General features: G+C 33.3%; 18 protein-coding genes and 2 long non-coding RNA genes across 33 annotated transcripts in view; 12 read left to right on the forward strand and 8 right to left on the reverse strand.

Annotated features, from left to right (window-relative positions):
* The window catches only part of LOC119633246 (immunoglobulin-binding protein 1), a 1,693-nt gene extending 848 nt beyond the window's left edge, over positions 1-845 (forward strand). Inside the window, exon 3 of the mRNA XM_038026689.1 lies at positions 1-845. This exon is cut by the window's left edge and continues 290 nt beyond it. Within this exon, the coding sequence (XP_037882617.1) occupies positions 1-539 (539 nt within the window). The 3' untranslated portion in view covers positions 540-845.
* Positions 846-2,216: 1,371 nt separating this feature from the next.
* LOC119633852 (coatomer subunit beta') lies at positions 2,217-5,779 on the forward strand. The gene is made up of 5 exons (XM_038027635.1): positions 2,217-2,296; positions 2,372-2,855; positions 2,944-3,563; positions 3,718-4,300; positions 4,363-5,779. Exons 2-5 carry the CDS (start codon positions 2,501-2,503, stop codon positions 5,568-5,570), a joined length of 2,766 nt encoding a protein of 921 aa, XP_037883563.1. The 5' UTR covers positions 2,217-2,296; positions 2,372-2,500; the 3' UTR covers positions 5,571-5,779.
* A 252-nt stretch (positions 5,780-6,031) lies between these two features.
* Positions 6,032-10,956, forward strand: LOC119633934 (interferon-inducible double-stranded RNA-dependent protein kinase activator A homolog). Of its 2 annotated transcripts, XM_038027781.1 has the most exons (6): positions 6,032-6,193; positions 6,335-6,668; positions 7,148-7,491; positions 7,546-7,831; positions 8,186-8,311; positions 9,489-10,956. In XM_038027781.1, exons 2-6 carry the CDS (start codon positions 6,396-6,398, stop codon positions 9,735-9,737), a joined length of 1,278 nt encoding a protein of 425 aa, XP_037883709.1. In that variant the 5' UTR covers positions 6,032-6,193; positions 6,335-6,395; the 3' UTR covers positions 9,738-10,956. The 2 variants fall into 2 exon arrangements, with proteins under 2 accessions (XP_037883709.1, XP_037883710.1); XM_038027782.1 differs by lacking the exon at positions 8,186-8,311.
* A 2,528-nt stretch (positions 10,957-13,484) lies between these two features.
* On the forward strand, positions 13,485-15,124 carry LOC119633746 (protein valois). The gene is made up of 5 exons (XM_038027455.1): positions 13,485-14,113; positions 14,174-14,365; positions 14,422-14,593; positions 14,653-14,836; positions 14,901-15,124. The coding sequence occupies exons 1-5, from the start codon at positions 13,745-13,747 to the stop codon at positions 15,079-15,081; spliced, it is 1,098 nt and encodes a 365-aa protein (XP_037883383.1). The 5' UTR covers positions 13,485-13,744; the 3' UTR covers positions 15,082-15,124.
* Positions 15,125-16,314: 1,190 nt separating this feature from the next.
* LOC119633350 lies at positions 16,315-19,352 on the reverse strand. Its single transcript, XM_038026867.1, has 2 exons — positions 17,268-19,352; positions 16,315-17,207 (listed from the first exon to the last, which is right to left on the reverse strand). Exons 1-2 carry the CDS (start codon positions 19,161-19,163, stop codon positions 16,353-16,355), a joined length of 2,751 nt encoding a protein of 916 aa, XP_037882795.1. The 5' UTR covers positions 19,164-19,352; the 3' UTR covers positions 16,315-16,352.
* Positions 19,353-19,771: 419 nt separating this feature from the next.
* On the forward strand, positions 19,772-21,668 carry LOC119633351 (stAR-related lipid transfer protein 7, mitochondrial). The gene has a single exon (XM_038026868.1). The coding sequence runs from the start codon at positions 20,115-20,117 to the stop codon at positions 21,357-21,359; it is 1,245 nt and encodes a 414-aa protein (XP_037882796.1). The 5' UTR covers positions 19,772-20,114; the 3' UTR covers positions 21,360-21,668.
* Positions 21,669-21,789: 121 nt separating this feature from the next.
* On the reverse strand, positions 21,790-24,350 carry LOC119633352 (inhibitor of growth protein 5). 4 transcript variants are annotated; one of them, XM_038026869.1, is made up of 5 exons: positions 24,193-24,350; positions 23,530-23,904; positions 23,281-23,459; positions 22,496-22,654; positions 21,790-22,412 (listed from the first exon to the last, which is right to left on the reverse strand). In XM_038026869.1, the coding sequence occupies exons 1-5, from the start codon at positions 24,227-24,229 to the stop codon at positions 22,311-22,313; spliced, it is 852 nt and encodes a 283-aa protein (XP_037882797.1). In that variant the 5' UTR covers positions 24,230-24,350; the 3' UTR covers positions 21,790-22,310. The 4 variants fall into 4 exon arrangements, with proteins under 4 accessions (XP_037882797.1, XP_037882799.1, XP_037882800.1 ...); XM_038026871.1 differs by having other exon boundaries at positions 21,792-22,412; positions 23,530-23,889; XM_038026872.1 differs by having other exon boundaries at positions 21,792-22,412; positions 23,320-23,459.
* A 1,778-nt stretch (positions 24,351-26,128) lies between these two features.
* On the forward strand, positions 26,129-27,358 carry LOC119633761. The gene is made up of 3 exons (XR_005246888.1): positions 26,129-26,233; positions 26,300-26,470; positions 26,533-27,358. It is a non-coding gene; the product is annotated as an uncharacterized LOC119633761 (long non-coding RNA).
* Positions 27,359-28,176: 818 nt separating this feature from the next.
* LOC119633468 (choline kinase alpha) lies at positions 28,177-36,615 on the reverse strand. 5 transcript variants are annotated; one of them, XM_038027037.1, is made up of 9 exons: positions 36,397-36,615; positions 36,212-36,316; positions 32,011-32,097; positions 30,902-31,008; positions 30,441-30,798; positions 29,847-30,376; positions 29,690-29,764; positions 28,994-29,420; positions 28,177-28,924 (listed from the first exon to the last, which is right to left on the reverse strand). In XM_038027037.1, exons 2-9 carry the CDS (start codon positions 36,227-36,229, stop codon positions 28,814-28,816), a joined length of 1,713 nt encoding a protein of 570 aa, XP_037882965.1. In that variant the 5' UTR covers positions 36,230-36,316; positions 36,397-36,615; the 3' UTR covers positions 28,177-28,813. The 5 variants fall into 5 exon arrangements, with proteins under 5 accessions (XP_037882965.1, XP_037882964.1, XP_037882967.1 ...); XM_038027036.1 differs by having other exon boundaries at positions 36,212-36,615; XM_038027039.1 differs by lacking the exons at positions 32,011-32,097; positions 36,212-36,316; positions 36,397-36,615 and adding an exon at positions 31,153-31,967.
* A 7,977-nt stretch (positions 36,616-44,592) lies between these two features.
* On the reverse strand, positions 44,593-47,882 carry LOC119633302 (cytochrome c1). The gene is made up of 3 exons (XM_038026795.1): positions 47,541-47,882; positions 45,408-45,745; positions 44,593-44,926 (listed from the first exon to the last, which is right to left on the reverse strand). The coding sequence occupies exons 1-3, from the start codon at positions 47,564-47,566 to the stop codon at positions 44,766-44,768; spliced, it is 525 nt and encodes a 174-aa protein (XP_037882723.1). The 5' UTR covers positions 47,567-47,882; the 3' UTR covers positions 44,593-44,765.
* A 4,041-nt stretch (positions 47,883-51,923) lies between these two features.
* On the forward strand, positions 51,924-65,030 carry LOC119633811 (adenylate cyclase type 3). 2 transcript variants are annotated; one of them, XM_038027569.1, is made up of 19 exons: positions 51,924-52,055; positions 55,753-56,091; positions 56,165-56,369; positions 56,452-56,611; positions 56,680-56,948; positions 57,055-57,166; positions 57,699-57,826; positions 58,088-58,246; positions 58,675-58,813; positions 58,956-59,155; positions 59,220-59,378; positions 60,847-61,051; positions 61,312-61,552; positions 61,636-61,708; positions 61,789-61,864; positions 61,940-62,165; positions 62,224-62,306; positions 64,253-64,708; positions 64,760-65,030. In XM_038027569.1, the coding sequence occupies exons 2-19, from the start codon at positions 55,842-55,844 to the stop codon at positions 64,988-64,990; spliced, it is 3,372 nt and encodes a 1,123-aa protein (XP_037883497.1). In that variant the 5' UTR covers positions 51,924-52,055; positions 55,753-55,841; the 3' UTR covers positions 64,991-65,030. The 2 variants fall into 2 exon arrangements, with proteins under 2 accessions (XP_037883497.1, XP_037883498.1); XM_038027570.1 differs by having other exon boundaries at positions 57,702-57,826.
* A 6,887-nt stretch (positions 65,031-71,917) lies between these two features.
* Positions 71,918-76,509, forward strand: LOC119633958 (cullin-2). Its single transcript, XM_038027811.1, has 9 exons — positions 71,918-71,957; positions 72,198-72,337; positions 72,399-73,085; positions 73,147-73,762; positions 74,238-74,355; positions 74,420-74,529; positions 74,594-74,962; positions 75,842-75,955; positions 76,016-76,509. Exons 2-9 carry the CDS (start codon positions 72,219-72,221, stop codon positions 76,145-76,147), a joined length of 2,265 nt encoding a protein of 754 aa, XP_037883739.1. The 5' UTR covers positions 71,918-71,957; positions 72,198-72,218; the 3' UTR covers positions 76,148-76,509.
* Positions 76,510-78,488: 1,979 nt separating this feature from the next.
* Positions 78,489-86,294, reverse strand: LOC119633446 (serine-rich adhesin for platelets). Its single transcript, XM_038027002.1, has 12 exons — positions 86,028-86,294; positions 83,779-84,548; positions 83,437-83,619; positions 83,150-83,330; positions 82,875-83,088; positions 82,356-82,780; positions 81,775-82,294; positions 81,499-81,708; positions 81,115-81,428; positions 80,074-81,046; positions 79,924-80,013; positions 78,489-79,867 (listed from the first exon to the last, which is right to left on the reverse strand). Exons 2-12 carry the CDS (start codon positions 84,045-84,047, stop codon positions 79,743-79,745), a joined length of 3,504 nt encoding a protein of 1,167 aa, XP_037882930.1. The 5' UTR covers positions 84,048-84,548; positions 86,028-86,294; the 3' UTR covers positions 78,489-79,742.
* A 5,844-nt stretch (positions 86,295-92,138) lies between these two features.
* On the reverse strand, positions 92,139-100,632 carry LOC119633418 (liprin-alpha-1). Of its 3 annotated transcripts, none has more exons than XM_038026965.1 (16): positions 100,493-100,632; positions 99,417-99,694; positions 99,249-99,350; positions 98,940-99,179; positions 98,799-98,867; positions 98,281-98,391; positions 97,926-98,213; positions 97,734-97,862; positions 96,511-97,250; positions 96,230-96,413; positions 95,585-96,174; positions 95,327-95,529; positions 95,153-95,260; positions 94,750-95,069; positions 94,565-94,681; positions 92,139-94,143 (listed from the first exon to the last, which is right to left on the reverse strand). In XM_038026965.1, exons 2-16 carry the CDS (start codon positions 99,663-99,665, stop codon positions 94,054-94,056), a joined length of 3,540 nt encoding a protein of 1,179 aa, XP_037882893.1. In that variant the 5' UTR covers positions 99,666-99,694; positions 100,493-100,632; the 3' UTR covers positions 92,139-94,053. The 3 variants fall into 3 exon arrangements, with proteins under 3 accessions (XP_037882893.1, XP_037882890.1, XP_037882892.1); XM_038026962.1 differs by having other exon boundaries at positions 97,722-97,862; XM_038026964.1 differs by lacking the exon at positions 100,493-100,632 and adding an exon at positions 99,873-100,026 and having other exon boundaries at positions 97,722-97,862.
* A 982-nt stretch (positions 100,633-101,614) lies between these two features.
* LOC119633987 (homer protein homolog 2) lies at positions 101,615-104,058 on the forward strand. Of its 2 annotated transcripts, none has more exons than XM_038027881.1 (8): positions 101,615-101,721; positions 102,224-102,512; positions 102,597-102,657; positions 102,735-103,110; positions 103,174-103,252; positions 103,314-103,583; positions 103,712-103,846; positions 103,966-104,058. In XM_038027881.1, exons 1-7 carry the CDS (start codon positions 101,717-101,719, stop codon positions 103,817-103,819), a joined length of 1,188 nt encoding a protein of 395 aa, XP_037883809.1. In that variant the 5' UTR covers positions 101,615-101,716; the 3' UTR covers positions 103,820-103,846; positions 103,966-104,058. The 2 variants fall into 2 exon arrangements, with proteins under 2 accessions (XP_037883809.1, XP_037883808.1); XM_038027880.1 differs by having other exon boundaries at positions 103,911-104,021.
* LOC119632939 lies at positions 103,863-105,294 on the forward strand. Its single transcript, XM_038026104.1, has 2 exons — positions 103,863-103,868; positions 103,911-105,294. The coding sequence occupies exons 1-2, from the start codon at positions 103,863-103,865 to the stop codon at positions 104,394-104,396; spliced, it is 492 nt and encodes a 163-aa protein (XP_037882032.1). The 3' UTR covers positions 104,397-105,294.
* Positions 105,295-105,583: 289 nt separating this feature from the next.
* LOC119633988 lies at positions 105,584-106,402 on the reverse strand. Its single transcript, XR_005246913.1, has 2 exons — positions 106,257-106,402; positions 105,584-106,195 (listed from the first exon to the last, which is right to left on the reverse strand). It is a non-coding gene; the product is annotated as an uncharacterized LOC119633988 (long non-coding RNA).
* A 129-nt stretch (positions 106,403-106,531) lies between these two features.
* Positions 106,532-108,313, reverse strand: LOC119633462 (protein Aatf). The gene is made up of 2 exons (XM_038027025.1): positions 106,721-108,313; positions 106,532-106,649 (listed from the first exon to the last, which is right to left on the reverse strand). The coding sequence occupies exons 1-2, from the start codon at positions 107,983-107,985 to the stop codon at positions 106,547-106,549; spliced, it is 1,368 nt and encodes a 455-aa protein (XP_037882953.1). The 5' UTR covers positions 107,986-108,313; the 3' UTR covers positions 106,532-106,546.
* A 4,600-nt stretch (positions 108,314-112,913) lies between these two features.
* On the forward strand, positions 112,914-119,487 carry LOC119633804 (gonadotropin-releasing hormone receptor). The gene is made up of 7 exons (XM_038027555.1): positions 112,914-113,583; positions 116,741-117,019; positions 117,104-117,203; positions 117,273-117,483; positions 117,983-118,248; positions 118,330-118,526; positions 118,668-119,487. The coding sequence occupies exons 1-7, from the start codon at positions 113,435-113,437 to the stop codon at positions 118,732-118,734; spliced, it is 1,269 nt and encodes a 422-aa protein (XP_037883483.1). The 5' UTR covers positions 112,914-113,434; the 3' UTR covers positions 118,735-119,487.
* A 3,284-nt stretch (positions 119,488-122,771) lies between these two features.
* LOC119633006 (cartilage oligomeric matrix protein) overlaps positions 122,772-126,751 on the forward strand; it is a 37,953-nt gene continuing 33,973 nt past the window's right edge. Inside the window, exon 1 of one of the 2 annotated variants that reach the window (XM_038026192.1) lies at positions 122,772-123,361. The gene's annotated coding sequence lies outside the window, so the exon portion shown is untranslated. The remainder of the gene's footprint in view (positions 123,362-126,751) is intronic. The other variant, XM_038026193.1, reaches the window with a different exon arrangement.

Below are 126,751 nucleotides of genomic sequence, written 5' to 3' on the forward strand. Positions count from 1 at the left end.
CTGTGGAAGAATTGGATTCGATTACATTAGAAAAGAGTATCGTTGAAATGCGTAAAGCAAGACTAGCTGAATTTGGTACGACCAAACTTGATGATGCAGCAGGAATTACCCAATGGGATCTACCACAACAGTCATCAATGAGCAAACCTCAATGTAGTCGAGGATCAGGTCGCCATCATCAACATCTATCGCGGTCTAAAGCGAAGCCCTTGCAACCTTTTATTATAACTCGTGATGCTGCTCAAAAGGCTGTCTTCGGCATGGGCTATCCCAGTTTACCCGTCATGACAGTCGACGAGTTCTATCAACAACGCGTAGATGAAGGCGTATTTCCGGATGAAGAAAAAACTGCTCAAATTAACAAAGTTCAGGCTTTAGCTGCTGCGCAAGATCCCACCGATGCGGAGGAAAAAGAAAAGGCTGCCATTGAAGAACAACTAGAAAGTGATGATCCCGAGTACTTACGTCGCATGCGTAATATGGACGAATATAAGGACGTGGTTAGACGCGGAGATGGTAATCGATATAATCGTAGTTAATTAAAAATGGCTCTAATATGGTTAGAATGAAGCCCGAATGCAGAATTGGATAACAGATTTCAATAATAAAAAAAGTTTACATGCTATTTTAATATTAGCAAGATCTCTCGTAATTTGCCACAGTTGAGAGACGCAGTCGTCCTTTTCTTTAAGGGAAATGTCGTAATATTTAGATGATGGTATGCATAAGTTTTTGGCAAGAAAAGAGGTGGTATCATTTTTCACAAGATGGGGTCATGATTTTGTGAGTTGATAACCTTCTTTGATAATGAAGATCCAACTGTGATCAATAATCTAAAAGAAGTAAATAAATTTTAATAACTTAAGGACACCTTGGTAAACATCTTACTGTCGGTACAAGCTTCAGCTCTCGGTCAATTTAAAGCACTTATATATTAGATTTAACTGCAAATATTTGTGTCGATAATATCTCTCGGGACTTAATCAAGAAATCGTGTATTTGATTTTCAGGCAAATCATTCAATGAATAGACGTGATTGTTAAGCACCAATATATGCACAGAATTTTTAATTAGTTGAATTGATATTCGAAAAATATTTATTTAATTTCATATATATATATAAACTTATGTACAGATCGGGTATATTATGGGTTATACATTTCCATAAAAAGATGTGTAGCTTTTGTTCATTTTCATAGAAAGTTGTTTAGCTTACTGTAAGCTACAGTTTCCGCTAGACGGGCAATATTGTAATGAACCTAAAAATTGAAGAAAGAATGAGCTTTTTAAACGTATTTTCAACCAACCAACACAATAAGAGTGTTCTTCAAAATCCTTAATAGGGCTACTGTAGGTAATTTAAAGTAACCAATTGCAAGAGCAACCAACAAAACTGAAAGATCGATAACATCGTTTCTATATGCAAAAGATACTGGAATTCTAGACATTCGCATAAGGAGCCCTTAACCACGTATGCTCCTGTTCCATTTCATTCAGGATAATTTAACATACCCGTTAAGTACTATTCAGACCAGCTGAAGGCCAAAAAAAGTTATATAAATGCATAATATAATATGTTTGCCTGATTATAAAATATTTTCCCTGTTCTTTAAATATTGGCTGATGGCGGACATTGCAAATATGTTTCTAACTTTACTAATGTTATTCAAAGTTTTTTTGACTCAGTCTCCGATGGATAGAACTATAAATTTAACTAAAAAATAAGCTATAGATCACAAATCCTCTATTTTCGAATGTCTGCATTCTTTCGCATTTATTTCGGTAAATTGCAAGATTATCTATGCGCAAATTTAACCTTAGACCCAACTAAAGTTTTGCGTACTATCAGAGTTTTTTTTTTTTGAAGGCGGTCCTGATTGATTGTTCCATCCAGACCAAAAGTCTGTGAAGGCTTCCTTATAATATCCTCAAAAGGCTAAATTGTCGTTAAATATACCGCTCGTATATTGGAAACATGTTACCTGAGCGATTCGACTACTCCAGTATAGGGACTTGTATTGTGTGTGAGTTGAAAATGTGAGTTTATTGGAGAAAAAAAGGCCCAGTGACAAGACTGGACAGTAACTAATTTGGCAACTATGATAATCCGTGAGCAAATCCCACTTTCATATTTACATGCCCGATAAACCAAAATAATACCAAACAACTAGCTCTTCAGTCTGGCAGCTTCTGGAGAAAACGAATGCCAATTATTCTTGATATCATCAACTTTTTCTAATTACAAGTAATAAACTTTAAAAGAAATTGCAAATAATATATACTTTGTGTATTAAAAGTAAGGAAAACTACATTTTTAAAATTCTTCGTGTTTTATTGTTTTCTTACTCATGTTTTATTGTTTTCTTAATAGTCGCAGTTTCCGCAAGACGCTAATAAAAGATATCAAAACATTAGAAAGTGAACTTTTCCATCGATTGCAAATTCCGATTCCAAATAATATCACTACTTTACTTTAAAGTGTTTCCTTGTTTGTCGCATAATGCCCTTGAAATTGGACATTAAACGTCGCTTAACATCCCGTTCAGATCGGGTTAAATGCGTCGATATACATCCATCAGAACCATGGATGTTATGTGCTCTTTATAATGGCCACGTACACATTATGAATTATGAAAACCAACTCTTAGTAAAAGATTTTGAAGTTTGCGATGTCCCTGTACGTGCTGGACGCTTCGTTTCCCGTAAGAATTGGCTTATTACTGGATCTGATGATATGCAAATACGCATATTTAACTATAATACTTTGGAGAAAGTGCATTCGTACGAAGCTCACTCGGATTATATTCGATGTATAGCAATTCATCCCCAACAACCACTAATATTAACAAGTAGCGGTGAGTGGAGAAAATACAAAAAAAAAAAAAAGATTTCGTCCTTCTTTTCAAGTGATGTAGTGAAATGCTTCTTGTTATCCATTTGTAGATGATATGCTTATTAAGCTATGGAATTGGGAGAAAATGTGGGCTTGTCAACGAGTGTTTGAAGGTCATACCCATTACGTCATGCAAATTGTTTTCAATCCAAAAGATAACAATACCTTTGCCTCAGCTTCGTTAGATCGAACTGTAAAAGTTTGGCAATTAGGATCTAATTTTGCCAACTTTACTTTGGAAGGTCACGAGAAAGGCGTTAATTGCATCGATTATTACCATGGTGGGGACAAACCCTATTTGATTTCGGGAGCTGATGATCGCTTAGTAAAAATATGGGATTATCAGAATAAGACTTGCGTGCAGACTCTGGAAGGTCATGCTCAAAATATTTCAGCAGTAAGCTTTCACCCCGAGCTACCTATAGTATTAACAGGATCAGAAGACGGTACGGTACGTATTTGGCATTCGGGTACTTATCGCTTGGAAACTTGTCTAAATTATGGCTTTGAACGTGTTTGGACTATTGCTTGCATGAGAGGCACCAACAATGTGGCTTTAGGATATGATGAGGGTTCCATAATCATTAAAGTAGGCCGTGAAGAGCCAGCCATGTCTATGGACGTCATAGGAGGCAAAATTGTTTGGGCAAAGCACTCGGAAATGCAGCAGGTTTGTATATGTAGTCACACATAAACGGCTAATTACATACGGTACGAAACTGCAAACATATTTCATTTTTCATATTCATCAATACACATTGTCAACACTATTAAAATATAAAGATTTGCCCCCTGTCTGAAGCGAATATAATTTCCACATCTAGGTTAACTTGAAGGCTTTGGCCGATGGAACGGAAATTAAAGACGGTGAGCGATTACCAGTAGCAGTTAAAGATATGGGCGCTTGTGAAATTTATCCCCAGACTATAGCACATAACCCTAATGGCCGTTTCGTGGTAGTTTGTGGGGATGGTGAATACATAATTTATACTTCGATGGCTTTGCGGAATAAAGCTTTTGGCTCAGCTCAAGAATTTGTTTGGGCTTTAGAGAGCACCGAATATGCTATAAGAGAGAACAATGGGACCGTGCGTTTGTTCCGCAATTTTAAGGAACGCAAAAGTTTTACGCCTGAATATGGTGCCGAAAACATTTACGGAGGCTATTTGTTTGGCGTGAAGACTTCGTCGAACTTGGCCTTTTATGACTGGGAAACTGTTACTTTAGTCCGACGCATAGAAGTACAGCCGCGTCATGTTTTTTGGAATGAGGCCGGCACGTTAGTGTGCTTGGCTACCGATGAATCTTTCTTTATATTATCTGTCGATACGGGAGCCATATCAAATGCTTTGGAAAATAAACAAGGCTTAGAAGACGACGGCATTGAAAGTGCCTTCGATGTATTGAGTAAGTTTAAGACGAAATGTGTGAAAAATTTTGGACGCATAAATTTTTATTCTTTTTGACAGATGAAATCAATGAAGTGGTTAAAACTGGCCTTTGGGTCGGCGACTGCTTTATTTACACTAATTCTGTAAATCGTATTAACTATTACGTTGGCGGTGAAATTGTTACCATTTCGCACTTGGATCGAACAATGTATTTATTAGGATATGTACCGAAGGACAATCGTTTATACTTAGGTGATAAAGAACTTAACGTAGTCTCATTCGCTTTGCAACTTTCTGTGTTGGAATACCAGACAGCAGTAATGCGGCGTGACTTTGAACGCGCCGACTTAGTACTACCCACAATACCTAAAGAACTTCGCACACGTGTGGCTCACTTTTTAGAAAAGCAAGGCTTTAAAGCACAAGCCCTACAGGTGTCTACAGATCCCGACCACAAGTTTGATTTAGCATTACAGACAGGTGAATTGGAGGTGGCTGTAAAGTTGGCACGAGAAGCTGATAACTCCCAAAAATGGTCTCAACTGGCTGATGTAGCTTCGCGTAAAAACAATATGTCGTTGGTTAAGGAATGCATGGAAAAGGCCAATGATTTTAGCGGCCTTCTACTGTTAGCTACAGCCTCGGGCGACGAAGAAATGCTTAAGCTACTAGGCAAGAATGGCTCAGCACAAGGTCGTCACAATATAGCATTCCTCTCAGCATTCTTACGCTCTGATAAAAAACGATGCTTGGACATACTCATCGAAACAAATAGACTGCCAGAGGCAACGTTTTTCGCTAGAACTTACATTCCTAGCCAAATATCATATGTAGTGGAGTTATGGCGTGAAGAGCTAACGAAATTCAATGAAAAAGCCGGTCAATCTTTGGCGGATCCCAGCAAATATGAAAACCTCTTTCCTGGATTAGGTGAAGCTTTACAAGTTGAAGAGTTTCTTAAACAAAAAGAACATGAAAAATTACCTGCTCGCGCTGCTGCGTCGCTTCCCCTTAATACAGAACGTAACGTTTACGAGGAAATGCAATTGGCTCAGCAAAAAGGTATTTACGAAAACAATGCCAAAGTTGAAGTAAAAGATTACAAGAAATCCGACGATTTTATAAGTTCAACTGTCCCTATGCCAACATCGATAATATGCAATGAGAATGCACTAACTTCAAAAGATGAAGATGATGATATAGATTTGGAAATAGAAGGCATAACATTGGATGATAATATCGACACAGATGTTAATCTTGATGATGACTTTCTGAGTGACGATTAAAACTTTATTAGAAATTTATATCCTAACCCGTCTGTGCGTGCATTTCCTTGTCTAAGGGGCGGTAAATTAAGATTACATATTTCAGTCTTAAGTTTGTAAGTTTGCGCCTTTTTTTTATGTGTATTACTTCTTTCCTACCCCTTTTGAAATTAAGTTGTTTTTATGGAATAAATTGCGTGTGCAGAGTTTGACTCTGCATAATATACATATGTAATTGCATTACACTTTTCATAAATAAATGTTCTATGAAAAATATCACCGATAGAAGCGCTTAAATATGTTGAGCACCACTTTTCCTGATCACAATGATCGAGTTATGTACATATGCCATACAAAAATTACATACTATGAAACTATAAAATATTCTTGAATTTAACCTCAATTACTATTATATGGTTGATACATGGTAACTCTTTTTTTGTTTGACATAAGGGTTGACAATTCAAATTTTCATTGTATATATAAATTTGATATATCTTTTTTTCAGAGAGATCATATATATTGTTTTTCCACTTTTATTGTGTATGAAAGAAGCCGATTTTGCTGCTCTTTATTTGAAGATAAATTTGATGCAAATTATAATTTATTTTTAAATAAAAATCAGTGCAAATCAATAAGAAAACGTAAGTCGAAAGTATCGCCAAATTTTCCTATTACTTAAATAATTTACGCAGTAACTACCAATTTCACGTTTCATTTATATATATGCGAATTATTGATTTCGTCGTATTGTGTTATAACGATATCATTCTTATCATTTTCAGAAGCTTATTAAAAAAAACATAAGAGGAACGACGATCATAGCGACAAATATAAAAAAAAGAAATGGAAGCTATACGCGTTGCTGAAGCTAACCATCAATCTGGCTTTGCACCACGCCGTCACTATGATACTGTTAATGCAATCAACTCTAATGCCATAGTTAGCAATGTTGGTCCAATTGTTGTGCCAAACGGTCAAGGACAACCGATTGAAGGCATTATTGGAATTAATAATAACATCAATAAGCCGAAGGTTGTTGCTTTTCCTTATGGCAAGAAAATGACTAAAATAGCGACTACGGCCAGCAAATTGTCCCTGGAGGATTCAGTTAAATTGGTAAGAACTGCTTTAAATAAATATTTTTTATTTAATTAATTAAGGAAAGGCAACTAGGCTACGTGCGATGGGAGGACGAAAAAAAAAGTGTTCAGAGAAGAGAAAAGTTTTTTTTTTTTTTTGTAGAGAAAGTGTTGGTAGCCAAATTGAATGGAATTAGTTGTACCAGCAAATCCTCAAACAAGAGATTATATTTCAGATTTTGTGTGACGACAGGATGTCGAATGTAATTCTATAGTCTGTCCATGGTAATATCGGCTTTTAAGTTGAGGAGCAAATAGTCATCTCAGTAAACAGCGTAGCTTTCTTGCATTAGCCGTATTGTAAGCTTTCTTGCCAGGTTATACCCGATAGAATTTATTCGACATCCTCAGAAATTAAGAAAGTAAAATTTTTCCCAACAATTTAGTTTTAGCCGAAGTAATTATTTTATATATGATTTTTTAAAAGATTTATGTCATTTAATTTTTATCTTGCAGACCGATGTCAATGGTTTTGCAATGAAAACACCAGTCTCGCTGCTGCAAGAGATTTTAAGCCGTCGAGGCATAACACCTAACTATGAATTAGTACAAATCGAGGGAGCTATTCATGAGCCGACATTTCGATATCGCGTATCGTTTAACGATAAAGATGTACCATTTACAGCTATGGGTGCTGGACGTTCTAAAAAAGAAGCCAAGCATTCAGCTGCTCGGGGTTTAATTGATAAATTGACCGGCGTACAAATAGTTGACTCCCAAGCAAATGTACTCAATAATAATATAAACATCCAAGACGGTATCGTAGATCCTGGTGCCAATAATGCAGCTGGCAGTGGAGAGTATGTACATGTTATTAAAAATAAAAAAAAATTTCTTCATATTCTATATCATAGTGGTGCAGATAAAGTTGTTGGTAATCCAATTGGTTGGCTTCAGGAAATGTGCATGTCTCGCCGTTGGCCTCCACCAACATATGAGACTGAAACGGAGGTGGGATTGCCACATGAACGTCTTTTTACCATTGCATGCACTATTTTAAATTTTCGTGAAGTCGGCAAAGGCAAGAGTAAGAAAATTGCCAAACGTATGGCTGCTCATAAGATGTGGACACGTTTGCAGGAAACTCCACTCGACAACAGTCAGATCCTTGAAACTATACGATCTGAATTGGATTCAGATGTAAGTAATATTCAAACGTTTGAACTAAGATGTTATATACATCCTAACTCGAAACACAAGAAGACTCGTAAGACTTAGTAAAAACTCAGTATTAAAGACGTTTTGCTCTAATTTTACTTTTTTTTTTATTTTTTAATATTGTAAAACTAATTCGCGTCGAATGTTAGATGAGGACTCGTTTTTTTTAGTTTTCAATCTATAATCTGTCATTATGAAAGCGTATTTTTTGTTGATGTTTTTCAAGTCACCAGATAATTGTGTGTGTTATTTTGCACACGTATTGGTATTTTTGATATTACAAGAACATATACATAAAAGTGTTATGATCATTTTATGTTTTTTTTTCTTTTGCAGAAAAATTATTATGGTGATTTGAAAGATATCACTGTGCCCATTTTAACCAGTCAACATAGTAATAAAGTCTCACAGTTCCATAAAACACTTAAAAATTCCACTGGCAAGAAACTTGTTAAACTCCAGGTGAGCTAATAAATTCATTAACTCGATTTTCCGCGCGAATATTAAATGAAATTTTTAAAATTTGAAACAATTCATAACTCAGGGTAGGTGAAATTTTTATAATGCTTAAGACAATGGAAACTTTATCATAAAAATCATGTCATGGTTGCAAAATTATAACGTGAACATTTTCGCCAATTTTCGGTAAATTAACAAATGAACTTGGCTGGCATTCGTGTGTGCCGTGTTGAAAATATTATATCCCTACCCAAATTACGAACTAAAACAAGTAAGAATACTAAAGCCCGGCCTAGGCCTAGAATTAGAAACCCTACAACACTTTGCTTAATTAATAATACACCAAAAGTTGTGCATTATTTTTATGTAATTGCATAAGTTACATGAAGCGTATTGGAGGATGCTCAAACGTCAACACGGTCTAAAGTTAGCAAATTCAACTCAACTGTCAAGGTTTTTATTAATTTTTAGTTTCCGAAGAGTTCATGAGAACCGTGGTCTAGGAAATGGATCTATAAGATCCGAATTCCCAATACTTGACTTACTAAGCACAGAGTTTCACCATAAAACATTAGCAATTAGACATTTTTGACTTATGTAAAACATTATTTTTCATAAGAACGCTAAAATGGGTTCCAGTCCAAAAAATAACTTAACTTTTATGCTAAATTATTAATATCAACAAACGCTCATCAAAATGTATTGTAAACTATGCATTTGTACCATTCAGAGAATTATAAGGGATATACCGCAAAGCGTTCAAAAAATTTGCCCACCCGATCCAAAGTCTGCACACCAATTCAGCGGGCCGAAGTACTATTACTAAGCGTTTTCTCTTACGGAATTCTAAAAATTGCAATATTTTTTCTTATAACGAATCAAGCAAGTCGTCGTGGCATGGTAAAGACTTACCCAATCTATCGTGAACTCTGTGATCTTATAAAAAACTTGTAGTTCGAATGAAATTAGCTGAATGGATCGGATTTGGGTTTTCTTTTCCTTTTCTGTTTTCTTTTTCATGTTTTTGTGATAGTGTGTTCGTCTCGCCTCTCTTTAATTATTATTACGAACGTTCATTCATAAAGTTGTGCATTTCGATAATCGTAGTACTTATTAAGATAATATTGAGCATCATTTTTCTTACTTTGATATAATTCTTGCTCTTTTTCTTTTATTACAGAAAACTTGCTTGGTTAGTACTAAAATCGACTACATTAAACTGCTTGCAGAAATAGCTCAGGAGAACCAATTTGAAGTAACTTATGTTGATATTGAAGAGAAAACTTTCTCTGGGCAATATCAATGTTTGGTACAAATATCCACCTTACCGGTAGGCGTATGCCATGGTTCTGGGCCAACACCGGCTGACGCACAAAAGCAGGCAGCTCAAAACGCCTTAGATTATCTTAAGATAATGACCAAAAAGTGAAATTGCTTGAGACCAAGTTGAAAAATTATTCTTGATTTTGCATATATACGATAAGAAAGAATGTATTAGGAGCAGATAGATGTCTTTTTCCAAGTAAAAAAGAAAAACAAACTAGCTAAACAAATGTAATCACAATGGAATCATGAATCCTTGAACATACCTGAAGGTGATTTTCTATTACTTAAATAACTTTTTTTCTTTGTCATTATTCCTCTTTTTTTTTTTTTTTTTTTTTTCCTTTTAAATTCAAAAATAGAGTGTCCACTCGAAGTGGACACATTGATTTGCTTTTGTAACAATGCATTAAATCGAGTTCAGTTTTTGCAATATTCCTACAAATGTGTGTGTAAACAATAACAAAAATTTCTAGTTTTTTAAACACTACCAACCCCGCCGCATTATATTTATAAAGGAAGAAATTTTGTTTTATAAAAAAAAAATATATATATTTCAAAAGAAAATTTTTTCTTTTGTTATTTGCTTTGATTGGTCTATGAAGATATGTGGACATGTATTTTTATAAACATTATATATATATATATTTGTTTTTTTTTTTTAGAGATATATATTTTAAAAGGAAAAACTTATTTATTTTATAAGCAAATTATTTAACTAAATGCATAAATAACTAGTAAATAAAATGGGCAATTTACACATCCACATAAACACACACACATCCAAAAGGGTGGACATCCATCGGAATTATGAATATTAGACATTTTTCTGCCTTCATTCATATTCATTGAAAAATTCGACAGCACCAGGCACGCTTACCATTTAGTTATTTATGTAATTAGTTTAAACGAAAATTTGGAATTAATTTTTCGAAACTGAATTTCTCAAATAATGCCTAAAAAGGGAAATGGGGAGGAAATGTTTTGTAATCACACACAATACTTAATTTGGGATAAAAATATGTTTTATTTCTTTTGTTTTTTTTTTTATTGTTTTTTTTTAACATAATTTTGAACACCTTGGAAGAAGGAAAAAGCGTAAAGAAACTAAATAGATAATGCAAATTAATTAAATTGTTTAAAACCTATAGTTGCTGCAAACTATATGGGATTTAAATATTACAAGCTATACTTTGCATAGATCTAATGATAAATTTTCCAAAAAGAGATTAATATGAGAAATCTAACAGATGAAAAAAAGAATTGAAAAATTCAAAATCAATTAATTTCGAATCAATATTTTTTAAAATTTCTTTAAATCTTTTATATTGCAAATATGTGTGGAAAATTGTTACATTATTTTAATGCAAAGTGTAGAGGTTGTAACATTTTTTTAAGAAGCAAAAGACCTATACTTGTGCATAAGGAAGCACGTGAAAGATGTATATAAAAAACTTAAAAAAACAAAAAACAAATTAAAATTAGTTGTAATATAAGTATCAGAAGTGAAATTTAATTGATAAAGGCGCTCTCTCTCTGAGCAACTAGGCAATGCATTACGAAGTTGTAATTTATAAAGAAAGAAAAATGTACAGTAAATATTGATAATTTATTTACTCATTCGCATCGTTGCTTTGTTAGTATTATTTAGTCATTCTCATTATTAATATTATTAAAAACACCATATGTGTTTTATAAATCGTTTAATTGTATCAACAATTTCCAAATATATAATAAGAGTAATCAAAAAGAATTGAAAAAAGAAACAAGAACGTACCATAAATATTTGCATTAAATTTCTCATTTCCCTAAACGCAGACACTTGTTTGAAGCTTTAAAATTTAAATGTAATTAAATTATGGATTGATCCGTAATTCTTCTATCAGTAAATAAGTTAATGGGCAAACTCATCTCTTGCCCGTTTGATGTCTGCACACTGACATATTGGTTATCGGTGTAGTTTTAAAAGTGAATTGGATTGGAATATTTTTTTTTACGACCACCGCCTAAAAAAGTACCTTTTTTGAAAGACTTTCTACCGATTTTTCCATAAAATTCCTCAAACGTAAGTTGTTTTCGGGCGACTCAACATTCTCCGAGTTCTAATCAAAAGCATCCCCTGCGTATATAAACAAGATGAAGTTTTGATATTTCATGAAGATAACGACAAAAGTATTATTAGTATTATAGTGTATTCAAAAGCTGTTTTCGCCAGTCTATAATGTTTTTGCTTATGCTAAATTTAAATGTTTTTCAAGTTAATCAAATCGCTATTGAGTTTCAAAGAAAAAGTCGGAAGAAACACTCTTTTTCCGGAATACTACATTTTTAAGACAAGTACTCGGAAACCGTGCTTTTTAATTATAATTAATCTGATTGGCGGATTTTTTATTAGTCCAATATCATCAAACCTAGTTTTGTGCGGTATATGAAAATTTCAATCAAATTTGAACGTAATTGACAAAATTGTCAATAAAAAAAATTAGTAGATTGTATCGACCATTTCGCTTTTTCGATTTTTGCTATCTTTGATCACATTACATAAGTACAATTACATTACATACATTACATATGTATTGTATCCTCTAATCGCATAATTTAGTTGTTGTGCGCAGAAGAATTTCCAGTTCCGGTTTTGCTCAAACGGATTGCGTGTCTCGTTAAATCGCTGATATGTTTTTTTTTTTTTTTTTTTGGCTAATGAGATAGTTGGCGATTAGTCGCATGCTTTGTTTTGTTTGCTATAACGAGCAGGCAGAAGAAGTTCGCTGGAAGGGAGCAAAGAATTGCCCTTGTTTTAGTCGTCTCTAATTTGAGCAAGCGACAAGTCTGCTAAATAAAGCGATGTAATATAATCCCTGAAGAAGATGAATCTCAAAAATGATTATGTATCTCAGAAATTGCAACAAGTTTAGATCTGCATAATAAAAGTTGGATGTATCTTAAGTTCCTCTTGATGTCCAATCTTACTGACCGATTTCCGATCTTGACTAATAAAGGTTTTTTTATTTTATTTATTTTATATATATATTTAGTTATTTAAGTTACAAATATATTTATTTAATTTATATATATATAAATCCAATGTAGGTTTCCGTGAATTATGCAACATTTAAAATGAAAGGCTTACTTAATAACATTCAAATTGAAGATGAAAGAAATTGAAAAGAATTCTAAACCTAAGAAAACTTGCGAGAGGTTGGATGAGATATTTTTACCAAGGACCCTAAATAAGTTAAGTAGTCTACAATGAAATTAGTTTGCTAAGTTTGATGAAAATGCGACCCTTGGAGGACGGATAGAAACGTGGAAGCTTACATCATATTAAAAAAACCGATTAGTCAATGAACACTGACGACGACTTTACCTAATATAAACATACATAAGTAAAGTAACAGAGTGGTCAGTGGTTCCCAACCTAAATACCTTAACACAAAACGTAAGATTTCCCTCTATAAAGACTCGATTGCATCGAGTGGCAACAATTCGAACGTAACGTGACGTAGAACGGAAATGTACGACAGAGTAAGTTGTACTCATGGGAGTTACGTCTTACCTGCATGGCCTCCAATCCACTTAAGCGAGGCAAATTATTTTAGCCACTTTTGTAGCGTTTTCCTTATCGCGCCATTTCCACAAGTGTGTTTGACGAAGAACGACAAAACGAAAGTTGGTCCCCTAGCGGTTATAAGTGCTCACAATAAATCCTACAACAGTGCTTTATAAATTTTTGAAGCAGCCACGATATTCAGTATATGACCAAATATATATTAAATATGATAATAACTTCGAATCACGCGTTCGTTACTGAAGCTCTGTTCCGTAATTTGCCTATCGCTTGGTAAACAGCTGACTGCAAACGTGAAAGCTAACTTTCATTTACGTGATTATGCAATAATTGCTTTTGATTTGAAAGCGCTTCTCGATTTGCTCTGTTTATGAATTGGTAACCCTACCCATGATAAACAAGCCACAATTTTGAGAATTGCCGGTTTTTTTGTCCCGTGAAGGCACAAGCTTTATATAAAAAGAGATTAATTTAGGTAGCTTCGAATTAATATTTCTCCAATCTGATTTTTACGATTATTAAAAAGCGGCAACAAATACCACAAAATGTTTCCTTTAAACTGTAGTTCAGTCTATAAAATGCCGGAAAAGTACGAACCGCCCGATGATTTGGTTGATGACACTAACTATCCGAATTTAAACTCACGTGATTATGCCAAACGTCCACTTAATCATACAGGACAGATGTATGATGCATGGGAATGCCTCAGCATTAATTCGCCATACACTGAGGCAGAAGGCAATATCGTTATAGCTTGTAACAAGTTAAATGGCCGTGAGTGGGTCGGTTCCTTATGGGGTTTTGAAAAGTATGATGTAGTAAAAAATAAAGCATTGGGAGGAAGTAATAAAGCTTCTTTCAAGTTACAGTGCGAGTCTCTAATTACTGGTATGGAGTTTGTCACGAGAAACATAGTAAGTTATAATTTGTTAATACACTAAGCACTTTTCATTAATGATATTTGATTCGAAAAGTTGCTTTTAGCCTTGAACACCGGAAAGGTACAACTATGGTCTACACACTCCGAGGTACGAAACGCCAAAAATCCATATTGCTTATTTTTGATTGGTGAGAGATGCGAGCACATGCAAGCCATTACTAGTACAAGTACATTTAGAACTAATGAAAGTAAAGCATTGACTGCATGTAAAAGTGGAACCGTAAAGGTAAAGTAGGTCTGTTATTGAGCTGATTCACCAGGTTACATATTTTACACTAACAGATTTGGGATATGGGTAGCGCTGATTTATTCCTTGATAAAAGTTTCCAGTTCGCTCACAGCGATGTTATTACCGGTTTGGCAGCCTCCTCGACTAATGATAATATCTTTCTTACCTGCTCTTTGGACAAGTCCTGCTTAATATGGGATGACCGCGAAATAAGACCAGCTTTGGGTAATTACGTCATGTTCATATTTGCAAAAATGAAAAAAAAAAATTCTTTTTCGCTTTAGCTTTATATGAAAAACATGATGTACGTTTTAAAGAAGTGCGCTGGTCTCTGGAAAATAACGATTGTATTATTTACGCGGGAGATGAATGTGGTTATATATTGACAATAGATAAACGCAGTCCTAAAAAGTATTTAGATAAATCAAAATATTTTGATCGTCCTATAAGAAAGATCCGACCGCATCAGTAAGTTATTTTGTTTTACTAATGATCACATTTTTTCGTTATAACAATAATTAAATTTTCACAGTGACAACTTGGCTGTTATTGCTGACACAAACATTGTGAAAGTTTCAAAAATTCCAAATCACGCTACATGTTACGAGAATTCCGATTCTGAGCATTTTATACGTGATTGCAGTTGGTTGAGTTCGGCGGAGTTGTTAACTGTTGGTTTTGATGGCAAATTACGTTTTCATAACATTGAATAATATAAAATGACGAAAAGTGAAGCTGTGATCCTATAAAAGTTACGCAAATTTAAAATAAAAAGTTTTAATAAATGACACATAATCGTAAAAAGAAAATTCTTATCCTTTAACTAATATCTTTAGCTAATTTGCCCGAGCAAATCAGAAATTACCATATAGTTACACCGTCTAGTGAGCGGTTAACATCAAGCTACCGTTAGGAGATGTGCTTAATTACTAAAGTTTACATGCCGATTTTGAAAAGAAAATGAAAAAATTTTTTAATAAAGACCAGCGATTATTTGCCTAGCAATTCCGGCGACCTATACGCAACTCCAAGAAGAGCCATTTCAAACTCTTTTGCACGTCATGAAAAGTCCATTTTCAAATAACAGGTTAAAAAATGGCCAAAACTAAGACGGACAGACATTCCTTATCTGATTTCTTGTTAACTGAGGCGTTAGTTGATCGCAAGAACACCTTCGAATGGTTCCAATGATCGAAATGAACAGCGGATCAAATGAATTTATAAGGTGAAGTAATTGCCTGAGGAAAACCGGGTGGTTCAAATACATAAAGCCTGGTGGAGGGTGTGCTTAGCAATCTTGTCCACCTGCTCAATATAAGAAAAAATTTCCTCTCTTAATAATTTCTGAATGAAATTTTTACTAAAGCAGTTTTATGTGTTATAGAAAACATTATTTAGAACACAATTCAAAATGACTTTGTGAAAATTCAATTTTTTTACGAAAATGGAGAAATAATATTCACAAATCACAAACTTACCATTTGGCCTACGGAAGTATTCCGCTGAAGTGATAGTGCAGACGCATTTCTTAACTATACGTAACGATCTCAAAATTAAGCATTGTTAAGCAATGTTAAGCCACACCTCGATTTAGTGTTTTTGTCGTTTCGTTAGGTTCTTTACGAAGTTTTCGATGTTGTTTTTACGGAAACGTTTTTACATGGCTTGTTGAATAAACAATCAGTGTAGTTCATTGCTTCAAAATATTATTTTATTCTACTATACTTTTTTCATAATTTTTCATATTTTTTTTTAAAACGCGAAGTTTTCTCTTATGGTATTGTACAAAAAAATTCAACTTTTATACCAAATTATGTATTTAATGGAAGGTTGCAAAAAATAAAATTAATGAAAAACTTAACATCTTTTTTCAAATAAATATAATAGAAAATGCTTCTTCATCTCTTCAAAATTCACATAAATATATATATATAAATTTAAAAAAAAAAAAAAATTATAATCATCTAATCTTATTTACTTTTGTTTAGTTAATTTTACACGCAAACATACGCTGCACAATATCATCGGGTATATTCAAGGGTTCATCACATAGATCTCCCGTGTCTTTGTCCATCATATATATTTCATTGAGTACATTATCAGGATTATCTGGATCTAACGTAGACACTAGAACTAAAGTACCTTCGGCCAATTCTGTTAAAATTTTTTGTATATTCTGCTGTACTAAGTCATTATCCGGTTCTTGTATTTCATCGCTTAGTGAAATTCTCTCATCACAATCGTTCTTTAAGTCCATAACATGAGTAATTGTGCCGTCATCCATGTTAGTTAAAGTGAACTCGTGGCAGTCATTAACACTTGTTGAACCCGTTGTTTGAAAATCTTCAACGGAACTTATAAGAGAAGCTTTTACTGGTTGCGCAGATTCAGGGGCGGTAACAGCATCTGTTGCGCATGTTAATTCGTACGACTCAGTTTGTAATAAATTATTTAATTCTGTTTCCAATTGTTTCACATCTTCTTCTTGAGCATTGCAACTTATATTTAGAGACTCCTGCTTGCCTTCATATTTCGACGATTCCTCATTTTTAATGATTTGTTGGGTCTTCAAATGGCTGATATCGTTGTTAATGGGTGTCGGTCGTCTACGTCTGCGCTTCTCTGCACCTGTTTTTGCAATTTTTCGTTTGCACTCTTCGTTCAATACGGTGCTGGCATCATCTTGTTCTTTACCACTGTCTTCAATAACTTTATCTTTATCTCCGTCAATAAGTTTGATTTTATCATTCTTTCTTCGTTTAATTTTTTGATTTTCGTTTTCATAAACATCGTAACCACATAGTAAACGATTGGCAGCGCTTTGTTGGGCGCATTTTTTCTAAAGTAAAAAAAAAAATTAATAAAATATGTAAGTAGATGATACGAAATTTTTACTTACCTTCTTGGGCTCTTTAATTTTCTTCTCTATGTAAGCTTTACTCATGCTTTGTAATTTTTTCCGCTCCTCTTCTTCGGCTTCCACTTGCTGTCTTAACTCTTCGATATTGAATTGCTTGGGATGCAACAGAGCTTTGTTGATCAGAGCGCCATTGATTCGTTCTTCCTTTTTAAATTTTAATTTAAGATCTCGTCGGGTGCGATTGGGAAACAAAGATACCATGAGCGAAAAATCTGTGCCTACTGTTTGTAAACACCGATAGAATTTAATTGTTTCGCTCCATTCCCATTCGCGGGTACGTTTTTGTCTTTTATAAAAACCATTCATGCCAGTATTTTCATCCAAATAAATGAGCTCCGAGTTTTCCCAAACTTTGCGTGCCTTCCGTTCGGCAGTTGTTTCTACTACCAATGATTCATCATCTAAAATTAATTCTCCGTTGGCATTAAGTTTTAATTGCGGAACTGGCATAGATGCACTTGTATCGAGTTTATCATCAACGGTTGCTTTTTCCTGTTTTGCTTCGAACGGTTTAATGTCATTACTGTTTGCCTCTACTTTAACATTTTCATTCGCTTTTTGTTCCATAGGATTTGTGATTGGATTGTAATAAATTAAATCAAACATTTTTAACGCCGACTTATCTGGGACTCCATTTATAAAACGTGCTTCAAATTCTCTACGTAAATGTTGACGGTGCACAAGGTCATCATTCCTCCGTGATTTATGCATAGTGTAATTGATTTCAGAAAAATTGGAACAAGATGATTCCGTTCGGACACGCCCACTACTTGCATTTTTGTTATACGAAGTGTAATGAAGGTTCTGCTGGCTAGTAGAACTGTTAGCTGTATTATTCACTGAAGCTGAATGATAACGTTCCTTCCTTTGAAAATCTGTACATGTCAACGGTTCTTCCTGGACCGAACTATGGGACGATGGGGAAGAACCTACAAAGCTATTGCGTCTTTGCCCAAAAATCGGCGTAGGACGTATACGCTGTCTGCTTTGAATTTTTGAAGGGGACATTGGAAAGCCATTTGCAGATCTCTGCAAATCCATTTGCAATACATTCTCCTCCAAATCGCTGTAGAATACATCGTCTGCACCTCCAGCTGAGGAATGGCTAACTGAACGTGAATACTCAACTTTTGCTGGACATTTGAAAGCATCCCTATCGTCTATAGGCGCACTCACCTTCGTAAAGTTTGATTCGTTGCTATTCGTGGGAAAAACTGTTTTCGTGCTATCGGCATGGAAAGTATTTTTATCTACAATTAAACTTCGATGAATTTCATCTTTTTTTGACGATTGTAAACATATTGACGTGTTGTTTACTTCTCCTTCTTTTGGAACAATTTCATCAAATTTTCCAAGACGATTTGCTTCCGTTTTTGAAACACTTAACTCTCCTTCTACACTTGGTGTAATTGTGAAGACATTTAGTTGTTCAAAGTTAGAATTTTGTCCCAAATTTTTTTTTGCCTTTGTGCTATCCTCCGCAGCTGCACCATTTTTCACTTTTGTTTCTAAAGCCTCATTAAGGCCATCATCCCATTTTGTTTCCGTAACAATCTTTGAAGAACTTGACGTTTTTTGTATATTTAATTTAGAATTTGCTGCCGTTGCCTCAATAGGTTCTTCAGAGTTTGGAGTTTCCTTTGAATTTTCGTCAGTTACCACATTTTCAACTAGCGCTTCTACATTTTCTTTACAATTTGAAATTTTTGTGTCTTCGTCCTCTTTTCTAATAATGTTAGTAGGTTTTTCATTAATTTTCGATTCCTGTATTCTTCCACTTTTCGCAGGCACAGAATCAAATGTAGGTTTTGACTTTCGCTTCGTATTTAACTGAATATTAGCGACAGCCTTAATTCTGGGTCGTCTCATGGCCATTTTTCCTGCAAGTTATTCACTTTTTCTTTCAGTCTTTAATTAATTTCAGAAAAATTTGAACCATTTCTTCCTTAAACATTAACCAAAACATTTCAGCACAAATAACCATGAGCAGGATTGCCAAAATTATTGAATGTTATTGTTCCAAGCGCTGCCTAATTGAATGACATGAAAAATGGTTTAAAGTATCATTTTCTATTGAGTTTATTCATTTCCACACGTTCCGAACAGCGATATATACAAAGACAAAAATCAAATTTCTATGAAATTTGTGACGCCCGCTATACCAGCGATAATTATACTTGTTTGAATTAATTTAGTTTATCTTAGAATCTTACGTTGTAATTGCGGTTATTGATGCAACTACATAAGCGAATTATTGTTGTTACGTTTACGTAAATATTCTCAAAGGGAACATTGGAACGAATATAACCAAATTGACTTAGCATGAAAATAATTAATGCATATTTAGGCAACCCTTATGTGTCCAATGTTGTGTGACATGTATCTAACATTTTTGATTACGTTATTGAGCGTTTATGAACATTTCTATCGACTTGTGTCTGCTCCTTTAATTTATTTACATCTGAAATTTGTAGCAGCTGTCAGGTTTATAAACATATGTACTTTGATAAAAAAAAATTTTTTTTCGGTTTATCTGTCCTTTTCATCATAACAAAAACCCAGACGAAAAATTTGCATTTGTAATAGAAACACAAAGGCCAACAAATTTTCCATAGTTAATTTGGTAGCAAAAAATCTTTGGTGCAATAGAAATTAAAAAAAAAAACCCCAAAAAAAAGTTGTTAATTTGCCGGCACAGCGGTATTGAAATGATGTTATGCAAGCATTGAAGCTCTTATAAGCAGGAAGGAATTTGAATGAATTAATTAAGTGATTAGAATGCACTTGGTACCAAAAGGCCTGCCTCGTAACTAATTACGAAAAGTCATGATATTTAGCCGTATAATTTCAAGTATCAAGCAAAAGTCAAACGTTACACTAAAAGCTTGGATATATCAATGTGAATCAATACTAGCGCAGAGATCACGGCGTATACAACAACTGTTTACCTTTTATCATCACGTTTATGGAACGCAAGGTCTTAAAATATTAATAAGATCATATCACCGACATTTGCCGCCGTTTAAGGGTAAAAATCTGGTATTAAGCGCCGCTAGCGTTATGGGTATATCTTTAACAGGCGGTGGCAATTATGATTGGGGACGAGAACGTTTGAGTTTGGCAAATTTTGATAAATGCCAAAGAGATGTTGAGTTTATCGAAACATTGTCAAAGAACAAACTATGCCCGTTATGCAAAGAAAAATCAATGAAGTACTGTTATTGCCTGATAGGAAATAAATCGTCAGACGATTCGGGAAAGCCGCTGATTTCCTCGTATCGGGGGGGTGGCGTAGACGGTGTGGATGGTGGTGCCCTTATGGGCAAAGCAATTATAGAAAGTGATAGTGTGAATCCTTGGCAGCCATATTTTAGTAAAGATCAATTTAGCATATGGAAACGAGAAGAGGAAAAGTCCATGTGCTCCTACAAAGTTTATGCTAGTTTTAAAGATATTTCAGCGGCCGACTTTTTACATGTGCAAACAGATTTAGATTATAGAAAGGAATGGGACGATACGGCAGTGGTATTGAAATTAATTGAAGAAGATCCAGATCCTGGAAACAATTCACATCTCATTTATTGGGAAATGCAATGGCCAAAATTTTTTGCCAATAGAGATTACGTATATTGTAGACGTTTTATAACTGACGATAAACGCAAAGTAATAATGATAGCAAATCGCGGCACTTGCCATCCCCGCTATCCGGAAATGTCGGGGAAAGTGCGCGTTAATACATACTGGAGCTTAATGGTTATAAAGCCCTTTCAAGGCTTCCATGAACCAGGTTTGCATTATGTTTTAACATACTTTGACGATCCCGGTGTACCCATACCGCAGGGTATAAAAAATTGGGTTACACAAAGACAAATGCCAGATTTTCTACAAAAATTATATCATGCTACGAAGCAATACTCATACAGACGGGCATTAGCAATGAAGGCGGTATTCCATAGCCTCACAAAAATGAATAAAGAATATTCGGCGAATGCATCGCGAGAGAATTGGCTAAAACGCTTATGGAGAAATTCGAATCATTCATTTCCACCAGATAGCAGCACAGATGACTAAATTGCTATGAATGATGGCTATTTCAATGGAAATGGAAACCTTAAAGCTTTCAGTAATAAAGTAGTTTCATTCTTAAATTAAAGATGCGCGTCTATATAAAATTGCGCTGACATCTAATAAGAACAAAATTGAATGAGAAAAGAATAAAAAGTATGAAAATAAAGAAAAGTTACTATAAAATATGAGCCCGGATATGAAATACTTATTTCTGTGCCAGAGACCATCATCACCAGAGATCATCATCATTGTAAGGTACACGTTGAAATAATTGCACCTTTACCAAAAACCGAAAAAAAAAAAATGAAAAGTTAACGAACCGAAAAAATTATTGCATTTTATTGAAAAATTTATTTACGTTAAATTTACAGTTGTTTGGTTATTTCCTTTTTTTTTTTTTTAATAAACGAAAGAAACCAATATATATTTGTAATTTATTTTAGACTTTTAGTGGCAATAAAATTTTGAAAATATTCAACAAATGAAAAAGAAATACTAGACGAATGATTGATTATGTTTTTCCATGTGTACATTTAAAAGGAGATTTGCACTTTAGGACGGTCAACTACGCAAATGTTTTGACAGACGTAAATATAAAGCAAAAAAAAAAATAAAAAATTAGGAAACACATGACATCCATCTTAAGGCGTGAAAACATAAATGTGAAGCTAAAATTTTCAAAACAAATTTAATACATTTACAATATTGACAACATAACATGCCTTGATTTTTGTATATATGTGAAAAATACTTTTTAAAAATAACCGCATTAGTGTAACCGTCACAGCTGGGGTGATATACAATTATTTAAGTTTTATTTTACTTAACCTAGAATCTTGCTTTTTAAAAGCCATATAAAAATCTTAAAAAAATAGTGCTTATAAAAAGTTTTTTTTTTTGTCTTACCATCTATAGAAATATTTAAATTTTTTGTAAATAAAAAGAAAAAAAAAATTATTTTTTCTTTCGATCTTGCGTACATTTTGGGCAGAACCATTTTCCCTTCGGTTTCGTTGTAAGACCGACACAAGCGAAATGAAACCATTCAATGGGACACTATGGAACATTATGCAGATATTAAGGATACCAATAATGAATAGAATGAAGTAACGAATTTCTTTATAATAGACAAAACTCACATCTGGATTATCGCATCCTATCATTTCACCGTAAGAAACTTGATGGCATAAACAATATGTGGGTTCATTTGGATCAACCGGCATATCCAAAACATCACTGGGATGTGTAGCTGCAGTATGACAAGATTCCTTTTCAGAATCGTCTAAATCAATATTTTTCTAATGGGGAAAAGTAAAAGGGCGTATATTTGATTAAACTTAAGCGAATAAGGAATTGAAATTATTTGCAAATATCATGCTATAATGGAAACAATGTTTGGTAATGTTTGGTTATGTATGTAAGCATGCATTTTAAATTTAAATATTAATATATACATATATATGTATATATATACATATAGGGACGTGTATGTGGGCGTTATTCATTCATGTCGACAGTCTTCGACACCAAAAATGTTACTTTCTACTCTTTATTTAAACTATATCATATGCACCGTAAAGAGTGTAAAGAACAATTTTTGCGGTTGAAGAATAGAGACATGCAGGTACGGCATCAAATATGTGTATATACATGTTATTATTATCTATAAAATATTGTTTAAAAAATTAATCATTCCATAAATACCAGTCAAATACATTTATCATAAAACCATTTTAAAATAAAATAAAAATAAATTTATTAAAACTTAGAAAACTACCCATCCATCATCCATCTAAACAATACCAACAAAAAAAAAAACATAAAGCAATTGATTTGCAAAACGAATTTAAAATCAACATTAAAATAAATTTATGACAATTTATGACAAATGTGGAAATACATTTGATGCTGATGAGATGATTACCTTTTGACCCCCCTTGCGTGATTCTTTTTCTTGATTTACCTTCTGCTTTTTCTTTTTGCTACCTTGCCCACTGATTGTTGTTGCAGTGGTAGCAGTGTTAGCATTCGCCTCATCTTCAGAAGAAGCGGCTCGCTTTCTTTTACCTGTTGCCTTGGTGTCTTTAGTCTTTTTACGTCCTTCTACATATATAAATAGATAGATGATAAGCAAAACCTTATCATCCAGAGGAATATTACACTAACAACTTACTTTTAACTTGTGCTTCTTCCGATTTGCTGCGGGTGGATAATGCCTTCTCTTGTATTTCTCCTTCGAACCGTGCCAAATCATTGTCTAAACGTCTTATTTGTTTGTCGACCAACTCATAAGTTTGTATAGCTAATTGCACTTTATCATCACTATATTCTTTGGCTTTACCAAATAATTGTTGTATATCAGAGAGACATTTTTTGCGCTCTTCCTCGGTCATGGTACATGAAGTGTCTGCCAATTTGCGCATAAACTCTTTAGCCCGACTATCGATGCTCTTCATTGCAGTTTGGGCTCTGTCGTCTAATTTACGCATTAATTTGAAATTTCTTTCTAATTCTGTTGGCAGTGACTCTAATCCTATATTGGATAAGACTTTAGTTTTTGTTGAATGTATGTATGAGCGTGGCATTTTTATTTTTGTTTGGAGTTTGGATTTTTTTTTTTTTTTTTAATTAGAAGAGATTTTTTCAAGTGGTTAGAATAGGTTGATTGGAAATGAATGCAAAGTGTAATAATTACAATTGATGAAAAAAAAAAGTTTTTATGAGGAGGGGACATAGCATATACATGCATATGTATACACAAAATATTTTTTTTTGTTTTTTTTTTTACTAATTTCACGCAAGACCTTAATATGCTAACTAGCTTTCTTTTACTCACCATCTAAATAATTTTCCAAATATATAGCGGATGACATTTTTTGCAAATTTTATTTTGTTAATTTTTTAAAACATTTCTCTTTATAATATTTGCAAATCTTATATTATCGTTATCGTTCCTTAATCACTGCATTTAAAAATTATGTGAGCATTACCTTGCGTCTACATGAGCAATGAAACAAAGCAAAACCGAGAGTTTGCATAGGCAATCAGTTATTTTGTACTAATAATTTCTTCTTTAGTACTTTATAGTAGGAGAGAGTATATAATAGGGGATTAAAAATTTAATCGTTTTATTATATTAGTCCTGATATTTGTATTTTCAATAATATTAAATGGAATTTTATTAGTATTATATGAATTGGATGTTTTCGTTAATTTTTTATATAAATTTTCTTTCTTTAAATTATTTAAAACATGAAGAATACGTGATATTCAAAAGATTATTACTTACAACAGTTGTAAGTAGTGAATACTTTTTCCTACCTCTATAATAGTGTTATTAAAACTTAAAATTATTAACTTGATCCCTCTGCATTATAGAAAGTTTAATATTATTTCTTAATGTAATTTTGTTCGTTTTTTACGGTGTGAGTTATGCTTTAATGTTTACTTATTAACAATTCCGTAAAATGCGTATGAATAATAATAAAAAAAAAATTTGTTTACCAAAAAAAAGGATTAATAAATATGTATGAAAAAAGAGAAAAATTCTAATTTGACTTTGTTGAGAATAAAATTATATTTCTCAGAGTAAAATTTACTTTGTGGTGTATTTCTAATGTTGCTACAATTGTTGACAAAATATTTAAAATGTTGCTAAAGGGCCGTACAAAACAAATATGTGTACATCAAACAGCTGTCAAGCGAAGGATGCCTACGGAATACTTACATAAAAAGTAGTCGGTTTTCATAATAGCACTTAATACAGGCTACATTTTAAACACACAATGTTTGCGTTAGGCAAATTATTGCCAAACTTTTAATATTTTGCTTTTGCCGTTTTTCGCAACCACTAATTTCTTATCAGAACGTTGTCTTGAGAAAATTAATTTAATATTATTTTTATGTCGCAGTTATTTTGCAAAGTACTAGATAAATAGAAAGTTCATAGAAGCATGAATGAGAAGAATCGCTGGCAATTGCGGCGTTCTACAAAATTATTTGTTGGAATTGAAGACATCCAATTTGGATCGTATGCGCCAAATGCAAACAAAATTAATATTTTACTTACACATAAAGACTACGAAAAACTTTCGATACAAACATTACCAAATTCGAAGTTCAAACAATCGCTCTCTCAAGTTACCAAATTCGAAGTTCAAACCATCGCTCGATCGATTTTAAATCATTTCGCTCTTTCATTTCAGTTTCTCATTTCGAATTCAAATACTAGGCTTTTCCTGTCGAACTCAACTACCAGGCATTATTTTCTATACAATTTTAAATCATTTCTCTTTTTCATTCCTGTTTGTCATTTCGAATTCAATCATACAACCTATATACTCTCATATATCTACAATATGGGGTCTTGTACCCACGATATTAGAATTCATGGTTACATACAAGGGAATACAAATCAGTATACTTGTGATAAATGACGCTTATTAACTTTTTTTATTTTCAAGAGAACATTATTTGCTCTTTTAGATAATTTTTCTAGTTTTTTAAATATTTAATCCTAAGCCGAATTAAGACGATAAATATTAATAAAGAGGGAAACTTGAAGATAAGAAAAATATGAAATTAATTTAATGTATATGTATTGGAAAGTAATATCGAATTTGCAAAATATCGTCATTTTTTCCAATAAGGAGTTTTCAACTGCTTCAACACTAAGAAACAACTCTGTCACCTGCTTTATCATACCGTTAGAGATGTGATTGTAAAGCAATCTACGTAAATATAACAAACAAGCAACATGTGATTTGAGAAGTGGAAATAAGGGAAATCAAAATATGAAAGCTAAGAAGCGAGAAATAAAGTTAGAAATAAATAAACATTTTAATTGAAAAAATCATTTGTAAAATCTTTATAAGTTGGTTGGTCTTCATGGAAAATTAATTAATTTAATGTGTAATAAATGTATTGTAATCTTATTTTTGTAGACTGGTCAAATTCTGAAATGGAAAGTGCTGGAGGAAAGAGCGATTCCATCAATTAGTTCAAGTAAATATTTTGAGCTCGTACACCAACCGTCGATATGTTTACATTCAACAGATGTTTTTGTTTCGAACTCGTGCACCACACATTGATTTTGTAAACATTGTTTGATGATGGTAAGTACGAGCTAATTAATTTACTGTCTAATAAGTGTAATGTATTGTTATTAATTGATCAGCAAGAAAGCCGACGGTAGCGGGATTTGTTTCAAAAAACAATAGCACCAGTTTCAGCTGGTGAGAGAGCTGTTTCCGATAATATTGGCGACAGGCTCGGTGAATCATCAGGTATGGTTGACATATCATCTACTTCTTTCCAGCGAGCTTGGCAACCAGCAAACCCATAAAACTTCGCAGCCTCTTCATTATCGTCTTCAAACAGTTCTGAATCTCGGGAGCAACAGGGTCCAAGTTCCAAGATATGCTGCTACTGTTTTTTTTTTCATAATTTATGCAACACTCAAAAGGAAGCTTCAGAGACGCTATAAAATATATATATATTTTTGATCAGAATGAAATTCTGGATTCATTAACCAACGTTTGTCCATCTGTGAGTCTGTGTGGTGTTCGCTGTTGGCGCTCTTTCGGCCGCAAAAATGAAGAAGAAATAATGAAGATATTGAGTTCAAATTTGGTGCAAACACTGGAAGTTTTTGCACAGGTGGCCAACTTGGTCCGAGTACAAACTCGCAGTCGAGCTTAAACTGAACGCCACTCCGTTTTTTTTAACAAAAATTTGTAGCTTTTTGCTCGTTACTCGGAAATTATTAAAGTAAGAAGGCTGATAATTGGCACGTTTACTTACAAAACACTAAGTAATAGAACAACTAGAGTGACCTCATATGAAAAAAGTTCACGAGCTCTATTCCTTTAACTTGGTTTCCCTACAAAATCTACTTTTTACGTGCAAACATGAGAAAATCGGCCGTGCCCACAGAAAGTTACAAGTGATTAAATTTTATTTTTTCAATGTTTTATGCTTATTTGTCATAACGCAAACAAGGCAGAATGTTCAAAACTATTTTGTACACTCCCTAAATGAAGATATATTATCTGCCACGATTAAGTTTTTGTTAACACATAGGTATTAAATAAAAGAACTTTGAGACTAGAATGCAAAAAGTATAGTTAAGAGTATATGAGTACTAGGACAGGCAAGGAATTCATGTTAAGAAATTCTGTCTCCTCTACCTCTACCGAGGCAATTAGACGTTGCACATCATCTATGAACAGATCATCATCATTTTGGATCGGCATTTATTATATAGCAAATCTAGTACCGTATCATCCTTGGCTTAGTTGTTGAAGAAGTAAAAATGCATAACAATTGTGAATGAAAATATGTGCAAGGAATCGAGAAGTAGGTGTCCCCCTTTTACATACTATTCAGAAGCAGTATGTGGAAATGCATGCAAAGGTTAAATAGCTCCCTTAAGGAGAAGCACTGCAAATTTATCTTACAAATTTAGGAGATTCGGTCCCTGCCGCATATAACTCTCTTCATTGTTTCTATACGTATTTTATAAATTTGAAAAATAATCTTTAAATTTAAAATACAGTGTCTTTACATATTGATATAAATAAAAAATTTAAGTGCAAACTGAAAAAACTGTGTGCTTCTTCTACCTTTTCCTGCATTTCCTTTGGGTAATTTTTCATGGCCAAAGTATATGCAAATTGCTGCCACTGTAGCATATTGTCCACTTTCAATATATTTCGACGCGGATAGCTTTTTCGCCGTTATTGTAAAATCTTCAGACTTGATGGTACTTCTGACAAAGGGCAAAATTATAACAGTTCATGGTGATATTGGCGTAAATCAATTTTTGTACCATTTAGCGATAATAGGATTATAGTCTACATCCCACTGCAGGAGAGGAATAACTTCGTTAACAATAGATACGTTTCTACCTTTCAGTAGATATTATGACTTCGGATTTCTTTATTAGAACGTTATTTATTAAACTATTTCGCATGTTGATACAATTACAATTAAGTACGAGAGACAAATTAATGATTACTTGTCTTAAATGTAATTTCCGGATTATAATGACCAGAGCAATAAAATTTATTCATTTATAATTTATATTAAATTAAACAACAAAATGTTACCTCAAATATCAAATTGATGTTCAACAACAGACAGGATAAGCAAAAACGTATCTCACAGAAGTAGTCTGTTGTAGCGCTTAGACTGGTTTACATATCAATATTGCTTTGGAAAAGCGAATATCGTAAATAAGTAATGTACAATTTTAAATATTTAAAAGAATGAATTAGAAACAACTAAGTATAACATCACAGCAGTAAAATGTAAGTGCTTCAAGTGCTCCGCATGTTTATGGACAAGCTGCTAATGCAAGGTCGGACAGAAGTCTCAACGAAATCCTTCTTCCTCCGCTTTGCGATTTTAGACTTGTTCGAAGATTAGGAGAACTCCCTCGTTCAGAGCGGAAATAATCAGAAAATTTCATGTTCTTTACATGACGGTTGTTTTTCTTTACATACGATCGACGAATTGAACTCTTGCTTAAGTTGTTGATACTCTTTTATTCTGGTCACAGCATAATCCTATGAGTACATAAATATCTCATAGAGAAATGTGACAAATAGAAGTTAAGGAAATCAATCAATACTCACCCAATAACCAAACTCTATATTAGATGTAGTATTCACCACCGACCACAATCCCCAGAACAGATGTGAAAGCATACTGAATAATTCAATTTCCCGTTCCACTGATTCAACATCCTCTTGAGCGGCTTCGTAATCATCATCGAAATCATTTAGTTTCTTCAAATAGACGCGTATGAATTGGTCTCGTTGCAATTTGCTGGGATATTGATCTTTGTGATGATGAAAGAATGGAAATTCCGAATTGCTATAGTCAAATGTCCATTCCAAAAAGTGATTAGCCAAATCAAAGCCTCGGTAGTTATAGGCACAGTATTCAAAATCAATTATAATTAAATCTGGAGCTGCTAGATTACACCGATCCGAATCAATTGAGCAATTCAAATTGGCTGAGCAATTTTTATCGTTATGGTCCGTTATTTTGGAACGCTTTCTGAAATTAGAACGACCAACACAAGTATTGAAACGTTTCTTTGTATAAAAGAGTTTTTTCAGCCAACATCCACGCCCTGTATGCATTGAGCGCAAAGTCCTTGAGGGCATACGCATCAGCATGGCATGAAACCTTTATTTCTCTCTGAGTTCTTCCCAACGAGCGAACAGACCCCTAAAGTTACATAGATATACTTACAATGATCCCTAATAATGATCTAATGAAGTATACATTTTCAATTCTGCGAAAAATGAAATCATTCAACTTACGTTTTTAAGATATTTGTATTATTCGCGATCATTGAGTCACTCGCATTTTCTAAAACTGAGTCTTCTAAATGAGATCTACAATTATATAGTATAATGTAAAAATAGTTCTTTTTTTGTATTGCAATAAACATATATGTGTAGTCGATAAAACACTTGCCTTAGACTGCTTAAGGAATCGCGAAGAGAAGTGCGCTCGTTTGAAGCTTTGTCATGACGCATTAATATATTGCCCTCTTGCAAATCATTGTGACAGAACAATACTGGGTAATTGGTCATACTAATAATTGATTTAATCCAAAGAGCTTCCTCTATAAAGTTGAATTCGCCAACAAATTCGGCATGACATTGATTTCCATGCCAATCATTTCTGTTGAGAATCGCAGGTAATTGACTTTGCCAACGTTGTATGCAATTCCATAACCAATCCGGCTCCTTGGACATTGGGATATTTAAGCTATGAATTTCACCCATTTTTTCAGCAATTTTGCAAGATATTCTTGCGTCTGCGAGCTCAAGCGTTGAAAGAGCTCTGGCTGGTATATACTGTTCGATGCGCCCACCTGGGAAGATACCATGAAGTTTGGGCCCGAAATTACGTTCACTTAGCAAAGCAAATACTACAGATTCAGTAATCATAGCTTCTAAGGCATCTTCGCCATGCGATTGACCATAGATGCGAAGGAGTACCTGCAATAAGATATTCCCAAACATAACAAGGGATATAGGCCGTTAAATTTCATCATAAACTAACTTCCTGAGGTTCACTTTGTCGTTGAGGCAGTGATATTGCCGAGGAACTGCTGTCGTAGCGTTTACGTTTGATGTTGGCATTAAAATCATCACCAAATAGTACTCTAGAAACCAATTCATTGCTATTCACATCATTCTGAGCAATTGCTCTTATTGGTGTTGTTGCTGTTGTTGTTGTGGTTAAGCATGACTCACCTATAGTAGCAGATATTTGGGGCTTGGAATAGCCAGCACTAGGCAAATCAATATCTTCTCGGCTGACATCGTCGCCACCATCTGCACACTCTGTTGTTAATCCAACTCCGTCAGTCACAGCCGGGGGTAAGCTTACATAATACAAGTAATTGGAAAGGCCACCACTATAAAAAAAAAAAAAAAAATGACATTGCATGATTTCAAATTTCTCAAACTGCAAACATGTTTGTCAAAATTCTTCTCTATGAAAATAGGGATTATGCTAACCTAATTCGTTTAACTATTAGCTGATCCGCGGAGACTTCTTTCCAACGACCGTTTAAATAATCGCCGCACACCCGTGCTGCCGTACGCCGTATGTCCTCTAGAGTAGCCTAAAAAGATGGCAGATTTTCGTGTACATAAACAAATTTGCATCAGTAGCATGAAATCATGCAAAAATCAATAACATGCGGGGAGAAAATTCTAGATTTTTCACTATAATTGCAAAAGGATAAAATCGTTCAACTTTCACCTACTTGAGGCCCAAAGAGCTGCCAAATCCGTTCGTGCGAAATTGATTTTTTTCCAACTTTCCTGGATAAATTTTGTTTCATAATTCAAAAACAAATTGTTTTCAAACAAAATTTCACTTAAGTCAAATTTTCGATAAATAAAAATATGTTTATATGTGACTCAAATAATTCACCGTAACGTTCGAAAGGCACTTGTGTACTAAATTTGCTCAATTCCTTCGCGTCACATGTACATATCAGAAAAATTTTGCACATTCACACACTTTCGAATAGTATAGCAAAGCCAAAAAATGTAAATTTGGGGCTTTTCTCCTTGTTCATGGCTTTTTTGAGAGTAATGTCAAATTAAAACATAAAATACGAAAGCATTTATTTCATTAAAACAATTGAGAACAACATAGATTTAAGTGCATTTTTTTCACGCATATACGCGTTAGTGAATAAATAATGGCAACAACAGTATTTTTTGGAATTTCCCTGTAGATGCGAGTGTGAATCCTTCAGGGAAGATTAAAACTTAGCCAATTTTGAAAGCCGGCTTTTTCTTCTCATCTGTCAAATGCGGTTATACACATGCGATTTTATTCTCTTCTGTCAAATACGCATGCGATTTGCAAGAGTTAATTTACATTAACATTTATACATAAAACTTGGCCTTAATTATTTTCGTTACTTATAAAATGTTATTTAAAAAAAAAAAAAAGAAGCTATCATGCGAGACAACATGTAGTTGCTTTCTGTGCAAAATCACATGAACAATCGCATGCGATAAAGTGACAAGGGAAGAAAAATCTCTATAATATATGGTAAGAATTAGGAGAAAATTTTTCATTCTCTATTAATCTACGCTCTTATACTTACGCTGTGCATTGAACGTTTGTCACGAGCAATCCCAAACGCGCTCTTTGCCATTATTACAGTTACCGTACGAAAACGCTTAAATAACATCTATAGAAACCATAAAATAAATTAATATTGCAAGAATGGGCGAAGCACTTAACAGCTGCGTTTACACATAAATTAGAGTGGTTTTTTAACCTTTGCCATCGCACTGCATAATTCGCGATAAATGTTAAGATTTAGAAAAACGACCAATTTTCTTATAACAGGAATGTACGAATTGGGTGAGTTTTTTTTTTTTTTTTTGTTTTTGAAAGACAGAGAATTGATTTATTTCAAAATTTTATTTCATATCTTGCTGTCAGTTGGTTCTGGGAGTTTTACTATTTATGTCTAACAAAATTACTTTTTATAAATATTATAAAATTTTCGTTTGTTAGAAAAGCGAAATTAAAACAAACCCAAAACTGTATTACAGAACTCATTTCATTACTTCATCACTTAGCATTTAATATATAATTACGTAAAGAAATCTTAAAAATTTTATCATATTACCAACAAATGCTCGTAATTAACGTATATAGACGGAAAAATTGTTGTAATAATTTGATTCCCTGGTCTTTTGTATATGGATAAGCTGAGTTAATGTTTTGTAATTCCTATTATGCTTTATCGATTTGGCGCGACGTAAAACGTTACTCTTATCCACATAATACGAATATGGAAATATATCTTATTACACTTTCTTGTCCCCGTAAGATTCGGACATTATAAAAAGTCTTTTTTACTTAAATCACTTTACAGTATTGTTATGAGGCAATTAGTCTCTCATTTTTGTTCTACGCATCTATCTGCCCGTCCAATGTCTGTGATACATTTTTGACATGAATTTAGTTTTTTTCTTCGATCAGTTCTTTACATCTCTTTGTAGGCCTGCTGTTGCCTATGTTATAATCGTCAAAAAGCTATTGTGTAAAAGGTGAAAATTCGTCTCGTTAGGTTTGGTTGAATTTTGTGATTCCACGAACAGATAGATAAAATTATACGACATTTTTTGTCCCAAGGACGAACTCTATATCAAATGATTCGAGTCAGACTACTTTACGACCATTTTCTCTATAACACCTTATTTTGAAAAGCAGTTATACGAATAAATGTGTTAAGCAACGTAGTCTAAGATATTCAATGGTTGTTCGCAATCAAATGGATCAAATTAAATTAAATTTTAAAAAAATTGATTAGAAATAAAAATTTTTTTTAAAGGCTAATGAAATTGGACTTTTGGATCAACTTTTCTTTTGGTGATGTTCATTATTCAACAAAAGACTGTACGCGTTCTACGCGTTACTAAAATTATTTTTGCTTAATTGAGAATAATGCATAAATATTGTCTATCGTAAGGATATGTTACATTAGAGCAATTTTATCGTATGACGTTGTTAATTAAAGGCATTTAAAATATCTTACAAAAGGGAAAAACTTCAAAGCATTACTTTTATACTTTTCTCCCTATCCATTTTTTTTTTATACGCAATCCATTTATTAATCATTCTATACGTAGTTAATCTATGTTGTAAATTATTCTGTACGTAGTTAATAATAAGTCAACTAACGTTAGATTTATTCGTAAATTCGAAACCGCAAACCAGTTTTTTATTTTAGTCATTCACAGAATTGTTTATATATGATCGATAAAGAATGGAATACTAGTTTTAATATCTCATTTGTAACTATCAGTAATAGATATCAAAGAATATTTATGCTCGATCGGTATAAGCTGCTTTTGAATTTATTAGTACATATTCCGTGCTTTTGTCTGAGTACATAACCACGAATAACCTGAACCAAGTTCAGAAATATTTGACAAAGTTTTCCTTTGTAACTTATAGCTTAGAGAAGATAATGATTTTTTATCGCAATTACAACTATTTAACGTCCGGACTTTCTTCAAAAAGAACGAAAGAAAGCTAATCAGCGCGACAACTGCCGCGCTCATCGCTAAAATAAAACTCCATGTATGCCTTACAAATGTATCTAATTCAAGAGACTTTCCTTTCCCGAAAGGTATAATAACTTAATGGAGTGAAGTGAACTTTCGAAAACCGCCTATATCTGAGCCTACGGTGTTTTAAGTTCGCAGTAACGCAATAGTTGCTTTTGCTGTTGTTTCTTTTTTTTTCCCCCTTTTTGTGATAACAAAATATAATTAGATAGAAAGAAGGAAAACATTCTCAAGAAAACAATTGCTTTCATAACTTTAAAATTTATTTAATGTTGAAATGACGAATGCGAAGAAACAGCTTTTACAAACAATGAGCGACAATGTACTATAACAAGAGGGTAAGTTATGTTCGTCATAAACCGAGTTCAACGTAATTGTATTCTTCTTCGTGCGGCACGACTGTTTACATTCCATGAAATATGACACACATGATTAAAGTAATAACAAAATGCAATGGAAAATTTCGGTTCGAACTTCGTACGGGGAATATTTTAATTGCGATATTACAAAGCGTATAAGTAAACTCTTGCAAATCCTGTGGGGCCGTACGTAAGCAGCAATCCGCTTCAGTTTTAAATGACCAAACTTTTGAATAAATGATACAAAGAGATTTGGCTCTCTTCTATATTGATTAGACAAATTGATTGACTGACTATATTAGGCACCGAATAGAAGACAAGCGTGGCCTATCGACTGCTATTTTAATTAAGCTTAAAACGAATTGTATTAAACCGTTAAGTAATTAGACCACATCGTAGCAAACGTTAAATTTGTCTAAGTTAACAAAAGTGAGGCTAAATGTTAAACTTATCGAATTTTATACATATATGTATATATATATACATACATGTATATATATATGACCAATCATTCAGAGAATGTTACTTATTCCAATCAGAAAAAAATAAGAAAAGAGATAGGAAAGTAGCTGCACGCCTATTTTGGTGTTACTGTGTTCCTTATTCGAAACTAAGGCACTATCTACGATCAAGTAACTTTTCGGGGAAAAGAAGGGTACGGTTGGGTCTACTTTTAATAAAATGAAGAACTATTTTCACATTTCCACTTTCACTTTGTAATAGTTGACTATTGATTTGTGGTCTTTGTTCTTCCTCTTTTTTGCCTTTGAAATAAAACACGAATTGTCCTCGATTTTTTATTCTAATGGAAGGCAGGAAAAGAACGAAACCCTAATTTAATCTAAGAGCAACGCATTGACGAATAACCCTGCCACCTTTCGGGAGGCTTCAAAGATCAGACGCGATTGAGTCGCCCAGCCATCTGTTCTGCTTGCTATCGCAAGCACGCATAAGGAATATATTCTACATGGTTTTATTTATAAATATTGAAGAACTTGAAAAAATATTTCAGTTCACCATTTAAGAAAAAAAAAAGACGATATTATGGACTGTTGGAGAATTTATCCAAGTGCTTGATTAGTTTTTGAATTGAACATCACAGATGGGGTTGAGCAAAGAATTGGACACAATGAATCCTCCTAATGCAATGCATGCTACTTGTTATGTTTACATGAGGATTGTATTCCACAAACCATGGTCCGAGCAATGTATTGAAAAAATAAAATGGATCCAAATCGCAATCAGAAGTTTGTCTTATTTACGTTTCTTTTGAGAACCGCAAAATGGATGATGTAAACATATAAAATCAAATTTTAATTTGACAGTTGCTAAACAATGCGTGATGCAAAAGCACTTTGTTGTGTTTAGCGCCGAAACTCTCTCCTGCGTGCAGTGCAATTAATTTTTACTCAAGGAATATAATTTGATTACTTTACGTTCAACATAACGGAGAAAGAAGTGTAATAAAACAAAAATTTTTTTTGAAAGGTTAAGCAATATTAAAAAAAGGGAGTATTGGCCGGGTCAATAAACCCGAATAGATATGTTATCACACGGCATTAATAATTTGCAATGAAACCGAAATCACAAACATCCAAATTTCACTTCAGGTTTTTTTCCAACTTCTATCGCCAATAAAATTCATTTTAATAGCTTGAGAACAGAGTGTACTTATCTTGAAAGGTTGAAACAAAGTTAAAGGCACCAAGCCAAACGCACACAGCCATAGCTCTTAAACGATATATTAATATTAATTGCACCTCATACAGACATAAGATAAGAAATAATCGTAAATTTTAAAGAATGTTATCGCTTAATACTGAGATGTTAAGAGAGTAAAATAAAGGACAACAACACTTACCTTTTGTAAGTTAGACATTCCTTTAATTCCGGTCAATTTTATACGAAACTTTATACTAACTGACTATATGGTTCAATTTTTCCCCTTTACCACCTTTAATTATTCCTGCTTGGATATAATATCGCGAAAAAAACGCTGAACTATCATCAACTGCAGCAGCAAGTTTTGCAATGTGAAGTGCTTACCGCAAAAATTATTATTAGCATTCGCCGTATAATATTTATTCTATAAGGCACAGAGACCGAAAATATGCGGAGATCGAAATTTTTAATAATTGATTGTATATATTTTCCCTCTTTTTTTATTTTATTAAAATAATATGCTCTTCTTCCGATTGTGTGTGCGCGCGACTGAGCAAACAAAAGTTTAATGAGAATAATGAATCACTTAATTCACTCAATGTTAAAACTTACTTTCGCGAACAACGAAGAAGAAGAACTTATAAATACTAATAATTTGAATTTTTTGAGTACAAAACATACCTGTATTTATAATCAATCACTCTATGCAGCTGACACGCAGATGACCCACCTGATTTTTAAACATATGATCAAAAAAGTGGATGCTTTCTTTTATATTTTCAGTTCAAAAAGCGAGAAAAGCGATAAATAATCTTTATTATTTATTTTATACATCAACATTCTCCAAAAGATTTTTGAAAAATTTGTTGCAAAGAGATTTTATTTGTCAGATTTTGCATTTCAATATGTTTTTACTTATCTGTCTGTTGTTGAACCTCAGTTTGATATTCGAGGTAACATTTTGTTGTTCAATTTAACATACATTACAAATGAACAAATTTTACTGCTCTCGTTCTTCGTTGTACTAAATTTCGGATTCTTCGTCTCGCACCTAGAGCGAATGACATTAAAAAGACATTAGTGGTATTGATGGTATATCTAAAACTAAATAATAGAAATTTTAAAATTAACTTAATCCCTTCATTTTATTTATTAAACTATTTTATACAATTTTGCGAAAATTGATCAAATTTGCTGGTGCTTCTGCTGGGTTTTTCTAAATTATGGCATTTTGGCGTGGATTAAAGAAGCGTTCAAAATGTTCGCGTAATACTTGCTTTGAAGGTGACCAGACGTGCCGGTTTTTATTATATTTATATATTTTTAGTATTCGTATTTGTATTTGGCAAAGATATTAAACCCAACGTTAACAATATTGAAATGATTTATTTATGTAAATGGAAGAAAAAAGTTATTAAGTTTAAATTATATATACATCGTTCTCAATTTAGAAAGTTGCAATCTGATCACCTTCATTAATTACATTTAAAAAAAGATTAAAAAGTGTAATAGGATTATTATAAGCGTTAACTGAATAATTTTTCCTAGCCCTGTAATATTATTATCCTTTTATAGTTAAAAAACTATAAAATTAATGTACGTTTGAATCATTCATGGTTTAATAAGTTATATTATTTCTACTGTAACTTAATTTTTTTTTTTAAGAAGTCTACATTGTTATATAAGAGGATTTCACCATTTTTAGTTCGTATATGTTAATTTATATCCTAATACCTTATATATCTATGTTTATTTTATTTATTAATTCGATTTAATTTAGTCTTAAAGTAAATAGAGAGCAAAGTCAAACGGTCATTGCATAAGAAATATGCAGTGTATGAATTTATGTGATTGTTGCTAAAAAAATATGTAGCAAAGTGTTAATAGAAACATCCTTATTAAGCAAGCTTAAGAGCAATTCTTTGTTAATAAACAATTTCACATTTGTAAAAACAGGGTTGTTAAATAAGGTTGCTTTCGTATGAACGGTTTGCACAGTGAAAGTACTTTTTAAAATTATCCTAGTGCTCAATGTCTTTTTTTAGTCTAAGAATTCAATTCATTAGTCTAAAATTAAAATAATAATAATAATAAATAAAATTATTCTTAACACCTTTAATCGCACGTTAAGCTGCTAACGCTGATAAGGCGGGAGCTGACTTTCAGCTATATAATTACCTCGCAGTTTGGTGTAAACGACATTCAGAAAATTAAGGGGTAACGCAACTGGCGGAAGGAGAAGTTGTAATCTAATAATATTCAAAAAGTTATTTAGTGTAGATTTGAGTATTAAAAAGACATTAAAAAATGCCGATACTGCATTCATCCTTAACATTGACGGACGGTACTACTTTTTTCAATTTTGCCGACGGCTTTGCATTTTCCCTTTGGTCTGTCATGTAACAGAATCGAACACCTTTCTCGGTCAAGTTGGGCAATGTCTGTTATTTAACAGAATCAAATACCTCTGTCGGTTAAGTTGCTTTGCATTTGAACAGAATCGAATACCTTTGTCGGCTAAGTTGGGCATTTAACAGACTGAATGGCGTTACCATTTAAGTTGTTAAGTTGGGCTTTTAATCATTTAGTTATTATAAGCGACTCTGTGCTTTGCCTTTCAACAGAGAATTTAGCGAGGACTTTGTCTAAAATTTATCACGGTTTAATTCTAAGCTAACTTGTAAACTTATTATTATTATTGTTATTATTATAAATTTAGCCAGAGAATAAATTTTTTTCTCTTAAAGCGTTAGCATAAAAAAAAACTCTACCGCACTTGAGATTTGAACCCACGACTTGTAAAATTAAATAAGTTTAGTTCGCGTATTTTCCAAAACACTATATATACATCTAGAGAAGATATGGAAGAGCAAAAGCGATTAAGTCAAGGAAGAATAATTGGAAACAATCAGGAAACCATTAAAATCATTAAAAAGAATAACAATTTCTTATATATATATATTTATACATTATATAAATAAAGCTAATTATTTTATTTATATTTAAATATAAATTATATAAATTAATATACAACAGGAAAGAAGTTTGATTTTCCGAATGGCAAAAATTAAAAAGTTAATTAAATAATTAAAAATAATTCGGTAGTAGTATTAAGTTGGCGGTTTGCTTGCGTCTATGGCATAGTATTCATTATCGTTGTGATGCAAAATGACATAAATCCTATAAATCAAATATTAAAACCAATTATATTTCATTTTATTTTTTCTAACCCTTAGGTTTTTAATTAATTGCTGAGGTATTTATTAACTGATTCTTTAAGTTAGACATTTAAACTCGAAAATTTCTGCACAACAGCAAAAGAGCAGATTATCTCATTGTCCTTGCTTCTCATGTTTTCTCTTATATAAATGCTGTAGCTTGCACGTTATCCCAGTTGAAAAATTTAATCTATTTTCCTTTGGAAATCCTTTCAAATGGATGTAAAATCTGTAGTTAGCTATTTTGGAGAAGTTAATAATTCACAGGTAATCCATTAGGCTATAACATCCCACTTTGATAAAGCCATTCTTCTCAGAGACTTTAGAAAAAATTTTTCCACGCAGCGACGTCGATTTGGCAATTTTTCTCTTTTTTGCTCCTTTCGTTTCCCTTCGCAAGGAATAAAATGATTGAAAGAGAGAGAGAGAGAGAGCATAATGCATTACGGGCATTCCTCGTATAACACGTTACTTGTAAAAGACGATTTCGACATAACACGATAGAAAATTTTCAATACAACTCCGTACACATTACCTTGTTTTATATTATATCTAAATTTATATTAGATTATGCTATATTAAACCTTAGTTTAAATGTATAAACAAAAAAGGTCGTATAACCCTGTTTCGGAACGGGTACTGCATGAATTAATCCTATTATACATGAGACCAGTTTTCTGCAAACATAGTTTCGGCCATTGGAATTTAAACTTGTCAGCGTCAATGTTGTCAAAATTTTTTAAGAAAGGTACACATCCTTGTTAAGCAATCGAATTCAGTCACCAAATAATTGACGAAATCGAGACCCAATTAAGGATCGATTAGTGCAAAGTAGAGTTAAACGAACGCCTAAATTCAAATAGATGATTCTTGAATTTATGGAGGACTTTATCTTTTTCAAAAAAGTGATAATTTTGAATAGTGTTCGCCCTTAGGCCCAAACATGTCAGTGTACCAAATTTAATCAAAATATTTCGAAAATTATGTTCTATAGATTGAACGCAGTTTTAGATGGGCAGACATTAGAAGAATATATGGGCAAGCAGCCTTAGATCAATTCAGAAAATTATCGGTTAAATAAATGGTGGTTGTATGTTAACCGTTTATGCGTGTTACATACATACCCCGTATCATAATTGATGTAGCATACAGTAAGATTGAAGCTAATTCACGGCGAATTGTACATAAAAAGTAGCAGGATAAACTGTTTCGCAAAACCAAATGACACAACTTAATATTTTATTAGCCTTCTAAGAGGACTTTTCGATGAATAAAATTCCGCGAAAATTAGACGATGCGCTGGTTTGATAAAAACAAAGTTATGGAAATTTAGCGCATTAGTTGAAAAGTCATAAAATTACATGAAAAATCCACTTTACCTTGTAATTCCATTTTCTTTCAACAACAGAGCAATTTAACGATACAGGATACAAAATCTCACGCTGAGGAAATTTGGAAAAGCAAGCAACTTACAAAAATCTGGGAATTTCTTTTACAAAGGGTACCCCATCTAATTACCTTATTTCATAAAATTTAAAAACGTGATAAGCAGCTGCCGTGACAAAAGACGGTCACCAACAAACCGTCGATATCCTCGATACGAAACTTTATTATGTTAATTAGCTAACACTACGATGACGGGATTTCCCAAACATTTCAACGGATATTCATTTATTTACACAAACGGCCTTTACCTACGCAGGTACGATGTAAGTTAAACGTTTTTAACTCGCGCCACTTGTTGTATAGGGTACATTAAGTTTGTGCGGACGTTTGCAACATGCAGACGATCTTTTGTTACACCAATCAATTCAGAGTCATTTTCTTAATCGATCCAAGACTTTGTGTCGGTCTATCTGTTTCTACATATATTTGCATTCAAGCTGCGAGTCGCAATTTTTAAAATGAAATCTGTTACCACTGGCGTGTTTTCACCTAAGAGCGAACGGGATTGAAAATGTTCTGGATCGGCCCACTTTTTGCGCCAATCTTCATGCAACTAAAAAAGAAAGGCAAAAAATAGAAAGCATGTATTCGTCTTGCTCGAAAGCTTACTCGATGCAAGCATACCAAAAATATAGCAACTTTATATGGCTTGCTGAGGGATCGTAGCATAACATTGGAATATTATTATGACACCTTACACCTCTTGTCATACAAGAGTATTTTGGTTTGTGCGTATGTATCTAACACGCAGGACCACGTAACACGGGTCGAAGCTTGTTTGTCCTTGTAAATTTGTGCTCTGTCTGCATACCGCAATTCTCGATATAGTTTCAAGAAATTTTGTTGCTGAATTCGATCACTGCCCAAACAAAGACCAAAGTCGTTATATGAACAAACGGTCTAAAACTAAAAAATCGCTCAATAATAGTATTTCGACACTGCAAACTGATGCGAAAACTTAGGTCGGTGGAGGCAATTCTCTGAACTCCTGATCACATAATTGTCCCTACCCAAATTGAATGTTTGTGTACTAAGAAGGCCTAATTTTCAATAATTGTTAAGGAAAATTCGTTCAAAATAATCATTTGATACAAAAATGAAAATTATCGGTTTGGACTACGCAGGTCTATTTTTTGTGTATCCCAACACTTAAAAGGATTTTAATGAAAAACAAGCCTTTGTACGTCAAGATGAACAAATTTTTAATATGTTATGACGAAAATTGTTTGTTAGTACGTAATCATAGGGAATTTTGATCACATAGGCCTGCTTCTTAAGCCGCACCACATATTGGAGTTCTCACGAAACAAAGCAAGAAAGTTTTTCGGTTGACTAAAAAATACAAAAAAAAAACATTTGCTTATGCTTCTATAATGATCTGTAAACTAGGAAACACCATGATCTAGAAGAAGTAACCGTTATGTGAATGTATTAACCACATTGAAAGTTATGCAAGAACTAGTTTAATATCTTAAGCGAAAGTATAAAAGTTTCGAAAGCAGCTTTGTAACTTCAATCTGTCCACGAAAGAAGTGAAGGAACATCTCAAAAGGATAAATGGTAAAAGTGTTAAGACAGCCATAGATGTGAAAAGATTTGATTTGCTAGATTCGGAGACGAGAAAGATGACGTAACTATTTCCATAACTCTTAATGTAATGGAAATAATGACATCCAAGGCACATATCCATGTACTCGATCGCATATTTACGCACCTAATGGCTACATGATCATATTGGACGTTTACCCAGATGCAGTTCGAAATCGTTTCCAAATCTAACACGATGTCACGATCGCTTAGATCGAGCTATAAACGTTAGATTCCTCCCTGTGACCGTTGTTCATGTGTAACACTCTATTATTTTATTCATCGCGTTAGTTACAATCCATAATAAATTAAATACTGTTAATATTATCTCTTATGCAATAGTACTTTTGCATTGCGTGCAATCTTAGCAATAATTTATGACTTTCTTCCGATATGCGATCATTTTTGCAAATCGACGCAAGTCGTAGGCTAGAAGCACACGTTCTCATTATATCAAGCCTTGACGATATCGCAATCACCGGACAAAATTAGTGAAGAACTTTCAGATCGTATATCTGAAAAATGATGAAAATATGACAAAATTGACTTTTCAAGCTGCTGAAATAAGTAAAACGAAAGCAAATTCTACAGCTAAAGTCCTAAAGCGCTAGCACTAATCATTTCCTTACAAAATGCTTTATTCACATTTTCTATTATTATTATTATTCTAGTTTATATAGTTAGAGAAGTAAACTCAAACCCTAAGGTCTCAAATTACCCCCACTAGTTGTTCAACAAGTACTTGTTGATGAACGTATGTCGTTTTGGTATAAAGTGTTGGGCTGCCTTGTTGTTAGCTCCTAGTGGAGCATCATTGCTGATGCTCATGGGTGAAGGTCACGATCTATTCCTGAAATATTTTGCTGGCGAAACGTTGCGGTTGCATAAGCAGTCGGATAATCTGTATATGCTAATGAACATACTTGTGTCGGCTGTCAGTCGTTTTTGTAAAAGTCATGTGTCGGCTTTGAGTCGTTTTAGTGGGGGTAATGTGTCATGTGGCGACTATAAGTCGTTTTTGTGGAAGTCATGTGTCGTTTTTATTGGACTGCGTTGTATGGTTAACATCTCTGCTTTTATGTATAAACCATCTAAGGCTGTCGGCTTTGTTGAAAACTCGAGCGCGCTTGAAATTTGAATCCACGACCATTGATATGTTATATTACTTCACAGGATCGCGAGGAAAAAAAAAGACAGATTAATTGAAATCTTGAGTCAAAAACGTTATCAATTAGGTTACAAGGCGCGCTTTACGGTGGCGGACAGTTTTTCAAGGCGCAACTTTCCATCGATCTTTATTGCGAGCTGTTTGAATTAGAATTAGCCATGATTGCAAGTCACGCCGATGCAAAGCCTTCCTGGATCTGCTCTAATTAAATCAAAAATAAAAAGCCGCAGAGACCACCTTTGAACTACATATATAAACATAGTTCTCTACGCGAGTCAACGAGCATTATAGGTAATTATGCATTGTTACAATATCTTTGAAAAATTCTCGCACATTTTATTAAATCGAATGTTTACTTTTATTGAATGTTTTAAATATTTTTTACATATTTCTTATAAACCTTTCAACATGTCTTGTAGTTACATAGTAATAGATGAAAAATTCCGGGAAAAAGACAAAGGCAAACACAAAAGTCCATTAAATTAGATCGCACTCCGTCTTTTTTTTTTTTAGTCTTTATTGAAGTAAAAATTAAAAAAAAAAGGAACGGTGTGTGCGAACTTTAAAAATTCAAATAAAAATTTGATAAAAGTAATCCATATTTTATTCTTTAGAGATTCCTTAAAAAAATTAGGCTACGAACTTAGTTTAAGAGTAGAATGGGAGGAAGGAATAAAAAAAAAAAAAAAAAAAAAAAAGAGAAAGCATCTTGTCATCAAAGTTATACTTGGTATGATATGAGGTGTTGTCTGATCGGATTGCTCTACATGAAGGAAGGAGTTGTATTTATCTTAAGGTTTAAAAAAATAATATTTTTTATATTTTTTAAACAAAAGCCCAAATTTTTAAAAAAAAAAAAAAAGCATTTGTGTTAATCTCCTGTAATTTTAAATACACATACGATAGTTTTTACTTTCCTTTTAATTGGCAGATGGTCTTGAAAAAAAAAAATAAAATAAAATTGGAAATTATAAAAGAATTTGTTTTCTCTACCCTCTTGCTGCTTAAAGTGCATACTTCGCAACGATGACGGCTAATGATTATGATGCACACATCAATCGTTCACTGAATTACGCATAAAAGCAGCATTATGAATTTACTTCTATATAATATATATTGTTGCCGTTGTAGGTAGTTGCAGGAGGTTGTTTTTCTTATATATTTTTTTTTTTTTGTTTTTTTTTGTTTCTTTTTCAGTTTTTCAACTATTTTCTTAAATTGTTAATTGTAAGTAAATTATTAGAATTAAGTTTGTGTATGTGTCGTTTGTGTCAATGTGTTTTAATATTTATATATATTATGTATTATATATAAAAAAGAGGATTTAAGAAAAATTAAGCCGCTACTTCAGTTGTTTCCGCACCATTTTGGACATCCTCCTTCGAGGCTTCCTCTAATTTAGCCTTCTTCTCAGGTGTAACTTCAGCAATTTCTTCCGATTTAGGAGTATCAGCTTCAGTAACTTTCCTTTTAACAGCTTCAGCAGGGGCGGCATCTAAATGCAAAAAGAAAAAAAAAAAAAGAAAAGAAAAAGACAGGAAGATAATGTAAAGCGATCACAAGAAATTCAAAGCAATGAAAAACAACGTCTCCTCCCTTAGGTCGAGTTGGTGCGGCAAGGCTTTTCTTATTTATGAAATGCCAGACAATTAATGACGATTTGGCTTGAAATTGGAGAACTTATTTGCTTTTATATTGGTTTTGAAATATCGCAAACCACCATACCGACAAAGGACGCAAATGTTAAGATTAATTTTCATATATAAGGAAGACGCCAAAAGAGAAAGACTGACTTTAGCGAAATTGACGGGTTTTACGCGATTAACGTAGTTTTCCAACAAAATCACCAAACTCTTATGCTCTCAATGCCCAGTTAGTCATAAGAATAGTTATATATACTTCTATACATAAACATATTTCTATATATATATACATATATACTTCTATATAAATTTATATTTATATAGGTATCTCACCTGTAGCATCACCATTGGCTTCAGCTTTAGCGGTTTCCTCGACTCCGTTTTCAGCTGGCGCTGACTCAGCGGTAGCAGTTGCTTCAGATGTGGCAGCGGGAGCTTCAGCTTCGGCGGCGGCATCTGTATCATCGGCGGCAACAGCAGTTGCGGCAGCCTCGCTGCCGTCCCCATTTTCCTTAGTCTCTTCGCTGCTGGTGCTTTCAGCCACTGCTTCAGCATCACCATTTTCTGTGGTGGTGGCTTCTTCAACAGCAGCGGGAGTTTCAGCTACTACCTCCTTATCCTTTTTTGTTGCATCAACTTCCTCGGCGGCTACTTTCTCGACAACAGTCTCTCTATAAATAGTAATAATAAAAAAAAAAAAAAGATTAAACAAATAAATAAATTATACACAACACTAAAAATATTGATTCACTTTAGTACTGTGAATATTACAAAAGTTGCTAATGTTTCAAAACAAAAATTTATTAAATGTAAATCTTAACAAAAATGACAAATCTTTCGAAATTATTTTCAAAAGCTTATTAGGCTTTTTGATTACACTTTCATTACGAGCGAGGAAAAAAAAACGCGGCAAAATAAGAATGACCATGAAATGAATATATTTTACAAAAACAAAATCTGAAATGTGCCACGCAAAAAATAAGAGTGAAACACAACGAACGCTTTATTACACACCACCAAAAATAGAACCATACATACACACATCTCTCAACACTACGGTAATATATAAACAAACAAACAAACAAAACGACGGTGGTGATCTACTCACATTTTGGCTCTCTATTCACAAATGTCAACATGTGTGTGAGAAGAAAAAGCGCTACTTTTTAGTGCATTTTGTATTTGATATAATTGAAATGTAACCACTAAGCAAGCGAATTCTACATGAAAAGTTATAAAGTATTTGTGGAGCTATTTATATAGGCATAGCACGCGCTCCTTTACCACGCTTAAACAAAAAAAATATACTCGCACGACTTACAAAAGAAGAAAGAGAAAAAGAGTGCATATTTGTGCAAAAGCGAGGGAGAATTTAACACACATACACTTATCGTATGGTACATCGAGGATAGACAAAATAAAGGTATATAAATTAAAAGTTATCAAAGAAGTAACAATGAAATGGGACAGCTGGTCAGCCGACTCATTTCTGAAAGAGAGTTAGAATTGAAAGCCGAAAAAAACATTGTAGAATGAATAAACGATGCACATTTTGTAATTAGCGCTTTGTGTTAAGAGTGTGAAAAAACGTGTTTCTTATGCTTATCAATGAACTATGAGAAGTAGTCGCTTTCCTTCTCAATATATTTATTCCCTTTGTAAAGAAAATACTAATAATAATAGTAAAAAGCATAATGCGCGTGCATTCACTAAAGAAATTTTGTACTCTTTTTCACAATAGAGTATGGAATAGGTGATGTGAATGATAGGCTTCGAAAGTAATTTACTTTTATCAGTTTCAAGAGAAGCCGCTGCATTTTATATCGCACTTGTTTGAACTGAAATGAGAGGAACGTTATATTCTACCTTAACCACTACCGCGCCAAAAACTTTAAACCAACAACCTAATTTTGATCCACTTATGTGTACTCAATCACGAAGAGAAAAAAAAAAAAACCAAAAGACCGACGACGACACTACACCACCATCCATTTTTTTTTTTTTTTTTTTATAGTGTGCTTTAATTCCATTTACTCAGCTACCTCAAGCGTTACTATCGCTGCCGCAGAGCTACCACTTGGCGTCTTTTTCGAACAGAAAAAGCAAAGAATAAAAACGAAGAAAAAAAAAACAACCAAACATAAACCTATGCTATCTCTTTCCTTTTGCATTGTCTATTTGTTTTATCTTGGATAGCAATGGGAGAAAAAGAGATAATCGGACATAAGGACGCCGTTTGCCGCTGTTTTGTGTATATAGACAAAATTTGAAAATTTTCACCGTTGGTTTTTTTTTTCTTCTATATAAAAGCGCCCGAGACTTTAAAGTTTTCTTTTTTACACTTTGCATAAAAAATTAATTCACTTTTTTATTTAAAATTTATTAATTTAAGCGAATTTCATTCTTTTATTAATTGTTTCTCTACTTAAAAAGACAATTAACCCAAAAACACAACCAATTACTCACTTGTTTTCAACTGCAACATCGGCCATTTTGTTAAGAGTTTTTAATTTTTTTCTTGTAAAATAAAAATGTAAACGATTTAATAAAATTCAGATTACTTTTACACTTTTATATATGATCCTGTATTTTATTGCCTGAATAAAACACAATTTCAAATCAACTTTATTTAATTGAACTTTATGAACAAGAGAATTTGCTAGACCTTTTTTTTCTCTACACAACTTTTTTAGCACACACAGAGAATTGAAATCAAAAATTAAATAATTTTCTCTTTAAACGACTTTTTTTTTCAAACTTTACTAAACAACTGCACACGTCTGCACCGCTTTGATGAATGACGATGAATAACGCCGAACGCGAAATCGAAGTTTCGAATTTGTTAGCGTCCATGAGTTTTTGCCGACATGTGTGCAAAATTCCATTTATCTTAACAATTGTTAAACGCATAAGTGTAAACAAGATGACTATGTTTGTCAACCGTGAAGAATGATACAGTTTTTTGTGCATCCATGCACATTATTGCCAAGTTTCGATATCGTTAATAGCGTTCGGTATCTTGCATTTTATCGCACATGGCTACCGCGGAAGCAAAACGAAAATGTACAATGATTTTTATCTCCACTCTAGGGAAATGATTTTTAGAACTATATGTTCTGAATCTGAAAATGCTGCTAACTTGTTGCGTTCTCTCATTTGGCTTCCTTTTCTTTGTTGTTACGGCATATTTCATTTAGAATCTATCCAAAAAGCTTGGGAAATAAATAAATGTTAAGGCAATGTGAGAAAAATAACAAAATTATTGGCTGTTGAAGCCTTGCTTATATTCTCAACGCAATTAGTGTATAAATTTACATAAGAAAAACTTCATTTTGTTTACAGTCATTGTTTTACTTTGGGAACATACGATGCAAGCTTAGAAAATCCTTTAAAATAATTTAAAGAACAAAAATGAATTCACTTCTAAAATTGAAAACTGCTCTAAACAGCACTCTGCACACGACTTAGTCAAAAGTGAGTCAATGATGCGATACATGTAGAGAATTCTAACGGACAATCGTGCGATCTGACATCCTAATATCATTAGGGTGCCTCGCGCTACTTAAATTTTTTGTACACATTTTTTATGCTTTCTGGAACCGACTTGGGCGATCCATCATTGGTATTCATCCGGCCACGTCTAACTTCATCAAATCTCTCCTCTACCATTTGTCTGGATGGAGCCGAGTTCAAATTACACTCGTCAACTCGCATCACTTGCTATTTTTTCTTTGAAAATAGCAAAAGTCACTACAACAAAGTTTTTTTTACACATTTCTTGTTTTCTTATTTATAACCGGTCAATATATAGTAAAATATTTCATTAACACACAAACGATTTTTGTGCAAATCAATATATATTGATTATATTTTATTTATTAAAGTAAGTAGAATATGTTTTATATCAATATTGTTAAAGAAATTTCAAATAATAAAAATAAATGAATTATTAACATTGTTTGTTTATATTATTGGTTTGGTTTTATTTGTTTCGCAAGCGTCAGATTTGGCATTTCAATATGTTGTTAAATATCCTCCACCGTAAATATCCCCGGCAAGCAAACTATTTCATACATGTTTATCTCGTAAATATCCCAGACAATGCAATTGTATGCATGTTTATACACATGAATAATAAAAATGTCCCAACTTTCAAATATGTAAAGAAAAACACAAGAAATTTTCTGATTCCGATATCATAAGCTAGTGGTCAAAAAGTCATGAAATTTAAATTCGCTTCACTTGAATTCTGGAGAATTCTAGCAAATTAAAGGAGAGGTAAACAAGCGAACTTCGAATTCTGGCAAATTAAAGGCGAAGTGAATGAGCGAGCCAGAATTACAACTTGTTGTAATGTATTTGAACTTCGAATTCTGGCAAATTAAAGGAGAAGTGAATGCTGATTGTTTAGAGTTACATTCAAAAGAAAGAAGTCTTGTAAGATGTAGATTTACTCTGCAGGATTCTGAAAAATTTCTTTTCCAGCAGAATTGAAGATTGGCGCTATCTAAAAATCGTTCTAAAGTCATCCTATATCTATATATATGTCATGCTACGAACGTAGTGAGTGATGAGTTGAATAAATATGAAAAATTTAGACAGGATGGGGTCCCGAACTCTCGGCAATAAAATACGCTTCCAAGGAATAATTCTCCCTAGGAGTAGGTATAAAACACCTTATGCTTGCCAGACGACAGCAATGGTACCGAAAGCATTGTGAAGACTTGAAGAAGTCGATTATTTGTCATAGTCGACGATCTATCTTATAATCGCATCATTGTCAGATCATAAATTAATAATTAGGACAATAATGCTTCCGTATGGATTGTTATTCATTTTGGGAAGAATTACAGGCAAACCAAGTTTAATAAATGCTTGTTAGGAGACTTTGTCACGATTGTATGCTTTCGGCTGGGTTACTTCTTGGTAACAGAACACTACATAAGTGTGTAGTAGATATACGGAAACGTAACTCTCTTGCCAGTTGAGAGATTGGTAAACTTTTAAAAGTAAATAACATATTAACGGTCGTATCTTCTATGGGTTTCAAGTGCTATTACCCACCAAACTCTCCTTTCTGGCTGGTTTCGTCTTAGAAAGATGACAATGATGCGATAGAATGTTCACAAGCATGGAGTTACGCTCACGACAAAAGTGATTGCTTTATCCGATAGCTTTCCTTTACTTAAGTATATATAAAAATCTTAAGTCGTCATCTGTTTCTAAATATTAAAACTTATTTTTAAATAAACTTTCCGGAGATTTGCAAATATCGTCGCGTTGTTAGTTTGACCCTGAACGATGGCTGTGGAAATGGTTAAGAAAATCAAATCACATAATTTAGAGAAGATTTTGCCAGATAGAATCGGGGGATATCGTATTTCCATTGGACACTACAAATAAAATACGCATAGTTGGCGGAGAAAGTGAAATATCAAAAACGGTCATAACCATTTTGTTAACATTGAATTCTTAATCGATCAAAGGATGTTTGTGCGAAACATCATTTTCCTTTCTTCATTTTTACGATCGTGGGAAGTAGACGAAAATAGGGGATCAAAGTGATCCCTTTTGGGAGAAATAGTTGGTATATGCAAAACGTCAATATTTCTATACATTCGGTCACAGGAACAGGTAGGTTTGAATCGATCCAGGTAGTGTTTCTGAATCGATCGGTATAAAGAAAGGTGGGTCTATCTCCGATCATATATATTTGGACCAACTTCATATACATCGAGCGGCCTGAAGACCATTCCGGGTCAGTGTGAAAATATATAATATGTGTTTCAAAGATCAGCTCAATTGTCTATGATCGGTACTGACCACCATGGCACAATTACATGATAAGATTTCCCCCGTTAAATAGTGCGTTACATTTAAAACTTTAATATTCACTTTACTTAATTACACAATCTATTTATCTAAAAACGAGTAAAAAACACCACATTTGGCCACGTCCCACCGCTAATTACTCTGCATCACGCTACAGTTATGCAGATTAAGAATTTTCAACATGAGACGTTATATTTATTGGAAGTGATTGGGAAAGTGATTCGATCCGAACCATTTTTGCCCGTACCTTACTTAAGCACCAAATTACATCAAAATATCGTAAAAACAGCGCCTTGGCGCTTTCATAATACTACCCAGACAGACGGACAAACAAGCTTGAATCGGTATAATAAAAGTTGCGTCTATCTCAAGTATTTCAAGTATTTTACATGCATCCGCACAAAATTGATGTGATCTTGCATCATAAGTGATATGAGGATAGAGTATAAAACGAAAAGAAAGAATAACTATTGAACGCTTCAATATTTTTGTTTCGTTGTATTTATTGACGTATATCAAATTCAAAAATCTGTGTTCAAGTTCTTAGGGGAATCTGACAACAAACGAAAAGTGAAAAATCTAACGTATTTTATCAATAATGTTAACAATTTGTATTATATTCTTTTGCAATTCTACGCTTTCTAATAATTCTGCAAAATTTTTCTATATCTTTCTATATTGAGATTAATAATTCAGTTATAATATGATACTCGAACCGCTTTTTATGGGTTTATTTCGAAAGGGTCATGTCTTTGGATAAAAATGAAAGCTTCGAAAAAAAAAACAAAATAAATAAATAAACATGGAAGCTTTCTCTCATTTAGTTTTTTTTTTTCCATTATCCTGATAGAGTAAGATTGTCAAAGGTTGTACTCTAGTCTTCGACTGGTCGTAGGAAACTACATATCTGAATGAATATTTACGGACAACGAAAACAATTATAATTAAAGATAATTTTCATCCAAAAAAAAAAAAAAAATTCTGGTGAATGCATGTAAAAAAAAAGAAAAGAAAGAAAAACATTATCAACAATAATAGCATAATTAGAAAATTTTAGGAAAATTAATACAAAAGCCTAAACATGTTAACTAACAAAATGCTACTGCATACGTACGCGTATAAATAAATAAATGAATAAATAAAAATAAGGTATTTAATCAATGAAATAGAATTTGTTAAAACAAAAAAAATAAAAAATAAAAAAAGCATTTAATACGCAGCATCTGATTTATATGAAGAAAAAAAGTATTTTAAAAAAAATAAGCAAAGAAAAGTTCGACAATTATTTTTTGCTATACAGTAACGCATGTATTGAAAAACAAAAATTTTAATTAAGCAGAGTCCCTGGTTATTTTGTGTATGTATGCACAAACATACGCTTACATATATAACGAGCACGCAGACGACGAAATATGATATTAATGTAAGGATTTTCGTAAATTAAGGACGTTGCTATTTCGAATGTCTTGCTTTTAGTAGATGCGTTGCTTGCTCTTGCCGTCTTGTCCTTTAATATCCGAAACGTTCCCTTCGCACACAACCCTAACCTCATAAGGTAGAAAATTTTCACTTTAATTATTAACGATTTCATATCCTGCCGTCAGAAAATGCTTTAATAGAATAAACGATAGCCCAGAGCACGACGATATCAACAGTGCATACAAAACACGGGCAAAATTTAACGGTAGCAATTGTTTCATAAAAATCCTTTCTTTTTTTTTTTCCTTTGCATATTTTGCTCTTCATCAATAATCCATCAGCCAAAAGTTGGAGCGTTTATTATTCGTCAATTCAAGTTGCAATAATTCGCAACTCGCATATATTTGGCTGAGAAATGTTCGATTTTGGTCGTATGATTGATTTAGGCAAATTTATTTTATTAAGGGTGATATTATCGTTGTAAATATTGAAATAGGAAACTGATGAATACTACGTTTCTTGTGCTCAATACGGTCTTATAAACGGATGACCAGAAGCATGGCTTCTCCTTGTTCATGTAAAAAGTGAAAATATTAAATATCGTTGCAGGATCCGTACACGGAACATTTCAGTCATTGTTGACTCTATCCGCGCCAATGTATTATATATGAAGTGAAAATGTACGCGGAATAGTATCCGAACGATGGTAGTATATATCAGTGGCAACACGTTATATATTTCCAAGAATATTCAAATTTAATTCAACTTGCTCTCTTGTTGGGGAGAAGCCACATCAGCGCTATCGTATTATGTAAAGCGGCGCAAATCATCTGATATATCCCAATAGTAATTTAGCTAACGATTCGACTTTGATCGCGACACGTACTCCTGCTATTTATGCCATTATCTCGTTCTTATTTAAACCTACAAAGCTATAAGAATTTAGATTGAAAAGAATTCAAAACAATACCACTTCGCGTAACACAATACTGTATTTATTTTTATCGCAAAATACTACAAATTGTATAGGCGTTCCCTCTTTAACACGGTTTACAGCTCGTGCAGCGTTGCATTGAAACCTTGTTACACGAAACGTTTTCAGTTTTGTTTATTTAAATTAAAATATCGTACATATATAGTGTAAAATAATTTAAACTTAGATATAATATAAATCCAAAAAATCTGCACCGTGTTTGTAATGAAATCTTATTTGTGTTGTGTTGAAACCGTATCATAATATTCGCAAATTTTGGACCGTCTTATTTCGAAATGTGCTTCACAAGCACCGTGTTTAGCGGGAAACGTCTATAATCAATTTTTTAAAGTCTCGTTGTATCGAAACCGTACGGCGGGGGACGCCTGTACACGATTTTTTCAAATTCAGTTATACCGAAACTGTTATTATTCCAGTTATTTGCAACTTTTGTACCATCGCTTCATCATCATCTTAAGTGAGGGACGCCTGTGAACAGCTAAGTTTCATCGAAGAGACTTGGTTTAAATTCGGTAAAAGATGACCTAGACTTTAATTGGTTTTGTCATAAAATGTCAAAAATTAGTCTTTGTAGTCATATAATCCTTAAAGAGTTCCATTATTTGCAAACGTTCACACCGAAGGATCCCGACCTCAGAAAGGCCTTTCCTTCTGGTGTTAAATCTCCCTGAAGACAATCGCTTATCAACGAAGATAGTATCAGCCGGTGGATTCTTCTGGCGAGCTTTGTACGCAAGTCCTCTTCCATGCACTAAATTGGGCAAAACTACCCGTGAGTGGTAAGCGTCCGAGAGAGGAAAATTCCACTAATAGATTTCCCATCCACCTTTAAACTAACTCCTTCAAATCGCTACTGTGAAGTCAATTTCATCGTAAAATATTAGAAGTTAGTCTCTTTTGTTAGAGAAAGCGTTATATTTGGTAGGAAATACAACATATGCAGTATAGGGATATATTAAGTTTGTAACGATTTATATGACACCCAGAAAGGCTTCGGATAGACTCATCAAGTGCTTTTGTCCGACTGATGTCTATTCATGCATTCTTCTGTTCAATAAGCAATTTTTGAGATATTTTGACGAAATAACGAAAACACTTATATACGCTTTTTGGATCAGATCTCGCAATGTATTCTAAGAAGTCTTTGCATGAATAACTTCACAAAACTAAGTAGTGCAGGTTATTTAATGATACACCTGGGCGCGCTATAATGTTTTTGCTTGTTTTTATAGACAAACATTTTTTCTTTCTATAGGAAAATACTTTCCATATGTACGTAAAAACATTTCAATCCAATCGCTTGTCAATAGCACTCGTTCTTGTGCTCAAACATTCCAAAATACCTGAATATTAAAAGTAGCTCAGCAAATATGAAACGTGGACAGATAGACGGATAGACAACTACTTCGGAATCGATTGCTAAAAATAAAAAAATGGATTTAGCTCAAGTCCGCCGCTAATTTTACATACACAGTGCACAGGTGTTTTTTAAGCAAACTACAGCTCACAGATTATTGATACAAATTCCCAGATAATAGGAAAAAATGATCGTGTTCAGCATATAGGCGTGTACGCAATAATCGAAAAACTAAATCAATTACCCGAAAAATTTGCAAATTTCGATATATTTAATTAATATATTTAAGATTATTGGTATTGAGTTGTGGGTTGCAGTAAGTGAACGTAAATACGTAACTGAATAATTAATAACGCAATCATTTATGGATATACGGTTTTGTTTGAAAAATTGCGTATCCAAGATTCGCTTCAAGGTGTTTATATTTTTTTTCAATTTGTTTGTTTCCTTTTTTGTTTTGCTTATTAAAAGCATTAGGTCCTTGAGTAGCCTTAAAATACACGATTTTATGTCAAAGTCAAAGCTTCATTTGGACTAAATGCGTAAATGTATTTATAAAATAAGACAAAAAAACAAAAAAGAAAAGTAACTAAAACATCGCTATATTGTTAATAACAAAAAGCAAAAAAAAAAAAAAAAAAAAAACATATGACAGGAGACCATTAGCTGGTTGAGAATCAAGTTGCAAGTAAAGGAAAACTTAGTTAACACATGGACGGAAAGATGGAAAATGAAGAGAGCGAATACGGCTAGAAAATTAATAGAGTTGTGTGCAATTTAAATGAGTGTGAGTGTGTTGCGAATGAGAATGAGAGTGTGCGTATGCGTGTGTATGCGCGTGTGCATATAAAAATCTATGTGAATAAAGAAAGGACGATATTTAGCGTGAGTAATTCTTCAAAAGCTTTTTGTCTTAAATGTTGGCGCCTTTTTGTTTGTTATGCAAACCTTTATACATTAATTTCCTTTTCAGTTGATTAGAACGAAACGCGGATATTAACTATGGTTTTTTTTTTTTTTTTTTATTTTGATTTTGGATTTTGAGAAAGAGAAACTAATTGAAATTCTCTTTTAAGGCAACAAACACATCAACATTCAACGCTCTGCTTGTTGAGTTTTATATAGAGAACAACAATTGGTTCTGGGAGCAAGAATTTATAATAAAATGACTGATCATAGATCGAATTGTAATAATATTGAAAATGGTATAACGACGTCAGCTAAACAAAAGCGTCATGAGAAAGATCAAGCAGAAATTACTGAAGTGGGTTTGTCAGACTTGATGTTAGATGAATTGTACACATCATACTCATTAAAACAACGAAGTGGAGGTTTAAAATGGTTTTTTTTCGCCTGTCTTCTATTTGATATATGGTCCCTATGTATACCCTATGAACAGGATATGCAAGCAAGAGGTAAGTATGAGAGAAACATTTTTCACATTAAGAAAAGAATTTTTGGCTCAATATTTTACTTATTTCGATAAAGTCGCTGTTCTGATTATACTCGTTATTACGATATTCTATGTGATCATATTGCATATTGTGAAACGTTTCGGACAATCGGAATCGGAGTCGGGTGGCAGTAGCGTATTGCTTTTGTTGGTGGCAGATTGGTCACCGTTTTTCCTTTGGACCTTTTGCATTTTGCAATTAAGCGTTTATTGTCTTCTGCAAACATCATTATCCGTAAGGTAGATCGAAAGATTCTTTCAAAATATGCTATGATATGGTTAGTCAAGCGTTTCTTACATTTAATTCTTCTTACTTTTGTAGAGACATTTTGGGTTGGGCCATTTTGCTTAATTTTTTAATTTATGTAACGTTACCCGTTGCCCTTTTCTACGGCGGCTGCTTTATGGGTTTTACAACTTTCATAATCTACGCAGTGTTATTACTCACAACGACACGGGACGATCCTATGTATTACGAAATGGTAACGTGGTATTAATTTCTCTTATTTATTACATGTAGTAATTGGTGTTTCTTGTAAATTTGCTTTAGATTATGGCTAATATTGTGCTCGTATTAACTGGTGTTCTAATTGGTTTACTGTATTATGCGATGGGTGAAGCGAAACATAAGCGCGCCTTTTTGGAGGCGAAAAAAAGTCTAGAAGTGAAAATGATTATCGAAGAGCAATCGGCTGAACAAGAGCGTCTATTGCTTTCGGTATTACCCAAACATGTCGCCGTTAAAATGCGACAAGATTTGGGTTCGACTAGCTCGGAGCCGTTTAAGAAGATCTACATGAGTCGCCATGAAAATGTAAGGTAAAGCAATGCAACTCAAAATATGTTTTGATTTGTAGATGAAAATAATTTTATTTACATTTTATTTTATCTTGTTTTTTTTTGTGTTTTAACAAAACAAATAAAGCATATTGTATGCAGATATTGTGGGTTTTACCGCCATCTCGTCAACGTATAGCGCTCAGGATCTAGTGAAAATGTTAAATGAACTTTTTGCTCGTTTCGATAGATTGGCTGAGGTATTTAGATTTGCTTCATTTATTTTGTGTTAATTTGATCCTGTAAAATACATAAACAATTACTTGTTTTTGCTTTTTTCGTTGTTAAATATATATATAAATAGAAATAAATAAATAAATTTTAATTTACGTTAACAGATTTTGATTTTTAATCTTTTTCATTATCACTTTATCTGTTTCACTTGTAATTAAGACATTGACAGCCATTTACCGTTGCTTTCTACTCTTCCTTATTGCGTCTATAAACGTAAATGTTTCTCTCCATAGATGTATAAGCTTATATATATATATATATGCATGCATGCATATGTTTGTTTGTATTTATATATATCTGTTTGTGCATGTAAACTTAAACGTCATTGACAATGGCCATAATTGAACGACACATTTATTAAGCATTTACGGACCAACACACTTGCACATGTACACGATTAATGCTATTAGTCTATTCTTCTTCTTCTTCTTCTTACCATATCTATCTCTTATTCATCCGTACATTCCATGCCGTTTCACGTGGTGCTTTGTTGGTTAGAAGTACCAACAACTACGTATAAAAATTTTAGGTGATTGTTATTATTGCATTAGCGGGGCACCAGACGAGAGAGCAGATCATGCCGTACTCTGTGTGCACATGGGTTTGTCAATGGTAAAGGCCATCAAGTAAGTGGAAAATGTGAACATGTGTATACACACATATATAGGTGTATATATATATATTCTTAGGCAATTATATATATATATATATATATATATATATCTATATATATATATATTTATGTATACATATATATATGTATGTATTCTTAGACAATTAATTACACAGACAGTGGTTTTTCTTTTTTCCTTTATGGTTTACTTATTTTCAACATTATTGTTACTTTACTTTAAGTAATGCACGTATAACTGTACTTTACACTTTAGATATGTACAGCAAAAAACAAATTCACCTGTTGATATGCGGGTCGGAATTCATACGGGGGCGGTTCTTGCCGGTATATTGGGGCAGCGTCAATGGCAATTCGATGTCTATTCGAAGGATGTCGAGTTAGCTAATAAAATGGAATCAAGCGGAAAAGCTGGGTAAGCACAAGGACCCTTCTAAAGGATAGAAAATGAAAAATGAAAATAATGACTGCATTATACATACATACGTACGTACTGCTCATAAGCAAGTATTTTTAGCAGCACTTGGCTAACCTTAAAAAATGTTCAATAATTTATTAAAGGACGACAATCAATTACCTAATATTTGATGGATTGCACAACATAACACATTCATATAGTTATTTCGAAAAAAAGTTACTTTGATGTTAAAAGAAAATTTTCTTATATTTATTTAATGTCATGATAGGATTTCTATCGTTTTCATATCTAAAATATGCACACAAAGCGTACATGTGAATGTGTACGTTTGCTTGCCTACAATTGAACACCATATTGAATATATATAACTAAGGACATCACATGGTATACTTCTCAATTTTTTTTTTTTTTTGGTTTTTGTTTAGACGCGTTCATATTTCGGATAAGACTTTAGCTTTTCTAAGTGGTGAATTCGAAGTTGAACCCGCCTATGGGGAGAAACGTGAAGAAGCCCTACGTATAGCTGGTCTTAAAACTTATTTCATAACAAAAGTTGTAAAACCTGTAAGTAACTGAAGTAGTTAATCTAGAAACGAACATGCATGAAACAAACATTGTGCGTATTAGTTTATGTATACATATGTGTGTATTATCGAAATTTCATTTAAAGTAGATTTATATGATGAAATTGTTTGTTTGCCTTTAGTTTGCTTCTCCGAGTTCAAAAAAAACCCACGAAACCGAAAACTATCCCGATACACTTGACGAAGATTTTTTACCTGAGACCTCTTCAACATCTAATGGCCAACAAAAAGAGCAAATTGAAGAAACCTCCGAAATATCAGATAAACAAACAATGTTCAAGGAACGCCTACAAGAGGAATTAATAGCCAGAGATTTTCACGAGTATAAAATATAGAAAAAACATATTTCATAGAGAATTTTCTTACTATATATGCAAATATTTTAGAAATTTATCAAACGATACGACAATATTTCTGAAATTTAAAACTAAATCGCTCGAAGATACTTATGCAATTTATCGAGAACCGTACTCTTCAGTACCACTGTTAGCTGCACTTTTGGTACAAAGCACTGATATCCTCTACTCCTACTTTATATTGCCAAGGTAAGACCGCTTAGTCCGTAGTACTATCACTGAGAACGAATTTTTATTCTATTTGAAAAGACGTTCGGATAATTATTACCTAAAGTGAAGATTAGTTATCGACTACACTGATACGCCAATCGACCCATCACGAATAGCATGTACCTATGAAGTAGCGAACCGATTTGAAACAGTATACCTGCAAACTTCCAATACAGTGCCAACAATAGCAAAAAAAGTTACGACAAGGAAGACTGGAATCAATAGCCATTTTTTAAATCTCATTCAATTCTATTCAAACGAGACACGGCTGCATTTAAACATTTAATGCAAAATTATTTGATACTCGCTCGTCTAGCCACATCTCCCAGTTTCCTAGATAATCGTGTCAAATAGAGGGCGTACACCAAAGTGAGAGCACCAGACATGAAGGTTTTTGTCTGATGTATCTGCGTCCCTAATTACTTAATACCCATGTGTTTTGGGTAAATATAACCCCCACGAGTATTTTCCGAAGAGCGGCATCGAGCGGTCAGGCAAGAAGCCTTTCGTCCCTTGGGAATAATTTTGCTTGGACAACTTGATCCTCCCAGGTCCAATAGATTTTTATACCTGCAATGCATTAGGATTAATAGCTTTCCGCGCGCCAAATTTTTGCGTACTTTTGTATTCGCATTATCCACGCCTCTCGCTTTGCTATCCAACTTTTCACCCATGGATTTTAATATACAAGGAGCAGACATGAACCCTATTAAAAATATTGAAGAAGTATTTTCCGGTCTGCTCGCTTAAAGTTTTTTCCTTTACATGATTTATAAAAGAAAAGTACTATGAGTTATGAATAGAGAGAGCGAAGAGAGTTGCTGAATATCTTTTCATCGCTTGATTTGTCAGCATCAGCATCATCATATTATTGTTGTCATTCTTACTTGGCGAAACATCCCCTATTGGAATTGGTAGGATTTTTATATATCATTAATGTCATGTGGCTTACCGAATTGGACATCCTGACATCCGTGAACGCATAGTGCATACTGTAATGTTTTTGGGTTGTCGGCATTATGCGACTTTAGCCATAGTCACTCTTGCATTCGGATTGTGCACACGTCAAGGGCTGCCATGGATTTTAAGTATCCAAAGCGAAATATAAACTAAGCACTGTTAGGCACACTACTACTTCTCTGGCCCTATCAATAGCACATAGATCTAAGATCAAGATTAGGAGGGATAGACAAGATCCGTTTCAATGCTTTAAATGTTCACAAGTGTCAAGATGCAAACCTTCGACTCGATGGGCGAGAGGAATGACACTAGCAAATTGACAGAAAATTTCGCACTAACAGAGACATATACATTTTATGACATCTTTGTGTCTTATCAATGGAATGAGCAATTCTCTCAGTCTCTTGCATTTTCTGGTAGAAGTTTATCTAACAAATATTCTCTGTACTAAAACTCATGTTTCTCGTCTTACATGTACTTCATTCAGATCACCGTTGCACTTTGTTAATATTGCTGCCCCATTAGTACCGATCTTTATGCTGGTATTCATATCGATAGCTGAAAGTTTTCCCAGTTATTTACCGGAATTTTTTGTTAGCATCAGTAAACGCTACAATGATTTTACTATGGTACGCGAACTAACCGCCGTCAGCATAGTTTTGATGATTGGTCTCAGTAATATCATCGATATGGTAAGTGAATACCGTTATAATGCATGCACTCTTACCCATTCCCTAATAGCGATAACAACATAACCATCAGTATCTGCTTAAACAAAAACTGGCGTATGCCAGGTCTGTGACTATATCGGAATATAAATGGTGAGGGCTATATCGGGATGAGGGAGACGCGATTCCATTGATTGAAAATAAATGCTCACTTATATATATTTTCTTCGTTGGTTCTCTTATCATATTGTTGTTGTTATTAATTGTGCTTCTTCTTTTTGTAGTTCTTTTTTGTGACTTTCATCAAGTCGGAGCATATTGTCAGTGAAAGTGTCTTCAATCAGACTCAAAGCGAAGAGGACTTTTTGAAAGCCGAACCAATGGTAGATGCCACACCCGAACCTTTAGATAATGTCATGTATCCGTCGTATTTAAGCAATTTTGCTGTTTTAATTCTAATTGCCACCGCCGTAATTGCTCAGTTAACACATGTGACAAAAATCATTTTAATGGTTTTCATAACAGGTAACAGCAATAGCCCAATAACAATACTTTTATATTCCTTTTTATAATTCTTGTTTGAATTTTTGCTATATTTGCTTTCGTAGTCCTACACTGCTACTTCAATATATTTGTCCTAACAGATCTTTATACACTAGAGGATGATTTGACTTTTAATCCGTAAGTGTTTGTAATCCATTTATTCTTAAAATGTTAATTTTTCTTCTTCTCTTCAAAAAAAAAAAAAAAATCAATTTCAGTACTATACCGATCAGTTATAGTGTTTCCGGTATATTATTAGTCGCTGCTTTAGCTTTATCCTTTTTGGCTAGACATGTAAGTTTTTATCGTTTATATATCTGCAGTGAAGGCGGACTTGTAAAATTAAGACTTTGTTTTGGTAATTTCTAGATGGATCATGAAGATCGTGTTATATTCAAGTGGAAAACTGAAGTCATTGAACAGAAAGAAAAAGCTAATGATATGCGTCAGCGTAATGAAGCTCTAGTTTACAACGTTTTACCAGTGCATGTGGCCGAGCATTTTATGAAAAACACGAAACGTTCTCACGATGATTTGTACTCACAAAGCTATGCTGAAGTCGGTGTATTATTCGCTTCGATGCCAAACTTTTCAGGTTGGCTAAAATATGCAAAATCGTCGGAGAATTTAATTTGAATAATATTTGTCTCTAGATTTTTATTCTGAAGAAACCGTTAATAACCAAGGTTTGGAATGTTTACGATTTCTAAACGAGGTCATTTCAGACTTTGACGCGGTACGTTCAAATTTTCTTCAATTTAAATGCCCGTAAGAATAAGAATAGAAATAAAGGGTCTTTCAGTAAGAGTGATACTTTTCGAAATTTGAAAGAGTAAATGACGCGTAATAGTGCTTTATTTGCACATTCTAACGCACGCAATGGCTCCGTTTGTTAATCCCTCTGTCCTACATTAGTCGCATTATGTCTGCGAACGCCTAACGAGTATTCGTCCCCAGATGTTTCGAAACTTGTCACTTGTTACCATAGACCTGGGTTTAATGTAGGTCCAGCGTTTTGAGTCATACGACCGCAGCGGGCTAAATATGGGAACGATGAGGGCGATCCAACTCCCTAATGAACAAACGATGATCATCCACAAACGAGTTACACTTTAGTAAAACTTTTTAATGATTTCCAAACGATGGGGAATCGTGAGTCACTGCATAATAAAACTATATATAAAAATATATACTTTTAACTGGAAATTATCATTTGAAAAAGTATCGCTCCTAATGGAAGACCTTTTACATAGTATGCTCGAAAGAGCCTGAGAATTTAGATTTTTCCAAAAAGTATTCACAACATATTCAATATTTATCTCGTCACTTCAAAGTAGTCCGCTTTTTTTCCTGTTTCTGTTTTAGGAATCATAGAATGCCTCTTTGGACCTTAGCTTGAATTTAATCTGCGATTTCTCTTTATTGCCTATTTATCTTTACGTCATGTATTATTGAAATCAATTGCAGTCTTCTTTAGAATTTGTGAAATGTACAAAAGTCCTTAGAACTCGTATAAACTTCCCTAATGTCAACTCGTTACAATATCTTTAATATTTGTATACATTCTTCAGACCTAACAAAACTCATAAACTATAATAATAATCGCGGGGCAATGTTGGCATCAAAAAGTTCTGCTCACGTAATTATCAACCCTTGTCCCAGATAGGTGGTCTGATCCGAACCATTTTCAATACCGCTTGTGGGCTAAAACCTGTCGGCGTAACGAATTTCATCAAAATATTTCGAAAATTGCGACTTGTGCCTTCATCAGATGGGTTCCCTAGAATCATTGGCAATTGATATGGTGGAACTGGGCTCACCTCAGCCTTGCAAAACAATTCCGCAGGGGAGAGGGCCTATTCTAAGTGCTGGGGTAGCAAGATGAAAGTTTATGTACCATCTAAACCTTCTCCTGTGTGCGAAGCGAGGCTTAGCAAGCAGCTCTAATTATTTAATGTCACCGCATTTGGCGATAACCAAAGGGCTGCACCCAGCACTGAGGCCTCACACATTCGTTAACCTGCTGCGTTCAAAATGTGATTGGACATACCAGCTTCCACCGAAATTTCCACATGGTATGTCAATATGCAATAGTCCCCCCGAAGGATCTTGGCAAGCATCAGTCTGCAGTTCAATCAATACTGTCACCTCTACCCGCCTAAGCAGGGTACTCGTGACTTTGTGAGTGGGCAACTTGACCTCAGGGATTTCGTAGTTCTTAGCATGCTTTAGAATTATTGGCTTGCGCGTGCCATTATGCTCACAATTTCGCACTTGCACTTTTGATTTTCCTTACTTCCGGGGATGCCAAGCCTAGTACTCTCCTCCTTACATTTATTGTATCCAGCATATGCCAGGAAAAGGTGACTACATTGGGTGGGAATGAGAGGACCTTCGTCGCCGGGGAAAGACAGAGAGGCAGACGAACCACTGCGCTTATATATACAATATTTCTGAAATGTAAATAACCTAAAAGAAGTTGAAAGTTTGGATATAATTTATATCTGTATAATCGACAGCCAGTTAAAAGACGACCTTCATAGACACTCTGGCAGAATCACAATCCATAAAGAACGTTTTAGTATTAGTAGGTACTAAAAATTCACTTTTGGGCGAGGGCACCGTTCACGTAGCCTTTCTTCATGGCTTTTCCTTTCATTATGATTTTGGTTACATTTACAGCTGTTGGAACTGCCGCAATTTCAAGACATTATAAAAATTAAAACGATTGGTTCTACTTACATGGCGGCTAGCGGCATTAATGTTAACCGTGATATTAAACCAGAAGATTCTGTCAAGAAAAGATGGTCACATTTGGCTGTACTAGTCGAATTTGCTTTAGAATTAAAAAACGCTTTACAAGGCATCAATGAGCAGTCTTTTAATCATTTTGTACTGAAGATGGGCGTTAACCATGGACCTATTACGGCTGGCGTCATAGGTGCCAGAAAACCACACTACGACATATGGGGAAATACGGTAAATGTGGCCTCCAGAATGGAAAGCACCGGTAAAGCCGGTTGCATACAAGTCACCGAAGAGACTTGCAACATACTTCAAGAATTCGGCTATACATTTTTGCAAAGGGGTCTAGTCAGTGTTAAAGGAAAAGGTCAATTAATGACCTATTACTTACAGGTTAGTATGAAAAATGACCATAATCACTATGCTTATCTGTCATCTACTTAGGGTAAGTCCGGGACAGATGACCGTACTGATGATTTAACAAATGTAAACAATGCTAGCCTGGAAGGTACTACGGTGGAAGTAGAAGTAAATACCAAACAAATTGAGGAGACTGAAGCAGATATGAAAACTCCATTGTTGAACTTAAAAACGAATGGTAGTACCTTCAAGCCTTCTAGTCCAGGTGGTCAAAGTTGTACTGGTGAAGGTGAAAAGGAGGCTTTAATAAATTAAAAATATACATATATATGTACCTTCAGAAATTTATTGGAAAGAAAATATATATATCGCCCGTAACCACTAGCACAAGAGGAAAAACTCGCGACAAAACTCGAACATAACGTGAACATCAACAGCAAACACATAGGCATATACATACATGAAGCGAAAACATATGTGTGTTAGTAATTATTTAGTCAAGTAGAAAATTTTTAAAGCATATACTTACAAACACACGTACATACATATATACATGTATAGGCAGTTTTTAGTCCTAATTGTCTTTATAGACTTTTCCTTTTCTTTTAAATTCAATTTATTTTTACATAATTGTTATTAGATTTTAACCAATTGAAATGAAGCTAAAATCATAACTCTTTCTCCATCTTAAAAAATCTTGTTAATTAGTTTTTAAATACTTTTTATTCTTATCCCGTTTTTATCGTCTTTTAACTACATAAGCATAATAAAATGAAATGAAATAGAAACAATGGAGGATAGAACAAACTTTTACAATCTCTCTAAGTCTTATCTATTCTATAACTCATCATTTCCCCTTTGCAAATACTTAACATAAATCCCAAATTTGCCAAAGATGAAAGAGAATCTAAGCCTCTAAAACCATGTAAGAGGCAAACAATAAAAGATAAGTGAACTCATCTATAATACTAAGCATGGGATCATCTATTCTTGTGTTCGATACTGAGGAAGTGATGGGTGCAAAACTGCAATGTAGGGAAAAAATGTATATATTAACATATTTATTTTAATTTTTAATTTACATATATATAGATCTATTTATTACAAAAACTAAGGAAACAGAAAATTCTCAACACAAACACACTACCAAAACCCACCAAAATCCCATATTCAACTTATAAATAAACATAATAACATTTGCCGACAATGAAAATAATAGTTAAAGGAATACATAAAAAGTGGAAATAAGAAAAGAAATTAAAGCTTAAAATATTTTACATTGCACTCTAAAACTAAACAACTAAAACTATTCTTAAAGAAACTTAAAAGATCGAATTTGTGTGTAAAAGCGCTCAGTTACTTTTGTTCAACGAATTCTTATATTGTACATTATTCACATGTTAATTATATATTAGCAAAATTCATATAACATTAATTTTAACTTTAATATAATTTATACTATAAGGAAGAATTCTCCTTATCAATGAATGTCCTTAAGCGACGATGATAAGAATATTTTTACCGCAAAACAATATACAAACCAAAGACATTAGTGATTCGCCTTTAAAAGAACAGGAATTTGAAGACATCCTTCTCTATTTGGAATATCCCCTATAAAAGCACGCATAATAAATATATTTAATATATTTATTCTGTTTATCGAAATACATTCAAGTGGAGTTAAGTGTCACAGTAACTTTGTTCTCATAACTTTCCCGCGAATTTTCAATGAATATTTGTATTTACAGGTATCCTCCGCTCAACAGGGTTATATGAAACATAATTTAAGCTTACATATAACATAATTCAAACAAATGTGTACCGTGTTGTATCGAAACCGTGTTATAAGACGCCTTGAAGTTTTAGAGTCTAATATATTGTGATATAAATTTTTAAATGAAATTTCTCCAAATGAAGATGTAAATGAAAAAGTAAATTAACTTCAAGGTATATATAAAGGTGTGATATACATATAGGTATAGGTTATTATTATAATGAATTTAGCCAGACAAATAAATTCTAAGACTAAAGTCTTGAAGCACCGGCATCTTAGGCTGTCCGTTCTATTGAAAACTTTACCGCACTGTGAGATTTCAGCCCACAATCATTGAGTTCTTAATACAAACTCTTTGTCTACTCGTCCACTCAATATTATGATCACATAATCAATTTGAATTTTTGAAACTTCTCAACAAATATACGACTTTTCGAAATCGTTCTGTATCGAAACTGTGTTATATAATATTTGCACATTTTGTATCTTGTTGTATCGAAACCGCTCTAAACAACCACCGCATTAAGCGAGGACCACCTAAGCTAATGAAAGGATCACATCTATTACTATTTGATACATTGATGCCAGATGCTAAACATCTGATCGAACCTTGTGACAAATATTGTAATATGCGTTATCAAATTTCGTTTTTTTTTTCTAATTTTTTGTTTAATGACATCAGATAACGTTGACATTAACAAGTTTTTGATTCTTCTTTCAAAAAATTACAACCAAATCTCATGTATGAAAATTGTACTAACCATTGTGAGCTTGATTATTGCCGGTTTAACTTGATCGTAAACATCTGTCAAATTCCAAGGCAAATCTTTTGATTAATTTGGAACGAGAATTATGAAAATCGTTTATCGCAGTATTTAGCATTATTCAATTTTCATATGGGTACTGGAATTTTTGGATTAATGATTCTTCGACACAAGGACATGGTTAGATAAATTTGAAAATCTCTTCATCACGGGCGTAGTTTTTTCACCGCCTTCCGCCTGCAAAAGACAATAATTCGAAATTCGCCTTTCTACAAAACTACTCTTTGACTTATGTATAAATCAAACCTAAGCAAGTGGGCTTTTACAATTTCGATCTCCAATTTATTTTCAAGGAGAAAAATTCACAAAAGCCTTTTTTGATGAGGATCCTGCAACGCTGGATTGTGCATGGAGGAATAAAGAAGCAAAAAAAGAAAAGCCCGTTTTTTCCTTTCCTTAAGCAGTCGGCTCATTAGCTTAATAGGCTCGCCATAGCCTTTTTTTAATCTCTCAAAAGAAAAGAAAAGAAAATTATTTTTATATACTGTGACGCGTATGCGCGCTTACGAACATTTAAACATTTATTTTTCATCCTACTGAACACAAATAAAAAATATAAAATATTTATTATTTTTATCCTCTTTAAAAATGTAAAACATATGTATTCGCATTAATCAATTAAACATTGAATTATAGAGAAAATAGAAAAAGCTCTCGAAGAGAAATCAAGTCTACATTTTAGAAAAATTCATAGACTAACCAAAATGAAAAAACAAAAAAAAGTCAGTAAGCAAATATTCAGATCACGCTTTCTAGAAAGCTGATCTTAATAATATAAATAATAAAAAAAAATATAAAAAATTATAATCACTATAATTGCAGCTTTTTTCTTTTATCATTAAGGTTGATTGAAAATCCAATAGACTACGGTTGCGGAATATCTCGAAACTATGCTTTAGTGAAAGTCCAAGTCATTGCATAGTTATCCTAAATAGGCAGCAGTTAAGTGGAGCTAAGTAAACCTTTTATCGTATGGTCAGAAACGCTCGCAAAATTTGAATTTTAATCTCAGATTTGCTTTTGTCAAATATCTCTCTCTCACTTTAACTGGTCAGTGTATCTTTCTTTGTCAATACTTGCTTCCATATCAACTTGTGCTGGCCTTATTGTGAAGTTCTTGTTTTTATTCCTTTTTCTCTTGTTAAATGAAATACACCCACATTCTAGACAGCTAAGCGGGATGAGTACTTTTACATTATTGAGTCTTAAACGGAACTATTATAAAACACGTGTGTATGTGCGTATAATGCAAGCTTTTTTGCATTAATATTTGCTGCTATTAACTTGCAAAACCAAAAAGGAGATCAAAACACGAATTTATAAGTCGCTTGAATTTTTGACTGAATTTATTTGCAAGTGTAATTAACGATAACATTTCGTTTATTGAAACATCCGATATGTTTGACGGTTGAAAGACGAATGAATAATGATGCATATGCATGCTTCTTTACACAACAACTACAGTATACATATGCATATACGTATAAGCAGGAGAGATACTACGTACAATTAACGTAAACTAGACTATTTGCAAGTAAAGCGAAATGCTCCGATATGTCTCTGCTTTGATCGATGCAAACAGCGAACACGGGCTAGCATAGCAAATTATAGAATAGAACATAGTATACAAAGATAATATAAAAATATTAGTAGCTAATAGTAGTAACGCCAACATTTACCTCCATAAGAGCTTCTTCTTAGATCTTATTATTAAGTTCTTAATTTTTTTACCTTTTTCTATTGTTGAAAGAAATGCATATATACATGCTGATTCGAGAGAGCAAAACAACACGAGTACATTTGCATTATTGAGTCGACATGACTCTGTCAAGCGCGAACACACAATACTCTTTAGAACTATTGTGGGATGCGAGCATCGAAAGGAAACTAAAAACAAAGTGAAAGAAAACAGAAAATCGAAAGTATGGCTTCATCAAATTCCCGCGCGCATTGCAATGAAACGCATAAAACTAATAAATACATGTCTACAAATAAATTTCGATGTGTGTGAATTGTAAATGAGGTCACGAAGCCTTTTATGATTGTTGTCCTAATAAAAGAACGTATATTGTCCAAAAACAAACATCCAAAGTAAACAAATTAAATTATATATAGACTGTGATAAGAACAAGAGTGCGTGAGTTTTTTTGTCTTTCATTTAAAATTTTGATGAATTATTGCAATAGAATTGAAAAAGTAGCAAATTTTTATTTCCCATGTTGTATATACGATCTTTCTATTTGGTGGTGGTTCTTCTTTTTCACGTTTTACACGTATTCCATTTTGCGTCTCGTGTTCGCTTGTTAATACGTTTGTTTTTCTTATGTACGTCCGTGCGTGCATTATCTTAATGTAATATATATTATATGTTACGTGCGATGATTTATTTTGATTAATAGGGATTGCGTACAGTGAACCTTTTTTCTTTGCAAAACACTTAAAATTTCTTTCTCTTTTTCCTTCGGCCACCAAGAGAACCAACCTTATAATCAAACGGTTCTAAGGGCCGTTTTCATTGATAACCCAATTATATCATCGACTCGGCATTTCCTATAGGATTCGCCGTTACCACCATTCAAAACAGCCCGCATTCCCGCATGTTTTGCTTGCTTACTTGTTTCATTGAATCCCATTCCGGGCGCCATCTATAAGACCGTAAAATACACCTAATTCCACTTCGGAAAATACTTAGCAGGCAATTCGAGACTTAAGAAATATATATTTTTGTGACTGCTCAACCAAGAGAAGGAGTCAGGATTAGAACAAAGATGCATTGAACTACAAAAGCTTTATAAATTTTATAGCCATCGACCTGCTTGCAGACCACATTACAATGATAAACTTTACTTCATTTATGATGTTAGAATTCACCTACACATAAACACTTTCCAATGTGAAAAAAGCTTATTTCCAGGTTTTATTCGAAATCTGACATCTCAAGAGGTTTGCTAACCATCATTCCTCCTTCATCTGTTTTCTTCTGGCTAAAGTAGCCGACTAATCTTCTATCTCATTCGAACTCATCTGTTTCGTAACTTCGCAAGTCAAGCTTCACATATGTTTGTACTATGCTCATTGTAACATTGGAGTTTCTAAGGACACTTCCTAATTAAGGTGAGTAGCTAAACAAAGAATATTCATTGTAAGGTTGGAGTTTCTAAGGACACTTCCTAATTAAGTGGATTAGCTGAACAAAGAGTATATCTACGTGTTTTGTAACAATACTGTAAAAGAAATTTAAAATAATAAAAATAAATAATTTATTAACATTGTTTATTTATATTGGTGGTTTGGTCTTATTTGTTTCGCAACCGTGAGATTTGGCATTTGAATATATTCATAAATACCCTCTACCATAAATATCTTCGACATGCAAACTATTTCATATGTTTTTATATTCGTAAATATCCCAGACTATGCAATTGTATACATGTTTATATACATGAATAATAAAAATGTCTCAACTTTCAAATATGTGATAATAGGTTTTGAAACTTTTTCACTTGTTTTTGAAACTGTAGTTTTTTTTTCTTCTTGTTGAGCAAATGTTGAAAATATGTTATCGAGGCTTATAGCAGAATTGGTTCAACTGAATTCTGATTATGGCCGTGGACGTTTAAAAACAGTCTTGAGAATTTCGCATGATTTAAGACAAACAATACAAATTTTATTTATTAAAGTAATGGCAGTTGTATTTATTATTTCTATTTCATATACATGTATATTGAAAAACAAAACTAAATTCATATATACGTGTATATACATTTGTATATTGGAAAACAGAACTAAATGTATGTACTAGTTAGCTCAAACTAAGTTAACAAACCAAGCTAAGCAAACGAAATGTGAAGCTATATCAAAAACAGCAACTTCGCACATGCCCGAGTAATGCGCCAAAAAGTCCAAGATAAGCGTCTGTTACGAACTATCAAGAATTATGTCATGCTACCGCAAAAATGAAAGTAACATAACGTGATTTTCAAGTAGTTTTTTAGATTTAGTCGTTATTTTGAGTCAATAGAGTACACGCACCACGAAAATGACAAATATTTTTTTAAAAATCTCCGTAAAGGAATAATTAACTTAGATATTTCCACAAAATAATATAAATATTCTTTAGTTGTAAAGCCCTCAGAGCAGAGCTGTGAATTTCACGTGTGTTTCTTACTCGTGAATTTTTGGAAATCTCTTTCATTTTGTGTCGACCAAATAAAAAAATTTTGAAACTTATTATTTTCTTTAACGTTTATTCGTTCAGTGCAAAAGAAAGCGGCAAAACAATAATGACGGTCGTAACTAAAGCAAACAAATACGAGTATTAACTTTCGCTTTCGTCCACGGAAATCCTATCTAAGAGGTGCCCTTCCTCTTCTTCTGTTATTTAGCAAAGCAACAATTCGCTGAGATGTGTAAAAAAAAAGATAAAGAGAGGTAAATAGTCGTCCTGCATTTATGTAAATAAGAAAAATTTAATTAGTTTTCAAATAACGATAAAATATATCGATAGCACATCTCGTTCGTTTGTCGTCTTTTATAATTTGTGACAGCAAAATGACATTTGTAATAAACGAAATAAATTCAACGAGAAAATTTTTTGCAAAAAGATAATTTTTAGTGTTTGCGTAAAAATTTTTTTTTTTATAATTATTATTATAACTTATCAAGTAAGGAGAAAAATACAAAAGTAAGTCTAAGCAAAGACGTCGGATATGAGTTCCGTGAAAAACCTAATTGAGTGAATCGATTGATCTTATTATGTTGCAAATGCTGCGAAATGCTGCGTCACAAGAGTTTTCTTAGAAGCAAATATTTCTCTTAATCTCTGGGAATACGGAGAGGCCGTCAAATGATTATTGCGTTAATGTTTATTTAATTTTCGTTGTTCATGTTGTGCTTTATTGTTCTTATCTGTTTCCTATTTCAGTTGAACAAGGAATAACAAAGTATGTCGTTAAAACCGAAAAAAGTAAATTTTAATGAGATTTGGTCTGATTTGCGAAATACTGCAGAGGCTGTTATTAAATTGGATAAAGTGGAGAAAAATGTGTGGAACTCAAGTTTTAGGTGAGTGCATTATATGTGCTGTGTATGTTATCCTAAAAACTAATAATGATTACATTGGTAGCAATGTTTACAATTTATGCGTGGCTCATCCGGAGCCGTTCGCGGACTTGCTTTACGAAGAGACAAAGCAATTTTTGAAACAACATGTAGAAACTATGCTGCACACGCGAGTGAATCCGCCAGGAATAAATTCGAATGATGGGGAACAGCCGGACCTGCTGAAACGTTACTATGATGCTTGGTCTGAATACAGTAAAGGCATTAACTATTTGCACAATCTTTACTCCTACCTCAACCAGCAGCATATCAAAAAACAAAAAATATCTGATGCCGACGTTGTTTACGGTAATTTAACAACCGAAACTTATGAGCAAATGGAAATCGGGGAGCTAGGGCTTGACATTTGGCGTACGAGAATGATTGAATCGTTAAGTTTCGATTTGGTAAAATATATTTTGGAGGGCATTAAAGCGGATCGTATGGGTCATCCAGGACTAGACGAAGAACGCGTTCGAATCATCAGCGGAGTGATGCATAGTTTTGTGGAGGTGCAGGCTTATAATAAGACTGGTTCACTCAAAATCTATCAATGGCTGTTCGAATGCCCTTTACTTTTGGCGAGCGGGGAATATTATGCCACCGAAGCCACAGCTCTTTTACAGCGATGCACTGTCAGTGAATATATGGAAAAAGTCATCAAAATCTTAGATGATGAGAACAGGAGGGCTCAAAAATTTTTACACTCCAGGTAAATGTAAATAATAGAAATAATGAAAACCTCTCAAACATAAGTATTATTTCAATTGCAGTTCGATACCGAAACTTTTGAAACAATGTGAAGAAAAATTTATCAATGAAAGATTAGATTTCTTATATTCGGAATGTAAGCAAATGGTTGCTCAGGAGAATCGGAAAGACCTTCGCAATATGTACATAATACTCAAACCCATACCCGATCATTTGAAAATCATGCTAATACAGACCTTTTTGGACCATATTAAAAACGAAGGTCTCGAAACTATATCTACACTCAAGGGTGAAAGTATTCATATACAATTTGTCGAAGACATGCTTAAAGTTCATAAGAAGTACACCCAGCTGATCGCAGAGGTATTTGAAAGCGATCCGTTGTTTTTGAGTGCTCTGGATAAAGCATGCGCCAGCGTTATTAACAGAAGACCTAGTGACAAACAACCCTGCCGAAGTGCCGAATATGTGGCCAAGTACTGTGATACTCTGCTCAAAAAATCAAAGACCTCCGAATCCGAAATCGATCAAAAGCTCACTAATAATATAACAATTTTCAAATACATCGAAGATAAGGATGTCTATCAAAAATTCTATAGTCGATTATTAGCCAAACGCCTGATCCATGAGCAATCGCAGAGTATGGATGCTGAAGAGGCCATGATCAATCGTTTAAAGGTTAGTTGAAAACCAATATAAAGTGATACCTTAAGCACATCATTGGCAACGACTAAGCAGTTTAACTTGCAATTATTGGGAAGAAGAGGGGATAGGAGCACGAAATAAGATCAGATAGAGAATAATGACAAGCATCTCATTAAATACATTACTTCTTTGCAGTCGCTACGAAGCCATCTTACTTTCTTCAGACAAAAGTTTAGTTTGTATTTGCTAGAATCACTTCCCATTTCAAAGGAACAAAACATATTCAGTCTAAGAGAGTAACTTTATGTATCCAAAAAATAAGTAAGAAACAAGTCAATTAAAGTTTTAAAACATTGAAAGACCGAAGTTGTTGACGATGTGCTATGAGAATATAATTTTATTGCATAAATATTTGGCGGCGTCGGGAAATTTTGCTCAATTACTCTAAGAGTTTCTTTTATTGAATTAAGCAAAACCAATTTCTAAAGTTTAATTTATTTAATTCCAGCAAGCATGTGGTTACGAATTTACAAACAAGTTACATCGCATGTTCACCGATATTTCTTTGTCTGCCGATTTAAATAATAAGTTCAATAATTATTTGAAACAAGAAAATATAGATTTAGGTATGTGCACCATATTAAACACATAACTATGCGGGAAAAAATAAATTTACAAATTTTATTGTAGGCATAAATTTATCCATCAAAGTTTTACAAGCTGGAGCTTGGCCGTTGGGACCCACTCAGACTGTTATAACATTTGCAGTGCCTCAAGAGTTCGAAAAGGCTATTCGTATGGTAACGTTAAGTTGCATCGCTTGTTTGAATTTAAAAATCATAACAAATCTTTATTTCTTAATAGTTTGAGACTTTCTACCATAATTCGTTTAGCGGTCGCAAATTAACATGGTTGCACCATATGTGTCACGGCGAATTGAAATTAGGTTATCTAAAGAAAACCTATATTGTGACAATGCAAACATATCAGATGGCGATGCTGCTGCTCTTCGAACTATCTGATTCTATGACCTGTAAAGATATTCAAACTACTCTGCAATTAAATACAGAGACATTTCAAAAACATATGCAATCACTTTTGGAATCGAAACTTTTAATAGCGGGCAGTGAGAATTTGGAGGATAATACAAAAATCGTATTAAATTTGGATTACTCTAATAAAAGAACTAAATTCAAAATAACGTCAGCTTTGCAGAAAGAAACCCCTCAAGAGGTAAGAGAATGTCAGTGGAGGACGATATTCGTGATGTTTGCAGAAAGGAAGGAAGTAATGGTTAATCTTTAGTCTGCTATTATCACCTACTTAGGCATGAATGCAATCTAGCAAATTTTGATAAAACAAGGGAAAACACTATAGTGGGACAGAGTCTCGCATGCACTACCTTACAGTTACTTACATAATGCTTTTTTAGATCGAAGTATTATGTGGAAAGTGTTCGAAAAATTGGTGCGATTCGAACTATTTTATTTTAAATGACCTCCATCTTTGGTTTAAAACATGATGCATCAAAACACCTTAAAAAAGGCGACCTGTCGATTATATACAAGATAACAAGGCGGGCAGGCAAGCCCAGATGATTCAGAAATGACTCAGCAGTTGATTTAGAATTCTCAAGTCCTTCCGTACATCCACATTCAAACACAAGTTATGTAGGATATACAGAAATGTCTTTAAACACCTTCGTTTCAATCTCTCCAGATAAATCTTAAAAATCACTAACGTCGATTCACTTAGTTGCCCATAATTGACGAAAGAAATTTGAAAACTATTATTTTATTGCCATAATGTATATGCATATGTATATATGTTTTATGCTACCATGTTGCTAGATTTTGTTGTGTTGACACGTGTAAGCTATGTTGCAATAATGGCCTATGTATTTCGATTTTTTTTCATGTGAATATATTAGCGCGAATATTATGTCTTAGTTAAGGAATAGAATTGTTGCGCTTACCTAGTAAGGGACATTTATATAATATTTTGGTATATTTAGGGAAATATTCTCTAATTTTGAAATGTAAAGCAACATCTATAACGTATGAGCGGTTTAGTTTCAATATGACTTCTTTTCTTTTTTATGCACTCCTTTAGGTTGAACACACAATCAACGCCGTAGATGAAGATCGCAAACTTTATTTACAGGCCGCTATCGTCCGTATCATGAAATTGCGTAAGGTCCTTAAACACAATGCATTAATACAAGAGGTGAATGGAAGAGTTTAGTCATTTGAAACGCTTATATATTTAAATTGATTTTTATTGCAGATACTATCACAAACGAATGTCAGCTTTACGCCTAGCATAACAATTATCAAAAAATGCATCGAGTCGTTAATTGATAAACAGTACATAGAACGTACACCGAATTCGGGTGATGAGTACAGTTACGTGGCTTAAAGCGGGAAAATATTTCATACCTAAGAAGAATTTTCTTACAAATACACGAAACACACAAGAGCGTATACCTTAAACTAATAACTCAAGAAATAAGAAACATGCAAACAGCAATAATAGCAACAGCGCCTGTCTCTGCAAATATATATTCATAAAATTGAACTCAAAATTTTCTCATTTGTTATCGTCTTCGTATGTGTCTGCGAAACATATTTTTATTTTTGTCTCTACTTTATGTTTTACTATAAATTTTTCAGTTATAAGTATATAATTTTAATTTAGGTGAATTTGTCAATAGCTATTTCACGATCCCGCAACAAACATACATACATACACTGACACACACATGCGACAAAAATACAATGAATAACACTTCATCATAGTTCAAATCGAAAACAAATAAAGAAAAAAAAAAAAACCTTTTTAAGTATACAAACGTGTTTTTTTTTTATTTATTTTTATTAATACTTCGTTCATTTTGAATCATTTTCAAAATTATTCTTCATTTCAACATTACGTATGTAAGTACGTTTGCAAGTTTATTTAATAATATTCAAATATAAGTGATTATTAAATCTTTCTTTTTTTCTCGAACCTGCATTTTTACTTCTTTTCATTTAATTTATAAAAAACTGGAAAAATTGCACAAAACTTAATGGTTACAATATATTTCTTTATAACAAAATTTTATTTTTTTTTTTTTTTTTTTTTTTTTTTTTTAGTGAATGTGTGACCTTATGTTTTTATGTATTGCATGTGTAATTTGAGTTTCAATTTCTACATCAGTGATTATCAATAATGATTTTAAAAAATATACTCGCAAATATGTACGCGTTAGTATAAATATTTTTTTATTATTATTTTTTTTTTTTACGAATTACGATGGCACTAGTTTAATTAATTATTTATTTTAGAAAACTAATTTCTTAAAAAAAAAAAAAATGAATAAATAAACGTGTTATGCAATTGCTTTTCGAAATAATTAAGAAGAAAAAATAAAATACAGAATACGTTCTTAAATAATTTAATATTTTTATACAATTTTTATTCTTTGCTAATGCTTTGCTAGTAAATTCCTTAATTTTTCTTAAGTGTTTGTAAAATTGAGAAATGAATATTTTCGAAGAGTTGTTGTTGGTGCGCGTGAATATTGTAAAATAGTTTAAACATGTTCGAGTGGTTTATGTGTGTTTGCCTATATTAAACTTGTACTGGGTATTACGTGAAAGTGAAAAAGGACTGTAGTATGATGTTATCGTTATTCGTCGTGCTACTGCTACTAAACATTATTCTAAAGCTTAACGAGAATTTTTTTTTTCTTGGTTTTTTTTTTTTTTTTTGTTTCTAAATTTCGCTTTTCAGTCAGAGACAATATTAATTACGATCGCTTCAAAAGGTTACCATTTTATAAATAAATGCATATTGGATTCTTTACTTATTATCATTCCGTCTCTTACTGAGGTATCTTACAACAGCTTGTGTTTATTTGTTAATAAGTTATCTTAAAATTGAAGTTTTATTATTTATTATTACTTTTTTTTCTTCTTTAAATGTGTTAATATGCTTTTTCTATCATCATCTTCGACTAGTTTGCTTTTCATTTAGTTTTCATTTCATTTTTTTTTTTTTTTCATTGTTCTCTTAAACAATTCAACGTAGATCAAATCTTTAATACCCACCACTTACTTGCTTTCATTCTTCCTTTATGGAAAGTACTTCAATAACCAAAAAAAAATGTTCCATTCCATTGGCAATTTTTCACTTGGATAATATATATGGCACCTGAGTTAGCTTTATGATTATTTAAGCCTCGATTTAAAAGACGTGAACATTTCTCGAATATGTTAAGTGTAGAGCCAATATCTTTTTCACATAAAACTGAACAGTTCGAAAAAAGCTCGATTAGCCTTTCGAAAAGGAATACGAAAAGGAAACATAATACAACACTTCTAATATTATAGACTAACAATCTATGTGGATCCTCTTTGCAATTTTCAAATCTTGAATTTGAGGATTAACTCAGTTAAGTTTTGATCTTAACATGACAGCAGTAAAAAAGTAGAATTTAAGAAGATTTCTAGATGAAATTTTAGTATATACACGAATCCTTTTCTTGTAGTGCAAGAGTATATTAAGTTTGTGCGAATGTACGCAACACCCAAAAGGACTTGGGCTAAACCCATCTTTTATTAAGTCGATCAATTTATCAGTTTAAGTTTGTCTGTCCGTCGGCCAGTCTTGAATTTTTTTTTCTATAGTTCGGAATTTTCGAGATATTTCGATGAAAGTTGGTACACTAATGTATTTTGGTCCATGAACAAACTTTTTTTTTTTTTTTAATATGGTTCCGAACGGACAACTTTTTCGACCACTTCCGATATAACACCTTATTTTGCAAAGTTCATATATGTTAACTGTAGAGCATTTAATCATGGGTCATGCCCCACTATAGTCTTTTTACTTGTTTTTGAAACTAAACTGAAACATTTCTTACGGCGAGAATAGAAAAATTTTGAATGTAGATAAATGTAACATTGCTTTCTTCTTCTTAACGAGAAATTCTTACAAATAAATATTCTACATGCTATATCCACTAACATCGATCGAATAGACGGCCGATCAATGTCAATGTACAAATTTGAATAAAATTCATAAAATGCAAAATTTTTTAAAATTTTGTAAATCGGATGCTGAGACTCTCTTTTATGGAATTTGCAACTAAATCGTGCGGCTATGATTTCAAATCAAATAGTCGTGTAAACTAGATCTTGGGATGACCGACACTTTTTCAAAAAAAGTTTTTACGATTACTTTCCATCGTCGACTTTATGGATAGGTATGATGATGAGCAAAGATTCGAGCTACGCTAAATACGATTTCTTTTTTTTTTTTTTTTTTTTTTTATTATTTATTATAAAAAGTGCACTATGGAAACGATTGATCTTCATGTCAATACGAGAGTTTGTTGTGTGTATCGCTATCAAAGTTTTCTTTATCATTATTAAAAAACGTAAATTTTTCGCTTAGGACATATAATAAATATAGTAAAGGCATAATCATATGTAAATAACAAGTTGTTTTGACCGGTTAATAGACCTTAAATAAGTCCTTGTTGTATAGAATGTCATAACGAAATGAAAGGTTACTTAGCCATTTGAAATGGGAGGACGTTTAAGATATTTGTTACAAAAAAAAAAAAATTTTTTTTTTGTCTTTTTCTTGTTTTTGTTTTATGCTTCTCTAAATAAATAAAATGTCTCGGTTTTTAGTTTCTTCAGAGTACGAATAAATTTAGATTTTTTGTTGTCTATAGGATGTTTCAATAAGGGTTTCTTCTTCTTCGTCTTCTTCTTCTTCTTCTTCTTGTATGTAACTGTATAGCTGAAAAGAAATTTCGCTAAAAGATTCAGTCTTAAAGATTTCTTCCTTTGTGCAAGAAATTTGTGTATATGTATGTATGTAGTTTTTATAGTATTTTTTTATAAGTGCTGTTGGAATCCTTATACCATATGAAATCATGCATCGCGTTTAGTTATAATTGAAGGAGGACGCGTTCTACTGAATAAATTTCAAGTCTATAGAAAAATATTATATTCTATTACTGGTCCAACGAAAAATGTTTCGTACGTTTCCATAAAGTCTTGAAAATGCCTTTTTTCTTCGGTTTTTCATTGCTAGAGTTTTGGGATCGCTTAGAATCTGCCTTTGGCTTTGGTGTATTCACTGAAAATGCAGCACGTGATTATTAATAGCTCTTGAATGTTATTCGCTATACATACCTTTATCTATATCCTGATAATGCGAAGTTGTTACATCTAATGCATGATCTGCACTATAAACGGACTTATTACGTTTTTCTTTGGAGGATTCTAAAATTTTGAAAACATGTTTAGCTTCGGAAAATGCCGTTTTTGTTGTTCGCTACTTACTTTTCTTGGTTATCAGTAAACTGGTAACACGGCGTAATGCTTCTCGCGGAGATTGATTTAAGAAGGATGGTGTTAGGTTAGGAGGTAATGTAAGCGGTTTCCGCGAAGGTCCCGTGCCACACATGGCAGCTGCCCCATCCCATACACGTACTGTATTAATTCGATCGATGTTTTCTGTAGAAGCTGGACGCAAAGAACGCTGTTTTGGATACCATCCCCTTTGCGGTGCTCCCGAAAGTCGTAGCATTTCGTTCGAGGCCAAAGCATGATTTATAGAACGTTGGCGGCACATGGCGCCACCATACGTATTACCACCTGATATTCCCAATATGGAGTTGCCCATATTTATGTTATTTGAAGTGTTTGATCTGGGAGCTGTACGAGAACCGATGGGAGTCATTTCGTTTGGCGTTCGCCTGTACGGCGTCCGCGGTATGTCACAGCCTCTGGCAAATATGGGAGTTTCGGGTAGACTACACGACGTTTGTAAGCGATGCTCTTCTCGCGGCGATTGCTTTAAACTTCTTTTGGTTCCATAAGAGACGTAACGACGAGTACCATAGCCGCCACCACCACTTCCTTCGTACGTGGGGCCATGAGAACTTGTCGGAGTGGTTACACCACTACCATAGCCCATTACTCGAGGCGATTTTCTTCTATAATTGGAATCAATAGACCAAGATTTCATGGTATTAGTAGAATGTGCGCTACGATGCGGAGGCACCGCTGGTGGCAGGTTTTCGAATGTAGTAGGTGGTGGCGGTAATGGTAATTCATCGGACATATGACGATGAACAGGTTTAGCTTTTTCTCGTTCTTTTGTGCTTGGCTGGCGCAGTTCTTCGCGCGACATTGATCGTGTGTGCACCTCTGCTGCTGTAGTCTTTATATAAGGCGTCATCGGTGATTTGATGTCATCATTTTCTGAGGAATCGTCTCCAGGTGAAGGAGGTAAAGGTAAATCATCGTAATCCTAACAAAAAAAAACATTGTCTAGAAACAGCAAACAAACAAGAAAACATTGTCTACAAGCGAACTTACAAAGATATCCGGATTGGAAGAGGGCGGTGAAGGTGGCAATGGACCAAATGCATTCTGGGAGAGCAACATCTCCTTAGCACTTTCAGACTTGTGTACCCCAGGACGAAATTCTAAAGGACGTTTTGATGGAGGTTGATTAATAAGATCAGCCATACGAATTACTGCCATCTCTCCACGCAATAAAGCGCTTATATTGCTTTCGATTTGTTTCAAAGGACCACAGCTGTAACTCATATCACTTAATTGCTCTTCATCTTCTTCCAGTGTAGGAGCTAAATCGGTACGAGGAGTGGTTGTGTTTGAAGAACGCAATTCTGCGTTATTAAGAAAAAAAAAATCATTATTACAATGATGATAGCGTCATATTTAGCCGCCCATTTATACCGTTATAATCATTTCCTGCAGAATTACCGCTAGTCGCACTCTTATACACGTAAAGACTTGAGGCTTCTGCTTGCGTAAGTTTCGGCTGCAAATCAAAGCCTACAGATGACTCTTCTTGAGTTGGACTAATTTTCATATCATTTAGGAGTTCCGTGCTCAATAAATCTTCCAAAGACTTTATGCTACACTTTTTGACAGCTTTGGTTAGTTCTGCAATTGAAAAAAAATCCAACTAAAAATATTCCAACATATTATTTTGTGAGAATTAAAATCTACCTCCAGTTGTTTCCTTATTGGGATATTGCACTGGTGAGTAATCCGTTTTTAAGGAATTTTGATGGTGTTGCGGCTCGATGTTAAGTGATAGTCGATCACGTGGCGAAGTCATTGGCTTCACTCCACCTAAACTGTGGCGATCAGTTGGTTCTTTAATGTCTAGGTTTTTCGTAGTTTCCAAATTTGCTATATGTGGTGAATATAGTGCATGTTCTGACTCGGAATCGGCGTCCGGTTCGCTTTCACTCAAGCCAGGTTTTTCAACAGCATAATCACAGAAAATATCCATGGCTTTGGGCAATTTCTTCGCGGAACCGCGTCTTATAATAAACGTTCCTTTCCCCAACATGCTGGAATGTCTATACACACACGAATTAAGAATTTCTGCATTTTCTTCAAAGTTACGAAATTCCTCCTCAGTTGATTGCGACATTTGCATGGTTATATGAGAATCGTTGCATGTTTTTCTTGAACTCTTCTCAAGCCTTGAGAGACCCTGTTTACCCTTAACTGTTGGTTTCTATGAAAGTGAAAATATGTAAAAGACTTTAGAAATTACTAACTACTCATTTTTAACCTACAATGTACGGTTCTTGTTTAAGTTGCTTGGCCTTCTTTTTGAAATTTTTAAAATGTATTTCCCATGCTATGCCGCTTGGGGTGAGTTGCGTGGACTCAGATGACACCGTTATACCATCGACAGAATCTTCCGAAAGTTCTTCTTCTTCGCTGCTATTATGAAAAGATTTATCCAATGTGTTTTGGGATGAAGATGATTGAGTTTTTCGATTATCTGACGTTGGATCACTGGTTGCGGGGGAACTGGACGAAGAAGACGAGGAAATCGATGTTGAATTAGGATTTAAAATGTGGCAGACTTCTTTATGTTTCTCCACCGAAGCTAAAAGTCTTTTAGGACGATTGCCAGGTCCTCCACTGCCATTGTCTTTAGCTGGAGAGCATCGTCCGGGATAAATAGTAATCGGATGCTCGTTTAGCATTGGCTCTACACATATATATATATATATGTAAATAGCAAATGATAGTATGCACGTAAGTACGTATATGTATATATGTTTATTTCCATTTATGTAGCTTACCTGGCAACTTAGCTACACTACCTCTGAGTACAGCCTTATGCACAGCACTGATATCAATGCCAAGAGCATTCTTCTCACCATTGCAGCTGCCAACGCGTGTTTTATTTTCGCCCACTGACACCATTGCTGTCGTCCGCTGTCCGCAACAGGGCAGACTTGAATAATTCGAGTTATTGCTACTGCTGCTTGCGGCCATCATCGTGCGGGCTTTAGGCTTCAAAAGTAAAAAGTAAAATTATTTAAAAAATTTAATTATTATTTGTTTGCTTCTTTACCAACGTTGTTTGCACTAAATCGCTTGGATTTAAGTGAACATTTATTGTTGTGATTGTACGCAGATCAAGTTTCTTACAATTGCCATTTAATTCGTTAGCATCGGCTTCAAAACTCTCATTGCGCGTCGCCAATGCAATACAATTTGAGCTCGCCTGTGACATCTCTTCAGAATTCCGTTTGCTACACGGTTTAGTTGCGTACGATTTTTTTTTTGTTTTTTTTTTTTTGCAAAAATTTGAGTTTACGATTGCGACTGAAAGATGAGTTGAATTGTCAAAACACTTACTTTTTACGGCTTAAGCTCATATAACCATCATCTTCCGATTGATTCTCTCCGCTGCTTTGCAATTGTGGTCTCGATGATGTATCCTCGAATGCTGAGATAATGTCGTCCAATACTTTAATGGGTTCGGGTATTTCATCAACCGGAAATGTTACCGCATCCAACAATTCCTCCTCCTCGATTTCCCTATGAATACACAAATAGGCACATATAACATACATATGAAAAAGGATGTACATATGACAGCTCATACATATGCAGATACACACGAGGATCTATCTACATGTATGAGAAAAAAAAAAAAACAAAAATTTATCTAATCGACAATATTGCACGTGTACATACATTTGTGGTTTTCGTTTGGAATCCTTAATTGAATCAACAGCTATAAAATGATGAATAGTGGCAGCGGCAATAGCAGCAGTTGTTACTTCCGTTGCTGGGGATGGCAATGAATTTGAATTTTGCTTTTCAACATCGAATGCCAAAGAGTTACAAGGTTGAGTCGATGATGTTGACGACGTTGATGTTGAAGATGTTGATGTTGCCAATAATATTGCTGATGTTGTTGTTGTCGTTTCTGTTTTTCTATCCGTTCCGGATATGCTTGCCATTATATAGGATGGAGACGGAAGACATGTTCGTCTTTATTAAAATTAAAGACAACAACTGACGACCCGTCACTTTCGTGTTTGGTTTATTCAATCTATATACTTGCTTTCCTACATTCAAAATGTTGATTTAGAAATCAGAAAAGCATTTCCTTCATTCTTCAGCATCCGTATGCTCCATGATTAGTTTCTTCGCGTTCTTTTTTTTTTTTTTTTTTTTTTGTTACTTTTGCTCTTTTTTTTTTCTTGTTGTTTTTTTTTACCAAAATATAAAAAAATTTTCAATAGTTGTCATTGTCGTTGTTAATAATGTTGTTGAACACATCTATTCACAGAAAGTGTAACGAGCAGCACCGCATTCAATGTTTGTGTTATGTATTAAAGTTGACAGAGTCTGGCATCGATTTTTCATAATTCTTCTCAAACAAACCGAGCAATCTATTGCGGTATGAATATCTCAGCAGCAACCACAGCATTTATGCCAGCACAAGTATAGACTAGCAACTGTAATGAATTTGGATGGAAAAGATGGAAAAGATGGAAAAGATTCTGCTAATTATGTCGTCATTGTTATTACTATTATTATTAGAGTTTTGAATGTTTTTTTTTTTTTTTTTTTTTTTTACTTGATATTATTTGAAATATTAAACTGCGAACTCAATTCCGTTTATCTTTTTTTATTTTTCTATTTTTTTTGTTTCCTCTTTCTTAAGGATGACACGAAATAAAGTGGATGATGATGTCTTTTCTTCGGAGGCTGTCGCATATAAATATATCTTAAGATAGATTTAGAGTGCGTTTCCCATTTTCCATCTTCATATGATGATGATATACACACACATTTAATGAATTGCACGCATACATTGGCATCCGATTCATCATATATAAAAGATTTATTTTTAGGGAGCTTTCCTTTCATTTTCATACATGTTTTCACTCGTACTTCACAGTTACAGCATTTACTCAACAAGACAATCTTTTCTTTTCAGCTTTTCATTGTTGATATATACAATGATGTGTTACATATATATAAAAATATATATATATATGTAGGTAGATAATTATGTAGCAAGCAAAAGAAAAAAAAAAATTTGCGTGTTTGTGTGTGTGTGTGTGTGTGCCTGTATTAACAGTGACTTTTTTTTTTTCTTTCAGTAATCACTGACTGTAAGTCGTTTGTCTGGTCTCTTTTGTATATCACACGTCGTTCTACGGAGGAGGGTAATTTTTAATTTTTTTTCTTTTTTTTTTTTTATGTTGAATTGAGTTTTTTTTCTTCGTTTTATTCTATTTTTATTATATAATTTAAATTTTCATTTCAATACTTCCAAATAACGGGTATAACGTAAAGTTATTACACGTACATACACCGATAGAACTCTGTCTACTTTTAACGGCGACGAATTAAGTTTTTTTTTCCGTTATTACATTTTCCAACAATCTTCACTTGGATGATGATATTATTAGACTAAAATGTAATTCGGCGAATTGAAATGAATTGAAATGAACTAAAATGCAAAACTATATCTTTATAGTTAAGCAGTCAGAGCTACTCTCAGCTCAATAATTTTTGACAGATACAATGTGTGATGTATTGTACGGCGCAACGCAAACACTAAATACCGTACAATAAGCAAACATTAACTTAACATCTTCTCTTGGTATATGTCAACATATAAATGCGTTTAAATGCACATATATTTCTGCGCATATACATGCTTCTCCGTCGCTAAATTAAACCGATTTCAGCAAAACCGGCGATTCTAAAAGTTCCGGGGATCTGATAAATTACGAATTTACGTTTATTGCATGATTGCCTTGGCGAGAGAAATAGAAGCTGGCCTTTATGCTATACCGTTTATAAATGTTTACTCAAATTGTGTTAGCTTATGCCGCGGTAAATGGTCGAGAATAACTGCTAATGAATGTGTTGAAAGTAAGCGCAAAAAATACAAGAAAAACAATATATATGTATATACCTACACATGAATGTAAATTCCACCCCTTTGTTCCTATTTCACATAGTAGGGTGTTAGGTGTATGTACAATAAATCCAAGTATGTGAAAATAATCGCACTAACAACAATAATTTGTAAAATGTTAGTCATAATAAAATCACTCAACACGCCACCACTGCAATCCAGGCAGCCACCCTCCTTTTTTTGTCTTCAATGATGTTTCTTTAACAATTATCCATGAGAAACTGAAGCCACATAATTCTTTGACTCTGACATATAACTTATGATAATACGACGTTTCATTCAATATTTTTTTGTTTTTTTTATAAATTTTTTTCATTAATTATTAAGCAAACTTAACGGATTAGGAAATTAATACTTTCAAAGAAAAATAAAAACTAACATACTTCTCCACTGCTTCGAAATACGGAGTATAAACATTATTTTACATATATATACATATATATATATATATATAAACATATAAGTTAAGCGCATGTGCAATAAACAGCTCAAAAACTCTGAACTCATATGCACACAAACGTACATACACTTTTCGAATGTATTATCTAATAAAAAAAAAAAAAAAAGAAAAAACAAAGAAATTGTATTCAATTTGAACCGAATCTTTTGATTTTTTTAATTAATTAATAAATAATAAAAAAAAAAAAAAATATCCAGTAAAGGCGAATCAAAATGCACCTGAGAACCCGTTTACGCGAATTGGAACAGTAAAAAACTTGAAGAAAAACTGATTGGACTCTCCTGCCAATTTTCCAATTTAAAATTTCTATCTCATGATATAAAAAAGTCTAAGAAAATGCTGTAGAGTTGTATTCCTTTCTGAACTTTTGAGTAGCGTAAAAAACAATCACTATAGAGCGAATAGTCTTTTCATACTCAGGTGTACAAATAGAAGGACACATCATTCTATAACATCGCCATATGGCGCACCGTAACATATCCGAAAAGTATATATAATAAAGTAACATCAAGTCGTTGATGAACAATTATTTGCACTTTTCAGAATTTTGCTGATTTTAGGCAAAATTCTCAATCGATTGAAGTGATTTTTGGAATGAGTAATGAATGACGGGGAGAAAAGGTGGGAGGCCAAACGCACACAAATTTCCTGTTCCAAATATCTCAATGCTTTGCAAATGCATGCTTAAACTGAAAACAATGAAAATGAAAACAAATAAATCGTATTTTATGCAATCTAGTAATAACAATGTGCACATTAGTGTGTGTGTATAAATAGAAATGTAGTGCGAATTGCTTAAAACCTTCATACGTCAGTTGCACAAATAACTAATTGTTGTTTGCAATAAATACTTTTCGCTCAGATCATAGTAGAGAGAATAGAAAATGTATCTCGACTTCTAATATAGGAATATACATACACATGGTAGAAAAGTAAAAAGTATACAAGGATTTCTAAGATTGATTGACTTTTTTGAATTTAACGGATTCGAAGACAAAAAATTGTTATTCTTTGAGAAGATAACCAGAGTCTCGGACACATGAGTATTCCAGAGATTTGAAGTAATCCTAGACATAATATGTAATTCAATCGATTTCTATTCATATCAATCGTAAATGTTTGTTTTGTCATCTTAACTTGGCATTTAAAATTTAGATGTAACGATGTTTGTACTATAGTACAAATGATGTTCAAATATACTTCGAATATTTTGCTATAAAATTGTGCCCTTTTGTTTGACTATTTCATAGAAAATTTACGTAATTTTACAACCTTGCATCACTCTGCTTTTTTATAAGAGTGGGTTAAAGAGAAACATTTCAAAGGTAAACAAATTGAAATGAAATGGAAATGCTTATACACAAAAAAATAACTGGCAAATACATTACATACATCGAAAAGCATAAGAACATTGGAACATTTCGCTATCAACATTTCCATAACAGAATTATTAGAAAGTGCATTTTAAAGCATCTGGCATAAGCAAACACTACGAAAGAGAGGAAAGCAAGAGAGCGGAAAAAAAGTGAAATGAGCATATTTATCGATTTTTGCGCAACGTGTTTGAGTAAGACTACGCACCGAAACATAAATTCGCGAAAGTAGAATGTATTGAATTGAACTTGTGTATGGGTGTATTTGCCGTTAGTATAAACATATCTAAATAAGTGAATATAATTACTTGTATGAGCTTGCGCATGGCTTTGCTTAGTTTTGTTTTGCATTTATGCTTAAAAGAAAAAAAAGAAAAACTGCACAGAGGTCTTTACATTTATTTCAGCTTCACTTTACATTCAATTCCAATTTACTAAATTTCATCAACTCAATCAATTTTTAATTTTGTTTGAGAAATCATTTAGCGCTTGATTTGCCGTTTGTCAATTTGACAGATAAGTTTTGTGAAACGTCACAGTCGCAAAAACGAAGATAGGAAACTGAAATTTGATGAAGAATACGAGATCACCAAATCGGCTTGATTTGCTCACATATTCGGCCATAACTAAGAAGAAACTAAAACAGTCCCGGAAGAAGCCGACAATTGCTTCATCATCACTTTTTTCTTCAGGCCAAAAATGCTTCCAAGCGGTTTGCTAACGCATCTACAATTGTTAAGCAAGAAGACGTCACAAGTGAATCCATGCCGGAAAGAGCCAGGCGTCTTACTGAAATCTACGTTTCGATTAGCGTGTATCAACCACGCTACCATACCTATGTAATTCATAATGTTCGAAATTGGGGTATCACTAAGTTCTATTCAATTCAAATGCTTCTCTGAATGTATTTAAAAATTTGAAAGGTTTCACGAAAAAAATGGAACTTGACGTCTTAGTTGCAAGCTCATTTCTCTTCGAGAATAACATTTTTTTTACACAAGAAACTTATCTATAACAATAATATTGTAGTAATTAGAAAACCAATAATAATAATAATTTTTTGTTAACAAATACATATACAAGAGAATTACGATAATTTAATGAAATATTTTAATCTTCGTTATAAAACAGGGGCTATACGCCAAAAAAGCTAAAAGTACGTACCCAAACGCAGGAAAGTCAAAAATTATTGTGATTATTATAAATTTAGCCAGAGAATATATTCTAAGACTAAAGTCTCAAATCACTAGCATATCTAAGGCTTCCGTCTTTTATTAAAAACTCTACCGCACTTGAGATTTGAACCCACGACCATTGAGAGTTGCTAGTCAAGACTCTTGCCTACTCGGCCACTCAGGCGAGGTCAAAATTTAAAAATTATATTGCTTACGCTCTTTAAGAGTCGCACAGACAAGCGCACAAGTATTTCTACTATCTTTTTTTTCCGTAGAAGTGCGCAAATGCCCACGCACAGTTCGAGTCCCATACATTCTACACAAGTGTCGAGTGCGTAGGCTTACACAAAGCATTGTACAAAAATCAATAATTGCTCTCATGTCAATTTTTTGGCGTTCTCTTTCATACCACGCAGTTTTAGCATGCAAACGTTGCGCTTTACATACGACAACAAACTGCATTTTTTATTGACGGGGCAGTCGAATTGAATGCTCTGAATTAAGATCATCCCTCGCCAATAATATTCATTCATTCTTCTCAGCACTAAAATGAATATTTGGCAGTTTGCCTAACCTTAATGAAATGTTTTGGGAATGAACTTGAAGATAAAACGAGCAATTGTAGCGTTTTCGCCTCAAGATTATAAATAAATTGCCAAACACACACATTCACACAGAAAAAAAAAAATTGAACATTCTATTGCTTATCACAAACAACGCACGTACAAGCCTAAGCCTAAGTCCACAGCGATAGCACACCGACGCGCAAGTTCAGTCAATACATCTCACATGTAGAACATAACGCACAAAAATTGCGTTTTTTTTTTTCATTTTTTTCCTCTCTCTTCCTCTCATCGAGCTTGTTTTTATTTCATACTACATAACATTTTTGTTGCGTGAATGTTGCTAGCGAAATGTTTTTAGCATATGACACTATCTTTATTTGGATTATAATTTTGGTTTTTGTTCCATTCCATTATTTCATTTCGGCAAACCACAAACCAAGTATTCTCTGCAATTTCCGAATGTAAATGCATGCACTCTCTCGAAGACATTGAGAAATCAAATTAATGAGAAGAGATTTACTATTATTATTGCTAACATTAAAACTTAATCAGGCGGTGTTCGTTTTTGGGGCAAATTCATCAAAATATTTAAAAAATTGCGATTTGTACGTTGAACAGAATATAAAGAGACAGACGGACAAATAAGCTTAGATCGATGAAAAAAGCGATTCTTAATCGATCGGTATAATACAACGTGGGTCCATCTCAAATCCTTCTGGGAGTTGCATCCATCTGCCCAGACTTAATTCGTCACAACTGATCAGTTCTCTGTCTTTCTTACGTCACTAGTTCACGTTCTAGATTTCCTACAAAATTTTTCGTTAAGATTCCCGCATCATATTGGACAATCAGCTAAATCGACCGAAAATGTTCTTAGTTTAATTAGCTTTTAGTACCAATAATTACTACATATAAACAACAATGAAATTATATAACAATAATATTAATTAAAATATAAATTGATGTGCCAGTAAGATCATCAAGTTGGGAACAAAATATCAGATATGGACACCATAGCTGGATTGTACGGTTGAGCATAGATACAAATTAAATTATGGATTGTAGAAGGCTCTTACAGTCATTTTAAATCTTCTAGGATTAGCAATCATTTTAATATTGAATGCTAGCGAGTTCCACTGCTTAACAGCACTACCCGACAATAATTCTGAATATGATAAATACTTATAATTAAGCAATACATCGTCCGTTCAGATTTAGGAAACATAAATATGCTAGTGTAGGAGAGCGGATGAGTTGGTAAAAAAAAAGAGCTGAGTTATTGATTGAAAAAAAATTTTTAATAACTTCGTAAAGGGAAAAAGAGACTCAAAACAACCCTTGCCAGAAATAAGTATTTTTGATAGCCGTACGATTTCAAAAAGTGGAAGAATCGAAATAATTTTCAAAAGAAAATTCAATACTAAAGTCAATGGCATACGATTTTTGGAAATATTGACTTAAAAAAACTACAGTTAAACATTTTTTTTTTTAAAAATTAATTAAAGTTGGAATTTGAAATTAATGAATCAAGAAAAACGCGATTAACCAGTTACGAAGATATATCACGATCCATCCATTCGTCATTATCAAAATGAATTTCTAATTGCAATAGTAGGCAGAAGCAGTCCTGCCTAAGTACTCAGTGTAGTGAAAATAACAACGGATATATATATATATATATATATATATTTCTTTTAATAATATATCTTTTATTGCATTAACTTTTTTTATAATAATATTATTTTTTCTCTCTTCTCCCAAAGTAAATTATTATTATTCATTATTTCATTATATTATATTATATAATACAATAATAAACAAACCTAGCGAATTAAGGTTAGTTTAGCTTCACACACTTTATATACGCGTGCAATGTACTGAATTGTAATTATGTATTTGTATATATACGTATGCCTTTAATTTAAATCTTTTTTTTTTTTTTTTTAATAGTAGTTAGAGTACATGTATAGTTATTTTGATGATATAAGTATTTTACGTCATATATTTACATACCACTGAATGCTAAATGATTAAGGTATATAAAGCTAAATGTTTATGGATGTAAGTGCTAGGTTATATCCGCTAAATGTATTCGTAAGGATTAAGTAATTTTTACTTTTATATTAATAAATAAAAATTTTTCTCTATTTTTTTTTTTCGCTTTTACTAATAAATATGTTTTTTATAATTATATTAATTAAGGAAATTAGTTCTAAGAGTAAACTGGGGGGCAGGTTATTAAAGTGCATTTTTATCTCTTACATAATGGGAATTAAACAGACATTTTTCAGCTGTTTACAACAGAATTATATCAAGATAATAATTTTTTAGTGCAAAAATGGATATATATATATATATACATATATACATATATATATATATATATATAAAATTTATTATAAAATATATCTGTGTATATATAAATATATATATATATATGTATGTATTCCAAAATATATATATATATATATATGTATATACTACAAATAAGTATGTATATACATATATATATATATATATAAATATATTTCAAGATGGTTGAGAACTGTTAAAAATTAAGCAATAAATAATAGCAATAATAATAATAATAATAAACGGATTTAAAACTACACATATAATTAAACATATAATGATTAAATCACACAAAACAAAATAAATAAAATTAAAAACGATTTAACAACTTTTTCCTAGTTAATATATGTCTTCTAATCACTTTATTTATTAACTTTTTTTTTTTTTTTTAATTAACAAAAATCGAAAAGAAAAAGTCGGAAACAATTCGAAAATATTTTTTAAAATATTCTGTTATTATTGAATTTGAGGTTTTCAGTATAAATTAACGTATGTAAAAATTTATTATTATTATTGTTTGTCCTTAAATTTCCAATAAATTTGCACATTTTGCTTAATAGTATTTTGTTCATTGTTAGCAGAAAAATTCTTAAACATTCTTCTTATATACCAGGTGTTTTAGTTAATAATGTGAATTTAATTTTGAATACATACATGTATGTACTAACAAGTAATATGATGCCATCACAGTTTTTTTCTACATTTAAAAATGTTGATCTTCAAAACACTATTATTATGAACAGAATGCTACTAAACTAGATGTTGTTTAAGAAAATTGTGATTTTGCACAAAAAAATCAAGTATAAATGAAAGTTTTATAAAGTTTCTAAAGGACATTTTATACTGTCTGTCGAGATCACAAACAAACGATCTATAATTATATAACGAACAAAATAAATATGGAAGAATAAAATTCTTTTCTTCACTTATTAGCTTTCGGCCTCTTCAGATTATTACATGTTTGGATCACATACAGTTTTTGTTGCAAAGAAGACAATTGCAAGAGAGTTGAACAATGCCGAGACGTATAGAGCTAATATTAAATATGTGGATAGTTATTTTGAAAATAATAAAAAAAAAAAAGAAAACGTTTTCACGTTTCCCTTGAAATTGTCTTTTCTTTGCTCATAAAACTCACATTATTAACCGGGACACCTGTGCATGCTCATAAAAGGTATAGTTAGTTATTGTTGCTTATGGTTTTTATATAGGTCGAGATCTATGTTTGTAGATTAAAGAAAGATAGATAGATGCCTTTTCTATTAAAGCTTTCATTTCAAATTAGTTGAATGGTTTTTTTTTCTGTTTTTCTTGTTTCTTTGCTTTTAGTGTTTGCGTTGTGTTTATCAGATTGTTTATACAATAATATTAAATGAATATTTTTTACATCTTACAATTGGATTGAATGCTTTGGAGGATGGGATATTTGCTTGTTTTCTTTTTCTTGATTTTATCAATACTTCAATGAATAAATATTACCATTCGCTATGTCATTTCAATTACTTTTTGATGAATTTTATCTCCCAACATTTATTAACTTGTAATTATATTCAAAGACTTCTTCTGGTTAAAACCATATTACATGTGAAGGTGTATGTTTTGTAAAATAGGCGATTTCTTTCTGTTTCCTGCTTTTATGCAACAGTTCCAACCGTACATTAATTTCTTTTGATTCTAAATATTAAATGTGTAATGAAGAGCTATAGGATTAAGATTACATGTGTGTATGAGTGTAAATATGTCTATATAAATACGTTAAGGTTTCTCTTACTAAAATACTTTCTTTTTTTTTTTTTTTTTTTGTTATTGTTGCTGTTGTTAAGTATTTACGTCACCGGATATCTTTTCCTTTCGTCTTATAAATAGATTTTGGTTTTAACATGAACACGTAGACTTCAAGGCTTCTTAATGTAATTTTATCATGGAGTTATGCGTAGTGTTGTATATCGAAAACGTCTCCCCCGAGCATTTTCAATGTCACCACATTATATGTGTGCTTTTTTCTTGTTTTGTGTTTTTACTTTAAGAAAACCTTAAGGTTTTCTAAACGATACTACTACTCATCGACTAAAGAATTAGGGGGAGATGGGGAAAAATTGGATCAGGATTTATTTAGTTGTTCATTTTCAGGTCGTCGATCTGTGCCCATTTTTAAAAGATTTATAAATTCCGTTTCCAATATTTGGCGAGCCTTAAAAAAAGAAAACAAAACGAATTTATGCATATAAACAAAACGTGGAGTAAAACTACATTCGCCTTCAAGCGAATTCTTAGCGTTCAGCATGAGGTTATTGATGTCCATTATTAGTGCGTCGATAGGCCGACCTTCAACACTTTTTTCTGTTTGCTATCAGTTTTTTAGATAATGATTAGCGTAAGTTCAATTAAGTATACATCTGTCAATTTCCAACTTTTGTAATGACAATAGATTATGCTTAACCCTCCTCGACTTATTTCTTGCAGGCAGAAAGACAATCGTAATATCCCGCTAATAATACATATTATTAGTGGGATTAATAGACGAACTTTGACTATTTTGATTCAATTTTCTATTTACTGCCTAATTGAAAAAATAATAGATAGACTAAATAAATTGTTTATTATTTGCTTGCCTGTATATTTTGCGTGGGTATCTGTAAAGCCAAAGCCATCGCATTGTGATCAAAACTTTCATCTAGAGCTATTAATGCGCCATGTACTCCAGACTCCAACAAATTATTAGCGTATTCCTTAAACACAATAAAGATAATGTTAATAAGTAACAAAATGTAAACGCATATAACGTATTAATGATTACCTTCACACCAATGGCAATAGCCCAGTGGATGACTTTTTCATTGCTCCACACTAAAACATCGCTCATGGTATGTTCAGACATTTTTCGTCGTCGCTCCAGCTCATTGCGATCGTAGTTGAGACGCTTTAGGCAAGAGATGCCATACTGAAGACTGGTGCGATGAAAACTATCCACCATTTTCAATTGGCCTCTCAAATCCTTCTTAGTGAGGTGATCAAGCATCCGAGCATCTACTAAGCATTCCATGAAAGTTGTGCGATATTGTGCTAAACCTAAAGTAGATAGCCAGTAATTGCCAATCCACTCATGGTTCATATCACCTATCCGAACAAGAAAACCAAATTAATAGGGAATATAAGAAAGCGCCAGTTCAAAAAATCACGCAAGATGATCCATCACTAACCAAATGCTAACGTTGTACGTGAGGTTTGGGGTGCCGAGGGTGATGTTAATGAAACCATTTCCTGTATGGCAAGACGTAATTTCAATCTGTGCAAAGGATTACTAATGCCTACAGCGGAGATTGAATTCAATATTTTTATTTAAATGTATTGTTGTGTTACGTTCAAAGACATACCAATTTCCCGTTGTATTTCAGTATCGCTAAGCGCACTCATGATGGCACCACTTTTAACATTAGCTCTACAAGCGGCAACGTACCAGGCCGGCATGCCTACCCATAATTCTAGCCAAGCTACTATTGTGGGACCGTTCCATAACGCGAACGGTGTTCCTGCTTTCATGGCTTCGCCCAATAAATCATTGCGATAATCGTGATCTCTACAATTCCATTTTTGCTGTGTAAAACAATAATCACATTAATAAAAATGCTTACTTTTTCTGCCTGCCATAGTCCATAAACAATGCTTTGGATCGCGGCACTACACCAGCTCCTTCATAGGTGGACTCTGTTTCACTCAATCCAATTGAAAGGTTACCAATGGACATCATGCTAGGAGATCCATCAGGCAGTGTATCCTTTACCCCTTTAACTTTCTCTTTTTTGCTGAAAAATCTACCTAAACTGGATTTAATACCTTTCTTCTTTTGAACAACCGAAACAACGTCACGTCCCACCGCGTTTGTAGGTGTTTGCAGCATAGACATAGAACCCATGGTATTAAAATGACGCGTTAAGGACTCTTGACTACCATAACGTGAACTTAATGGGGACAGACCGTAGCCCGTATGTGGTATAGTCATGTGTCCAGCATTATTGGGCATTTGTTGATTAGGTGAAAGACCCATTGAGCGTCTACGCAGCTCTTCTTGACTATGAGCTAAAGCTTGAGCCACACGTTCTAACCGCATCGAACGTGCAGTGAGGGGTGATGCGGCGCCTCCTGAACTGGAATCACCAGTCGTAGAAGCCATTCCATGCAAATCGTCTCGCGATACATCATTCGAGAGAACAGGCAAATTAAGCTAAAATCGATACTTAAGGTTCTGGTAGACATTTCTGACGATAAAAAAATTTTACCGTATGATATTTTTGCATAAAATCTCGGTTTGGACTATTTGGTGTACTGCGACCACTCATAGGTGGACTTTGACGATCCATAGAACGACCGCGAGCCAATAAATTCACATGCTCTAAACTACCCACTCGTGATTCTAATTCTTCCGCACGAGCTTCTGTAGATTGCTTTTCTTCCTGTATTAATCTGCAAATTGGAAATCACGTAGAGGAATGGGAGCAAAGGTAAAGGATAAAAGAAAATTAAGAGAAGAAATAGGGTGAAAGCGGTGATATGTGCTCACCTAATTTCATTATTTATGGCATCCAATTGTTCTTGCAACATCATTGCTAAGGTCTGAGCATCTGTATGTCCGGTAGGTGACATCATATCGCTAGCAGCGAATAGGGCGTCAGCATCTTCACATTCAGCTGCTGCCACAGCGGCTGATATTTCATATGCTGCTTGTTGAGCATGGGCCTGTTGCAATTTCTCCCATTCTTGTTCGGCCATAGACCGGGCAAATTTCTCACTCTCCTCTTGCAGACGAGATTTATTGCGCCTTAGTGAATGAGCATCGAAGCTGGCATGAGAAGCACTACGCGAAAAGGCCTGGGCTGTACCATCGACAACGCTGCTGGGCGATAAGCTACGTGTCAAAGCCTCCGTTTGTTGTATGTTGTAGGCAATTTCCTGCTGCAATAGCTGTCGCTTAAAATTCTCGATTTCGAGTCGAGTTTTCGATAACTCTTTCATAATCTCGCTTTTCTCGTTGTGTAGCTCTTCTGCGACTTTACGGGCTTTCTCTAGTTCCTGAGTGAGAGCGTTCTTTTCATCCAGAGCATGCATACGTTCTTTCAAATGAACTTGCAAGCGTTCGTTCGACTCAGAGAGCAATTTGTCGACGGTAGATGATAGTCGCAGATTGTGTTCTTCATTCATTTTAAGTCTTTGATTCAGTCTCACTATTTCGGCATTTTTCTCCTCTAAATTCGCCTCCAACCTTTGTATGCGATCTTCAGCTGAACCGTGACGTTCTTGTGCCTAAATAGCACAAAATATGTAACGAAAGATCATTAATCAATGAAAAAAGGTTAAATTTTTTCAAAAATTTCTACAAAATGTAATCTAATAATGGTTTACAATGTTTCTAAATGTTATTTGATGGCATCTATGTCTACAGTTATGCTGAGTGCTTATTAGAGAAGAAACTAAAATTTTGATTTGTTGGTGCAGAGGTGGGTAATGAGGTGAAATTAAGTAAAGTATTAGATATTTGGCAGTGCGTTTTAGAGGAAGGAACAAATTTAAAATTGATAAAAATATAACATTCATAACCAAGTGGTTGGTTGGTTGTTGGTTTGCAAAGTTTAATTGTTGTTGTTGTTGTTGTATTATTGTTGATAAAGAAGTATAAAATTTCTAGCCGAAAATCAGGAATATTAAAAAAAATTACGTAATTGAATATAATTGAACTTGCTTTCCTCTGTGACGCCTGATGTGAACAGTCCATACCTTGTTTCCTACCTTTGTTAAAGCTTCCATGCGAGCTTTTAGTTGTTCCTCCATATCCGGCTGCATCTTAGCCTGTTGAGCCAATTTTTGTTCAGATAATTCCAATTTTTCTTCAATAGCACTTATTTTCTCCTCGTGTAACTTTAAAAACCGGACATTTATTAAATAAAATTAATGTAACAAGACAATTCCGAAATGAAATACCTTCAACTGAGCCTCCTTGTGTCTAAGCTCTTGCTCTAATTTCTCATTTAAATCATGCAAGGAGGTGGATTCGCGTTGTGCATTTAAGTATCGTTTCTCCAGCGTGGCTATACGTTCTTCTTGGTCTTCCTTTTGTGCTACATTTTCGCGTAAGTCTCTCTGCAATTTCGAGCATTGTTCCTGAGATTTGCAATAATCCTTCTGAACTTTGGATAGATTTTCTTCGAGCTCATTAATTTTGCTATTCAAATCTGAGACCCTACGCTGCCATTGTGACAATTCCGAAGTCTGTAAAAAAGAAACCCCGATTTAGATTGAATCAAGAACATGTTGTTTTGAATAGTATTGGATTTACCTGCTTTTCAATTATGGTCTGAAGCTCATGCGTTTTTGCAATATAATCATTGGCTACTGACGATGAGGAAGAAGATTCATTGCTTTCACCATTAATTACTACTGAACTTTGCTGTAATAAAAAAATTAAAATGACAGTATGAGATTCCTTCAATGTGCTCGACTTTGAGGGAACCTTAGTTATCCGCAATATTAAACAAAGTGTGTTAAGGTGCCGAGTGGAAGTAATTGTTCTAACGTTCTAAAAAACATTTGTGGCCAAATGTAACTTTTATTCTAGAAGCGGTTTATATTCCCGTGAGCTTCTTCTATTTAAGTATATGCACGCAAAGCGTCAACTTGAATTAACGAATTTAGCTAAAATCAAATATTTCGCACTGACCAGACGGAACTTCACGGAATTCTCGCTTGTTTCTCGACGTAAAAAATGAAAAGATAAAATTAGTGCCCCTCCAGCACAAGGTGTACGTTCATGGGTCTCCAATTGTTTTTTTTTAAAAAACATTTTAGGTAACATACCTCATTTATTCCATTTTCGCTATGAACGTCTCGCGTGGCTTGGGTTGCACCAGATTTATATTGCTGCAACTGCAATTTAACAAAAACATATTTAAAAATTAAGAAAAATTCAGTTTGTACGTGTATGTGCGCTTAATTCACCTCCTCTTTGGTTGAATTAAGTTCTTCCTCTAATACATTGTTACGCTCTATAGAAAGTCGGAGACGTTCGCGTACCTTTTCATCTAGGGCTTTGTGATGTTCAAACAGACTTTTCAAAGCTTTCAAAACTTCGACTTCGCTTGATACACCGCTTTGAGCAGCCGCTTGACGTTTTACCACAGTCATGCGTAAGGAACGTTCATGGCGCGATACTAAACATTCCAAATGCTCTAGGAGCAACTAAGATTATAAGATTGTAAAATGAATTTTAAAATTTGTTTTTTCCTTTTTTTTTTTTTTGATAATTACTCTGGTATTATTCCGCTCAGCTTTAAGTTCACCAATCTCTTCATCTCGCTCTAATAACGTTTCACGGGCCTGGGTAAGCTCTTTGGTCAAAGTAGCAAATTCCTAGATAAAAGCAATAGTAATAGTGATTGAATTGGCATCCCATTGATGTTATGTTACAAAACATACTTGTGGCAAATTTGCATTAATTTGGCGTTGCAAACTGTCTCTTTCTTTCTCAATTTCATGTAACTTTTGCTCAGTTTCACTTAGACGTTCTTGAGCCTCTCGTAGACTATCCATTAGCTTGTCACGCTCGTCGAGCATGGAAACCATAAGCTGTTCGAAGTTGGCATCTTCCCCGCTAAATTGTGAGGAGCGTTGAGAGATACTATCCTCCGATATTGTTGGCATCACGTCACACATCATATTCCACATTTTATGTCAAGCTCATGTACTTGAGAAAACTACAAATAAATATCGTGCGCGTACATATTACTGACCATGAAAGCCAAATTCTCAATAGTTTTTGAAGACCGTACAAGAGTAATCAAAACAACAGCCTACAACCATATTATTGTCTACTTGAAAACGATCACATAGCATGGGCGTAGTTAAGGAATTTTAATATCAACGCCAACCTACAATCAAGTGTTTTGTTTTCACTAGCAGCGATGCCACCGTCATCATCAAGAATTTCCACTGCCTCACATATGGAGTAATAAAATAATTCTGTTAATTTTCTTTTTAAAATACTTTCATATTGTTTAACTCCACACTAGATGAAATTTACATTAGGCTCATTGCCAGCCAACTTGTCGCAAAAGTTGACAATTGTACCATGGCACACATGACATATACAAACGTATATACATATACATTTTACGGTAACTAACACAGTTGCCAGCTATTCATGGACAAAATATGACCCGATTTAGCATTAAGGACAACTAACACTAAGATTGCTTCAAAGAATGATTTTCAATAGAAAGTAGATACTAGTAGTTTTCAAAAATTGTCCTTTATCGGTATAATTCTACGCTCAATTAAATTGCAATCATTCATGAATTTTGAAAATCTGAATTGTTAGGAAGCTACACAGAAATAGTTAAATTCGGCAGCCCTGTTTGACATGATTATTGCCATTGAATCAAATGTTACTGTTGAGCTGCTGCAGCTTTCGTCTACGCCAACGGTAAGGCGAGATATTCCGACTATACTTTGCACTTTTCACTTTTTCTCTTTTATTCCACAACTCTACTTACATTTTTTTGTCACCTAACTATCGCGAATGTTTAGAATTTTGCATTAATACATTTTTTTAATGGTTTTTATTAATTTTTTTGGCATAAAATACTTGAAAACTTTTATTAATATTCGCTTAGACTTCCCCGGTCGCCATATTTTACAAAAACTTTTTTTGCACTGTTGATGAATTTGGGATTGTAAAATCGTAGTGTAGCCAGACTAAAACTTTTAGATTGTGAGGCAATAAAAAAGATACTATATTTGGATTAAGTCGATATTTTGATACTCATTATTCAGATTCTATTCATATCAAAATTTTTCGAGCTCATCCGGTTTTAAAATACGTGTTGGCTAGATTAGAAGCAATAAACATCTACATAGAGAACATCGGGTCTGTCAATTTTTTACTACAGTCCGCAAGATGACTAATTTCATATATAAAAGTAATTTTTAAACTTTTACTGTTACGATGCAACTTTTAAATATTAAAATAATTGATAAAAGCATATATATAATATAAGTTCAACAAAATATTTCCATTGCTTTGTGAACCGTAAACTTTGATATTTGTAACTGTAAAGTATAATTTGCATCGCCAAATGTTCAAAATAATTACTTATAAAGCGTCCTAAACAGCAAGAAATCTTTCGTTCCTTCTTCTTTTTTTTAATTACCTGAAAATAAATTGTAATCGCCTTATTCTGTATAAGTTTTATGACCACTCTTCTTTCATTAATTATTCCATAATTTGAAAATCGAAAATAAATCGCTGCTGATGCTCGTTTTTCATTAAAGTTGTTAAAATAATATATAAACAATTAAAATTTGAAACCATGTAATATTTAAAAGATATCTAATTGAAATACATTTAAAAAAAAACCTTCATTTTGTTTGCTTCCTTTGTAATAACAATTGCATTTTTTTATTGACACACAAAACCATATGATTTCCTAATTCCCACAAAATTTGAGCAATTTTCATTTCTAAGTTTCCGTAAAGCAAGCAAGCGTGAATGTGTTTTCTCCCTAATTTTATTATTCTTATAATTTTGGAAAATGTTCTGTATTTTACTCTGAATATTGCACTTCTCTGCTGCGGCAATCGTATCTTTGCCAGGTAGATGATTGCGATGTTCTGGCAGTATTTAACACAAAAAAGTTTGGAAAAATCGAACTTATAGTATTTTTCGCAAATCTTGCTTAGCAAAAAGCCGATAAACTGTAGAATATACAATATAAAAAATGGGGTAAATTTGAATAATATTAAAGATATATAATAAAGTGCTTTCTTTCGATTTATACGTTAAAAAATTGAACTTTTGTGGATTATGAACGAAATTAGGGAGAGACGAGATGTTGCATTACATCCTGCCCTTGCAGAAAGGATATTAAGTGCCATTGTAATAATAATTTGTACATAATATATGTAAATACGGTGTTGTTATTTATGACGTGTGTTTCAATGTGTTTCTTAAGTGATACAGTAGTTGTCCATTGTAATTATTTTTTGATGATGCTTGCAATTATGGAAACTAAAGAACAAAAAAGGCTAACGGTTGGATCTGTCTGCTTCAGATAAAACCAGAAGCAAGCGTTTTACCCAATAATTCAAATTGTTTTATGCTATAGGGAATATTGACATTGGCATGCACTTAGCCTAATGAAATATACTGATGGCAAAACGACATGTTTTGTAGAATGAATTTGTGATATGTTTAATATGTTTAATGTGCCTTTCTTTTCGCCTAGAGAGCAGCCGATTTTTACCTGCCAAGCGCATGTTTTTCATATTGATCCAAAGACAAAACGCACTTGGATTACAGCTAGCATGAAGGCTGTGAATGTGAGTTTCTTCTATGATTCGTCGAGAAATTTATATCGCATAATTAGTGTGGAGGGCACCAAGGCTGTTATAAATTCCACCATTACTCCCAATATGACTTTTACGCAGACTTCCCAGAAATTTGGTCAATGGAGTGATGTGCGAGCAAATACCGTATATGGGTTAGGTTTTGCTTCAGAAGCCGAGTTAACCAAGGTCTTGTATAAATAAATATATATATAGTATATATATATATTCGTGTATTGCTAAATCTGTATTTAATGATTTTTTTTTAAGCAGTTTGTGGAAAAATTTCAAGAGGTTAAAGAAGCCACAAAAAATGCCTTAAAGTCGGCAAATGGTATGCTCATTTTCTTCACGCATTTTCTTTTTTAATGGTTATAAAAGATTAAATTATTATTTGCTATTTGCTTTTAGGGTCTACAGCTGTGACCCCCACTACCTCAGCCAATACGTCGCCAATAAGTTCTCGTACAGCGAATATGCAACAGAATGACAATACTTCAATTGATCCCCATGCCGTAGAACCACCCAATATGACAAATACGCAAAATGCTCAAAATGCTAACCCTGACAGCCCTTCCCATAAACTTCTGCCCGCGGCTGTCGATACGAAAGCAGAACATGCAGTAACTGCGCCATCGCCAGCTCCAGGCATAACTATGACTGCTAGCAGCGGTGGCGGAGGTGGGGGTAGTGTAGTGGGAATACACACTGGCGGTGGTTCCGCACCTACTAGCGAACAACAATTGAAGTATGAAAATGAACGCTTAAAATTGGCTTTAGCTCAAAGGTACACAATTCTAACATTCCAGTGGTACATTTCATTCTTAATTTTTTTTTTGACATTTTCAAGCTGTGCCAATGCCAAAAAATGGGAAATTGAATTGGCTACTCTCAAAAATAATAATCTACGCTTAACTAGTGCTCTGCAGGTAAGAATGAAAACTTTGTTTATTAGAAAAAATTCGGTAAATATTTTGTTTTCGTATGTAGGAATCTACCGCTAATGTTGACGAATGGAAACGACAATTACACACTTATAAGGAAGAGAACATTCGACTTAAGCGTGAATTGGAATTGATGAGATCGAGCGGAGCAGGAAGTTCTGGGGGCACAGGCAATAATACCGACTTAACGGAGGAATTAAATCGGGAATTGGCGAATCTTAAAGCGCGTAATGAATCTTTAGAAATGGAGCTAATGAATCAAGGACTGCAATTGAAAACAGCTAATCTGAATTTAAAAGATACCAATAATCAAAATGTAAGTTAGTAAAACGATTATCCCTATCCTTGATATGTTTATCACGAATAGGTGGCGATAAAATATATATTTACGTCCTGAATAGACTATTCAACAAAGATTGTTGCTTTTTTATTTCTTTTATTTAGATGGCCAAATTAAGTGAACTGATTGTTTTGTCTGCAAAACATATAACGGGATTAGTTGCTGTACAAAAGGACATGGAAAATGTTATACATCCATCAAAAAGTACTTGAGATAAAGAGTTTAGCCACTATAAGAAGGTGAGCGCAATCAAAAATGAAAGCACTATTGACAGGTCGTTTAATATTATGATGTGTTTTGCAGATTTCTGAAGAGGCTTCTTTAAAAAAATACAATTTACAATTTAGTAGTATTTTAGGTCAACCAGGAGATTCAGAAAGCACCCTCTCTAATGTTACTTCTATACAAACGCAACTGCAATCTCTTTACGAAACTTGCGGTGAAACCATCAAGCATTTCGATAGATTTCATCTGCAAACATTGCCAAAAACATCAGCAACAACAGCGATAGGAGCATCAGCAGCAACTTACAGTGTTAGTGATAAACATCCCACAACAACAACAAACTTGACTAGAACTTTGGAAAAACATGTAATTCTAATGGAGAATCAAAGTAAATTTAATATAACAAAAACAACAGTACATCCTACAACGACAATTGTTGCCGCCTCCATTGCATCGCCTACCAAAGCCACAACGTGCGCTGGTAAAACAGCCACAATCTTAGTTTCCAAATCAAAAACCAAAACTGGTTTACCTTTACTACTCAAGAATTCCATCAATAATTAATTTTCAAAACTGAAAGTGAAATCCGAATTAATTGAAGGTGAGAAAGTTTTGTTTTCGTTTTGTCTTCTCTAATCTTTATGCCTGTTGTTCGTTAATAAGTCACCGTAAAAAATGGAATCCTTTTATTTTTATTTTTTGTTATCTGCTGAGAAGTTTTTTTTTTATTCTTATTTTTAAAAGTATTTAAATATTATAAAAAGTATTTTAGTGCAATAGTTTTTCTATTATACTTCCCTGTCTTCAATAATTTACTACCAGTATTGGAAAAGGTATTTTTATTTGTACATTTCCTCTAAAACATTAAAAAAATTTTTGAAATATCTGAAATATTTTTTATAAATGTAGCGCTATTTAATATTATATATGAGCAGAAAAAAATTATATATGTAAAATGTATACAATGGAATATCAAATCAGACATTAGCGAGCCTACACAAAAAAAAGAAAAGAAAAACGAAGAGGAAGTTAAAAATCTAATATTATTTTTGTTACGTACCCATGAATGTTTAGTTAATCTTTAAAGAGATGAAAGAAATGCGTTTCTTTATTTAGAAATATTTATATAATTCGTAGCAGATTTGCATATATATTATATATATATATATATATATATATATATATATATATATATTTTGTTTTTAAATGATTGAAAACTAATAACAGCTAAATATCAAGAAAGCAAAAAGTACCGAAGCGCTAAAACATCATATATATATATATACATATAAAAACATATATATATATATATATATATATATATGTATAAGTGAAGTAATACATAAATGAAGTGGGAAGTTTCAGAACGTTCATCCCATAACGACGACGAATATATATAAAATACTAAACATATACATATATGGATCAAACATATACAATACATAAACATGCATAATATATACATTATTTATTGATTATAATTATAATAAATAAACTGAACTAATAAGCATAGTTTAATATATTTATACAAGTAAAAGACGAAGAGAAATTCGGTGAGAAGAGAAACAGATGAAAGCGAACTCATTCAAATAGAAGTTGCAACTGGACTCTTCTATAGGCGGTATGTGCAAATGCGTGAAATGAGTTTACGCATTAAATATACCGTGACTTGCTTACATATTTGATCAGTGGCAATAGCGGAGTCGATTTAGCTATACCTCTTACGTTTATCTATTTTTATTCTTGTAAAATTAATTTTTTTTAAAACAGGCAAAATCTGTTTCGAGTCTTTGTACAATTCTCAGAGTGAATTTTAAATTGCTATATAATAGTTTTACTTTTATATCATTGGGAATTTATTATTTAGCGAGCACGGAAGCTTATGTTGCTCTTATAGTAAAAACCTTATAGGAGCGACACAAAATGGTTTTTATGTTCTGGCTAAAGATAAGTGGGTATTTGAGATTTTTCTTCTATCTCTTCTTCTATGGCTGACTACAAAAATGTTTATAAGCCTTTCAGATAAACTTGCAGTTTACAAAGAGCAATGTATATGCTGTATGAATTTTAAAGCAATTAACAGTTGAATAGCAACTAATAGCTAATAGACGCCGCTATTAGCGAAAACAGACTGTTTCATTAATATGTTCGCTTAAAGGAGGCTTCGTTGCGTATCAAAACTCATATGATTTAGTTATATTTCAAGTATGTATTGTTACACACACACACCCACACATACAGCAAGTAACACATTTAAAATAAACTGTTAAGTTTTAATTTACATTTAAGCCCACAAATATGAGATGAACTAAATATTTCATGTAATAATGAATCCTCCAAAATCCTTTATCATTCTTTTTGCTCTGAAAAATGAAAACGAATATATAAAATAAACTGTTAGATTCTACATGTTATAGAACATACCCTAATTAAAAATTATTCCGGTTTGGCATTGTGGTAACACAATAAAATATGAAACTCTCTGTTATAAAATAAAGAGTTTTGATGCCAGGCCTAAAACAATCTGCGAAGGAACAACTTTACATAGTTAAAAAATAATAAAACATCATTAATATTAAAGCAAAAAAAAAAAAAAAAAATCACTACATATGATATAGAAAAATTAACCAAAATGAAGATGAACTTTTAAATTATATAATAAAAAGAGAAAGTTATTCATTGATATTTATTTAAATATTTCTTTCCATTTTATATCAAACGAATAGAGATTTAAACAATTCATCTTTAGATTCCTCGGACCAGCTGGTATTGTCGTGTGGCGCCATAAAATTAATCAATTTTTTATGAACTAAGTAACTAAATAGGAAAAATATATATATATTAAATTTGAGTGGACGAATCGAATATGCCTCTCTGTAGCCACTTACCGTATTTTCCTGCCCTTACTGGCCCTGGTGTCGATTTTTTTCTTCATTTTTTGTCGAACTTTTTGTAGTTCTATAAATTGTTTAGTAACTTCACTGAGACTTGCGCTTGTACTGGTTTTATATTCAATTAATTCTCGTAATTGCTGATGATAAAAATCGCTATCATCGTATACGTTCGGATTTAACATAATTTCCGATTTTTCCATAGAATCATTATTTTCATTTTTATGCAAAGATTTATTATGCAGTTGTTGAGATTTTTTTATCAAAGTGGATTTGTTCATCAAGGCGTTATCAATTTTTTTAATTATATCATATTCCTCGGGAAATTTTTTCCTTCCACCTGCTCCAGGATATAGCAACTTCGTGCGATCGTCCCACTTGGCTAAGATCTCATTGCGATATGAACGAAAATTCTCAAAGCGTTCTTGTAGACTTTGATTGATTTGCTTAAGCGGATGTTCACTTTGAACTTCATCTATCGTAAAAGGGTAGGGCCTTTTGTCGCCTGCTCTTGCAACTCTCTTCAGTTCAGAAAATTGATTAGTGAAATAATCCTGTAGGTCAATTAACTGATTCAGAAGCTTCAGCGAAGGATTCAAAATATCTGCGAAATTTTGTTGATTTTTCAAACAATCTTGCATTTCCTCAGGTTTAGGTAACTCATTTGCTTTAGTTAATATCTTTTGCGAATGTATGCGCAGCTCTAGCAGACGTTCCCAAATACGTAGTTGATTTTGTACGCATACACCTTTTTGAATTTCAGTTTCATAGTTTGCTTTATTAAACAGATGGTTATCATCTTTAGTCTCTTCTTCTATGTCGTCTTCGCTTTCCTCTGTGAATTCGCTCATTTCCGTTTCATCATCAACATCCTCACTGGAAGAATTTTCATATTCAATTTTTGACTGATTCGCAGACGTGCTCTCTTCATTCGAGTCAGAAAATGCAGGCACATTTTGTTCGCTTCCTTCGTCACTGTCATCTTCGCTATCGCTTGCTTCCAATTCCTTTCGACTGGTTATTTTTCCTTTATAACGTACACTTTGTTCAGACAATAATATCATGTTTTTTTTCCTAAATTCAGTTGCACGAGCATCTTCTGGTAATTGGTATTCATCATCATCAAATTCTGCCACGAGTGGCTTTGCGATTTCTTCAATTGCTGTGGTCTCTTCATCAGTCTCGTTTCCGTTAGGATGTATGATAAGACCAGCCACTTTCTCAGCCACAGTTTTCTGTTCATTTTTACGTTTCTTGTACATTTTCAATAATAGAAACAAATGTTGTTTTTTCAAGTTCTAATCTTCTTCTTCTCCAAAGGTATCCACAGAATCGACAACGAACAGATGGTAATAGAAAATGCACACTTTGCCTGGAACCTTAACTTTAAAGTCAATGATTAGTTTAGGTTACTTCTTATATTTCTTGATTAATATTGACTTTAGTTGATATTGTTATTTTTCGAATTTTATTTATTTTTCGTTATGTCTTTTGATTTATTTTACAATGTAATCCTTTTTCGTTTGGTTGACTTCACTTTGTTAGTGTGAAATATATTGGCTATAAATGTTGCCACCTTTTTATTTCCACGATAATTTGTGATTTATACGTTGATTTTTTTTAACGCACGTATCTATTTATATATTAATAAATAAGCGAAGTAGCAGCAAATGTGCGCAACATGCAACAACAAAATATATACTTTACCAGATTTACAGCAACAACCGTATGCGGTACTACTTTTACAGCAACAAATTACACACTGTACTGGATTTAGGGCAATAACCGCACATATGGCCCTTGTTCTGAATGTAAACAATAGCACGTGCACCGAAAATATAAACAAAAATTAGAATTTGCAACAACAACCACGGTGGCAAATTTGCAACAATAGAACACCGCCACAAAAATAGTGTTATTTTTTTCATAAGTACAGGAAGGACAATGAGGGCAAGGTTTTGACCATTTTTATCGTGGCGTAATGCTAAAATACATAAAATTATATTGGATTATGGGTGAATCTTTTGTATCCGCCACTGTTATCAAAAAAAAGCTACAAAAGAAAGGAAAATAAAGGAACTCAATTTCCATACTCCATAATGCCGGGTGGGCGTTGCTAATTTTTTTATTTTTTTAGAATGAAGGGTACTGGAGAAGCACAGCGGTGTTATTTTTGTTATCTTGTGGATTTATTTTTTTGACCGATTTGGGTAATTTTTAAAATCTTTTCAAAATTTGTAGGCGATATCTTCAGTTTTGCGAACGAATGGTACGCAATTGTACATACGGGTAGACAGACAAACAGAGGACCATGCTTATATGTTTTCGAATACAGTATTTGTCAATTTTTTGCAATTTTGTACATATACTATACCCTCGCCCAAATTTTTATGCGTTTATTTGTGAGTAATGATCAAAGATCATTTTTCATCGCATTGGAAAATATAGCCGTGGTCAGCATACTTCGTACTGTAGAGATGTCCTTCGGCCAAATAGACCCATTATTAATATCAACCTGAACAAGAACTTCCAGTGTGTCTGCCAACCTTAAAGCCCAAGGCGTCATTTTTGCGACTAGGACAATGATTACAACAGACATTCGCAGATGGACATGTTTAAATATATATATTTCGGGTCTCCGGGTCTTCCTTGTTGGTGTCGCAAAAGTGTTGACAAAATGAATATACCCGATATCTTTCGGTGGCGGTTAAAAAATATAAAATAACGATAGTCTCTAATATTGAAAGTGCGCGGCCAATATTTTCCATTCTTGTGTAGGTATTTTAAGATCCCATAGACTATATATCAAAATTTTTATCGTTATATCTGTTGTAGAATAGGAAAAGATTCGATCCAAATCGAATTTTTTCTTTCTGTTAGAGATCTTCCTTCCTTCCTTCTGTAATTTCTACTACGAGCAATTGTTCCGTTCGTCTGGTCTAAGCAAAGAAGAAAAGATACTCCGTTTTTCCGAATATTTCCTAGAATTTTATTGAATGAATTCAAAAAGCGACATTTCACCATTTCGTGGCTATTTAAATGCGGAATTATTGATTCTTCCAAGTATAATGCACATATCATTTATGTTGTTTACCAGGACATGTGCACAAAACACAAAGCAATCGCATGGAAATTTTATATACCATATACCACATGTAGTAAAGGAGCATATTAAGTTTGTACGGCTGTATGCAAGAAACAGAAAGACTTTTCGTGTACCCCCTCCCCTGTCCGTCTGTCTGTTTTTTGTTCTAGTGTTTCCTACAAGTCGCAAATTTTGAGATATTTTGATGAAGCTTGATACACTTATGTGTTTTGGCCAAAGCACGAATATTATTGAAAATGGTCAAGAACGGGCCACTTGCCATACACCGCCTTATTTTACAAGTCGATACACGGATAACTGTAGGTTTGTGTAGAGTATTTAGTGAAGGGCTGTGCTCCATTATAGTGTTTCATTGAGTTTACCTGGCAACTTTTATGAGTCTAAATGATGGGTGCTCTTCAGTAAAACACCGAGCGATTTCACAATGTCTTCCGTTTTCCCGCGCTCCCGCTTTCTTTCTCTCTGAAATGATAAAATTATTATAATATAGATAGTTCTTTTTTACCGAACTATGTGCGTATTCGGATGTGCATGTTCTTATTCAATAAAGAAATTGTTTGGTTGACATTTTATGATTTCAAGTAAAGGACTAGTAAACAATAATAATAATGTTTTGTATTTTCAATATTATTCATTACGTGCACAACTGGTTATAGTGAATAATAACAGCATGATACGATCGTAAGAGTGTCAAGCGAAGGCTGTCAAGGAAAATAATAAAGCATTTTGAAATAAAATTGTTTTTAGTAAAAACCAATTGTTGCTTTGTATTATGCTTTATTACTTACTATTATTATGACTTGAAAGTTCAAGTTTTTAAGGGAATGAAGGTCGGTCGCATATATAGCGCAAATTAATTGCTGCATTCATTACCATCAATGGGTTATGTGGGAAGTTTTTCTTTCGGTTTTCACGGTCAATAACAAGGAGAATAATTTTAGTTGCATTTCATTAATCGAGAAGAAAACTTTATTTACTCTGTTTTATTGCATTTTACCAATGTGTACCTAAGCCGTTTAAATAGTTTTAAAGCTACGGTAAAATATTTACTTTTCTTTTAGAAAATTTCTGTTAATGATCATCAATCATATATGATGCGAGGCTAGTGCCGCGACTGAACTTTGAATTGAAGCGATTTTCTCCGAAAACAGACAAAGTAATCGTTTCGAAATTTATTTTCTATTGCTCACATGAAATCATTCTGCATCATGCGGGCGTTCGGACATTTTTTTTTTAATTCATTCGCAGATACCTTTCGACAATACTATTCAATCCCGTCATCTGTTGTTGAATATTATTTCGGCTTATCATCGCTCTACTCATAGAATGAAGTTCTACTATTTGCATTATTTCGTTTGCAACATTCGAGAATATATATTAGAAATATACATACCATGATATTTTAAATTGCTTTATTTTCCTATCTGCTCTAAGCAGAGATTTTAAATTTCCTTTAGTTCACAGTAATGAAAATCTGAAGTGAACTACGTGAAAACATTGATTGTGGGACAAGGCTATATTAAGTTTGTGCGGATGTATTCAAAATCGTTTTCTGATTTGATTTGTTGAAGCACACCCCTCTTAGTACGCCGATCTAAGCTTATCCGTCTCTCTGACCCTTTGGCAATCTTGTATTGTTCTGCTTAGTTTACGGCTGGCAATTTTGGAGATAGTTTGACAAAATTTGGTGTACATCGACTTAGTTTGCCCTAAGGACGAACACTATTGAAAACCGTTTTCTGACCGCTTCCCCTCGAACGCTTTATTTTGAAAATGCATTTTATGAATAACTGTATCAAGCCAAGTGTTTTAGGGCGTGTAATGATCAGCTGTAGTCCACTGCAATGTTTTTACTTGTTCGATGATTTATTTGATAAGAAAACTTGTAAAAACTAGAAATACTTTGTCTAAAAACGGTTTCGATTGTTACATCTGCGAAACTAAACCCATGCACAATACAATATCAATAGGAATGACAGTTGTGGTTAATATTCATAGCCCAAATCGCTTTTTCATCAAGGTTTACCTATATAGAAGCGACCAGAAAATGGGTGCATCACACTTTCTCTCGCACTTTTTATTTAAGTATTTAAATGGCGACGCGTAAAACTCATTGATAGGGGTAAGAGTACCTTAATTTATCTCTGCAACACCGTTTAAAATTTAAGCAATTAATTAAAACTTTATTTTGCATACTCTCGCATATGCCTGTAAATCTCTTATAGATTGCTTTACAAAGTATAACTCCTTGAATTGCTTTAATTTATTACATATTGCTATAGGTATTATTATACCCTACATTATAAACGTCCATTAACTTTGTACGAATATATGCGACACACAGACAGAAAGACCTTTTATTATGTAAGCTTGTCTCTCCGTCTGTCCGTCGTGTTTTCTTGGTTTCAACTCAGCGAACGCAATACTTGAAATACGGCGTTGTATTCAAATAAAAAGGGGACTTTTCATTTTTCTCGAAAAATATTTACTTGTTCATCAATACTGATTTTATTCGCCTCAAAGTAATCCACATCTCTGCCAACGTTTTTTTTAATCCTCGATGTTTTTTGGTAAGACCTTGAGCTCTTCCAGCGATGCGATAACCGTGGCAAAGTTCTTTTCTTTCCTTGGTCTTTTTAATTTTGGGAACAAGGTAAAGATATCGATCCCTGTGCATACAATGACGGTGCATGAGTATAGTGTTCCTATACAACGCTTATATTTGAAAGAATTTAAAATAAAATATTTTAAATCCTAGATGATGGGTATACAAAACGCGTTGCAACTTGAATATAAGGAACGTTATGGTTTTCTTAATCAAAGATTTGTTCGTATTCTAAATTTCAGAGATGAACACACAAACACACGAATACGATTCAATAGTGATAATAATTCTACAAATTTGTGAATCGCTCATCTCTTGACTCAGTCCGTAGGAGACGGCGATATTTAGAAGACGTTTGCGGTCTCAGACGTAATGTAAGAATTTTTTAATACATCAGATAACGGAATATCTTTTAAAAAATATTTCTTGCGATCTTAGTTGTAGACATTGAATTTCGCCATCTTCAATACATTGATAAAACCCGACTAGCATTACTTTCTGCTAGATATTAATTTGATGCAATTGTATGATCATAAGATCAATTTTTCATTATAGTGCTTTTTCTATTACGTGTGATTCGTTTAGCCGTTTAAGAAAAATGTGATTAAAGCTTATTATAAAGAAATATAAATGTAGGCACATAAATATAAGGCAAGTAAACGTACACCAATACATTAATTAATTCCAAAGTTTACAAAAAAAAAAAAATAAAAAAAAAAAATTCATACATTTTATATGAAATTATTATTGAAAACATTTCGAATCTGTCCCGAAGTCAAATGTGATAATAATTAAAGACATAATCAAGTAATTAGTGAACACTTGGTGAGCGATACTAATAATTTTGTTGTTATTTCGAGTTAAATTCATTTATAAAAATAGTAAATTAATCAGAAAACTGAGTTATGAGTGCGCTGCTTTAAAAACTTGAATCTATTTGTAAACGTTTTTTTATGCCGATAAAAAAAAAAAAAAAAAAAGGAAATAATATCAATCAAACATGTCCGAAACGGAGGTTAACGGCAAAATCTACGATCATCGTGTTTTACCGCATTGGTCGAATGTAAAGAACGAAACCAATGGTTCTATTCATTATTCCCCTGACATGATATTCAATGCTGGTCATCGGCTATCGATTACAGGTTACAGGTAAGTGTAAACTGTGCTACATACAGTTTATCAATGCTTATGGTTTAATACATTTGCGGATAAACTAATTGCTTGAGACCGTTCTCAGCTGGAATTTTCAGAAAACTCTGATAAATATGTTGAACTAAAATTTACATCGACATCGACTTAAAAGTGTAGAAAAATCGCGTATGATTCTCAACAATATCTAAATAATTAATAAAATATTGAAAGAAAATAATTGCATGTTGCGATGTCAACATGTTATGGTTTATAAATCGTAGCCTTCTAGGAGCGCCGTTGTATGTATAAAGCCCCTGATCTGCCGGCATAGTCAGTATGTGTTAGATTTATTAGGTTTCTAGGAGACAGCGTAAGGAGTACTGAAAGGTGTAGAACAAAATTCCGGTTATGCCGTCTTTAAGCTATACAAAGTTGTATTAGTTCTCACGTTACGACGTTCACAAAGTGGTTTCTTAGAGCTTTGAATAGGTGTTGTTCTCTGCATTTATGGAAAGCTCTACTTTTCCGGCTGAATTCGAAGAATAGTGCCAATAAATCCTTACTAAACTACTAGTGTATCCAAAGCCCAAAAATAATCATGATCCAGAGTAGACGAACCATTAACATTGACAATCTGAAGCTAAATGTCCTTAGTCGCCCAATTTAGGGAGTGTCAACCGGTTGCAATGTATTGTGCTTTGTTCCAACTAAATGAAATCATCATTAGTGAAAGCTACCAATAACACAATTGATGAAGTTAAGACGAAAAAAGGGCGGAATACTCCGAAAGTTATGATATAGTAATATTTTTATATCAAAAAATTCCTCCCACTTAGTAATACCCGCTCAGGAAATTTTTGCCGTTCTACACTAGAGTATACTATCCCCCCGCGCTGTTATCAGAGCACGTTACTCTTTTCGGTTGACATGGGTATCAATGAATGCCTTATTGTTTGAGCGAACGGCGATTCCATTCTTATGATGATACCCAAACAGTAGTTACCTTGTGGATGGCTTGAAAGATCAGTTTCTTTTCGTTTCTGCATAGAAGAGGAAGGAAAAATTGATTATTTGTGGACAATGAATTGGAAAAATTGATAACAGGCGACGAATAAACGAAAATATTACGCGAAAAAGATCGTTGTCGAAGTCGAATGAATTTGTATAGGCGGTGATCGAACTTGGGTAGACATCAACTGAGATAAAGCTTTACATTTTCCCGATTGGAAGGGAATCGTGGGCGGGCAATACGTACCACTCTCTACTGTCAACAGTTAATGCGATTAAAATGCATACATATACATGTGGACGGAAGAATAGGTGTATGTTGTTGAGCAAGGTAACTTTCCTATTCTTCCTGGTAGATTGGCATCTAATAAACGTCGATGAACAGTTCGGGGTGATACAACATTTCCAATTTTATTGGAAATTGCTCTAGACAACTTGAAGAGATCTCGCTTTGTTAAAATTATAATGCAATTATCGGAAGAAGGAAAAGTTTTTTTAACTGGTCCGCGCCTCTAAACACTCTCTTTGGGGTGGCTTACAGCACTTGTGACACACCTAGTGATACGGCAAGAAATTTTTACGAATTTCCTCTGATTTCGAAGCTAATGGCCTAGTCATCCTCTTTTTTGATTAAAATAATGTGCTCGACCTGTCGAATATTACTGTAAACATTAATTAATATTGCATTTTAAAACATTTTACTTTCGAAACTTTAAAGTGTCCTAACTTTTTCACTGTCCGGCTGAAAATCTTACCAAAATAACATAAAAGCTCCCAACTATTTACTACAAGTAGCTCATGTGAGATTCCAGGAATTAATTTTTAACGCAAAAGTATGGAAGCTCTCTCTTACCATTTCAATGGCACAGAACTGAAAAATAGACTTTGCACGTATTTTTCTGTCCACATGTATATATATATATATATATATGTATATATATGTGTATAACACGTTACTCAATAACTTCGTAGGATAACTTGTTAATGTAAAATTGCTGTTACCAAATCCATATGATTTTTAGATAATCTCAACTTTCGAAGGAAAAGCGTTAAAATTTATCGACATTTCGACCATTGGTTTACATATTACAGTTGTTTTAGTGACGCTACTTTTGTAATCGTAAAAGCAACGGAAAAATATGAGATCCGTGTGTTCATAGAACGCTGTTTTTTAACGGGAAAAAATTCCGTTCAAGTAAAGCCATAGCTTGGCAAGTGCCGTTTGGACATCATCGAGATAAATTGTAGGCAAGCGGCTTACTGATTTTACTCGCGACGATACAAATGACGATAATGTTGTCGGCAGTTGTTGATTCAGAAAATATAAAAGGATTCACGAAATCATCTTGGTAGCTCAAAAAGTGAAGTTGAGTGAGACAGCTGACCCTTGAATGATATCAGAAAGCATTATATTTACTATTTTTCGTGAAAACTTGTCCATTAGAAAGCTCGTTTGTTCACTTTTGACGAAGAACAAGAAAGTATTAATAGTTCAGAGCATTGCTTGGAGGTGTTTAGGCGAAATAAAAAGCAGTTTTTCATGCGACAGGCGACAATGGACGAAACGTCGTTTCAGCACTTCAGCGTTAAAATCGGCAGCCATCTGAGTTGATAGAAGCCGACGAAAGTCGTTGAAAGCGACAAAAAATGCAAAAGTCTATAGCAAAGATTACAGCGAACAAATGTCGGGATGAGAATGATATGATAGTCAATAGCGAATATTACGTAACATTTTTACTGCCTTTGAATGATGAGAATGTAAAAAAACTTCCTTGACCCTATGAACTTATTGAGTGACGTGCTGTTTCATGGGATCTTCGTTTTAACAACGTAAAAAGAATAACAAATTGGAACGTTGTACATGGAACGTCGGGCCTGGCTGACATCAATTTATCTACTAAAATTCTTTATATATGTAGTAGTTAAGATAGTAAATATACAAAATATTAATTCTTCTTCCCATATGAAGGTTTATTTTTTGTGAGGAGATTTATATGATAGGCGATTCATAAAATAATATCATGCATGGGAGTTATTTGACAAGTTTAGTCTTTTCTAATCCTTCAATAATGCTAATGAGATGAAAAATTCATGGATTTATTACCTCTTCAAAAGAAATTCAATTATCTTTCCCTTTTCTTCTTTAACTATTTACGCACACATGCAGCATACTGTTCGTACTCTCTCTCATTGGTAATTCGACGGTATTGTATTTGCTTACTAAGCGGCGTTTGAGTAGCCGACATACATCGCGTATTGATATTATGTTAATGCATTTGGCAATTGCCGATTTAACTGTGACACTATTGTTAATGCCGTTGGAAGTTGCTTGGTCCTATACGGTGGAATGGAAATCAACCGATTTTATGTGCCGTCTCATGAGTTTCTTTAGAGTTTTTGGTTTGTATTTATCAAGTTTCGTCTTGGTATGCATATCAGTTGACAGGTAAGTAATGCGAGTATTTTTGTGTGTGTGTGTGTGTGTGTGGATCTCTTTTAATGCAGTTTATTTCAAATTTAATTTTCATAGATATTTTGCTATAATTAAACCATTAAAAATGTCTACTAACCGTGGGCGATTAATGCTTTTGATCGCCTGGTGCACTTCAATTATATGCAGTTTACCTCAGGTGAGTTACTCAAGCAGGCAAACATTTTCATTTTCTTACAAATATTTGTTAATGATTTTGAATTTGCAGGCTTTATTATTTCATTTAGGTGAACATCCTAATGTTAAAAGCTATTACCAGTGCGTTATGTTTGATACCTTAAGTCAATTTCAATCCATTCTCTACAATATGACAACTATGTGTGCCATGTATGCCTGTCCTTTAATCACTTTCATCTATTGCTATGGAGCTATTTATTTGAAAATCTATCGCGAAAGTAAACGTATGAGCAAAGGCGTGGGTGAGTCAATTTTTTAATTCATCTACACACAAATTTATTAACTGATATTAAAAACGAATGAATGAAAGTGATTTGAGTGAAAGTTATTTCATCGATTCATTTACCGCTGCACAAAACGTTGCGCAAATTTCATATACGTTGTTTAGGTAAGCAATCTTCAAGATTCGTTTCTAAGCAAAATGAAACTCTCTTCCTCATTAGAGATAGCCGATAGATAGTAAACGTATGTACATTCAATTTTTTATTCCGTTTGTATCCCACGGATTATTGAGGCCCGTTAATGTTTTGTAAGCAACAGATACGCAGATGGTAGGGCAAAAGCGTGTAGTTTAGTATAGTATCAGATGAAATGTAAAGTTGCGATCTCTTTAATTACTTGATCTATACTTCTTTTAAGCTTTCCAAATTTTATTTCGGGACAGTGCTTTTAGATTTCCGAAGATGCTAAATACTGAAAGATGCGGAACCAATGAAATATAATTTTTGTTTTTAATTACAGAACGTTTTCGCCGTTCAAACGATGATGTGCTATGTCGAGCCAAGAAGCGCACTTTGAAAATGACTATCACTATTGTCATTGTCTTCATAATATGCTGGACGCCTTATTACATAATTTGCATGTTCTATTGGTTCGATTATAATACAGCTTCACGGTTTAGTCCCTTATTGCGCAAAGTATTGTATTTGTTCGCTTGTACCAATTCGTGCATGAATCCCATTGTCTACGGCATGTTCAATATACGAGGACGGGGAGATAACAACGCGGTATATTAAAAAGAGAAAAAAAAATCTTTCCCATTACAATTTTTTTTTAACCTTTTGTTGCCCACTTTTCAAAATTTTTAGAATTCATCAAGTAACCGTAATCCGTCCGTGTATCAACGTGGAGATTCATCAAGTCAGATTCCTACAAGTCCCTTTAATCTGAACCATACTGAGAGCAATAAAATACCACCGACACGTACTTCGACAAACGATAAATTGGTAAACTCATCGCTGGCCAAACTCAATAAGGCAGACACATTACCCATGATCTGCATTAGGTAAGCGTCTTCGTTTGTCATATCGTTCTTATTGAGATGGTGGACTTTTTTTTTTTAATTTCTCGTACATATTTATGTATAAGTATTTTTATATGTATAAAAAAAAAAAAAGAAATGCTGCTAATATAATAATAATTTCAGTTGTGGTGACTCTATTGAACTTACTAATCTACAAAAAAGTTGTAATACCAATTCCAGTGGCAAATGAGTAACGCCAAGGTGCGATGATGATTAAATTATGAAAAAAAATAAATAAAAAAAAAAGTAGGCTTGCTTCCGCGGGCGTATAGCACACAAACACATCCATACACACAAACACATTTATACATACATACACGTACGCTTATCATAAATCAATCAGTGAACAATCATTACGAGACATTCCGACAGTTTGGTCGAATGATTGACAGCGCTAGGGAAGAGAAAGGGGGGAAAAGAATCTTTTTTAAAAATGCTTACATTGACAAATATTGTGTTCGAAAAATAGTAAGTGAAAAATGATGTAGAAATATTTTAAGTAGAAAAAGTGTTTGTACCCATCGTTGTAACTCTTCTGAGATTCCGTTCGTTGTAATCTGAAAAATACGCATTATAAGGGTGGGACTTTTCTGATCTTATCCCTCTTTCCCGTGTAAAAACTCGGAAAAAAACTTTAAAGTTTAATATAACTTTTAATGTCAGAAGTAAATCTCTATGCAAATTCAATAAAATATTTGCTTAGCCAGTCTAAAAGTTCAACGTGAAACTTTCACGATCGCGCAAAATAAAAAAAACTGAAACCTGAAAACGATTTGAGGTGATGAGTATTCGAGATTCGCTTGATAGCGTCTGTAGCTTTATTAAAACGTTCAACTTTATGCCCACACTTAATTTACTATGTAGCTGTAGATGATAATGTCTATAAACGAATGCATGTACGCACATACCAACATGTACAAATTTGTGAAAAAAAATATACATACATATATATAGATATATGTATATATATATATATATACATATGTATATATAAATTTTATTTATTTATAATAAAAACGCAAAAAATAAAATTAAAAATAAATTATATCAAGTAATTTTAATTAATTTACTTTACTTTTAATGCAGCTTTAAATATTAGATTAGCCATTAGTAAGTACATGTTCATATCGTGTTTGTGATGCTGACTCTTTGCCTGCGTGTATGTCATTATACACAATATAAGCAATTGATATGATGTGTATGTATTAGTTTTCCATGTAATTGCGATATAATTTATGTGAATTGCAGCTAAAAAGTTTGGTAACACTTTGCTGGTGTGTGACGGCGCTACATAATCATCGGTTGTCAACTGGTTCACTTAGAAATATGGTAATTATCGTTTCAATAAATTAGTGCGTGTTTAATTAAATTTTATTGTAGCATGTCAAATGGTGTCACAGAAGCCAAAAGACTCCTTTACAATTTTATAAATGTGTGATAAGTGATAAGTTTTACGCATGAATTCCATTCGTTTTATGTGAAGTTGGCGCGTTCGCTAAGTCTTTTAACAAAAAATGTGAAATTTCATCTACATATCCAGTTTAGCTCTGTCCGTTCAACTTATCGTATATGATATAAGAAATCGTATCAACCGATTGCTAGTAACATAGCTCTAATTACAGTCTAGAGGAGCATTTCAGCAGACATGATGCTTAACCCGGTTTAAACAAGCACTACATTCTGTCTGTCCATCATAATACGGTTCCTGGTGTCATAGTGCTTTATCAATAAAGTCAATAAATTTCATTTTTAAATGTTAAAAATATGTATGTATATTAAATTTGTCGTTCCTATATCAAAAATAAGTCTTTCTTTCAATATAATTACAAAAAGAGCAAAAATAGATTTATGCTACAAGTGACATTGTAATTACGCTTAGCCGTGTTCGTTTTCTCCTTTCTTTATTCTTTTATTGCTCTTATTGCCAGTTGGTCCTATAATATCGTTGGCTTGGCTTGTCTTTCCAACATCCCTGTGTCCGTTATTCCTGCATACTCACTGCTCCTACAGTTCATTCGTCCTCGAGCGGTAGATCCTTTATCAATCTATCCGCCGTAACTGCGCTGGCTCCACTTTCATGGCAAACGTGCACAAAGCTATATGCCTTCCCCCTCCCACCACCATCTACAACTCTTCACGACCATTTCAGTGAAAATATTTGTAGGGACATCCTTTAAGCAGTAGTTTCAATAAAGGAAAAGAAGTATCTCGGCTACTTATTTACATTAATCACTGACCTGTTATGTAGGCAGTCGTAAGTAAACGAAGTATCTGATCGATATACAAAATTCACCCTAAGATGAAGAAATCGTTTTAATTAACATTCTCCTCATTTTCTCAGTTACGTCGTAACTGGCAAAATAAATGTCAATCTGAACAATTTGAAACGTCATACCTTAAGCAGGCAACTAAGTTTTATGTGTTCACGTTTTTTTTCTTTTTTTTTACCGTTTCACTATTTAATAACACATTTTTCGCTTGTCTACCTGCAAAAAGTGTCAAAGTGCAATAACCAAACGATTTGAATTCATTTTTACATGTCGTATACAAAAATACTTTTTGTCAATACGCGAGTAAGCATGAAACGGCAAATTTAGCGATATCTTCATTATCACAATCTCTTGGTGGTTTCGTTGATTCGTTCGAATATGTATTTGTTCTTTGCAGAGACGCGATTTATTCCGCCTACACTTATTTATACACGCTAAGTCGCCTATATATACATACATATATATACATACATATATATTTATAAACGCGTGCGTCTCTTTTTATGTATGTATGTATGCATAACATGATTCGCGTCACCATATTTGGTGGACTTTATATCCACTAATAATATATATACTGACAATGTTCGATATTCATCATCTTCGACAGCGTACGTTGCCTTTGCTCATATTTGTGAAAAATCGTGATTTAATTGTTATTTTCGGCCACATTTCGAAATTCAAAATAAATTTTAACCAAAACACTCATGTGTATGTAAATGTAAATAAATTTGAAAACATCAACAGAACAAAATGTTAAAATTTGAGGGAAATAATCGCGAGACATTAAAGCCATTACGTCTAATGAAAAAGAAATTTTCTTTTCCGCCTTAACTTTGTAGCATTCACTTCCTCCTTACACTCTTTGACTCTGCTTTTGAAAAGGCTTCTGTGATTTTTCTATTTTATTTGTTCTGTTTATGGAAATTTTGTTTTTTATCTATAGCTTTAAGCTATGAACAAATTTTCGTTACTGTTATTTAAGTGTAATAAATTGTCTGCCTACAGTCCAAGCAGCGGTCTTCGTATGCATGATTGTAAGCAAGTTCTGTGCTTAATGCACAGAAAAACCGAAACATTAACTACATCGCTAAACTTTACTAAGATTGTTGCTACTACTACTACTACTACTACTACTACTACTACTACTGTGTTGGGTAAAGCAAATGCGATTTTGTCCCACAGTTGATCGATTGTAATAGAATTGGCGATAAAAAGAGTAAAAACCATGAAACTTGACCATAAACATATAATATACGCACATATGCATTTATATGTAAGCGTGTCCGTGCCTCGTTCTTTTTTTGTGTTTTTTTGTTTTTTTTTTGGAATAGAGAGCACCTGAATCGTAATGACATACGCGACAGGCACTGTCATAGAATCTAGTTTTATTATTCTCACATGCATTCGAATTCCTTCGTCATTATGATCTTTGTACGAACGCAGCTTACGTGCACTTACTTATAAATATAATGTATATCTACATATATATATCTATATATATATAAATGTGTTTAAATTAGGGATTCTGTGCGATATAACACTCAAATCTATTTATTGTCAAGTTCGGTTACTATTACTTACTGCCGTAGTTAGTGTTGGTTGGTTGAATAAATGTGAAGTCAACAGCGAAGCTAGTAGCAGTGACTGTTTTTAAGACCGTACACTGTGACTGTGAAAAGGCACGTGGGCGTGAGGAGTGCTCTCAGAGAAATATGCAAACTAAACCAAAACAAAGCACAAACATGCGGACGCACACATGATTTTGCATTGAAAAGTTATCCAAAACAAATGGATCGCGAAGCAGTTGTCGCCCTGAGGGAGCAGCCGTATATATATATATATATATATATATATGTATATATATATATATATGTATATGTATATGTATATGTGAGCATATGAGCTCACAGGAGACAACCACATGTTGCGATCATTGTACAATCGGCTAATATTGAAGCAACAACCAACGAACACAGCATTTGCTGTGTGTTTGCCAAGTCTTAAGCACGTCTATCTATTGCTCGCTTATCGGCCTGTCAACCGAGCTAAATAACCAGCCTTACCAACCATCCAGTCGGTCAGTGAGTTTGTGAGAATTGCTCTGCTAAGGTTTTACTTTTGTTCAGACAATCAGCCGCAGTCACTCAGTAATCATTCGAACGTTGACTAAAGCGGTACATCTTTCTTTTTTATTTTTCGCTTTAGGAAAAAGAATGCTAAACGAACGTGATTAACGTGTCGCGTGCGTGTATTTTTTTTTTTTTTTTTTGTGATGTGCGTGTCCATCTTACAGTGTTTACGTTTAGTGCAACATTTGAAAAATTGAAACCATTTTTAGACGATATTATTAATTGGCTTTCAAGGGCCACTCATGTAGATCACATTTAAAGCTAATGACACTGATTTGTGTGACCACCTAAATGCTTAATAGCACCTAATGGCAATAAGGATAGCATAATAACAAAAGTCTTTTGTATCTGTACTTAATCGACGCAATACATCTAAACTGAAGAAGATAATCATTAAAATTGAATAATAAATAAGGTGCGTGAACGTGCGTTAATTATTTTTTTAATATCTTGAAAGAAAATTATGTTTTATGATTACATGGGTTTGTTGGCAAACTCTTTTTTATAGGATAACACTAATGAAGATAAAGATCTAACAAAAGATTATGTTTTTTTTTTTCATTTTGGCTTTAGCCCATAAGTGTAGGAGACTATGAGCAAAGGTATTTGTTCTCGCTTGCATGCGTAGCAGAGTTCATTTAGAATTGTCATCAGATTTTTGTGAGTTGTTACGGAACGCATAAATTAAACAAAGAAAAGCAATATATGCGCATGCATGTATGTATGTATGTTTTATCTATAGAATAGAAATCAAGGCAAAAGATTCGGTCAATCGATGAATCACGGCGTTGAAAATTTCATAATTATATTGTAAACCTACGCCTACTTTATAAATTATATAATAAATGCCTAATAACTTAAACGATCTTAAAGCTTTCAAATCCATTAAATATTGAAAAACTTTGAACTTTTAACGGTTTTTCGTTAATTTCTTCATCACCTAATCATCAAATACCATTATCGTCATTATCATCATACGCGCCATCAACCACATCATCGCCATCATCCCGATCATCGTCACTATTTTGAACATCCAACGTTGGCATTGGCATTAAAATTTCTGATCATTCATTTGTATATTGCGTGAACAAAGAGCATTTCGTTTCACCTTTAAATTGGTTCTACGGAAATAAAGATTGCACGCGTGTTTGCTGTGCAGAGTTAATAGCAGAACGGATCGTATATTAGTGCATTACTTTACAACATATCATCACACCTTTGAGAAAGCAGAGACGTAACATCTTGTCATTAACCTACGTAAGTTGACAATTAATTTTACTAACTCCACTCAACATTCACGACGCAATCATGCTATGCCAGCATGCACATCCACATCCACATCCAATGTGCGTATATAGGTAACTGGCTAGTTGGTGCGCATTGTTTAAGGTCAGTATCATATTTATAAACCAGATTGCGCGCTATTTATCTGCAGCACTTTTTTATTGCTGTTGAATTGAAGTGCGATTTCAAGGAAGTCTTTACAATCAAACGACGCAGTAAAATAACATTTATATAATAATGCGGATAATAAACGACCAGTAGGGGTGTGTAAATTAATCAAGACCCTTTTTTTTTTTTTTTTCTTTATACACTTTGCACAAGGACAATCTGCATTCATTTCAATAGTTAAGATAATTAATCAGTGCATTTAATTAATTGTCTTCAGATATTTGTCACTGACAGTGAAACAGTGCCATTGAAATTGTACACACTCATGTCTATGAAGATGTCGACTGTCGCGACTTTCCATGTTTGTTTACCTAACGTCCGTCATGGATAATTAGAATCATTTCTTTTTCTATTTAACTTGAGTTTTTTTTTTGGACTGGAAGCCACCTTTGTATGTTATGCGTATTTTAGGAGCTAATAAAAGGAAAATCAGAAAAAGGGAAATTTAAGAGCTACTAAAAGGAAAATGAAGAAAACTTATCGATATTCTTTTATTTTGACTGGGAGACTTTTAGCATTTCCATCTGCAGGCAGACGGGGGTTTCTTTCGTGTCATAGTACTTCTCTTCTCTTATCTAAAAGTAGATAATTTATACTCTTCTTACTTTTTACTTCGGTGAAAAGTGGTAACAAACTACGAACAAAAGAAGAGTGCTGATGTGAAAATATTTTAGCACAACTTCATCAAGATTATGCGTTGAATGGGCTCTCTGAGAGGCCGAGAATGGTTCCAAAATGAGTTAGTGCTTATGTCAAGTAATTAAATTGAAAATAAAATTAAAAGAATATTTTTATGTTGATTGTGGGCTCCGCTATAAAATTGTACACTGTTCTTGCTCTTTTCGCCATGATTGCGGAACACGTAAAGTGTAAAACGTGCAATTGTGCCTTTGCCAGATGCAGCACACTCCGTTATAACGTTTTCAAGTAAGAAGAATGAAAGAAAACAAACCAGTTCGAATCTTATTTTGTAACGAAGAATTTTTCATTTAAATACTCAAATATATATATATACATATATATAAAATCCCTTCCATTTTGCTAGATTTAGATATGTGATTCTCATTTTTAAACTTGGCCTAGTTACACTGTAGTAGTAGAACTCTTTCAGTTGAATATGTCTCACGAGATTGACTTAGGTGTTGCTATTTTTTTCAAAAAATACCTTTCATTTCAATACTTAAATATATGGTTAATAACTTCTTCTATTATAATAATTGTATGACTCTATCTTCTATTCCAAAAAAATTGGCAAAAAATCCTTTTTTATATTCTACAGCACTTAAGATAGACCGACCTAACGGGCGATTCAGAATCGCTTCATGCATCGATCCACGCTTGCTTGTCCGTCTGTCCGTCTTGTCTTCTTGTGGTGATATTTGGTACACCGACCTTTTTTTGGCCTAAGGATGAACGCTATTGAAAATGGTTCGGATCGGATCATTTTATCGATCACTTTAGATCGCTACATGAACGATATAGTACGATACTCTATGATACGACAGATAAGCCGGAAAGTGCTATGTGCAAATTAGCTTTCATTTCTAGCAACTGCAAAGGGAATGATAAAATTAGATAAGGCTCATGTTGCTGGGTTCAAAAGCGCAGCTTTAAGTGAAGAGCAAGAAGGTTATCTCTACTAAGGTGCTGCTAATTGGTCGCATTTGCTCCTCAAAAACACTCTTAAGAATATTTTATTGAGATCTTTATTATGGAAAACCTAAACTTGAAATTCGATAAACGGAAAAGTTATGTTTTTGAAAATTTCCTCTCTTGCACTCCTCGTAATGCTAACAATCTAACATCATTTTACAGTAACACCAACACTATGATGATAAAAACATATGTGAGTTATGTCAAATTTTGTTGTTGTTATTTATTTATTACAGTAACTGCAATCTTTGATGCTGTAGTTGTTATTCAGATGTTATTATCGCTGTTTTGTGTGTGTTGTTCAAACAAAAACACAGAGAGTTTATAGAGAATAAAGATATGTTTATGTGTGCTTCTCTACATATACGCGATAATTTTAGTGGTAGTAGTAAGACGTAAAAAGATTTTGGCGCCTACGCACAACATATTTTTGTTAAGTTTGAAATGGTGTATAAATGCGTTTTCCTTTTTGTATACAAACCGACCAAACCACAAAAAAAACTAGTGTAGATTATTGTTTAACAATGTTTTCGTTAAACATGAAAAAGTTTTTTTTAAATATGATTTGCACAACAGCGTTTTTAAATAATTTTAACGGATTTGGTTTTTTGAACATTAAAAGGGGAAACAAGAAGAGACAGAGAGGGGGAGAAAGAGAGAGAGAGAGAGAGAGAGAGAGAGAGAGAGAGAGAGAGAGAGA

This window comes from Glossina fuscipes, unplaced genomic scaffold, assembly GCF_014805625.2.
Source record: "Glossina fuscipes isolate IAEA_lab_2018 unplaced genomic scaffold, Yale_Gfus_2 2, whole genome shotgun sequence".
Classification (NCBI taxonomy): domain Eukaryota; kingdom Metazoa; phylum Arthropoda; class Insecta; order Diptera; family Glossinidae; genus Glossina; species Glossina fuscipes.

Excerpts from the sequence above, each read along its gene's own strand:
- LOC119633852 (XM_038027635.1), top strand. The coding sequence starts at position 2,501 with ATGCCCTTGAAATTGGACATTAAACGTCGCTTAACATCCCGTTCAGAT. Across the intron at positions 2,856-2,943 it reads ACTAATATTAACAAGTAGCG|ATGATATGCTTATTAAGCTA; the intron begins GTGAGTGGAGAA and ends ATCCATTTGTAG. Across the intron at positions 3,564-3,717 it reads AGCACTCGGAAATGCAGCAG|GTTAACTTGAAGGCTTTGGC; the intron begins GTTTGTATATGT and ends TTCCACATCTAG.
- LOC119633934 (XM_038027781.1), top strand. The coding sequence starts at position 6,396 with ATGGAAGCTATACGCGTTGCTGAAGCTAACCATCAATCTGGCTTTGCA. Across the intron at positions 6,669-7,147 it reads TGGAGGATTCAGTTAAATTG|ACCGATGTCAATGGTTTTGC; the intron begins GTAAGAACTGCT and ends TTTATCTTGCAG. Across the intron at positions 7,492-7,545 it reads AATGCAGCTGGCAGTGGAGA|TGGTGCAGATAAAGTTGTTG; the intron begins GTATGTACATGT and ends TCTATATCATAG.
- LOC119633746 (XM_038027455.1), top strand. The coding sequence starts at position 13,745 with ATGTTTCCTTTAAACTGTAGTTCAGTCTATAAAATGCCGGAAAAGTAC. Across the intron at positions 14,366-14,421 it reads GTAAAAGTGGAACCGTAAAG|ATTTGGGATATGGGTAGCGC; the intron begins GTAAAGTAGGTC and ends TTACACTAACAG. Across the intron at positions 14,837-14,900 it reads AGAAAGATCCGACCGCATCA|TGACAACTTGGCTGTTATTG; the intron begins GTAAGTTATTTT and ends AAATTTTCACAG.
- LOC119633350 (XM_038026867.1), bottom strand. The coding sequence starts at position 19,163 with ATGGCCATGAGACGACCCAGAATTAAGGCTGTCGCTAATATTCAGTTA. Across the intron at positions 17,208-17,267 it reads AAATTAAAGAGCCCAAGAAG|AAAAAATGCGCCCAACAAAG; the intron begins GTAAGTAAAAAT and ends TTTTTACTTTAG.
- LOC119633351 (XM_038026868.1), top strand. The coding sequence starts at position 20,115 with ATGATATTTAGCCGTATAATTTCAAGTATCAAGCAAAAGTCAAACGTT.
- LOC119633352 (XM_038026869.1), bottom strand. The coding sequence starts at position 24,229 with ATGTCATCCGCTATATATTTGGAAAATTATTTAGATG. Across the intron at positions 23,905-24,192 it reads TTTGGAAAATTATTTAGATG|TCTTATCCAATATAGGATTA; the intron begins GTGAGTAAAAGA and ends CAAAAACTAAAG. Across the intron at positions 22,413-22,495 it reads TAGGATGCGATAATCCAGAT|TGTCCCATTGAATGGTTTCA; the intron begins GTGAGTTTTGTC and ends AATGTTCCATAG.
- LOC119633468 (XM_038027037.1), bottom strand. Across the intron at positions 30,377-30,440 it reads GACAAAGTGAACCTCAGGAA|GTACTCCTTCGCATCTATGG; the intron begins GTTAGTTTATGA and ends ATCTTATTGCAG. Across the intron at positions 28,925-28,993 it reads ATATAGAGTTTGGTTATTGG|GATTATGCTGTGACCAGAAT; the intron begins GTGAGTATTGAT and ends ATGTACTCATAG.
- LOC119633302 (XM_038026795.1), bottom strand. The coding sequence starts at position 47,566 with ATGGCCGATGTTGCAGTTGAAAACAA. Across the intron at positions 45,746-47,540 it reads GATGTTGCAGTTGAAAACAA|AGAGACTGTTGTCGAGAAAG; the intron begins GTGAGTAATTGG and ends TACTATTTATAG. Across the intron at positions 44,927-45,407 it reads AGCCAATGGTGATGCTACAG|ATGCCGCCCCTGCTGAAGCT; the intron begins GTGAGATACCTA and ends TTTTGCATTTAG.
- LOC119633811 (XM_038027569.1), top strand. The coding sequence starts at position 55,842 with ATGACTGATCATAGATCGAATTGTAATAATATTGAAAATGGTATAACG. Across the intron at positions 56,612-56,679 it reads ATCCTATGTATTACGAAATG|ATTATGGCTAATATTGTGCT; the intron begins GTAACGTGGTAT and ends AATTTGCTTTAG. Across the intron at positions 61,553-61,635 it reads TTTAATGGTTTTCATAACAG|TCCTACACTGCTACTTCAAT; the intron begins GTAACAGCAATA and ends TTGCTTTCGTAG.
- LOC119633958 (XM_038027811.1), top strand. The coding sequence starts at position 72,219 with ATGTCGTTAAAACCGAAAAAAGTAAATTTTAATGAGATTTGGTCTGAT. Across the intron at positions 73,763-74,237 it reads CCATGATCAATCGTTTAAAG|CAAGCATGTGGTTACGAATT; the intron begins GTTAGTTGAAAA and ends ATTTAATTCCAG. Across the intron at positions 74,356-74,419 it reads ACAAGAAAATATAGATTTAG|GCATAAATTTATCCATCAAA; the intron begins GTATGTGCACCA and ends ATTTTATTGTAG.
- LOC119633446 (XM_038027002.1), bottom strand. The coding sequence starts at position 84,047 with ATGGCAAGCATATCCGGAACGGATAGAAAAACAGAAACGACAACAACA. Across the intron at positions 82,295-82,355 it reads TTAAACAAGAACCGTACATT|AAACCAACAGTTAAGGGTAA; the intron begins GTAGGTTAAAAA and ends TCACTTTCATAG. Across the intron at positions 81,429-81,498 it reads TGCAGGAAATGATTATAACG|AATTGCGTTCTTCAAACACA; the intron begins GTATAAATGGGC and ends TTAATAACGCAG.
- LOC119633418 (XM_038026962.1), bottom strand. The coding sequence starts at position 99,665 with ATGTGGAATATGATGTGTGACGTGATGCCAACAATATCGGAGGATAGT. Across the intron at positions 95,530-95,584 it reads GACTATGGCAGGCAGAAAAA|AGATCACGATTATCGCAATG; the intron begins GTAAGCATTTTT and ends ATGGAATTGTAG. Across the intron at positions 94,682-94,749 it reads CTATTGCCATTGGTGTGAAG|GAATACGCTAATAATTTGTT; the intron begins GTAATCATTAAT and ends ATTGTGTTTAAG.
- LOC119633987 (XM_038027881.1), top strand. Across the intron at positions 102,658-102,734 it reads TGCCTTAAAGTCGGCAAATG|GGTCTACAGCTGTGACCCCC; the intron begins GTATGCTCATTT and ends ATTTGCTTTTAG. Across the intron at positions 103,584-103,711 it reads AAGATACCAATAATCAAAAT|ATGGCCAAATTAAGTGAACT; the intron begins GTAAGTTAGTAA and ends TCTTTTATTTAG.
- LOC119633462 (XM_038027025.1), bottom strand. The coding sequence starts at position 107,985 with ATGTACAAGAAACGTAAAAATGAACAGAAAACTGTGGCTGAGAAAGTG. Across the intron at positions 106,650-106,720 it reads AGTAAGGGCAGGAAAATACG|TTACTTAGTTCATAAAAAAT; the intron begins GTAAGTGGCTAC and ends TTTCCTATTTAG.
- LOC119633804 (XM_038027555.1), top strand. The coding sequence starts at position 113,435 with ATGTCCGAAACGGAGGTTAACGGCAAAATCTACGATCATCGTGTTTTA. Across the intron at positions 117,020-117,103 it reads GTATGCATATCAGTTGACAG|ATATTTTGCTATAATTAAAC; the intron begins GTAAGTAATGCG and ends TAATTTTCATAG. Across the intron at positions 118,249-118,329 it reads GACGGGGAGATAACAACGCG|AATTCATCAAGTAACCGTAA; the intron begins GTATATTAAAAA and ends CAAAATTTTTAG.